Below are 143,548 nucleotides of genomic sequence, written 5' to 3' on the forward strand. Positions count from 1 at the left end.
AGGCAACAATTTTGCTTAATACACAATGCATGTAAAGATGTTTTTTGTATCTATAAATATATATATATATATATATTCATTATTTAATTGCTTATTTATTTAAATTAGTTATTTTTTATTCCCATGCATTAGATCTGAATTACAAATAAAGGTGAGAAATTCCATCTTCCCTTAATTAGTATATAAGTCAATATTCAATTGTAATTGCATTTTTTTAACCTATAATAATTATTAATATGGTAAGATCTAGATCACTTATTTAAAATAAATTATTAAAATCTTTGCAAAGTTCATATATATTTATGTAAAATTAGTTTGAAAAAGTCAAATTAATTAGTTCATACGTAGATTCCGAGGTCGATCTTCGTTTGATCAATCCCACTGTCCCATATATATATATATATATATATATATATATATATAGATCATGCGTTTATATATTGCATGAGAGTAACCACTATATATAAATGAATAATTTCCACTACGTACGTACGTTGGATTAAAATATGAGGAATTAATTATGATCACGTTTAGACAGCCATACAATTGATATGGTTGGTTTGGCCGGTTGGCCATGTGAGGCATTATTAGGTACAGATTTATTAAACATTATTATTATTATACCAACCGATCATCATGATCAAGTGAAATATTGATAATACGATAATATATATTAATTAATGTAGTACTTTAATATAACTTTTATCTGAATGAATATTAGTATACATATAGAACATGACTCCGATCGATCTGTTACATACGTATACGTGGCATTTGATCAAGGATCGATTGCTTATTATATATTTGTTGCCTCGAACACAATTTATGCACTAATAACATGTTGTCAGCACGTACGACACTTAAGGTTATGTAATATTAATATGTGTTTTGTTATACATCATCATATTATTCACTCTCACACTCAATATTTGACAGTTCTTTCTTTTCATAAAATATAAAATGTGAGATAATAACAGTAGTACTTGATGAAAGGAATTAATCTATTAATATATATGTATCTTCCTTTACCTCGTTAATTATTAATATTCTTGCTGCCGACAGTTAATTAGGAGTGGTTTGGATTAAAAAATGAGTTAAGATGAGTTGAAATGGTTTCTGAATAGTAGAATAAAAGTTGAATTATTTATTATATTTTGTGTAAAAATTTGATAAAGTTGTTTTGAAATTCAAAAAAGTTGAATTGTTTATAATATTTTATGTTAGAATTTGAAAATTTTATAATAATGAGATGAAATGAGTTTTGAATACAAACGAGACCTAAGATCATTGTAGAAATTAGCACAATGAAGCAAGCTAGTTATACATACATGGATACGTGTTTCTTTTTTTAGTACAAATTTAATGAATCTAAGTATAAATGAGTTAATATTAATTAGGATTCGAATTAAAAAATTTTTTTTAATAATATCATATTAAATTACTTTTATCTAAAATAAAATTTATATTTTAGCAATTAATTATCTTCGTAAAATAAGGTTTGTGTTTTTTAAATATCTTGTTATAAATAAATCAAGCTCTTTATGATAGCGGTCGCGTTGGAACGTATGCATGTTTATGTTAAATATGATGCATTAGTTGCTTGAATTTTCTTTATGTTATTGATCCTATATAATTTGGCATGTACTAAATTCAAATCTGAACATAAATTCGCTTCAATCTTTTTAATATCAACCATCTAAGAATATATTAAATTGGAATTTAAATTTAGAGTATATAGTTAAAAGTCCCCGTTATTTCAAAAAAAGAAAAAAAAAATCCCCGTTACCATTTTCTTTTCCGATAAAAGAGAAAAAGACATTCGTACGTATTGGTAGGGTAATATAAGTACTCCGTCCCGATACAGTAAAGTAAGGGTAGTGTCAAAAGAAAATGAACAAAACAAGTGACGGAATCTCGGAGCAGTCGTAGGCTAATACGTAACTTGGCTTGGATGGATTGGAATAAGCACGCGTTGTAGCCTAAACAAGGCACAATCCCCGACAAGAGTCAAGACCCCCCAATTCCACGTACGTACTCCTCAACACCCAGTACCACCCTTGCCTTTGTTGTTATTCTTTCTTTGTTGTTACGGAATCCATGTGAGATTAGATGTTTTTATTAAAAATCAAATAAAATATTATTATAATATAAATTTTTAATATTATTTTTATTTTAAAATTTAAAAAATTAAATTATTTATTATATTTTATGTTAAAATTTAAAAAAATTAAATTATTTATTATATTTTATGTTAAAATTTAAAAAAATTATAATGATTATATAAAATAAGATGATTTGATTTTGTGTAACCAAACTAACTTTAATTTCAAACTCCATTCATTGATTCATCCCCAATTCCAAACGCACGTTAAGCTGAATGCCCGCATGCATGCATCCATCTACCTAGGTATCATCCACCGCCAGCTCACTACTTCACTCCCCAAAACAAGCTAGCATTCTCCCGGCCACCTCAATTTGTGCCGAGTAATAATATACACATAATAAATTATATAATATATTGTACAACAATGTTATAAAATGGGATATTTTTGTAAAATTATGTTACTTTTATAAGATGTTTTATAAAAATACTTCTCATTTAACACATTGTTGTATAATGTGTTATACAAAATATTGTGTGGAGATCATTTTCCATTTGTGCCCCCTGCACTTTCGTCATTTATAATAGTTTCTCACATGCATGGCGCTTCGGCAAATTTCCCTAAAGATACCGGATGAGACAAGTTTGGAGAAGAGTGACGATTCGGCCCGGTCGGGTGTCCAACGATATTTTACACTAAAAAATAAACAATTGCCACGTTTGAATCTCAGTAATATTGAGAAAGCACTCGGATGTAGCAGATCACAATTTCCCTACTAGATCTATCCTGTGCCCCCACCCGAAACATTTCCTGTGCCCCCACCCTTATCGAAACGCTACCCTCACCTGTCGGAACACCCCTGTTGAAACGCTACCCCCACCCCCGTTGGCCTCTTCTCGTCATTCTGAAAAAAAACTTGGTTGTCGAAACAGTGTGCGCCCACCCTTTTACCTTGGCAACTTCGAAACCTCCCTGTCAAAACAGTGTCTCTCTCGCTTATGTGTGCAAAAATACCGCCTGCCACCATCCCTTTTGTGTGCAAAAATTCCATCGCTTGAAGAAATTTATATCTCTAAAGTTAGATATACAAATAATTTATGATTTGGTAATTTATGATTTGGTAATTTTTGTTTGGTGAATTTTAGAAAATGTGATAAACTAAATTTTGATAAAAAAACTTTGGCGATAAAATGATTAAAATAGCACATTTTGCTTATACGTTGATTGCCATTTGAGAGAAGCCAAACGTTTTTAAAAAAAACTAAGTCAGAATGGAAACTCTGATCGAGAGGTTTGTGTTGAAGTTTGCATTGATAGTGCTGTTGATATTGGTGGCTCTCACGAGAGAATGTCACAGTCGTGGAGTGTTCCTACTTGCTGCAAATTCGATCCCCATTGCTGCGTAGATCCTTGCATCCAAACTCAAGTGAAGAAAAAGAAGACCGGAGAATCGAGGAGAGGGAGAATCAGGGAGAGGAAAACACGAAATTAATTCAATGCATTGTAGTTTATTGTAAGACAAATACACTTCACAGATGTTGAAGTCTTATTAGCCGGTGTGAAAATGAGATACTAACTTGACCGACGTTTCTCAGCTTTTTCCTTTGGAGAAATCGTAGTGTTAGAGCAACTCTTAATGGATTCTTCATCATATCCTTTAAAATATATCATCAAAATCTATTTTTTCTATTTTACATATTGACTTTTACAATATATTATATATCAGTTTATCTATTTTTTCTCCATATCATTTAAATATTATACTTTTTAATCTTTTTTATTCATTTCAAATATTTTCTCTAACTACCAATGATATACTCATATTTTGATACTTATAATATCTCTTCATATATAATATCATATAATTATGTTTTATTTTAAAGTAATCTAAATTTATAAACTAAATCAAAATGTAAATTAGTATTATTGTTTTTACAAAATGATGATATAGATAGTATTAGAAAATCCAAAGCCATCAATGACCAAAATCATCACATGCTTGGTCTATTTGTCAGTCCGACATTTTAACAATCATCTCGTGTGCAAGGGTCTAAATGTGAATAAAGAGAGTTAAGAAATGGTAAACTCAGCAAGGAGAGAAGATAAATTAATTAAAAATATTTACAATGATAAATAGTATCCTCTGAAAATATCTTTAAAATAAAAACTCCAATAAAGAGTGTTTTAAGAGTATTTCTTTATATTTTAAAGGAAAATATATTATAAAAGATCATTGTGAGTGCTCTAAAATGGGATTGCTATTGCATACGATCTACTACTTCATCGTACGAGTGTCAGTGTATCAGACCTCTCATTGTCCTTCGTTAATGGCATTCATGGTAGACCCCACTATTTAAGATAAAAACCCATCAATAATATATAGTACTACACAACTACATAGATCGAACTTAAACCAGGCGGCCAATGGCATCGGGCGTCGAGTCCAGTCATGATCCATAGTTATCGGAAAGGATAAGCTTCCCTAGCTAGCTTTTGTATATTTTTTTGTTTTGGGTCACATCCATATATATAAACTACATGATATTTGACCTAACACTTGTGCCCAACCCCACCACTACCAAACTGGCCTGTTTTTGTTCGGTGAAGATCTAATGGTCACTTCCTAACTTGACTCCAAGGGGCCTTCCATCCATCCAATATTTAAACTTTTATCATTAACGAGTAATCTTAAATTATATTAATTTTAGTCATATTTATTTATTTCAGTTTTGTTTGTGTGTTTTTTTAGTTTAGTTGTTACTTATTAAAGTGATTTTTTTTTATTTTTTATTTTATAACATGAAAAGTAGTTTCAATTTTAAAAAAGCATTGACAATGGGTGAAAGAGTACTCTACTGAAAATTTATCCCGATTTGAAAAGTATATTTCATTTTTATTATTTTTCTTTTTTTTTCATATATTTTTTAATCATCATAAATATTTAAAAAAATAATAATAAAATTTACAATATCATTAAAAAATACTTCATTAATCATTAAATAAAAAAAAATTCGAGATACAGTATCAGTGAGTTTGGCATTTCTTATGAGTGAAAATATCTATATAACATTTAAAATATTACATCTCTTTTATCTTTTTGATCTTATGATCACGAGAACGGCATTACGTCAAATATTGACCTTTAGACATTTCTACCTAAAATATTTTTTTATTATTTTTTTAATATATTTAAAAATATTTTAATCATAGGATTGCCAAATAGTAAATAATTTTATAATAATAAAATTTATTACGTAAAACTCTATAACTAAAAATCCTAAAGTTAGTACTAATCACCGCAATCCAACTTCGAGTAAACATATATCCATAATCCATGCACCCGTATATATAATATCTATCGATCTCTTCCTTTTCTCTCTTTTATATTTTCTGCATTTTATATCTAATTTTATAGCATGGTGTCCACCGCCACCATTGCCATGCGTGGCAGCGTGGGTCTTTGCACACATGCATGCGTCACCTGATCATATATGCTTTGCCTCATTTTGACTTCAACACTCTAAATTCTTATTTTATAATTTCGATATCCGAATCTTATGACATTTTAAATTAATGGTAGCCTTTATTATCAGGGATTTCGTTAAATCTCGAATGGAAAGTTGTTCTAGTGGATCCCATTGATGAAGGAAAAGACCCCATCACCATGATTACAATGGGAAATTTACAGACAAAAACAAAGAAATTATAAAAAAAGCCACGAACATCATGGCCCAATATTGGAGGTCCACCTCCACCTCCACGGACCAAAAAAATATTTATAAATCTGTTTACTAACATATAAAATACATTATTGATACAAAAGAATCAAATAAATTATATATAATAAAAGAGTAATGCTAGTTATAATTTTAGGATATTCAAATTCTATGTATTAACTTTTTTAAAATAGAATACGTAGATTTTACATATTCAAAAACTGCAGCAATAATTCTATTTAAAAATATTTACACCACTTACTATTTACGTGATATAATTTAAATTAAAAGATAAATTTTAAAATTTAAATCTTACAAATTAAATTATGACATTTAGATAATATATGACGTAAAGATCTTTAAATAACAATAATTAAAATTATAAATATTATTTCTCTGAAGTAAAAGTATCTCACGAGCAAGAAAAGGGTAGTGTAATAAAGCATATTAATTATTATTATTTTAAAAAAAATTGAAAATCCGTAAAGGTTAAAAAGCTAGCTCGAGTTCAGTTGATCCCACATTCAGGCTTCGTTTGGTTACCAAACATCTCTCAACTCATCTCAACACATCATTACAATTTTTTCAAATCCCAACATAAAATATAATAAACAATTCAACTTTTTCAAATCTCAAAATAATAATAATATTAAAAAATAAAATTCTAACAATATTTTATCATCTCAATTCAACTCAACTCAACTCACTTCAACATCCAAACACAACCAATGTATCAGATTTGGAGTACGACTTCCCACTTCCCAACCAATAACAATAAAAAAATGAATGAACATAGAGTTTGAAATTAATTAGTAGAAGATTGGATTATGAAAGGACCAAAGGAATCTCTTTAATGTTGAGTCCGAAATTAAATTTATCTTGATCTGATCACATGTGCATCCAATACGTAGGTAGTACTTATACCTTCCTTGATTACACAATTACATGAATAAATATCCATGTATCCATAGGCCTCATCATCCCCACGTTGTTCTCTAGTGCTTCTTTTTTGTCTTCATTTTTTTCTCGTTTGTTTTCGTATTCTAATTATTGCTCGTGTCAACATTATTCATTATTAATTCTCTAAGTTCAATATTATGTCATTTTGAGACAAAGTGGATGTACATGTTTGAAAGCAAAGAGCATCATTTTAACATATATTGGCTTGACGACAGCCTTAACCCCCCAAAAAATAATCCTTCATAAAATAAAATAAAATGATAAATCTATTTTATTGAGACCTCAGATACATTGTTGATGTATAAAAGCTTTTGATATCAACCAGTTTATTTATTTATTTTTTTTTTATCATTTTGATATGGAAAATACCTTAACTATAAAGTGATTACATAAAAATAATCTTATAAACTGATATGGTTTGATATGATTCATCATATTGTAAAGTTATTTTTATTATAAAATAGATATAACGAATCCGATGAAACTACATCAATTTGTAAGATTGTTTTTATATAATTTATTTGTAAATGTAGTAATTTTCTTTTGATATATAGTCTCATATTAAGGAGAGTTACGCATACGCGCCGGCACATAATTCGATTGTGTTTTTTTTTTTTTTTTTTTTCTTTTCAATTTACGTACATGTGAATTGGTTGGTGTACCAAAATGTTGAAGAAAGGTAGGCGGCCAGTCTGTGGATCATCACATGGAGGATACTTTTAGCAAGAAATTTGAGGAAGCTAGGAACGTCAGATCACAAGAATCGGAAGCTTGATTGCACTTGTCTGAGAGAATGTGTTTGTTTCGGAGGAAAATTTGATGACCATGGACAACAAACAGGGATGTCCATGTGTTAGATAATGGGTTGTTGACAGATTTAAGAACCAATTCCAGCCATTTGGATGATGAAGCTGAACATTTTTTTAGGGTGTGAAGAAGCATTTTTATGAATTCTGATACACTTTTCTTAGAGTCAACCAGAAGATCAAACTGTCGAGGCCCAAAGACTCAAGGGTGTAAATCGGTCCGGTTCGGGGATGATTTCGGTCCATCATCATTTTTCCTGATCAGACCGGACTGATCACTCTTAGTAGACTGGATCGGACCGGACTGTTAGCTCGGCCAGTTTCAAATGGGGCCCAATCATACAAAAAAGTTCATCATTTTTGAAGTATACAAAAAAGTCTGCAATGTGTATTTTTAGCTCGTTAGTATAAAAAAAAAACCCACAATGCTTATAATTTTGAATAATACAACTATTTAACTTTATTTGCACATTTTTTACTTAAAAATAGCCTAAAAAAAGTTGTTCAAATTATCAAAATTGATAATTATATATTAATTAATTGATATTAGTTAATTAATAATTATATATTTTATATTTTATATTGTCAATAGTCATAGATTAGATAAAAATTACATAATTCACTTATATAACTAATATATAAAATTTATAAAGAAAATATTTAAAAATATATATTTGTAGTTCAGTCGGTCTGGTACGATCCAGGGTGAAAAAATGTCACCCCAAGACCAAACTAAAACTCATTCGGTCCCACAAATGGAGGATCAAAACAAACCAAATAAGTTTTCGGTTCGGTCTAGTCAATTTTTTCTATCTGGACGGAAATTTTTACACCCTTCCTAAGTTACTAGAGAGCTTCCTAAAGCTAATGTTTGTGTGTGTGCGTGTGAGAGAGAGAGAGAGAGAGGGATCTACCATATTCATTGAGTGTGTAATGCTACTTGAAAAATAGTATGGACAACAATAAATTCCATGCATCCTAATTTATGTGTATTGTTTGAGGATGTGAAATCATTACTTGTTCTAAAAGTTTGAATAGATGAAAGATGTAGATTTTATTATTTATTTTATATATTAACACTCACCCTCACGTGTTGACCATACTACCCTTCAATGGATAAAATATAAATTTTATTATTTATTTTATAGTTTAAGCAGAACTCAGATACCATGTAAAATCATCATTTATCACAAAATTTTAAACTGATGAGAAGATGTAAACTTTATTTTATGTTTTAACAGAGGACTTCAAGTTCGGCAATAACTTTGAGGGATCATTTCCTTTGTTTTCAGTGATCAGTATTGCAACTCTATCCTCAAAGTTGGGGGTTATGGGTTTGGCAGTTTTTTCCAGTTTTATTTTATCATGACATCATCAGCCAATCGCAAAAACACTTTCTATCAACACCATGGTTCCAGTTTTATTTATGAGCTTTTATAAGGCTCTCAAAAAAAAAACCTGAACTACAAACAGAAGCGATGAGTATTCCAATAATCGATATTCGTTTCCTTCATTGATTCTGGAAAGAGACCAAATTGGTTCCTTTCAGTGGGTGGGTCTTCCACTCTTTTTGCTCAATGGTGGGTGCACTCTCAACCCTAGCACAGGGTGTCAAAACAAGCAACACCACCCGCTGGCAGCTGAATGGCCCATCTGAAAGTACTTCATGAGTTGCCAACTTTCCAGGTCTTTTCAAGTTCATTCAAAACTCCCATCCATGTAAAGTTATTTCGTTATTGCTTTACCATGGAGTTCATCATGGTTCATTGACTAGCTCAGTTTTGGTACGCTCTCTCCAGAAGCCCCCCCCCCCCCCCCCCCCCCCCCCCCCCCCCCCCCCCATTTCAGATTCCAGAGGATTTTCTTCATGACATAATGCTTTCTTGGGTTCTTTTAGTAGTTACGTACAAGTAAATTAGTCGAAATAAACTGCCAAGATTGGTAGAATTTATACAAGTTTTCGTTCTGCTCTAATAAAGCTACCTTTGGTTGCTTGTAATGAAGTACATTTTGAGAGTTAGAACCATGTGGGGTTCTAATGTTTGTTTAATGGAAAATGCTGTTCTTATGGAACCCTGACGCAAATTCCTTCATAATTGATGCGGTTAGCACCCTTTAGAAATTTATAAAGAAAGATATTCAGCTCTTGTTGAAATAAACGGAAAAAGTGAGAGGCTCATTATTTCACAAAGGAAGTCAGAGCCTGAGCCTCTCTAATTTCATTAAATCTTCCTTCGTTTCTTCTTCAAACAAAGAGATTAGCTCCGTGAATACTAGTTCTAGACTTCCAGTCAGTGAAGTTGGTACCATTTTCGTGAAATTGACATTTCTGTAGACTTTTGAGGTTGAACACATGGTTATCTCTGTCCTTAATATTAGCTGCGATCTGTTAGTTAGTTGTGGGAAAACATATTGTGTTGTGTGGCATGGATCGCCAAAAGTTAATCTCCTTCAATGATGATGTCGTTGAGATTTCTCAGGGCATTACTGGACTGACTCTAATCCATTTTCCGCCACCTGAAAATAGTCGGATCTGTGCAATGACCCAAAAGTGCTAATCTCTGTTAAGACTACCATCAATCACTTATATCAGAATTTTACTTAGAACACACCTGATATTGGACTTAACACTTGCTGATGTCATGGATTCATAATCCGCACAATTAATCCATAGAATAAGATTTACAAATACACATCACAAGTGTGTTGTATTACAAGACTTTCTCTTTTCTTTGGCTGCTTGGCACAATTACATTGCAGAATGCTGATTCAAATCATAAGATGGTGGCTAGTTAGAAGTGTCCTGTAGGCTTGTACACATGTAACTGAAACATCTGCATATCACTATATTCGAACATCAAAAAACAATTTCTCTGCCCCTAGTACTAATCATCTTCATCTCTTCGTTGGGTGAATCTCCTCGCAACAGCAGTTATAGCACCAAGAAACAGTAACAGAGCAAAAAAGTCAAATCCACCTCCAACACCGACGGCGACACTCGGACCAGGTGCAAAGAAAGAAAATGGTGACCAACCCCAGCCACCGTAGAAAGGTACACCATAACCATAACCATAACCGTACCCACCAACTAAAGGTGGTGCAACTGGAGGATTGACGTAAATGTTGGTCCTGCCAAATAAACTTAATCATTTCAATAGACTGGTAGATGATATCTTGCTTAGAATTTTATGCAGTTAAATTCGTAGATGGGAAATCAAAATGGAAATGAAGTCAAGATAGAAAACCTAGAAGGAGCATTTTTTTTAGTTCTTGGCCTCCATACGTTCGTTATACAAGAGAAGCCAATACAATATCCATTGCAAGCCTAATGGACTTGGGACAAAAGTGATCCAGTATTGAATACTCAGTATCATCAAGAATGAAAGACATGGTTGGTCGACTATGAGCACATCAAATATATCTTGAATTTGGCCCAATGGCATTTTATTGGTGCTCAAAATAAGCAATCTCTTGTTGTTCTTTTACATGTGAGGCAAAATATGTGGCTGTAACTTCATTGCATGTCAACGTCCTTTTTGAATGCAGAGTATGTTTAACCACAGGTACTTATAAATAAAATAAAATAATATGCTTAATCACATTAATGTTCAAGTTGATGGGTCTACAAACATTTTTCTTTGTAGTATTCCACCTATTGATTCAGCAAAGAATCCAATCACTCGTAAAAAAGCAAGCACTTAGATACATGATTCCACTTTACTAGAGATATCAACCTTTTTGTTCGAGATAGAAGATCATGCAATTGGCTCCCTCACAATTAAGAGAATGATGGGAAGGCAAAAATAACTGCATCCGGACTAGGGGGTGGTTGATGTTAATCCGATTCTTCTAAACATGTTGAGATTTAGTTCAAATTGCTCTACACTGTCCTAGAAGACAATTGAATGTCAACTTTATCTTATATGGTGTCAAATATACCTAGGAATAGTCTTGTTGTTGTTTAATATTTATACAGGATTAGTTTATTGTGGTTCTATTTAAATTCTTCCTTTTAAGTGGGTCAAGTCACTATCAGTGTGTACAACAACAATCAATAAAATTTCAGTTTTCCACCTTCCTCTTTTGCCTCTGCCCAATGTTTCCCTATTCTTTACTGTGTTTGTCCCACTTTGTTATCTCCTTTATTATTATATTTTTTTTCCCAATATTATTGGCCACTCAATTAAATAAGTTTCACCTAAGTAAACCACAAAAAAGACAAATTTGGGAGGATGCCTTGACTACTGTGGTTTCTCTCTGGCAGCAACGAAATATTATGGTGTTGCAAAATTCTTTTCTTCCTGATGTACCTGTGCTAGCTAGCATTGTGGAGGATGTAAGAACAAAGTCTACTAATAGGAACATCTACCACAATTCATAGAATAGAGCACTGAAAATGCATATTATATAATCAAGCAAGTTCAGCTGACATCTATTGGAGTTATTTCTCATCACAGTACCTTTCCTTGCTAAGAAAAAGTCCAACACCTAGAATTGTCCTTGTTACAAATAAGTTATAAAGGTACCAAAACCAATGGCCAAATTTAAATAAAAGAAACAGTACTGTAATTTCAAAATACCTAGAATTATTGTTGATTCTGGGGGCTGACCGAGGTGCCGATGGCCGGAAAGCCTGGCCGCCAACTCTTCCGCCACTCTTGGCAGCAGATGCATCATGAACTGAGCCCAGTGTCAACACCCCAGCTGCCAGTGTTACTATGGCCAGCTTTCCCAACTGGTTCACACTCTTCCTGGGAAAACCCAATACCCAGCACACAATCTTTTCTCAGAAATGATTGCAAAAAGCTGAAACAGGGTAAAAAAGAGAAACGGAAAAAGTAGAATTTCCAATTGAAGGAACTACCGAAAAAGTATGCGATTTAGTTGGGTGACATTACCCTCGAGAGTCGTTGTGGTCATGAGGTGGGTATCTGCATGAGATTGTTTTAACTGGGTAGAGAATCTTTGTCCTTGGTTTGTGGGTCGGTGGAGAGCTGAGGGCGTTGGTGAGGAAACTTTGCTGAGATGATGCCATGGACATGTTTGCTGTTGGAAATAGGCCTGTATCTAACAGCAGAATCGCGGTACTTGTGCTCCAACTCCAATTTTCAGTAGTAGTTTTCTGATAGATTTTTATTTTCGCGGGGACGTTGGTCTATTTGTGCACGGAACAATAGCCTCATCCTTTGCATGATCCTGAGTCTGCCACTTGTAAAGATAGTAATGGCTAAAACTCATACAACCCAACCCCACATAGGTTGAGATTAAGCAAGAGTAGCATCTAATCAACCGAGTGCTTAAAGAGAGTTTTGGCTCCTAGAATATCGTTAATGATCTAATTTCTTGAACGTTTTAATAAACTATTAAATATTAGAATCATGCTACACAGAAGCTCCACACTCTGCATACTACTTAAAAAATATGTAATTTTACTTTCTTATATTCATATTTCATATTCCATAAAATATAAAATATAAGTGTAAAATAATAAAATCACATATTTTTAAGTAGTGTGTAGGAGTGTGCAGAGTGTGAGACTTATATTTAAAGTTTTTATAAATATTAATGTATATTGATCATGTACGTATTGAAAATATACACATTTGCATTATCTAATATGTGATTAGAATATTAATATGATTTAATGTAGTGGTTAGATTGTAAGATAATTATATCTCATATATCATATCAAGTTATGTCATCTTATAAATTTTTTTTTGTATAGTAGCATTTTTCTTTTCCAAAGTTGTTATCATTTTGGTGTCAATACTCGACTGGCAGCTCATTTTGCAAAAATAAGGAGGAAATATATACATTTATAAATGCATACACACATATAAAGCCTAAAGGTTAAAATCATGTTGAGAGACCATATTTCCCGAATCCCAATACGCATAATCCTCAATTACATAATTTAGTCGCCAAAAGGTAAATATAAAATAAAAATTTTTGAAAATCCCAATTTTTCCTATATATCGGATAGAAAAATATTTTAATTATAAAAAGATTACATAAAAATAAATTTACAAATGATGTAATATATTCGATTGTAAAATATTAAAGTAGGATATATTATTTCCAACCTTTACTTAATTAAGATGTGGGCACATGCATTCATCCCTTGCATGACCGTGTAGGGCTTGCGACCAAAAATACACGGTCATGCGACCAAAAATCTTAAAAGTGTTGTTTAGAAATAATTTTTATCTCATTTCATTCTATTTTATTTCCTTCTCAAATATCACCTAAATATAAATATTTTTAAATTAATCATTATGACTTTCCTAAATTTTTAAACAAAAGAGAAAAAATAATTCAACTTTTTTAAATCTCAAAATAAAAATAATATTAAAAAATAATATTTTAACAATATTTTAACATTATAATATTTTTTTTATTCAACTTTTTTTCTCTTATTTTCTAAAACACAATAAATACTTAACTCAAACTATCTCACTACTATTCACATAATTATCAACTCATCTCATTTCTCAAGCATCCTTTAGGAGACAAAATGATTTCACCGGACTCTATAAAAATATAAAAATTGAATTATATAATATTTATATAATTTATGGGACAAAAATAAATGTTGAAAAAATATTAAATTGCCATTTAAGGCGTGTGACTATGTGAGTCTTTTCAAGAAGGCCTGCGAACGTGCCGTCCGTCGTTCTTTTTAAGCACGTTGGGTAAAGTTAGTTAATAAAACAAATAAAATATATTATATTTCAGAAATAGATAACGTGATATTGAGGGCAAAACTAGTTCAAGAGAACAAATAGATAATGCGATATCGGAATGCCCATGGAGTTTCCAAGATGCATGTCACAGATCCCATAACATGACTCTCCCTAAAGATGGCATCTTGCATACATCCCATACAACTTCGAAGCCATAAAACATTTCAGCAATGAACCCCTCTTTCTTTCTCAAAAGTTTTCCAAATCCTCACCTCACAAGTGGAATGAGTAAATACTCAGCATAGAAGAGCTGCAAAAAGAAACAAGATATGCTAAGATTAAGAAGAAAATAACAAAGCGAAATTGAATCGATTCCAAGGTGCATACTCTACTAAATGATTGCTAACATATGTAACCAGGACCATGGTCTTAGGTAGAGTCGGCAACGTCAGCTCATGTTGATCTAGCAGGTTTGAGGAGGGTTCGATATGCGACCAAGTTCGCTAACAGTTCATATTTTATCACGCCACACCAGCAAAATGTCAAAAATGATTTGTATAACCCAAATGTTGAAAGCTTTTACCCTCTGCTGAGTAATCAATCAGTAAATATAGGTTGGGTAGCATCTAGTCCTTACAGATCTGAGAATCAAACTCATTCAATCAACACAAGCAGGTTTGGGTAATGTGTCAGCCTTTGCCAATCTTCTTCTTAATATTATTATTTTAAGAGGATGGTAACCAGGTTTTTATTAACATTCCCTCGCTCTTGGTGGAGAAATACCTTTCCCGGCCTTAGAAAATAGGTCTGAAAATTTAAGTGTTGATAGATAATACTAGTGTCCCAAAATTGTGTTCGAGTGACATGTCTTTGACACAGCAAATGTAAGTCATATTAGGAATATCCCAACTATGTGGTCAACCACACAAAGGACTACCTGCACAGGAACAGAATAGAAATGGCTGAATCTTTGGTATAATAAAAGGTAGTACAAGTTACCTTCCAAATAAACATATAGAAAGATATGATTGCAGCTTTGCTGCTCAGATCAATAGATTTGGCACGTCTCCAAAGGGCTGTAGCCAAAATTGCATGTCCCAAAACCTGAACCAAAGCAAAGATAAAATACCGCATCAATAAAACTTAGTATATTGTTCAGTCACTTTTGTTGCTTCATGCAATAATTATGCAGCCTGCGAGGAAAAAACTTGGATCATACTCATAAATCTTAGTATTTTCTTCTTTTTTATGAGTATAACCATCAGTCTTTCCAGTTGCAATGCAGTTCTGAGATTTAGAGTAGTTTTAGCCATGTTTTTCAATATTTCACCGCTTTCTGCATTTAAAATCAAAGAGAGGGGAGAAACCAAGCCATGCAATAAACTCAAGAGAAATAAAGATTGCATATACCCTATAGTTTACGGAACTTGCGAAAAAAAAAAAAAAACAAGAAACTGAACAGATTACCGTGATGACTCTACTCCAGAGGCAGCAAGATGCTAGTCCCACTAAAAGGGCAACGCCATAAGCCATTTCAAGAAGTGAAATGCAAATCCAAAATACCTGGCCAATGTAAATCAGGAATAGCAGATGGGAAAGATAGCACTTACAAACCCCTACAAGATTTTGCACTTAAGGAACATGTTCATACTGAAAACTAACCCGCTTTTGACCCAAATGCACTGAAAAAGAGCGGATGCCATACATCTTATCTCCATCAATATCGGGTATGTCCTACCACCAAATCCAGCAGTTTGAACGTAATACTTCAATATATATTGGATTGAAAAAATACAAACTTGAAATTTAAATTTATCTATACTTATAATACACCCTTCTTAAAACAGGATATGAGCTTTTACCTTGAATAATGCTATAACAACCGAAAAAAAGCTCATGAATGCAGTAGCAAAAATCAGTGGCCTTGACAAGACAGCAGGTCTTTTGTATACATGGGTCTGGAAATGGAACGAGAATTAGTACCCATACAATGGAAGCACATCAAAATACACAGAAAAGATGATCCAAGCTTTTCCTTTTCTTTCTAGTTATCAGGTATCAGTTGCTATTTTTTGTTTAAGGTAATCGCCTGTGTGACAGACCAGATATTGCATGAGATAGTGCAAAGATTAAAACTGGACTTGAAATAATAATAGATAAACCTGAATATGTAGAAAAAATGCAAGCTGAACAATCACCGCCCGCACAACCAGGATGCACATTGCAGCAACTACTGCAAATCTCTTCCATCGCATTAGGGGCAACTAAAATCAAAGAAGATTTTCAAATAACAGCATGTTGTAATAGTAAATACCATCAATGGAAATTTTCCCAAGATGCAACTAGTAACTAAACAAATGGAGCTGAAAAATAATCAAGGATTATCATCTCAAAAAACGAACTTCATTTAATATATCACCAGATCAAGCCATCCGATTACCTTTCCCAACTAAAACTACTAAAAGTCACTTAACCAGAACCAAACCTTTTCTCTTCTCTGTGTGGCTTTCTGATCGAAAATGGAAGCAAGTGTCATGCAGTGAGTACTCTAGTACTTTGGCATTTGCTGCAGAGGATTCTGCGGTATGATGTTTACTAGCTCCTTTTTTTTTTTTTTTTTTTTATATAAGTAATGCATGCTAGCTCTTTAGGGTCTCTTTCATACATTACCCATCTATTTGGGTCATATTCCTTCAGAAATATCTAATAAATTATCTGCTCATCGAAAATAAGAGTTTTTTTTTTTTCTAGGTGATAGGGAGGAAAATCCAGCTCAGATCTCACCCCTGTACCCCCCTGAGGTACAGGGGTCGTTGCCATTGGCCAAAGGCCACTGGAAAAATGAAGTTTTGATTACAAACACAGATGTATATACTCAACATGCCTTTTACATGTGAACGGGTTGAGAATAACATATGAGCTGGATGCTTTTGCACGTTTTCACTCTAAATTTTGGAGAAACCGTTTATTTCTGATATTTATTGCTACAAGAGAATGCATCAGTAGAAAAAATTTATTATGGCTCAGGGTATAGATACACATCATATCAGAGTAACACAACTGCACTGTGCAGCTATATGAGGAGTTCAAATCATTTATATGCGAGCAAAACCAACTCACATCAATTGAATAAGCAGTTCCAAGTAAAAAACTGATGAAGAGAGCCCAAAACAATGGCCATGAACCCACAATCCATCCAAGCCAAAAACTCTGTTAGAAAAGAAAGGAGATAATAAGCATGCATTCAGTCAAGAATCCAGATCAATGCTTGAATTTTCAAGACCATGGAAAATGTATCCTGAATAATGGAATAAAGAGAGGAATCACAAAATTTTACCTATTAAAAAAGAAAATTCAGGAGTATTCTAGTAGACTGTGAATTACATTTAAAAATATATTGGGCACCAACTTATTTACTTGACATCTTTTAAGTATTAGTTTGGTCTCTACAAGTTCTGCACTAATCTTATTCAAAATACTTTATTAAATGATGTTTACTCAAATAAAAGTTCCCTATTTATTCAACATACAACTTAAACATTCAAATTGAACATATTTCCAATACTAATGAAAAGAAAATCGTTTTATAAAAGGTTTTATAACCTGTATCAACTGAAGAGAGCTGTGAACAAAAATATAACTTTTAATACCAGAACGGAGAAAGACGTCACAATCATGACACCGGTTACAACTGAATATTCCCCTGATGCTAATGGAAGATATGGCTTGTTAACCTGCAATGAAACAACACAGTATAGAAATAGAATTTGACAGTCCCCTTATGCTCCATGTATATTTTTTCCGGATATGAAATTCCAAGTAAAGTACAAAGAGTTTGAGGGAGAGAAGGGGGTTGGGGTGGGAGAGGGGGTTATTTGAATGAACGTATAGGTAAATTAGCTAGACTATGTTATCAGCTGGATATATGGTCTACAAGGAAAATCCTCCATTTTAATCACTCCAAATGATGGACCCTGGCCAGTAGTTTCAGACAATAGTATCTTTCTCTGTCCTTAGGCCGCACAATTTTTGTTTCTTCATCACTGAAGTCACTGCAATGCTTTCAGTAGGACTCACTCATAAAACCTACCTTGTCTATATCAATGTCAGATAACTGATTCAGACCAACAATGTAAATGTTCATTAATAGGGCAGCAACCAAGGCCTGAAAAGCAATACAAAGGTTTAAGATTATTAAAGGTATACATGTAATGTTCAAGTTGATATGATATTTGAGGCATCACCTCCACTACCCCAGTGAAAAACAATGGAGATATATCTGAGAGCCTCTCGACTGCAAGGAGAGAAACTGAAATTATGCTTAATGCCTGCTGACAGAAAAACTAAGTTAAGGCCTCTCTAAAAATTGAAAAAGAAAAAATGAAGAAGAAAGATAAAAATAAAATCTTCAACCAATTAGATTCAGTATTAATTTTCACGAATGGTTCCTTGTAATACTATTGACTTTCAACTCAACTGTGCCTATGACCGTGTGTGGACGAGAAAACCGGTAAAAAGCATCCAAGGAGTTTTTTAATGAGTCCCAAATGCTTTTCGGTTTACAAGCTTCAGGCTCGGACTCCAGAGGGTATCCAGAGGCTGCATTCACCAAGCATGTTTTATCACGCCTCTTGTAAAATTTAGTTCTTTCCTCAAAGCTTCTGATACTATGCTCTAAAAGATGCTGCTGAGACCTGATGTCTGACTGTCTCTCCAGAATGTTACATGCTCCGCATCTTGAAAACTTGACTGCTAAATGAGATCCTACACTAGCAGAAATTGGAATGGTAACACATCCTGGACGGAACCGGAAAGGACAAATTACAGATTAATTCCAAAAGAAAAAAATATGAAAAACGAACACACACACACACATTCTTGAGATTTGGGGTCATACTTGGGATGAAAACCTTCTGAAATCTATCAGTCCGTTCTCTCCCACCTGCCAATTATTGCAAATTTACAATCATATAATGCATCATATACACGTTATACCAAGTAGCATCCGTACACTGATAATATCTCTAAGAATATAATTGGCAATCCATGCATATATATATATATATATATATATATATATATATATAAACGAGCGCCCGAGCACGCACAAAAACATCAACATATATATATATATATATATATATATATATATACATTCTTTATAAAAGGTAAGAAATGCCCAGATTATAAACAGCAGCTTGCTCTTTCTTTTTCTTTTTTTCCCTTTTCCTTTCCTAGAATACCGAAGTCAAAACGTGTGGCAGCGTGAGAACACAAGAAGCAAGGCCGCCAGAGAGAGCTACACGTACTGACACGGTTGAAGCAAATCCAAAGCATCTAAAACCCAGTCAGGCAGAATGCCAGAAACCCCCTCCAAAAAAAAAAAATTAAAAATTTGAAGACCCGTAAATTCAAGATTCAAAAATCAATCCATTGTTAACAAGAAGTGAACACAAATGATCGTGCACGTACCAATACCGAGTGAAGAAGGTCTTGGGAAGGACCCAATAAGCATCGAATCCATTTTTAGTTCTTGAATCAAGAAAGAGGCATGCAAAAGCTCGAAACCTATCGCTCTCAATCCCAGTCTCTCTCAAGGAACAAAAATGGGAGGTGAATCAGGTGATTTTAAGGGTCTGATTAATGAGTTGAACAAAATGGTGACATTGAAAAATACTACGGTTAAGCTTACTGATGCTATATATATATATATATATATATATATATATGAATAAATATATATAGAAACTACTATTTTGACCATTCATTTTATACACATAATGTGACATCATCTAGACCACACATCTCTCCAAATAAGTATTAGGAACAATCAACTAGAAGCAGTCATACAATGAGTGTAAAGTGTGCACTGCTACAATGACTTCTCTCTAACATTACTCTCTATATATAACAAGACGTAGCCATGTACGTTTGGGAGCACGTGGCGGCCACTTCGTTTCAGCCTAAAGAATATAACGTTAGAGAAATTATTTACATCAGCCGCTTAGCTGCAGTACACCGTGTTGAGAAAGAAAAAAAAAACATCACGTTGAGTGTGTGGAGAGTGCGGCTTATGCATATCATTACTCTTAAAGTTAGGGCCTATAAAGTTAGGGGCCGGTGAGAGTGTTTATCTCATCTAATTTTATCAATATAATTTTTTTAAATTTGTATATAAAATAAAATAAATAATTTCATTTTTTTTAAATTTTAAAATATTAATACTAAAAAAATAATATTTTAATAATATATTATTTAACTTTCAACTTTTATTTCAATCTATCTCATCGCAACTCACTACCTTATAATATGTATAGAATTTTCTATAAATTATAAACTCATAATCAAGTCTGTCTTTTTTCTCTCATTCTTTTACACGGCTGTTTTACTTTGAGAAATGCTTTGGGTCCCGAATTTGGGTCCCAGAGCTGTGTCCCGAATCGTTTTTTTTTCTTTTTTTACTTAGTGATTAAGGAAATTTTTTTAATAAGAAAAACGCTTGTTACAAGCGTCAGGTGCAAACGTGGTTGACGTGGAAACACTTGATGAGAGAGACCGAGCTGATGAGAGGGAAAGACCGAGCTTATGAGAGAGAGAGACCGAGCTTATGAGAGAGGAATAATTCATTTTAAATCTGACGTGACATAGACGACTACATGCTGGTTGTATCTACAAACTATATATAGAAGAACTGTTTTAATAATGTTATGAATTTTTTATTTTTTTAAAAAATATTTATGATGATTAAAAAAATACATGAAAATAAAAATAAAAAAATAAAATACACGTTCATGACATATTTTCGGACTACTTTTTCGATAGCCGTAGCAGTTCTATTTACTCTTTTCTTAATAATAGATTAAATCTACTCTCACAAATTGTTGGGTTCGATTAGATTTTGATAATTTCTTTATTTATTTTTATTTAATGATTAAGAAATTTTTTTCAATAATATTATAATTTTTTTAAAAAAATAAAAGTATAAAAATAATTTAAAAAAAACCTTCACTCTTATCGGGACACATCTCGGTGGGTGCAGCACTCCTCGAAATAATAAAAGCGAGTTATACAGAGATAGAGATATGGGATGCGTGATTTATGCCGAGTTCATTACTTTGTCACACTTCTTACGGAACATATAACAATTTTGTTTGAATTTATAGGCCTCAATTGAGATATGCGTTAAATATTTTAGCTATTATTAATTAAATAATAAATATTATGTGACTCATCTTATGTGTCTATTTTTTTAAAATATTAAATTTGATTAGGAACTTTAGAGTACTTCGATACTAATCTTATTATAAAAAAACATAATAATATTAATGGTATTAGATTAATAAAAGTGAGTTCTTCAATAAAAAAAAACATCCCCTCTTATCTCTTTGTAAGTTCTCAATTTGATCTAAAAGCATCACAATTATTTCACTTGACATCTAAAAATTCTTATCTGTTATTCTAAAATTATTTTGATATTTGTAATATTTCTTTATGTATAATGTAATATTTTAAATTACTTAAAAAAAAGAGTAAAACGATAAAAAAAAATGTCTTTATTGTTAACAATATCAAAAGTACTTCTGCATGCATAAAAGTCGAACAGATTATAAACAGAGTGCTAGAAAGTAGATGAGAGATAAGAGAGTGGGGCTGTACAAAAGTGATAAAAGGATTAAAATGAAAATAAGATAACAATGAAAGAGGATGAAATGAGAGATAAATAATAAAAAATTATTTAAAGGAATGAACAGTTACCTCTAAATGTAGAGGATTTACTGTAGCTGAATGTAAAATAAAAATAGAATAGATGATCTAATAGAATGAATTTTTGGCCATCTTTCTTTATATTTTTAAAAAAAAATTATTTTACAAGAACCATTGTAAGTGCTCTATGAGTTTACTGTTTTATTGTTAAAGTTTGTGTATTTCAACTAAAGAAATGTTTTAACCATAATTTATAAAATATTTTACAAAATTAAATTTATAAATTATCATGATTTGATGGAAGACATTAAATTATAAAATTATTTTTATTATAAAATAAATATAACGCATCAAATAAAACTATATCAATATGTGAATTTATTTTTATAAAATATTTTATAACTGTAGTATTTACGTTCCAACAATGCAAATGATATGACTTTCTCATTCAATTTGTAAATATGATTTTCCTTGTTTTTATAGTCTATTTGGATCTAACAAGCTTAAAATCATGCATCAAGGGATATGGAGATGCATAAGTCAGATGACTTTATTGGTTAGTATATGAAGAGAAATGCACTGCTTTGGAGAGAATTATAAAAAATAATTTTAAAGTGTTAATATACCAAAATTGACACGAAAAAGCCACTTTACGAAGATTTTATTATACCCCGTACCAACAAATAACCTGCAAAATTTAGTTTCAAGTATGAAATGTTATCTAAATTTTGTTATGGATGTGGGAGACTTGGGCACCTCCAACAATGTCGTCATATTTACACCAGTTCCTCTAAAGAACCATTATTTGGACCCTAGATGAGAGTGGAAACTCATGATTCTAGAAGACAACTTCGGCTCAAAGAAATTCAAAGAGACACGCAATATCCAAATCTTTAGGCTCTACCGTTGCTAGATCAAATGAATCGCATGCCACCATCACTCCCATCAGTTCATATCCAAGAGCCTTCTAAACCTCTTTCGCATGGAGGTCTGATTTTTACTGGACTAGGAAAAAAAAGGAACCCAGTTGAACACTTAGGGAAAGGCAAAGCCATAATCATCAACACAGAATTTGGGCAGAAAAAAGAATTTTGTATAAAGAATCTCTTCTCGGCAAAGTCAAGTTGCACTAGTGAAAACTCTAAGGGAGATACTGTTCAGATGCAAGCCATGAGCAAAGAACCAAACAGCCAGTTTCTGATTCCATGTGGCGGCAATCCAAGTATCCAGACAGATCGATTAGAACCATTTAACGTGAGCAGCAATTCCTTAAATTTCAAAAACATGCTATCTGCCCCCCCTCCCCCGGGGGACAATCTTGCCTGTTGTGATGCCCTCTCTCGACCACGTGTCCAATCTGATGCCCGAGCAATCAATCATTGAGTTAGAAAATCTTTCCCAATTTCCCACGGGCCTCATTTCAAAGCCTACAAAATATACACTCCCGAGCCCCTTCAATGAGCCCATTGAACCCATTAAGTCCCTGATTACTGAACCCAATGCCAAAACATCCTTCATTAAACAACTCATATCCCATCTCAAAGATCTCAAAAGCCCATCAGAATTTCAAAACCAAGCCATAATGTCTCGCTCCTTGTTAGCCCCTCGGGTAAGGCATGCTTTGCCTTCAATACAATACAGTTGAGTCCAACCCATATCTTCTCCCCAAACCACCAGATACATCCTTCCCATTCAGATCCCCAATCTGACTTTCCTCCATCCTCAATCCAAGCCTTCCCTGAAGCACAAATGGCTCCCTCTGAGTTCACCGACAAAAACCCTTCCCAATTAGAGTCGATATGCCTACCCATCCCCAACATGAGACTATGAAGAAGAGAAAGAGCCCATCAACAGAGAAGAGCTCCCCCCCCCCCCCCCCCCCCCAAAAAAAAAAAAACAATGCTTGCTGAGTTCCAACATAGGAGATCCATCGATCCCAGTTCTCGCCCCAAAATATAAATAGTTTGGAAACAAGATGCGGATCCAACAAACATGGGAGATCCATCTGTCCCAAAGAACATACATCGAAATTCAAAGAAAGGAATGAACCAAGGAAAGAACAAGAAGAGAAACCCAACAATTGTCCGTTACGCGCCTTATCAAATCCAGAATCTGAAAGCTATGGGTAACAAAGTCCAATCTCAAACTATGAATCTTTTCCCTTTGAATCCATTGACTGATGTGGCAGGGTCCTCACTGCCACCTGAAGATCCATGAGAATTTTGGCTTGGAATTGCCGAGGAATAACCCGACCTCGTGCAATCAGATCACTTAGGGCTAATATTAGAACTCTTAATCCGTATATTATTTTCTTTTCAGAATGTTTGTTAGTTTCTAATGACTGTGATAATATTGTGAATAGGTTAGGTTATGTTTCCTATGTATTTTCCCCCTTACGGTAATTGGGGGGGTCTTTTGCTTTTGTATCGACCTGGTGTCGATATAGAAATTGTTCATATTTCTAGTAATATTATCTTTGTTTTGGTGTACTCTGATCCTAGTCATTTCCCTTGGCTGTTAAATTTGGTCTACTGCCCTGCTTCTTACAGAAAGAAGAAACCATTCTGGGAACTCCTATATGGTATTTCCTCCTTTTTTTCGGGCTCCAACCTGCAATAGGTGACTTTAATTCCATCATTTTTCAATCTGAAAAGTTAGAGGGCAAACCTCTCGGAAATTCTTCAAAATCAAAAGTTCTAAATGTTTTCATGGAAAAACTAGGCTTTGTGGATCTAGGATCCTCTGGACCAAAATTCACTTGGTCAAATAATAGATCTGGCCACCATTAGATCCGAGAGCATCTTGATAGAGGCATTGCTAACATCTCTTGGTTAGATCTATTCCCTCAAGCTACACTCACCACCTTTCCGAGAATTACTTTTGACTATGCTCCAATCCTCCTTGACACTACAAATAAGAAGAGCTTCCCAAAATCTTTCAAGTTTGAAGAATTTTGGATTCATGATCCATCTGTTTTTGTCATCATCAAGGAAACTTGGAACTCTCCCTTTAACGATACCCCATCTTTCATCCTTTCAAAAAAACTCAAAGTCATCAAAAAAGCTCTCAAGGAGTGGAACCATAACAACTTTGGCCACATTCAATCTAAAATAAAAGCCTTGATGTATGAACTTCAATCCTTACAGGGACACGAAGCTCAACCTTCTTCCTATAATTTGGAAGTTAATTTGAAAGAAAACATTAATGAGCTGCTCTTAAGGGAGGAATCTCTTTGGAGGCAAAAATCGAGATTAACTTGGCTCGTCACAACTGATCTCAACACAAAATTCTTTCAAGCCACCACTTCCATTAGACGCAGAAGGAATACCATTGATTGCCTTAAGCTAGGTAAGAACCATTGGACAATGGACCCCTCTATGTTCTTCAGAAAAATTCAGGAGCATTACCAAAAAAAGAATTTCTACTTCACATCCCATCCAATCGGATGAGCTTGAAAATCTTTTCCCTAGTAAAATCTCGGCTTCTGAAAATGACTTTCTTTGCAAAATTCTTGATGAGGAGGAAATTTCCACCATTGTAAAAAATCTTCATTCCACCAAAGCTCCTAGCCCTGATGGTTTTACGGGCCTGTTTTATAAAACTTTATGGGAGGTCATCAAAGTTGATTTCATAGCGACTGTTAAAAGTTTTTTCACTCAAGGAAAATTGCTAAAAGAATTCAATCACACAAATCTGGTCTTGATTCCTAAACTTGACTATCCCAATGAGATTAACCAGTTCAGGCCAATTAGTTTGTCCAATGTTTGCTATAAAATAATAGCAAAACTCCTAGCCAACAGGCTCAAATCTGTTCTCCCCAACATTATCTCCCCTTGTCAAGCTGCCTTCATTCCCAGTCACCTAATTCATGACAATACCATCTTGACCCAGAAGATTTTCTATAAAATGAAAAAAAGAATAGGCAGACTTGGACAAATAGCCATCAAATTGATATGGCAAAAGCCTTTAATTCAATGGAATGGTCATTCCTCCTTGATATTTTCAAACATGCAAGTTTTTGCCACCGATGGATCTCTTGGATCCAGGAATGCATTTCAATCGTCTCTTATTCAATCCTCATCAATGGCTCTCCTCAAGACCACTTCTTCCCTACAAGGGGCTTTCGTCAAGGAGACCCTCTTTCCCCCTTCCTTTTTATCTTAGGAACGGAGGTCTTGTCTAGACTCCTGGCTAAAAAGGAACAGTTTAACTGCATCAAAGGAATCAAACTTTCTAGAGGTGGGCCTCCTATCTATCATCTCCTTTTTGCAGATGATCTATTCCTTTTTGGATCAGCCACTGCTTCTAATGCTCATCATCTCGCTGATTGTCTTGAGAATTACAATAGCCGGTCTGGTCAATGTATCAATGAGAGTAAATCCTCTCTCCACTTCAGTAAAAACACCACTAGCGTCTTCATTCAAGAAATTCAAAACATTTTCAAATTCAGAATCTCACCTCCAAATTCCAAATACTTGGGTTTACCCTTCTCGAATGGTCCTGACAGGAAGAATTTCCCGAAGGTTTTAATGGAGAGAATCCATTCCAAGCTCCAAGGTTGAAAATCAAAAATCATTTCTCAAGCTGCAAAAATTGTCCCCATTAGAGCAGTGGCTAGTTCTATCCCTTCATATGTCATGTTCTCATCCCTTCTTCCAAAAGATACAACCAAAAAAATGGACACTCTTTTTTAAAGATTCTAGTGGGAATATGAGGACAATGAGAAAAAGAAATTTACACCCAAATCCTGAAAATCCATTTGTCTTCCCAAGTTCATGGGAGGCATTGGATTAAAAAATATGTCTCTTTTTAATGTTGCTCATGTTACCAAGCATGCCTGGTCCCTCATCAATGGGTCATTTAGTCTATGGCAAGAGACTATTTCAAAAAATATTTAGGTTCTAAGTCTCTTCTGAAAATATCTCCCAAACAGACTGACTCTTGGTTTTGGAAAAGTTTGATGAAGCAAAGAGATTTTATGAAGTCTGGAATCTGTTTCAAATCAGCAATGGCTCTTCCACCAAAGTTTGGTTAGACCCTTGGGTTCCTTCCATATCTGGCCATATTCCCTATCAGAATCCAAACATTCCCTTTGTTCATGATCACAGTATGATTGTCTCTAGACTCATTTTAGAAGAACTAAGATGTTGGAATACCCTCTTTCTGAACATTCTTTTTTTCGAAACACTCCTCAAGAGAAATCCAAAAAATCCCATTGGCAAATTACAATTTCCATCATGTTCAGGACAAAGTCAAATGGCTTCATCACTCTTCAGGAAAATTTTCAGTTAAATCTGCATATGCTGCTCTTGTTAAAGATGATAATCATTCCTCTCCAATCAATCATTCTTTGAACTGGAAAAGTCTTTGGAAATTAAAATTCCAAGACATGCTGAAATTATTTTTTTGGAAAGTTAGCCATAATATCCTGCCCACCAAAGCCAAAATTAATAATGTAATTCCTTTTGATGAAGAGCAAATTGGATGTCCCCTTTGTGGCACTGAAGTTAAAGATATTTCGCATCTATTCCTCAATTGTATCTATTAAATGGCCGATTGACATATCCTCGTTTGCAAGGCAACCCTTTAGTATCTAGATAAAAACTATACTCAATCCATCAGAGTTCCTAAAATTCCCAGAGGTAGACACTCATTCTTTTCAAATCTTTGCTACAATTGCAATGGATCACCTTTGGTTTCAAAGAAACAAAAAGGTTCACAATCTTGGTCTTCATTCCCCATTCCCCTGTTGAGTTTGTTGACTCTGTTAAAGACTCACTTCATCAACATTTAGCAGCTCGGACAGATGTCGATAACCAAAAGTCAATGAAGGCTGAAAATCATCCATCTGGTTTTTTTCTCATTAAATTTGATGTGTCAGTTAGAGATCAGGGCAACAGTATTGCAGCTTTGTGTTGGAATGATTCTGATGAAGCCATATTTGCACTCATAGACCACATTCCCAATGTGTATCCAAATCTCGGTGAAGCAATGACAGCCTTGATGGCAATATCAAAAGCAAAGAGGTTGGGGATGAAAAACATTATTCTGGAAGGCGACTCAAACACCACAATAGCAGCAATTACTCATACCGTAGATGAAGATGACCGGATCACAAACCCCCATCATTAAGGATATAAAGCACCATCTCCTTTCTTTCGAAGCTTGGAAAGTTAGGAAAATTCATCGGTCAAGAAATCGATGCGCGCATGATTTGGCGCAATGGGCAGCGACAACACAAGCCTACGAAAATATTCCACTAATCCAAATTTCCCCCCTCCCTATTGTCTTTTCATAGTAGGAAAAATCCTCCACTTTTATCTGTATAGTTATAATACTGAGCTCTAAACTCTTGCTTAAAAAAAAAAAAAAAAATTCTGAAATGACTTGTCAAATTTAATATTATCATTATAATTTATTGTACTCTAATATGAATTACCACGTCATGTCAAATAATTTTTATAATTACTTTACATATCTATTCTTTTCCATTCCAATACGACATTGGGATGATGATTAGATTTTTGTTTTTCTCATGATCATCTTTTGAGTGTATTATAATGCTAACCCGATAAGATCGTGAGTTTTCCTCATGATTTTTATTTTTCATTCCAATACGAAATAAGTGAGTTTTTATTTAGTACAAATGAATTTTAATCAATATAAGTCAACCCGATAAGATACGATTAATAAACATGATCAATTATGAGTCAATTCATAAAATTTGCAATCAATCCGTATAATATGAATAAATTTAATTTTTTAATTTTATAAATATTTAGTTTTATATGTTTTTTTTTTTTTTATTGTTGAGAACATGTGATATTAATAGTAGTATTTAATTGTGTTATATCTTAAACTATTGATTTTTTTTTAAAATTTAGTTTTCTTATATATTATTGGTCTGGATATTGATAATAAAATGTTTTATTATTAATCCAGTCATAATTATGAATTATTTATATAGTCGTCCTTGTATTATATATGAAGTTATATTATTTGGATAAGAAATAAAGGTCAGCTCAATCCATTTATAAAAAACAAGTTGAAGTGAGTTAGATGAATTGAAACGGGTTAAATGGATTGTATCTAGATTAACCCAATAAAAATTAATTATTAAATGGATAAGGTAGGTCCTGTTGTGTCACCTGTTAATTAAATGAGTTAGACTTGAGTTTTCGATTTTGACCGCTTAATTAAACGAGTTGGATTTAGGTTGACTCATATAGTTTAATATTTATGACTTGACACACAATCACAAATTGTCATATTTCTAAAATACAGTTACTTGCAACTCTTTTAAAATGGGTGATATTTTTATAAAACTGAAAATATTTTTAATAAAATAGATAATTGTATTAGTTGATTGCAAAATAAATTATAAAGTAATTATCAAAGAGTCACCAAGTGTAGTTAAAAAATAATGGTAGTTAAAAAATTTCATTAAAGATGAATGGTTGAAAACACAAGGAAACAAATAATGAGTAGTTAAAAAATGCTAAAAGAAATTAGTTAAAAAAAATAAAGAAATATTAGTCTAATATGGTACAAAAATAAACAATAAAATGTAAGAGATTTTGATAAGGTGAGTAGTTAAAGCAGAGTAAGATGATTTTTGAATAAAATTTGATAAAAATTTTGCAGTGATCTTAGAAAAAGAAAAAGTGATCGAGATATTGTTTTTTTTTTTTTTTTTTTAATGCATACAAGTTTAGCTCATTTTTCATTTAAAAAAAAAAGAAATTTATTATTAAATAAATCTCAAATTTATTAATTTAAAAAAAAAAGAATATGCAAAATTTACGAAACCTGCCACTACAAATATCCTCTCTCTCTTTTCTTTTACGAAGAAAGGGTGAGAGAGCAGCCTATGAAAACTGGAAGATGTCGAGGCGAGCGTGAGTACCTCTGTTTCGGAAAACCGATCTGCTACCCTCATCTTCAATAAAGACCAATCATACCATATCCTACCTTCCCTCCCTCATCTCTCCCTCACCAATCTCATCCTCAGAGAGATGCCCTCATTTCCATCCTCTGCCATCCAAACTGTCCGACTCTCCGTCCTACGCTCCGAACTTCACCAGCTGTAAACTCCCACAATCCAGAATCCCGAACCCACCTCTCACTCTAATGGAAGGTGCTCTCTTTCATAACCGGCCGGTGTATCCCATCCCGACCAACAGACCCGCCCAACCTAACCCGCCTCTGAAATTCACTTCAACAACACTGCCGCCCCCTCCTCAATCCCCGTCTCCTGCCTCGTTCCCCTTAGACACTCTCCTTCAGCACCTTCTTCACCTCTCTTCGCCTCCCAACACCATCCACAGGCTTAAACCCATACAACCAACTCAGCGCAGCAATACCCGATTCCCCGCCCTTCACATTTCGGTTGATTCGGCCGAGGCAGGGCACGAACTATCCCATCCCAAAATATTAACTTCAGTTTCAGCCCCACAGTACGAGAACAACAAAGAAGAGGCTCGACTAGAAAATGGCACTCTTGAATTCTTGTCAATAAAGTGTAAGTTCATGTTCAATTCAATTTTACAACAGCCTTTGACTAGTTTGAATGCATTCTTTGATTCTGTCAAGTTTGAGTTGCGTGAAGTTGATTTGATCAGTCTCTTGAAAGCATTAGACCTTTCGGACAATCGGGAGAGAGCCTTTTTGTTGATTGAGTGGGTTTCCATGAACTTAAGCTCTGAAAATGTGAAACTGGATAATCAGGTTATTGAATTAATGGTTAGGATTCTTGGGAAAGAGTCGCGGCATTTGAACGCGTTGAAGTTGTTTGATGTTATTCCTGTTGAGGAATACTCGCTTGATATCCGAGCCTATACCACTATTCTTCATGCATATTCTCGCACTGGCAAGTACAGAAAAGCAATCGCTATGTTTGAGAAGATAAAGGAAAGTGGTCTCTCCCCTACTTTGGTAACTTACAACGTGATGCTTGATGTTTATGGGAAGATGGGTCGTTCTTGGAATAAGATTTTAGTCCTCTTGGATGAGATGAGAAGCAAAGGGCTTGAGTTTGATGAGTTTACTTGCAGTACTGTGATATCTGCGTGTGGGAGAGAGGGCCTTTTGAAAGAAGCGAGAGAGTTCTTTGCTGGATTGAAGTCTCAGGGGTATGCACCTGGAACTGTTACTTATAATTCTCTGCTACAAGTGTTTGGGAAGGCAGGGATATTCTCAGAGGCCTTGAGCATCTTGAAGGAAATGGAGGACAATAACTGCCCACCTGACTCTGTTACTTACAACGAGCTTGTAGCAGCTTATGTCAGAGCGGGATTCTATGAAGAAGGAGCGGCTGTCATTGACACAATGACGCACAAAGGAGTATTTCCCAATGCTGTTACATATACCACTGTGATAAACGCTTATGGCAGGGCAGGAAAGGAGGACAAGGCCTTAACGCTGTTCAACCAGATGAAGGTGTTGGGCTGTGTTCCTAATGTATGCACATACAATGCTGTTCTCTCAATGCTAGGGAAAAGATCGCGACCAGAAGAGATGATAAAGATACTCTGTGATATGAAGTTAAATGGATGTGCTCCAAACCGTATTACATGGAACACAATGCTTGCCATGTGTGGTGACAAGGGTAAACACAAGTATCTCACTCGCATCTTACGGGAAATGAAGCATTGTGGTTTTGAGCCAGATAGAGACACCTTTAACACTTTGATCAGTGCATATGGCCGGTGTGGCTCTCAAGTTGATGCTACTAAAATGTCTGAGGACATGATTGAAGCAGGTTTTACTCCGTGTGTTACCACTTATAATGCTTTTCTAAATGCTCTGGCTCGTCGAGGTGATTATAGAGCTGCAGAATCTGTCATTCTAGACATGAGAAATAAGGGTTTCAAGCCAAACGAAACTTCATACTCACTGATGCTTCATTGTTATGCAAAGGGAGGAAATATCAGAGGCATAGAGAAGATTGAGAACGAAATTTATGATGGTCCTATTTATCCTAGTTGGATGCTTTTGAGAACTCTCATTCTTGCAAACTTCAAGTGTAGAGCACTAATGGGAATGGAGAGGGCATTTCTGGAATTGCAGAAGAATGGATATAAGCCTGATTTGGTTTTGTTTAATTGCATGCTCTCCATTTTTGCCAAAAAAAACATGTATGACAGGGCCCATGAGATGCTGCACTTGATTCACGAGAATGGGCTGCAGCCAGATCTCGTGACCTACAATAGCTTGATGGACATGTACGCTAGAGGGGGAGAGTGCTGGAAGGCAGAAGAAGTCCTTAAGGGACTACAAGAATCTGGTGGGAAACCAGACCTCGTGTCTTACAACACTGTCATCAAAGGATTTTGCAGACAAGGGCTCATGCAGGAGGCTATAAGAACTCTCTCAGAGATGACGGCCAGTGGGATTCGGCCCTGTATCTTTACATACAATACTTTTGTGGCAGGCTATGTTGGGCAGGGAATGTTTACAGAAGCGGATGAAGTATTAGGCTATATGATTCAGAACAATTGCAGACCGAATGAGCTAACTTACAAGATTGTAGTGGATGGTTATTGTAAGGCGAGAAAATACAAAGAGGCCATGGATTTTGTGTCAAAGATAAAGGAGATGGATAATTCTTTTGACGATCAGTTTGAACAGAGACTTGCTTCCCGCATCAGGGAGTTTTTGGAGTCATGATTTCGTCCCAGATATCCACTGGCATCTTTTTGTTAATAACTTGGGGGAATACAGATGCAGAAATAAGGGCCGTGAATTGTGATTTTCAATCACTCTGTTTGTCCTTAAAACAGTTCGATGGATTGAGAATTTCAGGGGTCACGTCAGAGTCAAGTTCTTCTTGCCCTGAATAATGGTATTTTTATAGTAGTAGTATACAATAAAAGATGTTGGGAGGCATTAACCGTGGAGGCGCTTTTATGGCTAAACGCAATTGTAAGCCTGTTGGGCTACGTGCCGGGGATGATCATCCTAGTGTGCTGAACGGTAGAGGGCTGAAGAGGCATTAATCAGAAAGAGTTTAATTTCTTTATTTTTTCGAGTTTGTAAATTGTAGCTTGTTCCAAAGCTTCTTTTCTGAGTCTAATATGAGAAATGATTCTGAATCAGAACGAGGTTAAAATAATTCAGTACCCCGAGTCGATCTGCATCACGCGGAAAGCTAGTTGGAACTTGGATGGACATAGCTTTGTAACCACGCTGTTTTGTCTATGTCTATGCCTATTTAGCCTACCGACCCGAAATTGCTTTGCTTCTAATATTTTCGAGGTCATGCTATTCTTCATCCAAAATCACACATCATATATATTTTAAATTTTTATTTTATTTTATTTCTACTAAATTAATTGAATTATTTTACTTATCATATTATACACTATATATTTGTTATGAGAAAAATTAAGAAAAATTTGATACATGAGAGATATTAAGTAGAATTATTATTTTTTCGATATCTTTTTTTCTTTTTATAATAAAAAAATTTAGTCATCTTCCCTATTAACCAGCCCGGCCCATATTCCGACTTTTATTTATAATTTTGTAAATTTATTTATATTTCCCAACGTAATAATGAATCAAGGCGGTGCGCAAAAATAAAAGACACTGGCAAACCATAACAACCCGTACTTCACTTTGTGCCTCATGAAAAACACGATACACAGAGAGACCTTCTTTAGCTAAATCGCCAAACGCTGCCCACCATTCATTTCCTGTCTGCTGAACGGAGACGTGGATAGATAGATCGAGAAAGAGAGAGAGAAAGAGTCTTCCTCCTTTTGGGTAATCCGAATATTTATAAGGGAGGATATTTCTTTTTGGGACTCGGCTTTGTGTGTGTTGGGTATCTCATTTATGGTTGAAGCGATGGAGTGGGATAGTAGCAATTCGGATCTGAGCGATGACGAGGACGAGGGTTTCGTCCTCAACGATGGCGGTCCACTGCCCTTCCCCGTTGGAGACCTCTGCCAAACCGCGCCTCGTGGCTTCGTCGTCACTGACGCCCTCGAGCCCGACCACCCCATAATCTACGTCAACACCGTCTTTGAGATGCTTACTGGCTACCGCGCTGAGGAGGTCCTCGGTCGCAATTGGTTTGTTCTCCTCCACCTCCCTTTTCTCTTCCTTTTATATTACCATCATATATTGTATTAAGGCTTGGAATGTTAAGTTTTCCCCTTAAAACTTAAATTCTCGTTATTTCGTTTGGATGGGAGTACAATTCGATAGAAATTGGGGTGTTCTTTGCATATTGTTGGCGTTTAACCCTAACCCGTTTGTTTTGTTCTTTGAAAGACCTAGAGATTTCACTTCTTTTCCTTTTTTGTTTTGAGAGCAAAATGGAAACCAAGTTTTAATTAGACCTTTGAAATGTCATTTTAGAGGTGCGTTCGAGGAAGTGGTTTTCTTCTGGATTGAAAGGTAGTAATCTGCAAATGGAGCCCCATTATTTGTAGGTTAGAAGATTCAGAGCTTTGTAAAGTTATTGATGGCTATGGCCCACGTTAGTTGGCTTATAGCCACGTTAGTTTGAGTTGCTTAGTTGTTAAGTTCAGTGGGTTGTTAATAAAGTGCACACGCCATGGTCTCTAACCTCGTCAAAGTGAAGAGTCTGTAGTTTTGCTTGATTTTAGAGGTTGTTTTGGGTTGTTTTGATTCCTGGTAATTAGGCAATATATTTGCCATTTTGTTGGTCTTGTTCACTTTTACATATTCGTTCAGTAAATGAAAATGGTAGAGAAATTTGCTACAAGTATTTGCTAGTAGACTGATCATCTCAAACAGATCATTATCATTCTTTGTTCCTTTCTACATTGTTCTTAATAGTGGTATACAGAGCAGGTCAATCCATGGCTGAGGGTAACACTGGCACTCGCTATTCGCAGCTGGCCTAGTCTTTAGCAGCTGTCCGGCAGGTTCAAGAAGTGCAACAGAAAACTCATGATTCCCTGCAACAGGTCGTAGCAAGCAATTTGGAGACTTTGATAAAGCAAGTGGGCAAACGGGTAGAGGAACCTCTGGGTGGTCATGTTCTACTCAATAGCAACCCTCTTTTTGAAGATTCTGGTGGCATTCAAACCAAGACTGACATTTGGAGTTTCCCAAAGGCCCAAATGGATGGCTCTATAGAGCTAACCAATTCTTTAGTTATCACCAATCTCAACCCGAGCACCGTGTTTTATTAACTTCCTTCCATATGGAAGGGAAGAAGACTCTTACATGGTTTCAAGAATTGGAATCCTCAGGTGGATTCTCTAACTGGGACAGCTTTGTTTGTGCATTGCTCGCCCATTTTGGACCTTCAGCTTATGAAGATCCAATGGAGGCTCTAACTAAGTCGCGGCAAACCACTATAGTGGAGGCATATAAATGTGAGTTTGAGTATCTCTCCAACTAGTTCCGTGGGTTAGCAGAGCCTTACAAGCTCAACTGTTTTTTGGGAGGATTAAGGGAGGATATTCGTTACACAGTTCGAATGATGCAGCCCCAATCATTATTAAGTGCATTTGGCATTGCAAAAATGCAAGAGGAAAATGTGGCAGCATTAAGGAGGGTAGTTAAAATGGATCCAGGACCTCCAAAGACCTCTTTGGCTCTTCCATCTCCTACTACCAAGACTACTGTACCAGTGCAAAGGTTGTCTCCTACCCAGATGAAGGAAATAAGGAATAAAGGGTTGTGCTATAATTGTGATGATAAGTGGGAACCAGGACATAAATGTCGTGTAGCTAAGTTGTTCATCGTGGAATGTGAAGACTCAGGGGGATGAGGAAGATACCAGATCTATGCCTCCGCTTATTGAAGAAGGTGGGTCCAGCTCTAAGCATTATGGTGAAGAGGCCAAAGTCCACGCGAAGGTTAGCCCTAGAAATTTCAATCCATGCGATCTCAAGATCACCAAACCCATGCACTATGAGAATTATCGGACAAATCAATGGAGTAAGGATTGTTATTTTAATTGATACTGGAAGCACCCACAATTTTGTGGATTCCTTTGTGATAGCCAAGGCCCAAATTCCAGTCTACCACACTCCAGGATTATTGGTCAAGGTGGCTAATGGGGAGGCATTGTGAGTGAAGGAATCACCAAGACAGTTGAATTTCAAATGCTAGGTATCACATTTTCCACGGAATTTTATGTACTAAGGTTGGGTGGTTGTGATGTGGTTTTTAGGAGTCCAATGGTTGAAGACTCTTGGGGTTATTCTATGGGATATTATCTATGGCTTTTAAGCTCCTTGGCAGAAATATTACTATTCAAGGTCTCAACCCTACTGCATTATCACTAATGGAAGGTGAAGAATTTGGGAAGGCTACTAAGATTAATAAGAGAGGTATTGTGTTACAACTTATTGAAGGTCCTGAATCCAAAGTTTTAAATTTCGTACCGTACCGGCCGGTACGGCCGAAATTTTTCGTTTCGGCCGTCCGGCCGGTACAGGTACTATACCTGTTCCGTACCGGCCAAAATACCGGCCGTACCGGCCGGTACCGGTCATACCGGCCTCAATTTCGGCCTGTACCGGCCTATATTTCGGCCGGTACCGGCCGATATTTCGGCCTGTGTTTTTTTTTTTTTTTTTTTTTTCGTTTTTTCATTTTTTCAAATTACAAACTTATTTTTTAACCCTCAATTCAGACTAGACTATTTATAATTTATATATATATGTATTTGTATATAATTTATTTATATATAGACTATTATTTTAGAATATAATTTTTATATATATTTATATATATAATTTATTTATAGATCGACTATCCCGAAACGTTATCCCGAAACGCTATCCCGAAACGGTACCGGTACCGAAATATTTCGTTCCAGTGCCTTGACCGGTACGCTATCCGGTACGGTATTCAAAACATTGCCTGAATCTCATATTCATTCTATAGATCTTCAACCCCAAATACAAGTCCTTCTGGATCAATTCAAATCTGTTTTTGAAACTCCCATAAGGTTACCACTAGGACACAAGACCACCATATTGAACTTTATGAAGGATCCAAACCAGTGTGTGTTAGACCTTATAGGTACCCTTATTTCCAAGAGACCGAAATTGAGAAATTGATTAAGGAAATGCTCATTTTGGGAATTATCTGACCTAGCCAAAGTCTCTTTTCCTCTCCCGTTTGCTTAGTTCGTAAACAAGATGGAAGTTGGCGTTTATGTGTCGATTATAAAGCTATTAACAAAGAGACTATTATGGCCAAATTTCCTATCCCTATTGTTGAAGAATTATTAGATGAACTTCATGGTGCTTCAATCTTTTCTAAGCTAGACCTTAGGTCTGGATACCATCAAATACGAATCTTCCCTAGTGACATTCCTAAAATTTCCTTTCGTATGCATGACATTCATTATGAATTTTTGGTCATGCCATTTGGTCGCACAAATGCACCAGCCACATTTCAAAGCTTAATCATATCTTTCGTCCTTTCCTAAGAAAATTCTTGCTGGTTTTCTTTGATGACATATTAATCTATAGTAAATCCATGGAGGACCATGTTCATCATCTTAAACTAGTGCTAGAAACTCTACACAATCATCAATTATATGCAAGACAATTTAAATACAGTTTTGCTTGTTCAAAAATTAGTTATCTTGGTCACTTAGGGCTAGTTTGGTTACACAAAATCAAACTATCTCATTCATCTCATCTCATATAATCATTATAATTTTCTCAAACTCCTACAAAAAATATAATAAACAATTTAACTTTTTCAAATCCCAAAACCAAAATAATATTAAAAAATAATATTATAATAATATTTTATTTAACTTTCAACAAAATATCTCATCTCATCTGAATTGTGTAACCAAACAAGACCTTAATCTCCCAAAAAGGGGTTAGGGCAGATCCTTCCAAAATAGAGTCCATGCTTAATTGGCCAATCCCAACTACTCTCAAGTCTCTTCATGGGTTCTTAGGACTCACTGGATACTATAGAAAGTTCATAAAAAATTATGGTTTAATTGCTCCTCCTCTCACAGCATTACTCAGAAAAGACTTGTTCCATTGGTCCGAGGAATCTAAGCTGGCTTTTTAGGCCCTAAAACAAGCTGTAACATCTCCTTCTATAGGGGTGTCAAATTGTGTTAACGGGTCGTGTTCTTGTCGTGTCAAGGCATGTATATTATACTATATGGGTCAACTCGAACACAATCCGTTAAGCTTATTGTGTCAAAATCTTAAACACTAACACGACCCATTAACATAATGGGTTGACACGACATGACCCGTTTTGACCTGTTAGTGAATACTATGAAATAGGTTAACACGACTCGATCCATTTCAACCCATTTATGTAAATGGGTTGAATAAATCCAAAATTAACCCGTTTGACCTGATTAAGTTTAGCATAATTTTATATATATGTTAAAATCACAATATCTATAAAAAATATAAAACTAGCTACAAGTCCAAAATTATAATCCAAACAATAAAAATATCAAAATTAAAATAACAACAATTTTACTTTTAGATATAAGGCTATAATTGTAACTTTAACTTTCTAAATGGGTCATAACGTGTTATAACGGGTTGACCATAACACGTTATGACCCGTTAAGCAATTGTGTCTTAATGAGTCAACCTGTTTTGATCCGAACTCATTAAGACTAAACCCAAACCTGTTATTATCGTGTCGTGTTCGTGTTGGGTTAACGGGTCGTGTCACATATTGCCACCATTATCTTTCTGTTTTAGCACTTCCTGGTTTTACTAAAACCTTTACCATTCAGTGTGATGCATTAGGTTGTGTCATCTGGGCTGTTTTATTGCAGCTAAGAAGGCCTATTGCATTTATGAGTCAAGCTTTAAGGGGAAGGGCTCTTAGGATAGATTTGGATATTGAGATGAGAATTTTTGGTTTTAGATGAAAGTTTAAAATATTATTTTTTAATATTATTATTGTTTTGAGATTTGAAAAAGTTGAATTGTTTATTATATTTTGTGTGGAAATTTGAAAAAGTTGTAATGATGAGATGAGATGAGAATTTTGTGTCTCATTCCACTTGCCAAACCTATCCTAATCTTTCCACCTATGAAAAGGAACTATTAGCATTGGTGTTAGCTGTGAGGAAGTGGCGGGCTTATGCCCTTGGACAGAAATTTGTGGTGCAAACTGACCAACAAAGCCTCAAACATCTATTGGATTAGCGTGTGGGTACTGTTGCCCAGCAAAAGTGGCTTACAAACTTATTGGGATATGATTTTGAAGTTCAGTACAAAAGAAGAAGGGAGAATTGTGAAGGGGAATTTTCAAGGAAATGTGAAGGAGAATTTTCAACTCCAAATGTACCAGTGGCAACTTGGCTGAATCAGTTGAGGACTGATTATGTCACATCACTAGAACTGATTTCCTTGCAGGAACAGTTCAAAGCAGGCCAACTAGATCAGTCTAAATACAGTGAGAAGGATGGAATTATTTTCTACAAGGGTCGGATTTATGTTGGGGCCACTACACCTCTTAAGGAGCAGCTTATTCAGCTATTTCATTGCAATCCTCAAGGAGGTCATTCTGGGTTTCACAAAACATTACATAGGGCTAGATCTGAATTTTTTCGGAAGGGTATGCGCAGAGACATTAGATCATTCATTAAAGAATGTGATAATTTTTAAAGGAATAAAAGTGAGAATATACATCCTCCTGGACTTCTTCAACCTCTTTCAATTCCCACAAAGGTATGGAGTGACATTTCTATGGACTTTATTGAAGGGCTTCCAGTCTCTCAGGGGCTTAGTGTCATTGTGGTGGTGGTTGATTGACTTACAAAATATGCCCACTTCATTCCCCTCTCCCATCCTTATATAGCCTCCAAAATTGCTCATGTTTTTATGGATAATATTTTCAAACTCCATGGAATGTCCACTTCTATTGTCACTGACCGTGACCCAAAATTCACACGTAGTTTTTGGAAAGAATTATTTAGATTACTAGGAACCTCCTTGCAGCTCAGTTCAGTCTATCATCCTCAGTCTGATGGCCAAACTGAAATAGTCAACAAATGTGTTGAGCAGTATTTGAGAAGTTTTACTGGGGACAAACTGCGTCATTGGGCTAAATGGATATCTTTGGCTAAGTGGTGGTACAACACCAACTTACACTCTTCCACCAAACTTACACCATTTGAATCAGTCTACGGTTATCCACCCCCTAAATTATTGCCCTTTTCCTCGGCACTACACAAGTTCAGGCAGTTGATAATGAGTTACGTACAATGAATGAACTCTCTAAGCTACTTCAACACAACCTATAGCTAGCTCAAGAACGTATGAAAAATTTCCTGATTTGAAGATAACTGAACGTAGTTTTGAAATTGAGGATTTCGTGTACCTTTGGTTGCAGCCCTATCTTCAGCACTTAGTGGTATCTTGGAGTAAATTGAAGCTTTCCCCAAGGTTTTATGGGCCTTACAAAATTTTGGAACATGTGGGTTCGGTGGCTTACTGATTGGAGCTTCCGTTGGATTCTAGGGTTCACCCAACATTCCATGTCTTGTGTTTGAAGAGGAAACTGGGTAAGCACAACATACACTCATCTTCCTTACCCCCACTTGCAGAATGTGTAAACCGGAGCCTGATAAGATTCTGCAATGTCGCATGGTGCAACGGCGAAATCGTGCGGGTGCTAAGATTTTGGTAAAGTGGAGAGGACTTCCAGATGATGAAGCCTCGTGGGTTGACTATAACAAATTAGCCCTTGATTCCTCGACCTTGTGGGCAAGGTCCTATAGGGGAAGAGATTGTTATGGGCCACAACCCATGGCCCACGTTAGTTGGCTTATAGCCATGTTAGTTTTGAGTTGCTAAGTTGTTAAGTTCAGTGGGTTGTTAATAAAGTGCACACACCATGGTCTCTAACCTCGTCAAGTGAAGAGTCTGTAGTTTTGCTTGATTTTAGAGGTTGTTTTGGGTTGTTTTGATTCCTGGTAATTAGGCAATATATTTGCCAGTTTGTTGGTCTTGTTCACTTTTAAATATTCGTTCAGTTAATGAAGATTGTAGAGAAATTTGCTACAAGTATTTGCTAGGAGATTGATCATCTTGAACAGATGATTATCACTCTTTGTTCCTTTCTACTTTGTTCTTAACAATGGCTACTTATAAAAAAAATATCGATAGCTGTAGCATATACAAACGTTGGATCAAATGGTATCAGTATAAGAGCACTAGTTTTGGTTTCTCTATATGCATATGCAAAATCACATCTTTTGGAGATTGATTTTGCATATCAAGAAAAACTCCCACATTGGATTATACATCTTTGAGCCAAATAATAAAATATTATTATTTATTTTTTCCCTAAAATTATTTCATTCTTTCGGATATTTTTCCGTTGGTGGAGAGAGAGAGAGAGAGAAATGTTTTGAGATAAGGTTTGTTTCCGTTGGTGTCGAGAGGGAGATGAGAGAGAAAAAGTTGTAAAATAAGATTTGGGGAGTGAACAGTGCATTTTCATATTTGTAGAAACACTGTTTATAGCTATGCAAATTTTTATATATGCATAATCCAATGCAATCCAAATTAAGGTCATATTATGCAAATATGTAGATGCATATACAGATGCATAATCCAATGCTAGTGCTCTAAGCTAATTTTAGTTGTGGACCTTGTGGTTGATGTAATTTTAGTTGTGGACCTTGTGGTTGATGTATGGAACATCTAGGAATGACATGCGATACAGGTATAGAGATTCATGGATAGCTTGGGATTGCAATATTTGCACTGAACCCTTTGGTGTCAAGCCTGTGGCCCAAATGCGGTGCAGCCTTGTCATTTGGTCCAAATTGTTGGACATAATGCTTCTACGTCCTTTTCCCCCTCTTGAAAGGAAAAAAATTAAACTGATACACAAATGCACGCACTCTCTCTCTCCCCTACTCCATAAGTTCTCATCTTACTGTGTGTGAGATTTACTATATTTCAACACCTGAATTTTTTCTTGATAAATATATTTAAACTCCATAAATTGAGACACCATTAATAGATTAGAGGACAGAAAATGACCAGGATCTACTTAATATGATAACAAACATCTACCAAGATCTTATCTTGCAGTGCAATAGACCTATAAGGTATCTTTCAATTCCAATATTAAATGAGAGATTTTGTTGACATGTTTTGCCATTTGGAGATCCCTAGGTAGTTTATAGTGTTTAAGTATCATCACACTTTGGTTATAGGATACCATTGAGAGTTTGGGGTATTATTATATATTGCATAAATAATTACTTGGAGCTTTGGATGTGTTGCTGTTATGGGGTCAGCCTACAAAGCTAACCATCTTATTCTTGATTATTTCCTGAAGTTAAATTCTCATTTTTTTGGGATCATTACATTCTCAAATAATTTTATTCTTACTGGTTATAATTGGATGACATACAGATATTTCACTATGATCTTTGTATACTTTTTCCTGTTTCTATTCTGCTCCATTCTTGCGTGTTATACTTGTCTCGTCTCTGTCTCTGTCTCCGTTTCTTTCTCTCTCCCTTTTTGGGCTTGTTAGCTAATGTCCCGATCTTTATAATTCTTTATTCATCAATTGATTGGATACTATGTTGAGATTTTTTTCTTTGTTCTGATATCGTGGGACTTTGTTACAGCCGTTTCCTGCAATGTAGAGGTCCATTTGCAAAAAGAAGACATCCATTAGTGGACTCCACGGTAGTTTCAGAAATTAGGAGATGTCTTGACGAGGGTATTGAATTCCAAGGCGAGTTGTTGAACTTTAAGAAAGATGGATCTCCACTGAGGAACAGATTACGATTGACACCTATATATGGAGATGATGAAATGATAACTCATGTTATTGGAATCCAGTTCTTCACTGAATCAAATATTGATCTGGGTCCGTTGCCTGGCTCTTGGACGAAGGAATCCATAAAATCTTCTGATCGGTTTTGTTCTGTTCTTTCAGCTATCCACCCCGACACCTTGGGGGACCGAAATGTTTGTCGCGGGATTTGCGGGATATTCCAATTGAGTGATGAGGTGCTGTCTCTCAAGATTCTTTCACGTTTGACGCCTAGAGACATTGCATCAGTTGGGTCTGTATGTAGACGATTGTATGAGCAAACAAAGAATGAGGACCTTTGGAGAATGGTCTGCCAAAATGCATGGGGTAGTGAAACAACTCATCTTCTAGAGACTGTACCAGGTGCAAAGAGACTTGGGTGGGGTCGGCTGGCAAGGGAATTGACTACTCTTGAAGCAGCTGCATGGAGGAAACTGACTGTTGCGGGTGCCGTTGAACCTTCACGCTGCAACTTTAGTGCTTGTGCGGTCGGGAATCGAGTTGTTCTTTTTGGTGGGGAAGGGGTCAACATGCAACCTATGAATGACACCTTCGTATTGGATCTAAATTCCAGCAACCCGGCATGGCAACATGTCCAAGTGAGCTCACCTCCTCCTGGTCGTTGGGGCCATACACTTTCTTGCGTGAATGGGTCTCATTTGGTGGTATTTGGAGGCTGTGGAAGGCAGGGCTTGCTCAATGATGTGTTTGTGTTGGGTTTGGATGCCAAGCCTCCAACTTGGCGTGAAATATCTGGATTGGCCCCTCCACTTCCAAGATCATGGCACAGCTCTTGCACCCTAGATGGCACCAAGTTAATTGTTTCTGGTGGTTGTGCTGATTCTGGAGTACTCCTCAGCGACACATTTCTGCTTGATCTTTCAATGGAGAAACCTGTCTGGAGGGAGATACCAATGGCATGGACCCCACCTTCTCGGTTAGGCCATACACTATCTGTGTATGGTGGTCAGAAAATATTGATGTTTGGGGGTCTGGCCAAGAGTGGGCCCCTTCGATTTCGTTCCAGCGATGTCTTCACAATGGATTTAGGCGAGGAAGAACCATGTTGGAGATGTGTAACTGGGAGTGGAATGCCTGGTGCTGGAAATCCAGGGGGCATAGCTCCTCCACCTAGACTTGATCATGTGGCTGTGAGCCTCCCAGGTGAGAGAATCCTGATCTTTGGTGGGTCGGTGGCTGGTCTCCACTCTGCGTCGCAGCTCTATATCCTGGACCCAACAGATGAGAAACCTACGTGGAGGATATTAAATGTGCCTGGGCGACCCCCAAGATTTGCTTGGGGTCATAGTACTTGTGTTGTTGGGGGCACAAGGGCCATTGTTCTTGGTGGTCAAACTGGAGAGGAGTGGATGCTAAGTGAGCTCCATGAGCTATCGCTGGCAAGTTCTATTATCTGATTCAGAGGATAGAGAATAGAAAGCAGTCGCAAAGGTGTCAGTAGGAGCCTTCAACTGCCAAATGCGAGATCATTCCCTGGAATCATTTTGTGGAGAATGTTGTTTCTGTCACTAATAGCTCTTTAAAAATGTTACCTTAGTCAGGATGTGTATTAGGTGGTTGCTCATAATGCATTATATTGTATGGGGTTGTTCTGGCTTGGGATAAAATTCTAATTGGCTTTTGATGAGTGACTTGAGACATGTCTGTTCTGTGAGGTTTGCATGAGACTTGCCCTCCAATACGTGCTGACGGATTGTTCTTCACGCCTAGTTTAGTAGTATCTGAATGTACAGGTAGGTTTATGTATGTAGGTTTAGTTTCTACTTGTTCTGCTCATGGGGCTGCTTAAGGCTATGTAAATTGAACCAAAAAACTGAAAGAGGTGCATGTTAATAATATGGCTACTGCTGGAGCCCTTAAATCTTTATATGTAATGGAATCTGCATTCAGCTTTACTCACTTATGGAACATGTCATCCTGCTCAATATTGAAGCAGAGGTAATATCCACAGCTCTGACACGCATGGTGATGCACGGACAGTCTGATCTGATCCAGATCAAAATTTTCTGACGGTGTACTGCTCGCAGGGTTAATACTTTTCTCGCCTGAGAAGCAAATTTTATTTTTTCGATTCTCTTATCCGGAAATGATGATAACCAAATAATCCTACTTCATTTCACATCAAAAATAGAGAGAGCTATTTTTTGTCGAGTAAAGCGGAGAGCATAATTTACACATATATAAAATGTTAGTTTTTATATTATCATTTACGTTGGAATGGCTACTGTTCCTAACGGGAAACGATTATGAGGTTGAAGTTGTGTTATTGTTCAATGATACAACACGCATGCATGTGATGTGGATTACCTTAAAAGCTACTCAAACGTAACTTATCCAACAAAACAACTCAAAAATAATCCCTTATAATTTGTTTTATATTTTTTGTTTTTGTTTTTGTTTTTGTTTTTGTTATCATGGTTGGCCTTCGAAGTTCAAACTCACGAAGTACGCAAGTTACCCAGATGACAGACGGTAGGACGGAGTCAAAAACCCAAGTCACGGAACAGAACAGAACAATGTTTAGCCCTTCACATAAGCCTGACTTCTTGTCTGTCCTATCCTCCCCGTCCCATGTGCAGCACCCTTCAGATTCCTATCGATGATAAATAAAAATATTCCCTAAAAACCACAGACACAGGTCTTTAACTTGAACCCACTTGAGTTGCCTGCTTTCTCTCCCTCAGAATCTTTACTCTCTCTCTCTCCCCAAATTCACTTTCCCCTCACGCTTCCCACACTTTCACTCTCTCACTTTCTCTCTCTGCTTTCCACAATTCCCTCAATGGCTATCAACCGAGACTCCACCATTCCGCCTCCTATGATCGGCAAAATCGGACCCTACACTGTGTTCATGACCCCACCTTCGACCCCGAAGCCTTCTCAGCCACCGGTCTTGGATTCGCCCAAGAAGATCTTCACTCCGCCACCGGTCTTGGATTCGCCCAAGAAGATCTTCACTCCGCCACTGGTCTTGGATTCTCCCAAGAAGATCATCACTCCGCCACCGGTGCAGCCTCCTCCTCACCAGTTCCACAAGTCCACTGAGTCCGTTGCGTCCAATGGGTCTGTCTTGGGGTTCTTCAAGAATGCCGCTACCAAGGTGCAGAATGGTATGTGGGTCTTGTCCGTTTGAGAGTTTATTTGGTTTCTGGAGGATAGGAAAAGAAAATGAGGTTTGGGTTTGAGAGAAATGAAAAGCAAACATATAAAAAAAGGAAAAGGAAAACCCCGCTACTATGGCTGCGGATTCTCATGTATCAACGAGAATTCTAATTTTCCAAATTATGAGTGGCCGTTTGGGTTTGGTTTCTTATTTTTCCCATATTATTGGTATACAAACACAGGACTTAAGTGATTATTTGTAAATTACCTCTCTGGTTGCTGAGGAAATGGAGGAGATATAAGGAAAATAAGTTATTCGTTGTTGGTTATCCGCTTTTTCTATTTGCAATTGTTGAAAATGAATATATATATTTTTTTAAAAAGTGTTACAGACAAATTTTAAGGGACTCTTTTTCGGAACTATACAGCGCATTCGAGTTTGGATGGCCATTTGGCGCGCTGGTTTGGGTTGAATCAGTCAAAGTATCAATGGGCGCTAGACGACTATTACGAGAGCAAGGGCTCGGTAAGCGTTTGAACTGGATGTTAGTTCTTATGAAAGAAAGGACTAGTGAGCATTTTATAGTGAAGGATCAGTAAGTCTTTATTTGAATGTTTTTCTAAAACATTATTATTGTCTGATTCTTTGTTATGTGGCTTTTGAGTTTTTATTACCATTCTCTGTCGATGTTCCTTCCATCTGTTTTTCTGGGTTTTGGTGGATTCGGCGTTATTACTCAAGTAAAGTCCACTAAACAAATGAGTTTATATTCCAAAAGGAGAACTAATTTAGGTTTCGATTGCTCCTTTGATTTTTCTACGTTTTCAGCATCCTGTGTGGATAACAATGAATGGCTCCCTATTGGTGTAAATTTTGGGGAAATTAGGCCGACTTATGTATTAAAAGGCACCATGTGGTATATTACTATATTAGTATCAGAGATCTTGTCTTCCTGTTTGTCATTTTATACTGCAGCATTCTGCATATATGATTCATTGAATGTGACTCCCATCAATTTAATGAGATTTTGACAAATCCTGGACTAGTGGCAGCATGTGTGGGTTGACATTGTACAGTTTACTGGAACAATAGTTATCCGACTTCATGATGGATTAAAAGATCTATGTGGTCTATTACAAAGAGGTCTTCAGCTCATTTTACTTTTCTACCAATTTGTTGGGAGGTGGAGAGCTTTGTAGCATACTGGGATTGGATTTGTAGGTCATACACCTAATTAGTTTTGACTCTGATATTTATATTATAATAGTCAATGCATATATCTGGTTTTGTAAAAGACCGTAATATTTAGTGCATATATAGTTTCTGGCTTAGAATAAAGTGAACTAAAGGCCAATGCCAGACATGGTCGCAACAATACATCATGTTTTGCCCTGGTAGGGCATGGCTTGGACCTTCTTTGCCTGTCTGTACGAGTTATGTCATGCAAATGGAGTGAAAATGCTATCCCAAGCTGGAGTGTGTGAAGTTTCTTTCTGAAGTTGCTTCCCAGTGGTACAGGAGTCACCTTGGTTTTTCCATTGAGCTTTAGCTCAAACAGCAGCTCCACCTTTGTAAGGATCGGGAAGAGAGTGAGGTCATTGATTCAAAACCCACTAGGTACAAGTGTAACATACTGATTGAAAGAAATAAAAAATTCCCTGAGCTAATATTTTCTGCAAGAACAATTCATCCATATTTCTAAAATGGTTTCTGGCCCCCTTTCATGCGGCGAGATGATCAAGCCAAGAACCACACTAAGGGGTCTCGGCTGACACTGATCCTGCCTCCTGAAATGGTACTCTAATGTTGAAATGTTCTGTTTCAGTGCTTAAACAAAATGTTTAGCGGAAAAGGAATTCTAAACTTTTCCTTTTGCTGTTTTTTCTTTCTATAATTATGGGGGCCGGGCCTAGCATATGGGTTGGGTCTTTAAACATTTTTGTTTTATTGGATATGGGGCTGGTATGGTCTGGTTTCAGTGAATGAGGACCTTAAACTGCAGGTTGGTTTGAGCAATCGGTTCTTGGATAAATTCAACCTGAATGCCCTGATAGTACTTCACTTGTATAAGCTTTATTGCAATTACTGTTGCTCAGGTCTATGATTTCGTTTCCATGTAAGATGTTTTGAAATTCAATGGCTGCAGGAAAAGGGGGAAGCAAATGCCAAAGATATACCAAGCAAAGCACAGAGTGTGTAAAATGCCTGTTGGATTGTAAGTTTTGTTGTTTCATTTTAATTTTTACTTAGTCAGAAATGTTTATTGGAGGTACTTGAACTTGAAAAGGTTGTTCGTATGCAGAATTTATTGGAAGTGGAACTACTGTGGAAGTGTCTGCAGACTCTCCTTTTGAGTATACTATATTTATGTACTTACGTATGAATAGCATGGATGCATCACAAAAGGATCCTTTGACCAAGATCTGGGATTTGGGTAATGAAATTCTCTCCTAGTGAAGCAGCTAACTGAACTGGATCGTGTGACAGTCTACGAGCCTTGTAATCGCATTTCAAGTTGATTATTTAGTTGAATGGACAAACTTTTTATTCATGTACCCCACTGAGCTGCTACTTAATTTGATTTGGTTCAAGTTTCTGGGTTCTTCTGTACCTCAGGAACGGTTAACATGTTTGTATTGGAATTAATATTTACGTTTTATTAAAAGCAATCGTTTGTAACTTCAAATTGTGGGAGAGCCTTTTTAGCGTGTATCCATGTTGTTGCTGAGCTGGTCTGGCGAGTTGCTAGTATATTTTGGAGGTAAAAAAAAGGTACAGAAATGGCAGAGAGAGCATACCAATAACACAAGGTGAGGAGGCCTTAGGCGAACGATGTGGTGAAGGTGTTGGGGCCAAGTGTTGAGATTCTGACAGCAGGGCGCCAGCTTGAGGCTATGCATGGATGCCCCCTGCCCACGCATGGCAATTATCGGCATAAGTCTCCCAGGATAGACCCAAGGGTTTTGTTGGATGCTAGCGGGAAGAGTCCAGTCTTCATGCTGAGAAATTGTGTTCAAGATGGAAGCCTTTCCGTTAAATTATCATTTAAAAAAAATTAAATCGATAAAAATTGCTATATTAATTATTTAAACATTCTTCTCGCATGCAGTATCTTGCGGTTGGCGAGGATTTCTTGGCCATATCTCTGCATCTCTGCAGTGGCTCTTATTTTTAGTTTTTTCCTTTTTAAACCACGCGTTTGGCATATTTTTACGACCTTTTTAGGATGAGATCCTATATATTGATTTGAGTAGATGGTATGCTATATGCTCATTCATCAATATTCATTTTCGTTCTAAATTTTATAGGACTTACCGCTTGCTGTTGTCTGACAGAATGCAGAGTGTCTGTTTCTTCATGTCGTTGCAGTCTGGAAGTTATTATAGAAATCACGATGTGATGTTGTCTTCTGTCCCAAACTGCATGTAGCACCTATCAGCTGCTCACCAATTTTCTTTCACCACAACTCTTTTGCGTGCCATAGAGTTTTTACGGGGGTGCTTGAAGCTCTGCGTTTCATTTCCTTACCAATGACCGGTGCAGGGGACCAAGGGATACCAGGTGCCCAAATAGCTGTGGTTGTTGTGAGCTTGGGTAAGATCTTAAATCCTTATTATTATTATTTTTTGGTTCTTTTTCCAGTGACTCATTCAATGTTACAAGGAATAGTTTTAGACAGTTGAGAGGTTCTTATTGAGTTATGACACTTTGCAGTTGTTCTTGTGAAGATTGTTTTTTTCGTTGTGGTACGCAATAGAAGACCTCAAGGAAGTAGCAGCACTGTTAGTTTGGACTCAACATTTCTGACTTTCACCGTGGATAAATTTCTTAATGATATGGAAAGAGAGAAGCCTGTCCAATTTACCTCTCAGCAGCTAAGGATTGCAACAGAAAACTTCACTACTTTTCTGGGTTCAGGGGGATTTGGATCGGTTTATAAGGGGATCTTTAGTGATGGAACAATGGTAGCCGTGAAGGTTCTACATGGGAATTCTGATAAGAGAACTGCTGAACAATTCATGGCAGAAGTGAGTACAGTTGGAATAGTTCATCACTCGAATCTGGTTCGTTTTCATGGTTTCTGTTTCTAGAAGCACTTGAGATCACTTGTTTATGAGTACATGGGGAATGTTCCCTTGACAAGTACTTGTTCCGTGGAAACAAGATCCTAGGATTTGAAAAGCTTCATGAGATTGCAGTTGGGACAGTCAGAGGGATTGCTTACTTGCATGAAGAATGTCAACAGCGAATAATCCATTACGATATAAAACCAGGAAATATTCTCTTGGATGCAAATTTCTTACCCAAAATAGCTGATTTTGGATTGGCCAGGCTGTGTCACAGGGAAACTCCTCACGTCACTATGACAGGAGGAAGGGAGACTCCTGATTATGCTGCACCAGAAATGTGCATGCCATATCCCATAACTCACAAGTATGACATATACAGCTATTGTTCGAAATAACAGGTAGGAGAAGGAACCTCAAAATCTGTCTTCCAGAGAGCCAAGAGTGGTTCCCAGAGTGGGTTTGGAAAAAGTTTGAACATGGAGAACTGGAAGAGTTGACCATAGTTTGTGGAATAGAGGAGAAATACAGAGAGAATGGTTAAGGTAGCTCTCTGGTGTGTGCAGTATAGGCCAAATTCAAGGCCTCTGATGAGTGTTGTGGTAAAGATGTTGGAAGTAGCCATAGAAATCCCACCACTTATAAACCCATTCCAGCACATGTTTCCTTGCCATCCATTATATAGACTAGTAGCTCTTTTGATTCAGAATTCTCATATCAAATGGTTACAATATCTAGCATGGCATGTACTACTCCTGTGATGAGAAAATATGATATTGAAATTGCCTTTATGTAGGTGGGATTAAGAACATCTCTCTCTGTTGTTAAGCTTTCGGGATAATGATGATTTAACAGTGACTAGTATTCTATTGTTCACTTATGAGCCTGACTCAAGATACCTTGTTAATCATACAAAAGTGTGTAACGTGCCATTTTATTAGTTTTTCCCTGTAATATCTACTGGACCAAAAGGACAAAAAAAAAAAAAAAGGGGATCTCTGATGAAAGTTAAGAAGGAGAGGAAAACATATACGGTTCTCATTGATGAATGTTTCTGTGTATAGTAATGAATATATATATACAGAGGTTCAACAAAATTTTCTTCTAGGAATATTCCCGAGCACCTGTTGTGCATTACAGAAAACAACCATATGGCAGTGTTTGTTACAAGAGTGTCGACCACTTGACAAAACATTTTTTTTTTATAAGTACTTTACAAAACAATTCACAAGCCATACCCAAACGGTGGCACCATCCTAGTCTAGGTGATTTCAGAAGGATCTTCTTGAGAGGCATCTGAAGTGGTGGATTTACTTGAGGAAGCTGAGGTGGTGGAGCTTTTTGCAGCAGCAGTAGCAGCTCAATACGCCCTCGCAAGCCTAACAGTGTATCAACAACCGTGAGACTTGTTCGCAGCAAGTGAAACCGAGATGAAACAATTGGTTTTGTTAAAACATCAGCTAATTGATCTTTGGAAGGAAGAAAGGCCACTTGAAGTGTTTTGGTCGCGACTCTATCACGCACAAAATGGAAATCTATTTCCATGTGTTTAGTTCTTGAATAGAGGACGGGATTAACAGAAAGATAAGTAGCACCAAGGTTGTCACATCAAATAATTGGTGGTTTTGGAAGGAAATTACAAAGTTCTTTGAGGATGGATTGAACCCAGAGTAATTCTGCTGTGGCATTTGCAAGGCCTTGTATTCAGCCTCAGTGCTTGATCGAGCAATAATTCGTTGCTTTTGGGAACTCCAGGATACTAAATTGGGACCAAGAAAAATATAAAAGCCACCGGTAGAATGACGGTCATCCGGGCAACCAGCCCAATCAACGTCATAAAATGTTTGCAGCTGAAGGGAGGGAGGTAGATTTTTTGAAAAGAAGTCCAAAATTTAATGTATGCTTGAGATACCGAAATAATCTCTTGACATCTTGCCAATGGGATGCTGTCGGGTCATGCATGAACTGAGAAATTTTATTTACAGAAAAACAAGGTCTGGGCAAGTTAATGATAAATATTGTAGGTTGCCCACAATGTTTCTGTAAAGGGTGGGGTTAGAGAAAGAGGGAGAATCATAGAGGGATAGACGAGAGGAGGCAGACATGGGAGATGTAACACCATTTGCAGACAACATGTTTGTGAGAGATAGAAGATCACATATATATTTCCGTTGTGAGAGTGAATGCCATCAGATAAGTAGGAAATTTCTAGGTCAAGAAAGTATGATAATTTTCCCAGGTTTTTTATTGGAAAAACAGAAGCAATAAAATTAATGAGATGTTCAATTTGGGATGTGTGAGAGCTGGTGACAATAATGTCATATACATACACTAAAACATGAACAAGCACCAATTTATAAGAGTAGAAAAATAAGGAAGGATCGGACTTGGTTGGAAGAAAACCATATTCACAAGCTTAGAACTAAGTTGTGCAAACCATGCACGGGGTGCTTGCTTGAGGCCATAAATGGCCATTTGCAAGCGACACACATAGTGGGGATGCTCAAGGTGAACAAAACCAACGGGTTGGGACATAAACACAGTTTCGGTTAAGTCACCATGGAGAAAAGCATTTTGGATGTTTAGTTGTCTAAGAGACCAACCAAAGGAGACAGTAAGAGAGATGACTAACTGAATGGTAGTGGGTTTAACAATGAGACTAAAATTCTCTGAGTAGTCGACGCCCTCCTGTTGATGGAAACCCTTAGCAACTAGTCGCGCCTTTTAGCATTCAATGGTGCCATCGGCACGATGCTTTGTGCGAAAGACCTACCTACAACCAACAATGTTAAATAAAGGGAGAGGGGGAACAAGGGTCCAGGTGTGGTTTGGGATGAGTGCTTGAGACTCAGTGGTCATTGCATTTCGCCATTCAGAGAAGCGGGAAGCCATAGTGAAACAACTTGGTTCTTCGGGTATTTCAAGAGATGAGGTTAAGGCATGGCGTGGTAGAGGATATGGGATGTGACCATCGAGAGATTTTTTGGGACAAGAGGAATTTGTTTTAGATCAGGTAACGATGGATGATTGAGGGAGAGGAGGTTGAGTGTTGGTTGAAGCAGGGGGTTAGGGTTAGGGGCTGTCTATGTGGGGAAGTAGGGGCTAGTCAAAGGGATTGAGGTTGAAGAAGGTTGAAAAGTCAAAGAAGATGGGTTTTGTGTTAAGAGTGGGCCAACTATTGTATGAGGGGAAGATGGGCTTGGTGATGAGGATGGACTGGTTATTGTGTGGGTAGGAGATGAATCGAGGGAAGTAGAAGATAAAATGGGTAAAAGAGCATGTGAGGACTGGGAATTTGTGGAGGTCGATGTTAATTGTGATTTTGTATACGGAAATGAATTTTCATTAAACAACACATCACATGAAATGTATATTCGGTTAGAGTGTAAATGAAGGCACTTGTATCCTTTATATATGGGGCTGTAACCAAGAAAGAGGCAGGGTAAATAACATAAATGAATTTTATGGTTATTATAAGGCTGAAAATTGGGCCAACACTCGAATCCAAAAACTTTGAGAAATGAGTAATCGAGCTCCTTGTTGTAAAGAAGGAGATGAGGAGATTTATTTTTGAGAGATGGAGAGGGGAGAAAATTTATAAGGAAAACCGTGGTTTGGAAAGCATCGGCCCAAAACTTATAAGGAAGAGAGGCCGTTGCAAGAAAGGGCAAGGCCTGTCTCAACTATATGACGACACTTATATTCAACCACACCACTTTGTTGGTGTGTGTGAGGACAAGAGAGGCGATGAGAGATTCCTTGAGAATTAAGGACACGGGTGAGGGGCCTAAATTCCCCATCCCAATCACTTTGAGCATTTTTTATTTTTGTGTTAAAAGGATGTTCAACATATTGTTGAAAGATGAGAAAAATGGAAGTAGCATCACCTTTTGAGGCTAAAGGATAGAACCAAGTATAACGGCTAAAATCATTAACAAAGGAGATACAATAATGAAAGCCATCTCTTGATATATAAGGGGATAGACCCCATACATCCACAAAAATTAAATGCAAAGGTCTTAAGGACCGAGTACTGGAAGATTTAAAAGATAATTGCCTACATTTGGCAAGAGGACAAGTAGAACAATAAAAATCATGTTGAGACGGAATAAAAGGTAAATATTTGGTATGTAAAATGCAAGAAACAAGTTTAAGGTTGGGATGACCAAGCTGATTGTGTCATTGTTCAAAAGTAGTTCGTTCACCAATGAAAGCAACTGGGGCAGATTTTGAGGAAGCTGGAGGAGGAAATAAGTAGAGGCCATCATGTGTCCATGGAGAAGTAATTTTTCTGTCCATTTGTCCTTCACAATAAAATAAGATTCATGAAACTCAAAGAAAACAGAGTTGTCATGATAGAAATTTTGAACTAAAACTAAGTTTTTGGTTATTTGGAGAACACAAAATAATTTATGAAGAGAAAGTAGAGTTTAAGGAAGAAAACTGAGAGTTACCGATGTGAGTGAGAGGGAGGGCAGTGCCATTGCCAACATGAATCTGCTCATGTCCAAGGTAAGGTTCACTGGATAGATTGAGATTGTGGAGGTTCGAAGTTATGTGATTTGAAGCAGCAGAGTCCGGGTACCACTGTCTATTGGAAAGGGGCTGTGAACTTGTGTAATGAGCAGACAGAGAATGGGGTGGTTCAAATTGATAAGCCTGGTCGAAACAGTGATAGCACTGAAGTGCGACATGACCAACTTTGTTGCAAACCTAACATGCGGGCTTATTTGTTTGTTGGGGTGAAAATGAATGAGATGGAGAGAAACGACCTCCTCGAGAGCGGCCGCCCCGAGTGTCGTGATAAGTGTTGTGACCACGGGCTGAGTTTTGGTTGGGAAGATGGGTAGGTATATTAGCATATGGTGTAGGTAGAAGGTCATGTTGAATGGTTGTTGTGAGAGAGACATGACTTTCAAAGGTAAGTAGAAGGTTGAAAAGTTCAGCTGAGCTAATAGGGGTGGCTCTTTTTGTCACCGAAATGACAAATGATTCATATTCTGAGTTTAGGCCATTGAGAAGGTAAGAAACAACTTCAGAGTCACAGAGGGGCTCACCATCAGCGGTCATTGTGTCTAAGAGGAGGCAGACTTTGCGATAATAGTCAATCATCGAGAGAGAACCTTTTTTTAAGTTTGTGAGTTGATGACGAATTTGGAAGATTTTGGCCTGAGATTGTGAGGTGAACATAATGTCTAGAGTAACCCATAGTTCATGGGAGGTCCGGGAAGCTATGGCCTGAGCAAGGATTGGCTCGATGAGGGAGGAAAGGAGAGCACTAATGAGCATTTGGTCAGTATGGCGCCACTGTAAATAAGCAGGATTGGTTTGAGGAGGAGAGGATCCATATATAGAAAGAGATGTGACTGGAAGGATAGGAGGAGGGGGAGGAGTGGAGCCATCGATGAAGTGGAAAAACTCTTGACCATGGAGGTAGGGAATGATTTGTGCACACCAAAGTAAAAAATTATCGGAACTGAGCTTAACGAAAACAATGGGAGAGAAATTGCTAGGGAGGTGAAGGTAGAGGTATTGGAAGGTTCTTTAGCAGAATAGGAAGTATCGGCAACCATTGAAGGGGAGTAAGCAAGAACAGAGTAAAGAAAAGGAAAATGAGAAGAAGGACGTTAGTCGAATTTTAGCTTTGGTACCACGATGAAAGTCAAGAAGGAGAGGAAAACATATACAATTCTATTGATGAATGTTTCTATGTACAGTAATGTATATATATACAGAGGTTCAACAAAATCTTCTCCTAGGAATATTCCTAAGCACTTGCGGTGCATCACAAAAAACAACCATATGACAGAGTTTGTTACAAGAGTGTCGTCCACTTTACAAAACAATTCACAAGCCATAACCAGAGGGTAGGCACCATCCTTGTCTAGGTGATTCCAGAAGGATCTTCTTGAGAGGCATCTGACGTGGTGGATTTGCTTGAGGAAGCTGAGGTGGTGGAGCTTTTTGCTGCAGTAGTAGACAACTCAATAATCTCTATGGTGGAAGGAAATAGAAAATATAAAACATTTTCTTTTGGCACTCCGGATCCAATTTGATGGATTCTGTTTGGTTGAGGTGAAAAAAGTATCTTTTATTCTCGATTTTTCTTTATCTTTTTTTTTTTTGGTTGATGTTGTGGAACTAGTGTCTGAATTAGATCCGCATGTGATGCCACATTCGTTCATAAAAAAAAGAAAAAAAAAAATCAATACCGAGAAAGGGAGAGAACCTATGGGCCTAATGTAGCTGTACAAACTGACCAAAACATGGGCCGGAATATATAAACTTACCTGAATGGGCCGTGACCGATATTAAACTCTTTGTTAAATATTTTGCGCGTTAATTGGACTGGAAAACATTATTAACTTCAAATAAAAAAACTTTTAAGTCAGACAGGAATATATTCCAGGGTTTTAGCAGAAATTGTTTTAGGGCTTTTGCGGAACCACCATCCAAGCAGCGGTAGCGAGACGCCGAGAAGCACCCCACCCCCTGGCTCTCTCCCTCTCCCCGTAACTCTGCAACATGAAAACTGGGGGGAAGAGCTATGTGTCTTCGCCCCCTGCCTTTTCGAACGACGGGAAGCGTCTTCTCGTTTGCACAGGCAACACCGTCTCCATCTTCAGCACCTCCACTGGCTTACAGGTTCGCTTACTGTCACCCTTTAATTTCCTGTGGAATTACAGTGTTTGCTCCCCATGAACCGAATTTCTTCTTTTGTAGATTGCATCATTGGAAGGTCATACGGCATCGGTGACGTCGGTGATTGTGGTGCCGGCATCGAGCCCCGCTTCTAAGATTTTGTGCTACTGCTGGACCGCCTCACTCGATGGGTCGATTCGGCATTGGGATTTTTCGGTGCCGGACTTAATGAAGAAGGTCGATATTAAGATGCCCATTTTCTCCATGGTAAGTTTGATCCCTTGCTACCCTATGCTTTCGCTGCTAAATTCTGTTCTGTTCTTTCCTTTTTTTTTTTTTTTTTTTTTTTTTTTGTGTTTGTTTGTCTTTTTAGCTGTTGTGTGGTTTATGTCGCTAGGTTTATAAGCCAATGAGCGCTAGCTTGAATGGCGCTTCCTTCTCCTATGTGACACTCTCGATGCGTGTAACTCACCAATCGACAAGGTTATATTGGTTTGTAGACCCAAGAGAAGCAACTGCTAGAAAAGGGAAATGAATGACTCTTAAGGAAAATTTTTGAGGGGATTTCAAGAGAGAGTGGAGAAAAGTCACGTGTAGAAAATAAACGTATAAGAAAATAAGGAAAACTTTAAACCGGATTCAAGAGAGTAGAAAAATGACATGCGTTATGAGTTATTTTTTTTTTTAAGAAAAGTACATTTTTGGCTTTTAGGGCCAAAATTTTAATATCTTGAGTAAAATTTTGTTTTAAGATTTTGGGGCAGGGGTCAAAGGAGGGAGGTTTCCTGTATTATTGGGGTGTAATGGCCCCTCACCCTCTTTGGATCTGCCACTATCAACTATAATTATAAAACTTGAGCTGTGCCATAACCAAATGGCCTGGTGAGGGTTTCAGAGGTTTGAGTGAGGGAGATTGTAACACCTAACATCTATGGGAGGATGGTGAATGAGGTCCTGTGCTGCATCGTAGGATTAAGTTCTTGGCCTTGATAATAATTCTAAGTGCCTCCAATCGTAATTTTGATTGGTCCTTTGGAATATAAGCTTAAATGTAGCTTAGGCTTTTCCTTGGGCTTATTGCAAGCAATATCATTTGATGTGGTTATGTATGCATGTATATATGCTAATGTCTCTGCGGTTGGTATGTGGATATAATTTTGGAGAAGTTGGCTGGTTTAATTATGTTGATTTGTTTGAATTTTGGCTGATAATTTGTAAATTTGTTTGTGCTTTGTCTGAGTAGTCAAAATATATGGAAATATTTATAGGTTGCAATTCTGGGTGGTATAGATGAGAATTAAGAGCTTTCAAAGGCTTGCTTGTCCAAAATTGCTATAAATTTTGCTTTTGTTTTAACTCTATTATTTATGCTAAAAGTGAGTACTGACTTTAACTTTTTCATGTTTTTTGTTTAGGTGATTCCATCTTTATTAGACCAACCAGTTGAGAACGATGAGAAACCAAGTGATCTTTTTGCTTATCTGTCTGTTGAAGATACCATAGAACAAGAAAACAGGCCCAAAGCTAGGCGCGGACAGATTCGGAAGTGTAACTTGACAGCATCTCGTTTGATTGGTGGATTAATATTGAAAGAGGTGCCACTTGGTGGAAGTGTAGCTACTTCTATTTGTCTGTGAATTTGGCTTTAGTAGTTCCAAATATCAAATATCTAGATATAAGGATTTGATTCAATGCAGTGGATTGAAGTTTGATAGAAATTATAAAAACAATAGTTACGTAAACATCAAGTTTAGTGGAATGATTATATTTTTTAACGCATTGATAATAACACAGTTTTCTTTAGGAAGGAGTTAGGATAATTCACTTATCCAAAAAAAAAAAAAAAGGATTTAGGACAAACCAAGTTTCTATGAACAAAACAAAACTCTGAAACAAGATATTCTTTTTGTTGGCAGTGGTGATTTGCTGATTCATTTAAAAATAAGCCTAAGAAAGTTAGCAAACTCATGATTCAATTAGCAAGAGTCAGATCATGGTTAAGAGTTTATTGAGTTCAGTGCTGCTGCATCGGTTTCTTATGTACTGTAGTTGTTGAGTGTGGTTCAAACTGTAAGTCCTACTTGTTTCTAGTTGCTGTATTTTCAACTGTTCTGTAATTTATGGGAATGATAATTTTTGTATCTTTTTTACAGACTCCAAAACCAGAATTTGTAGCTGTTAGTTCAGTGGGAAAATTCATCGGCATCAGAAATAAGCGCAAGCTTCATATATGGATGGTCCCTGAAAAAGATTCTGGGCGTTCAGTGTCAAAGAAAATAACCCTGCATCATACAAAGAATTTGACTGTTCTTGCATTTCATCCATCTAAGAGGATTGTAGCTGCAGGTGATGTAACTGGGAGAATTTTAGTCTGGCGGGGATTTGGTTATCGAACATTTTCTGTCTGTGATGAACTAGTGAGTGGAAGATTGGTGGATAAAGAGGAGGAAAGACCTGGGGTGAGGGGAAATGACGATGCTGATTCTTGCTCCACATGGCATTGGCACTCTGCTGAAGTGAATGTCCTCTTTTTCTCTTCTGATGGAGCCTATTTATATTCAGGTAAAAAGGCTTTTCCATAATTGGATAAAGTGTAGTTCTTTCAGATACATTGCTTTATGCCTTGATATAAGACAAAAATGCAGTGAAGCTAACATTGGGCAAGGGGAGAACTGCTTTGACGGTTTTGTATACTTAACATGAAAAACGGTTTTGTATGCTTTACATGAAAACATTGGATATGTAGTACATCATATTTCTAATTATAATCATGCTTATTGCTACCTATAAAAAAATTATATTCTTGCTTGTTGCTGAGTGTAGTTGATGATTGGTCTGTATATGAAGGGTATTGCAGTGATCAACCAACTGGAATGCCCTTATATAGTCCCTGGGTTATGGAGGGACATCTCCTAGGTTGTTGAATGAGTGGTGCATGACAAAACCTGTTTCCTTTATTCTATTCTGTGGGATCTACCTTTATGCATTGATTTAAGATCTATTCCAACCCCTACACCAATCTTTAAGTACCATGATATTTTATTGGCTGTCCAGCAGTTTCAGATGAAAAAGGACTTGGATGCTTATCGTAACCATTTTCTGTTGTTGTTTATTCATTCAAAGCGCAAAGTATTTCTTGAGAGTTTTAATATCTTCGGCGACGATGACTAAAATGGTAAGCTCTTGGGAGCTTGTCATTGAATCAAAGATTTTCTCCGTCGTGAGAGAAGGATGTCTGGTACGTATCACTGAGAGAGGTAGGAGGTTTAAGCAGGAGTTACTGATGGGTTTGAGCACTGTGCAGTGGCTTGAGAGAGCTTTGGAGGAGAGTGAGATTGGTGTAAGAAAGGATTATTACTCGTCAAGAAGGGAGGGTTATCGGAGTTTCATTGCGCAGAGATGTTCCAATAATCGTGGCAGATTTATGGAAGTAGCGGTGTATGCTGAAGGGGGCCGCCGTAGCGTCATTTTTATTCCTGAAGAAGAAGGGGGAAGGGGATGGAGAAGAATGAGGGAGGTTCAGGTGGGGTAGAAAGAGAGCTGGGTTTGGTGGCGATGTCTCGAGGAGGAAGTGGGGGAGGTAGCACAATTGAAATCCTATAAAGAAGCGGTGACCTTCGTTGCGTCAAGAAATGGGGCCGGCGGGGGAGGTCAAGATGGTGAAGAGTCTCGAGTGCCTCTGGGCTCCTTTCGGGAAAGAAAGTGTGAAAGAGACGTGCGGGAGGTACACTGCATGTTGAGGGATGTGCAGTGGCAGTTGGGGAATTTGCAGAGGGAAGTGGCCAAGTTGTTGAGAATTGTCGGGGATGGCTTGGTATTAGACGAAACGAGGCGTTTAAGGGCTGGAAAGGTGGTGGGGTAGACAAGGGGAGCGTTTTATCGAGTGAGCCAGTATGGGCCGAGTCTAAGTCAAGCCCGTGACACCCATGGACAAGAATGGAGGCCCAAGCCCAGGGCCCAAAACGAGTGGAGGCCTAGGGCAGCTACTGCGGGGGGAGGAAGGAAGCCTTCACTAAGGGAGCTGTCACTGCGCCTTCATCAGAGGGTGGTGGACTTGCCAGAATCCTCGTCGCGACAACCTCAGAAGCCGCCGACGAAGGTGGTGGAGCATCAAGAGAGCGGCATGCTCACGCAGGCGATGAAGGAGAACGCGACAGTTCTAGAAGTGGTCCTTCCACCACCACCGAGTGCACTTCCTCCTCCGGGGAATGCACAGAAACTGCCGACGGAGTGTGGGGAGGCAGCGAGGGTCAAGTGAGTGCCTATGTGCAGTTCAACGATGACGTTTTTATGGGGGAGAGTGAAACAGGGGACTCGGCCAGTGAAGACTTATTCCTTTCTGATGAGGAGAATTCCCAGAGACTTATTCAGGTGTCAAACAACTTTGCTGGGGAAGTGGGAGTTTAGGAGAAGAGCATATGGAGGAACAACCGGAATTTCGAATGCAAAATCCTATCCCGTTGAAGTGTTTATTTCCAGATCCATCGAGTGCATCAGATTGGATCTTTAACACAGTAAAAGATATTCAAGAAACGGTGGGTTTGAAGTGTGAAGGTTATGAGGAGCAGTTCATGGCATTACTCACGGCTATCGAAGCGGGTCATCAACAACGAAAGAAAGTGGGATCCAAAAAACAGCGTGAACTCAGGAGGTTGACTTGGTCAATGAACTCTGAAGGTAGCTCTAGCAGGGAGAGGACTAAAGGAAAGGGGCTGGCCTTTCCCAAATGAAACCAAAAATTGTTTCATGGAATGTCCGCGGTCTAAATGTACCGAGTAAGCGTCTTCAAGTAAGAAACTTGTTGAGAGGGTGGAAGGCGGACATTGTTTGCTTACAGGAGACGAAGTTGAAAGTTATCACCACAAGAATTGTAAGAAGTTTATGGAGTTGTGCACACGTGAAGTGGGTACATTTGGCAGCTAATGGGGCCTTAGGAGGTATTTTGGTGATGTGGGATCAAAGGGTGGTGGAGAAAAATGAGGAGTTTATAGGGTTGTTTTCGGTAGCATGCTCGTTTAAGAGCGTATCAGATGGCTTCTTGTGGGCATTGGCAGGGGTTTATGGGCCAAATTCAGACAATGACCGTAGACTATTGTGGGATGAATTAGCCGGTGTATATTAGTTGGTGGGATCTTCCATGGTGTATTGGTGGAGATTTCAATGTTATAAGATTTCCTAGTGAGAGTTTCGGTAATAGAAGAATGCGCCCAGCTATGTCTGATTTTTTAGAATGTATCTTTGAGTTGAATTTAGTGGATCTACCAATGGCTGGGGGTTTAAGTACGTGGGCCAATAATCAGACATGGTCTCGACTAGATAGATTCTTAATTTCCCCTGAGTGGGAAAGTCACTTCCCGGAGGTTTGGCAAAAGAGATTGCCTCGGTTATGCTCGGATCATTGGCCCATAATGTTAGATTCTGGTGGGATTCAAAGAAGACGTCGATATTTTAAGTTCGAAAACATGTGGTTGGAAGCAGAACGTTTTGTTGATAGGGTCAAACAGTGGTGGTCATCTTATCATTTTCAGGGCACACTAAGTTTTTCTTTTGCTGGTAAATTGAAAGCTTTAAAACAAGATTTAAAATTGTGGAATAGTCAGTCTTTTGGGAACATTGGGGATAAAAAGAAAACCAAGACAGGGGAGATAGCTGAAATGGAAAGGTTACAAGAGTCCAGGGTCTTAACTCAGGAAGAATTAACTAAAAAACTAGTGCTGGCTGCAGATCTCGAGAGGATCATTCTTTTAGAAGAGATATCGTGGCGACAAAAGTCGAGAGCGTTATGGTTGAAGGAAGGTGATAGATGCACTAAGTTTTTTCACAGGGTAGCCAATTCTCATAGAAGAGCTAATAATATTGAGATGTTGAAGATAGATGAGGCTGATTGTAAGGATGAACAAAGAATTAATGATCATGTAGTTGAGTTCTTTGAACAACTTCTTACTGAGCAGGAGGGTTGGCGTCCGAAGCCTGATGGGTTAGCTTTCGACTCCATTGGGCCTATGGATGGCATTCGTTTGGAGAGGCCGTTTGAGGAGGCTGAGGTTTTCAAAGTGGTGAGGAAGATGACCAAAGATAAGGCTTCGGGTCCTGACGGTTTTTCCATGGGTTTTTTTCAAACATGCTGGGAGGTATTAAAGGATGATCTCATGAAGGTGTTCCAGGAGTTCCATTCGGCTGGACAATTCGAGAAAAGCCTAAATGCCACCTTTCTAGTGTTGATTCCGAAGAGGGTTGGGGCTGAAGAGATCAGGGAGTTCTGACCCATTAGCCTAATAAATGGGGTTTATAAGATCATCTCTAAGGTACTTGCGAACCGCCTTAGTGAGGTAGTGGGAAAGATTATCTCAAAACCTCAAAATGCTTTTGTAAAGGATAGACAGATCTTAGATGTGGTCCTTATCGCAAATGAATGTCTGGACAGCAGACTGAAAGCTGGTAGTGTTGGGGTTATTTGCAAACTAGACATGGAGAAAGCATATGACCATGTTAATTGGGATTTTTTGCTTGATCTCCTAAGGAGGTGTGGTTTTTGGGAAAGATGGAGATCGTGGATCCGTTGGTGTATATCTACAGCAAAATTTTCAGTTTTGATAAATGGAAGTCCAACGGGTTTTTTTAACAGTACACGAGGCCTTAGACAAGGAGATCCGCTGTCACTACTTCTGTTTGTTATTGTAATGGAGGCTTTGAGCAGAATGACCTCAGCCCTGGTTGCAAATGGGTGTGTGAGTGGTTATTCGATAGGATCCCCGGGAGGGGGACTTATTAATATTTCGCATTTATTGTTTGCAGATGATACACTTATCTTCTGTGAGGCAGATGTCAATCAGATTCGTGTTTTAAAGGCCTTCCTTCTTTGTTTTGAAGCAATTTCAGGGTTGAAAGTGAATTTGGATAAATTAGAGATGGTACCTATCGGAGGTGTACAGCGAGTAAGACAATTGGCTAATACTTTGGGGTGTAAGATTGCTTCACTCCCTATGACATACCTTGGGCTTCCATTGGGGGCCGCCTCGCGAGCGGCTTCTATATGGGATACAGTGATTGAGAAAGTAGAGCGTCGATTAGCAGGATGGAAGAAATTGTACTTGTCTAAAGGTGGTACGATTACCTTGATAAAGAGTACGTTATCTAACTTAACGACCTATTTTTTGTCCTTATTCCCTATCCCAGCAAGTGTGGCAGTTCGCATTGAGAAACTTCAACGAGATTTCCTGTGGGGAGGATTGGGTGAAGAGTTTAAATTCCACCTAGTTAGATGGGAAAAAGTATGCAGACCTATCTCTTCTGGTGGTTTGGGCATTAGAAATTTGAGAATCTTTAGTCGGGCGCTACTTGGGAAATGGTTGTGGAGATATCATAAAGAACCTGAGGCTTTATGGAAACTGGTGATTGAGAGTAAATATGGAGAATTATGGGGGGGATGGTGTACCAATGAACTGAGTGGGGCTTATGGTGTGGGTTTGTGGAAACATATAAGAAAAGGATGGGGGGTCTTTGTCAGGCACACAAGATTTTGTCTTGGAGATGGGACTAGGATCAAATTTTGGTATGATATATGGAGTGGTAATGGTGCTTTAAAGGATCTATTTCTTGTTCTTTTTAGGGTGGCAAGTGACAATGACATCTCTGTGGCGGAAGTTATGGTGTTAGTGGGGGAACAAATACAATGGAACATTAATTTTAGCCGGGTGGCACATGATTGGGAAGTGGACAGTTTTGCAGCTCTTTTCAGCCACTTGTATTCACTCAAATGCAGTAATCATCAAGCTGATAGGTTGTGGTGGAAACATACGGGAAAAGGCTTATTCTCGGTTCGCTCGTATTATAAATCGCTGTCTCAAGAACCTCCAACTCAGTGAAAAGGATTTGGAGACACAAGGCGCCTCTCAAAGCAGCATTTTTTGTGTGGACAGCTTCTTTGGGTACGATCCTCACAATGGATAATTTGAGAAGACGAGGGGTGATCATCGCAGATTGGTGCTGCATGTGTAGGAACGAGGGTGAATCTGTCGATCACCTTCTAGTACATTGTGATATAGCTCGAGAGATTTGGAATGAAGTATTCAGAAGACTAGGATTGGGGTGGGTTATGCCCGAGTCTGTAGTGGAGATGTTGGCTAGTTGGACAGATCTAAGAGGTAACCAACAGATCAAGGCTGTATGGAAGATGTTGCCTATTTGCGTTATGTGGTGTTTATGGCAGGAACGCAATGAACGAACGTATGAGGACAAAGAAAGATCAATGGAGGAACTTAAAGCTTTCTTTTTTAGAACTCTTTGTCCTTGGGCCAGTGCTGTTAACTATAATGGCCAAGATTTCCATGCTTTCCTTGTTTCTAATGCTCCTACTTAATTAGGACATTCTTTGTACTGAACATGGCTTTTGCCTATTCTTTTATTTGTAATATACTTATAAAAAAAAAAAAAGTATATCTTGATTCTGATGCTTCTGTTGGGGTCTAGGTGGAAAGGAGGGAGTTCTTGTGGTCTGGCAGCTAGATACAGGGAAGAAGAAATTTTTACCACGAATTGGATCTCCACTTCTATATTATACAGATTCTCCGGATCCTACACTTTCCTCTGTAAGGAGAATATTTATGCAGATCACTGTCTCTGCTGAAACAGATCTAGTTAATTTCACTGTTTTTACTGAAATGAGGGCCTTCTTCAGATATCTTGTGCAGATAATCAAATTCATATACTGAAAATGCCTTCAATGGAGATCTTGAAATCCATCTCAGGGATCAAGGTTTGTTGCAAAGAGCTCACATACTGTCTTGAAGCCTTAATTATGTAAATAAAAAATGAGCATCCTATATCTAACTATATTTTCTGAAGTTTTATGTGATAATAATTTAAGTTTCAAAATCTTTTTACCCAGTTTCTTTTCTTCCCAGCTTCCTCATTCACTCCCAGGGATATACGAAGGTCTATGTAGTGGGTTTGCATTTGATTACTCATCTGGATTGGTTGCCCAATGTACAGAGAACTATGGGATCCAATTCTATAGCTTGTTTGATGACCGTGGAATATATGAGGTGAGGTGTTTTAGCTTGATGGTTTGGTTAATTTATGTGGAATCTCCTACTTATGGTCAATTAGTTTTCTCTCTCCACAGTTTTGCCTGTTGAGCTGTGTTTACTTTTAAAAAGCTTTTTTGTTGCTTGAGTTTCAGCTTTAAGTTCTGTGTAGTTGATACATGACATTTTCTCCTTGATATTATTTTTTTGCATTGGGTATTTGGAGGGAAAAAGGTTGGAGCCCAGTGGAAAAGAAAATCGAGACATCTTTTCTTTTTCTTTTAATTTTTGATCGAGCCATCTGTTTTCCCACTTTGTTAAAAAAAATATCTGTATTTATTTTGTTTTATAGTTGAACCCAATTGATATACCTGGTGGGGCCCTGCTATGTTCACTGCTGCACTTCTGATTTGCATGGATGCACTCCATTTATTGGGCCTTGATAGAATCACATTGGTCCTATGTGGGGCCCATGTCGATGCACAAACACATTCAATTTATTCCATAAATTTCAGTGGATCCTTCCCTACTAGGTGGGGTGCATCATATACCGGTCCAACCCCACTTTCTATTTTTCCGAAATCACAATCATTTGTGTAAGAATGCTCCTGTCCATTTCAAGCGATACATTGGGAGTTGATCTGTTCTAAAACTGACGCTTTGCAGGTTCAAGTCTGTGAAAGAAATCATCAACCAGCTGATGAAATCACGGTATGGAGTTCCTTATTTGTAATTTTTTTTATCATGAAATGTTATATATTCTAGGTCATACATACTTGTGGTTGATACGATCACTGTTTTTTAACAATTTCATTCTAAATCATGGATTATTATTGTTACAGGTTGTAGTGACTTTTGTGGCTGTCTCCCTAGATGGATCTATGATGAGTACTGTTGAAGCTAAGCTTCCTGAAGAGGGAATAGGAAGTCTTGTTTGCCTTAAGTTTTGGGCATTGAGTTCAGAAAACAAAAAGTTCAGCTTGTCAACTGTTATTTATGAACCTCATAGGTTTGGCCTTGACCTATTTATCTAGAAAATTTTGAAATTTTTTACCAGCTAATTATGCTTATCAAAAGCCTCTGGTGCTGTTTTCAAAATTGTTAGCTCCAAAGGTGAAATCACACCATTTATCTTATGTGCTTCTTTTGTATGAAGCTGAATGTGTTCATTAAAATGTATCCCCTTTGTGTATATATTGCATGGTAGAGATGAACATTGTGCCATTTTTATATAGGGATGCTGGTATTTCTGCTGTTGCTTTTCATCCTACCCGTAATGTGGCAGTTAGCTCATCATATGGTGGGGACTTCAAGGTAATCTTGGTTGAGTGGCAATATAAAAGTTGAAAATCCTCCTTCCTGTAACTTACAATTTCAATTTGATATTTCAGTTATGGGTTTGCAATGACGAGATTCAGGAGAAAGGTCTGATGCTTCAGAATTCTGGCTGGAAATGCTTGGCTGTTGGGGCATACAAGTATGATCATGCACTTTATTTTGTAGTACAATACTTTTTTTTGTAGAGGCTAGTACTTTTATTTTCCTTTTTCCACAATAACATATTTGACATTTAATTATTAGATGTAAGTCTGCTTGTAGAAGAGAGGGCTTGATCACAAACATCCAAAGATTGTTCATAACGATTTTAAGATCCCCACCTCAATATGACAATATCCCTCACCATCACCATCAACGCCATAACCTATAACCTACATGACTTTCTCAGTGATCGATCATTGCTAATGTCCAACCTAAATTCACCAGAAAACATTTACCATCTTGTTGTAATTCCCATTGATAAGCCCATTATCAAACCCATAGCTACCAAAAATCCACATGAATCAGATCAAATTCCTACCAATGAGATTGGCCACTAGCACCCGTCACAACCTTTCTACTTATGGAACCAGTTCCTATTGCCCACCCAAGCCCACATCTGTGTCTTTATTCATGTCCATTTAGCTTTCCTGATAGATTGGTAATGAAACCTAGATTAGTCCGTACCCCTCATAAGGTTCTGGCCATTGTTCAGATCTAAGGGTTTTTTTTTCTCTGAACAGGGTGTAAGGCTGCTAATTGCCTCTTCTTTTCTGCTTTTTAAATAGTTGATACTGTGAGATTGATATTCTTGATTGTGTTAAATGGCAGAACAAAATGACCTATAATTGGCTAATGCAGTATAATCTGATGATAGAAACTATTTATTCCTGTCTGTGTGATAGATTTTTGTTCCTAATGCAGAAAAAAGCCAATGACAGCTGCTGCATTTTCTTGTGATGGTTCTGTCCTGGCTGTTGCAGCAGAAACTGTCATCACCTTGTGGGATCCTAACAAGAATGTTCTTGTCGCTGTGATTGGAGAGACTCTCACGGTGATTTGTTAAAATCCTTCTATCTTTGCTATGCTTCTTGGATTTTTGAAGAAGCCAGAGCCCTCACAAAACTGACCTTAAATGCGTTTTTTCAACCTGATTTCTGTCTATCATCCATGGAAAATCCTGCACCTCCTTGTAGCTCATAGTTTATCATGATGATTGTCATAAGACCTAAAAAAGTGGAGCATATCTCAATTTTGGTTCATAGTTTGAGTTCCCTTCAATAATTTGATTATTGTTCAGAGTTGGTAGCATCAATTTTTTGTTGCCAATCCAAAATAGATTTTATAAAAGATCAATCCCAGGAACAGGTTGATCCGTTTGAGGCATCTCTGGCTGATTCTGTATCTATCATTAAACTTTTTTTCAATATTATTGATTACAGCCAATCATTACACTGTCCTTTGCTGGAAATTCAGAGTATCTTGTTTCCGTGTCCCGAGGTTCAAAGCCACAGCTCTCTATATGGAGCATGTCAAAGTTGTCGCTATCTTGGTCATACAAGCTTCACATTGAAGGTTTGGAGATCCTCATTTCTTTCATGCCGAGAGCAGTTTCTTAGTATGCTTTTCCATTTGATTCAAAAATATTTGTAGTAACATTATCATCCAACACCTCATGTATTAAATTTAGATACTTAAAAGTCATCTCAGAATAAACAGTTGAGATGCAGTTTGTGTAGTCATGCCTCTTTCTGATGCAGAACATAGAAAAAGGAGAGGAAAGATTTGGTTATTTTCTATTCATGATATTTTTGGTGCTGAAACTGTTCTTATTGGTGAATTGGGTAATTGTATAGTTTAAGATGGTATCTTTATCAGGTTAATTTACCGATAAAAAAAATCTTTATCAGGTTAATGGTGCCATGTATGTTTTATGCAGCTGTAGCATGTGCAGTAAACCTATCATCTTTTGCCGTTCTTGCTCTTCTTCCTGAATCATCTATATGTATGGAGTCTGAACCATCGTTTCAAGGAAGAGATGGGATAATCTTACTGTTCAATGCAATGGATCCTGTTCCTGTTGCTACCTGGTCTGTAAAGAAGGTATGATTTGTTTCCAACTCTTTCCATTTTTTTTTTTTTTGTAAGTTCAAGTCTCATTGGCTATTCTCAATCTGCTAATATCTAGCTGCAAACGAGCATAATAAGTTAAAAGAAAATTACATTTTACCCCCTCAAACTGCCATTCATTTTGCAATATGACCACAAAACTTCCAACATGACAACTTTGGTAGTTAATGGTAGTCATGTTACAAAAGAACTGGTGGTCTGAAGGGCTAAAAAGTAACTTTTCTTAAAAAATTAGTATTATTTGGTTATACGTAGGCTTCCTTAAACTTCCTTAAAGTTATTTTAACCCAGTTATATCAGCCAAGAATAAGTCATGTTACAAGTGACATTTTTTTGAAATACAATTGGAACGAGCTTTGGTTGCAGCAAAGAGGATGCTAGAGATCTTAAAGAATTAAAAGAACATTATGAGACAAAGTAATTGAAGACTAACACAAGAATGAAATAAGGAAAGGCTAATTCTTTAATAATATTTTGAAATGTATTATATTCAAAAAATACATAAAGATTGTTATTTTTATTGATACTTTTACATTTTTATAAACAGTAAGGTAATTCGCATCCTCCTTAATACTCTGTTACATCATAATTTACCTCATTCCTAATCCACTGGAGCAGGATGACAATTTATTCTGGCACCATATTCTTCTTTTTTGCAGGCCAAGGGAGGTGGGGTTGCATTTCTTCAAGGGTATACTTCTTCCTTGAAACAGAATAATTCAGATGGGAATGCACAGCAAGAATTGCTTGTGTATATAAACGGTGATCATGAGTACATCCTCTTTGACCCATATGGCAATGAAGCAAATGAACTTGGCATGTCCCAGCAGGACGGTCTAGTTGAGTTTGAAGAGACAGGTCGGGCTTCCTTTACTAAAACCTTACTATTTTAATTCAGACTATGTGATATCTAGTTTCTATAGATGCAAACGACTAGTGCTCCCTGTGTGCTTGACTGAATCACTTTGAAATGCCCCATTTTACCAAATTGTATTTTAAGTTCACGACACAGTCTGTTGTTTTTCTCGGCATACATGTGGACTGGATGTTTTACTTCTATGATGATGTGTCAATGTTCTGTAAACCGTTATTGCATTATCGTGAAATTGTTGGATACTAGATTTGACACCGTATGCGCCCAGGTATGCTGGTGGCATGTCCCAGTTCCCACATGATCAAACAACATTGAGAAATTCATTTCGAAACATATGCGCGTCTATTAAAAATATAGTTGCTGCAATACTCACAATTATGTCTTTATTTTAAGCAAAACCTGAGTTTGGAACTCTACTTTTGAGTTTATACTGTCAGAAAATAGTAGTGTTATTTTTGTTTTTGTAGCAACGGAAAAATAGTTGGGCTTTTTTAACTCAATTCTTTGTTAAATTCCTATAGGGATGTAATATATAGCTAGCTTTTATTTTTGTATATATTTATAACTTTGCTCATCTATTTTCATAACAGAGAAATTTGGATACGCATCAATTTATGGGGAGTTACCAAAGTTAAACTTAACAAGAAACCAGACTTCGTTGGTGCCATCTGTTCCATCGGAGAGGCCTTGGGAGAGCATATTCAGTGGTTCATCACATAATCTTCCACCCCTCACCAAATTGTGTTCAGCATTTTTGGAATCATTAATGGAAAAGCGGACTGCGGTTGTTGAGTGACTTCCTCCGGTTCAGCTCTTCTGAGGATAAGATATGGTGGAAATGGTACTTAATTGATTTGATCATTCTCCCTTTACCTTCACCACAAATAGAATATGATTGCAGTCCGGGGAGAATACTTAAATATAATGAAGCGGTTTAGTTGATACAGTGACATGGCATTGGCAATGCTATTTGGTCAACGGTGCGGTTCAACAGCTTTATGCATTAAGGTAAATGGACCTGAGAAGAATGTCAAATTAATGAATGCCAAAGGTTTTTGGCATTCAAAAACTGTAACCTTCTATGTGACGTCGATCCCAAATTTAAGATTCTCAGTGTTTGTTCCATAATTTAGGAGGGTGAAAGGGAGAGACGACATTTTCTGTCATACTGAAGACGGCTGAGTTTTATTGGCTCAGAAAATTTTGTGATTGTGGGAGAGTGAATCTGTGAAAATATTGCCATTTTTTTTTTTTTTTTTTGTTAAAAGGTAAATTTTCATTGTGATTTACTTATAAAAAAACGTTGAATTGTAAATGAGCTTGGAGTCAGACTGACTCAAAACTAGGAAATTGTAAGGGTATGCGACGGTGAAGGAAAGAAAGATCATTTCATATACTGTCATCTCAAAAATTACGTTTGCAAGAAAATAATAATTGAAGGAAATAATGAACTCTTTTGGTACGTACACAGGGTGCTGGTCATGTTACTCCGGAATACACGGCAAAGGAGTGTTATGCCAAGCAGCTAGATAGTTGGCTCGCCCATTTCCCTCTATAATCAACACTAATTCCCACTTGAAACAGTGTTCAAAATAGATGGTATTATGTTGTACGCATGTCACTCGGCATCGAGGAAGAAATGACAAATAATATATAGCATAAAACTCGAGATCTCAAGAACATGTACTGTTTAGATATTTGGTGTAGGAAAATGATAGGTACATCGAAAGTGTACTTATTATTTGTACTGATAGAATTTTTTATTTTTTTTAGCATTTGTATTTATTTATTTTTTAGTATTGTGTTTTTTATTTTTTGTATTTTCTTTTTAAAAAAATACACAAAAAATGCATTAAAAAAAAACAAAAGAAGAAAAAAATAGAATACACCGAATGTGGGAGTAGCACTCCCCTTTGGTGAATTGGCCGCACTAGCACTAGTAGACATGCACTATCCAACCCGTGGGTAGGATATTTTTTTTTTTTTTTTTTTTTTTTTAGGGAAAAGGGCAACGATATCAGAGACCAAAGGTTCAAGATAGAGAAACCTATATAGGTCGGTGTAAAAAATAGTAGCATAGGAAAGTGAGAATGATTTTGTGTCATATTATATAGGCTAGCTAGCTGTTAACCAATGCGCAGTAAATCAAGCAAATGCATGGCTTCATGTTCAAATATTTCAACAAAAAACAAAATTCTGCACCCTTGTGATTCACAGGAAAACTAGTTTTAATTCTTTCTATATGACACACGTGATTGTACATGAGTTTTCTTTAACCGTATCTTTAACCGTAATAGATAGATAGTATATGTAATGTAATTATGGAAGATGGTGAATTGTTAGCATCTGTAGTATTGCTTGGTTCACGTTGTTATTTCTCTGTCAAAATGGTATATACATGAATGTGTATATATATATATATATAGTATTTGATGCTTTGATCAGATCAGATGGATGGTATAGGCGGTACATTCTTTACGTCCTTATATTCACGCATGCACACTCGTTAGAGACGTGGTTTAGATAATGAGTTGAGATGAGATAATAGTTGAAAGTAGAATAAAATATTATTTTTGTTTCGAGATTTGAAAAAGTTGAGTTATTTATTTATTTTGTTTGGAAATTTAAAAAAATTATAATAATTAGATGAGTTAATATGGTTTCACTATCACCTAGGTTAGCTTGCCATTGCATATATACGAAGTTGGTACCAAGACGAGACTACCTAATTGGCCCTTTAATTTTTAGTACTACTCCATCTTATTATAATTAATTGAAACCCCTTAAACATCTTTAAATTAATTAAGCTTTTAATTAGCTATATGTTAAGGAATTATTAAGTACACTAATTGATCACAAAAATGAATTATATAGGGGAAAAAAAAAAAAAAAAACGCATGCTTTATGATCAGCTCACCAAAACACTCATATCTAATCCTATAAAAGATAAACTTGTCCAAGTAGTGGGATTAAGCTAATTATTTTATGCCTACTTATTTGTATCGTTTATTGTTGTATCCGCAATGTCTTTTAAGTTAAAACGATCTTCAATTGGTATACCCAAAAACAAAAACTTAAAGTGACATCTGATTAATTAGAAAAAAAAATGGTTAGATTCTCCTATATATATTATAATATATATATATATATATATATATGTATTATATATTCCTTCAGCCTCAGGATAGTAATATAAATTCGAGGCATACACATTAGCCGTCCAAAAGAAAAGTCTTACCTGTTCATCACCTGCCACTTCTTAATTATTTTCTCAATTAAGGCATCATTAAATATATATAAATATATATATAATTGTATATGTGGCAGGAAATCTTTGTCTGTAATGGCTGTGAACGTGCATTAATTTCAGTATGTGTTAGAGGCTTAGAGCCACATGTTTATTAATTGAGGCAAGTACTCAATTATCTTGTTGGTTGAGAAAGCCTTGTCAGCAATCAGCATCCATCCCGGTCACCTAACAGCTGCTGCTTTGCGGACTTCCCCCATCTCCCATAACAATAATGAATTAAAATAATAGAATAAGTTTTATAAAATTTATTTAAAATAAATTTAAATGTGTTTAGATATATTTATGTAAAGTTAAAAAAAATTATAGATCCTACGTGTAAAAAGATGTTGAGTTGAAAAATATTGTAGATTTCATGTGTAAAGAAGTTTTAAGTTTAGATGAGTTTAGTAATTTAAAAATTTGATGTTTAGATATTAAACTCAATTTAAAATTACACTCAATTTCAATTCAGTCTAAGTTCTAAACGGGACCTTAAATGACATGCTCGTTACATACAATATTTCCTCAGTGAAATTCACCTCCTCTAACTCAAGGAAATTAGCCTAGTTTTGTACTTAAAAATGTAAATTTTTCCCCCCTCCCCCTCCCCCATAAATTTGACTTCTCTAATTGTTTGATTTTTCAGTTGGAAATTCTTACTCGATTACTCACAAAAGCAATTTGTCATATAGATAATTGATTGGGTGGGACTGGAGGATACTACAAACCCTACATTTCCACATGCATTTTAATTATGAAAAATATTATTGGTCATTTTTTAAACTATCATTCATTTGTCATTTTTTGATGTGTCATCAAATGATCAATAAATAGGTGAAAAATAATAAATGATTTTCTAATCATTTGACGATACATCAAAAGATTATAAAATGATGATAGTTGAAAAGTTGACGAATATCATTACCCTTTAATTACAAAGTACATAAACTGTATGATTACATGTCAACAAAAGTGACAAATAGATTTTCATCAAGTTCCAGATCTCCAAGTGATCTAATAACTTTCTGTTCACGCGAGTCATGTGGAGAAGAGAAGGAACTGTCACATTCAGATTCTAGATCCTCAAATCCCCAGAACTCCTCCGGTTCTTCTTCCTCCTGCATCTTCCACTTCTCTTTGTCCACCTCTCCATCCTCCATTACCTCCATTACCTACCCATTTGGATAAAGATCACAAACATGGAATTTGATAAATATATAACAATTATTAATAATAATTATTCCACCCTAAGGATAATATGCGGATACAAAATGTTGGAGCTGCACATATTCAGTACTTATTGCATGTAAAACCATTACAAGAAATATGTGGCCCACAAGCTCAACACTTTTTTATGTTTCTTTCAGCACTTTGTTGGGGAATGGACGTCCCGCATTTATTCTAGTACCTTGGCCTGTTTTATTGGATTTGACACGATGCTCACAACACGTTAATATGAAAGTATTTTGGGTTGTAGCTGTAAAGATCTAGAAATGGTCGTGACTTCCACAGCAGTTGCTATGATTAATCAGAAATTGCATTCTTTCAAACATATAATGGCAACAACATTTAGGGAAATGACCATTTAAGTTGACATAATTTATATCAAAACCATCTGTTTCAATAATGAGCCAAAACAAGACCCACCTTCACAATCATATGTACATTAATTTATCCTAGTCCTCACATGGGTGTGCCATGTATTGTCTGTGACTCTGTTTTAGGTCTTAGCATACAGATTTAGGTTAGGTAGGATGGAACATCTAATAAAACCATCTAGATTGGAAAAAAACTATAATATTAAAAAAAAGGGAAGAGAGGTAAATACCCTAATCTAAGTTCCACATTTGTCCTCGCTAGTGAAAAGGATGTGCGTAGTCATCACAGGAAAACCACCACAATTTGATAGGTGAAAGCTGAATATAATATTATCTTGAGTCATTTTATGATATTAATATGTAATCACTTGGCTAGTCAACTAAAAGGTCATTATTTGATCCATGAACACGATACAAAGTATGACATAAGGATCCTCTATTAAGAAATAACTTCAGTGAGAATTTTGGGGCATTGTTGATGTAAACGACCCAATGAAAAGGAATATATCACACATCTAAGACTATCTGTCAGAAGACTCAATCTCACAAGCTTATACTAATATCTGAGAAAGCAAAAAATAAATTAAGTCCATTTGGTCTTTTTCAAAGGTTATTATCATCGTTGCAGTGGTACTGCAATTTTATTTGAAAAAAAAAACGACTGTCTTATTTATCTGAGAGTGAAACCAATTCTCTGAGCACCCAAATACCTTAATAGTATGTGGTATTCAATCAAGGAGGAGCATAGTTAGTTACCTCACTCATAGTTGGGCGCCACATTGAAGATGAGCGGATGCAAAGTGAGGCTGCAAAGGCTAGCCTTTTCAGCTGCGTTACATCATAGGCCCCTCCAAGCCTTGAATCTATTAACTTTTCAGTCTCTCCTTGGTTCAGTATTGGTTTGGCCTATTGAAATTCCAAACAACAATAAAAAAGTGAAGAAAAATTAACATTAACTCAATATTAGATCTCTCTACTTAGTCTTGAGTCAGTGACAAATTTTAAAAAGGTTTGCTGGCTGTTATTACCCAGCCGTGCAAGCTTTGGTGAGAGCCATCCACCGGTTTTCTGCCTGAGATTATCTCCAAAAGAAGAACTCCAAAAGCAAACACATCCGTTTTCTCATCCACAATCCCATGCAAATAGTACTCAGGAGCTAAGTGCCTGCACGGAAAACATAACATTATGCATGTAAAATCATATACTCCAAGTGCTGACTCAAAGATCAGTTTGCCAAAGTTTTGTCTGGTTTACCCAAATGTCCCTTCTATTGGACCAATTGAATGGTGAGACCATTGAGATGGAAGCCATTTTGCTAGTCCAAAATCAGATATCTGCAACAAAGAAGAAAGCACTATTCACTAACATCGAAAACAAAAGGATGGAAGGCAAAAGCAGAGTATAGTACTAAATGCATATATACCTGTGGTTCAAAATCTGCAGTTAATAAAACGTTGGAGGCTTTGATGTCCCGGTGAATTATTCTTCTTTGGCAGCCCTTGTGCAAGTAATGGAGCCCCCTAGCCGTCCCAATGGCTATCTTATGCCTTGTTTTCCAATCTAACGGCTGCAAATTCGTGTCTACAACAAGGATTTCGAAAGCAACCATCAAAAAGAAGAAAAAAATCAAAGAAAATTTTTTCTTGAGGTAATCATACCATGTAGAAGAGCAGCAACTGAGCCGTTTGAGGAGAAGTGGAAAATGAGGTAAAGCCCATTGTCGATACAACAGCCTAAGAGAGAGAGTACATTTGGGTGGCGCGCATGACCAATGGTTCCAATCTCTGTCAAGAACTCCTTCTCTTTTCTCTCATCAGAAGAAGCATTTGTAAGCCTCTTCACTGCAATTTCTTCACCGTCTCCCAGAGTTCCTCTGTATACCTCTGCATAGCCTCCTCGGCCAACTAGATTCTCTGACGCGGGCATGAGAAAACACGAATTTCAAGTAAAAAAAACCAAACAAATAAAATGGTATAGATTAATACGAGCTATGACGTTGCTTTTCCAAAAGACTATGTAGCAAAAACCTGGGCTAAAACCATTGGTGGCGTCGAAGATTTCTCCATAGGAGAAGCATTTCCAAGTGGGTCTCTGATGAGGTTCTGGTACTGCAACATTCCTGAAGATATCTTTGGTGTGTTCTAGGATAGAGCCATCTGGGTTTGGAATTTCACCCTCAAAACTGCGTCGTTTCAAAGAGAAGAGCCGCTTCAAGCTGTTGGTCCGAATATATTTCATCGCGCTAAAACTCTCGAGTCCGAACTATATTTCATGCGGAGCACAGAAAAAAAAAGACAGGGAAAGACAACGATATCTCCAGCTGAAACAGGATAGAAACTAGGAACAAAATCCTCTGAGACAAACAGACATAAACTCGAGAGGAAGAGTCAGGTAGCAGAGTCAAAAGGATTTTCGTGATGTTATTGGTACAAGGTGTTTTTTTGGTGTTGGAGTTGGAGAGGAGCGAAAGCTGCGTTTGTGTATAGGATGGGGAATTGAATAGAAGCACTTAAAATGCTTTTTTCCTCCAAGCAAATGACATATATTTAAGGATTTTTTGGTTGGTTGGTGAAATGATCAGATGCTTAATTAAGGTGTGGTTTCGACAATAAGTTAAAGATGAGATGAATTAATCGTATCAAAATTAAAAATTAAATAAAATATTATTTTTTAATATTATTATTATTTCAAAAATTAAAAAAATTAAATTTTTTTATTATATTCTATATGAAAATTTAAGAAAATTATAATAATAACATAATACGAGATAAAACATTTTTTCCATCCAAACGAAACCTAATACAATACGTACTTATTCTCAAATATTCTTTAGTTAGTTCGTTTCATTTTATGAGAGTTAAGGATCGAATTGTTCCTCGAAAAATAAAAGAGATCATTATTATTATTTAGTAGTAAACTCTTATAATATTTATTATTTATTTTTTTCAAAAATATTTATTTAAAAAGCAAACTGAAATGCCTTGGCATGGGTGGTCTACCACCAAAAGACATTTAAAAAAACACTCCAACCATCCCAACTGCCACAGGCGGTCGCTCCACCTAGGCCACCCTCGTAATGGCCATGTACGTGGACAACCCTCATGGTCATTATAATGATTTGTTTTATTTTTAAAACTTTTAAATTTAAAAAATAATTATAATTAGGGCTTTTTAAGAAGAAGAAAAAAAAAATGTAGAATTTGATCATGTGAAAGATAAAAAAAAGATTGGCTAGCTCCGGCCGGCAGTGGGTTGCAGTACTCATGATCTGGTGCATGCATGGGGGGTGAAAAGGTAGTTGAATAAACCATTTCAATCCAGCTCCTCCCCTCTTATCCATGCAGGTCCAATACATGATCCCGATCGATCATAAAAACTAATTCAAAAGGCTGTGCTTTGGCTGTCAAACGAGAAATTCAATTTTGTAATATTGCTACAATTACATAAAGCATGTATGGATCTTAGAGATTAATTTACACCAAATACGTTGCAATTACATGTCCCCACTACTTGTTACGATCGAGTTAATATTTAACCCTACCGATCATTAAATTCACCTTTTTTTTTTTTTTTTTTCAAACTTAATTGTTCTAACCCCGGCCTACTCATGAAGAGGAGTATCAGATTCAGCTAGCTAGCTAGCTATGGTACGGATTTTACCAACATTATGAGCAAAGCCTATTAAAAATATCAATGTACGTGATACGGTTACATGTAAGTTGTCACTTCGGCCAGAGTCAAAGCTAACCAAGTCTAAAACTGAGGTACAAACCTAGGCGATCGATTAATCGAAGAAAAACCCAAATTGATACGAGGTATTTAGGTATAGATTTTACGTTAATTACATTGGAAGTATTGTTTTAAGAAGATAAATCTGTATAAATATAAAAGGAAAGCTTAATATCTTCCTTAGATTAAAGATAATATTAGTTATTTTCCTTCAAATTATATATTTCTGATCATTATTACTTTGTTAGTAAATATTTAGTTTCAAGTTTTGAAATGATTTTGATTCTAATTTTGACCAAATTTTTTTTATAAGATTCTTGCTTATTTATGTATTAATTTCTCATACAATAATTTAGATTTTTTTATTTTTAAAAAAATCTTCATAATTTCGAATTTTGTAAGTATTTAAGCCAGATTTATGGGTTTCATAAAATAAATCGAATTTTACTATTAATCAATATTATTCAAAGTTTTCTATGTGCTTTGAGAAAATCTCTTATCTTTTTTATATTGATCATTTGTTAAAACTAACTTACAGAATAAATCATTATTATGTCCGGCATCAAAAAGTCTCTATGCCAACTTAATTATTGCCAAGTATATATGTTGTGCATTCATCTTGCGCCATTAGATCTTCATTTTTTATTTATTTTTGCTGGGCAAATGAAGAGATTATATTCAGCCATCTACTCCATAAGCGCCACGTTATCATGTAGATGATAATTGACAACTTTTGATGGTTCTGGCACGTAATCATGATTGACCTTCCATTCCAAACATTTTGTCACGACATTGTAGGTTAACGCTCCCGCGGCCACCAGCCTCTAATTAAAAACACTACTACTGTTATTTGTTCACGTTTCATTAACCCTTATGTCTTTTGGAATACTCATGCTGTTTAGACGACCTTGATCACATTTCCTAATTTATTCCTGTTTTTGATCATGAATATTGCCCCCTGGTAGCAGGTATGGGGCCTGCATCGATCCTTCAACAGTTGAAAGACATGTGGCTACCTTGGCATTGGCTGAGTCAATTTTAAATAATAAATTTTATTTATTTATATTAATTTGAATTTTTAGAATAAGTGGTATTTTATAAGTAAGATATTATTAAAGCAGAGTGTTAGATTATTTAACGCTAGCTAGTAGCCATTTGTTGGGGGAAGCTGCCTCGATCCAATTACGATTTGGAGTAGTTCTATGTATGTTTAATCAAAGATTTCAAAGCATAAAAGGCAGGACTAAAGCCGGTACCGCGTGCTCTCATCACCTTAGATAATTAGAAACTATTTTTCATTCAGCCATATATCTGAGAGCCACATGACGATTGGATTCTCATTGAATAATGATATATACGATACATTTTACAATATACGTTGTAAAATAAGAATATTTTTAAAAAATGATATTATTTTTATAATAATATTTTTTATTTAAAATTATTATTATATAAAATATTGTGAAAAATGACGTGCTCATGTTTATCATTTTTCATTCTCATCCGTCCCTAATCAGTATTCTCTTGGATAGCGTACGGCAGAGTGTTTGAAGCCAACAGGCAACAACATTTGAAGTTTACAAGGTTTGCACAGCTGAATTAACCTCGGAAAGGGATGTTTTCCAGCCTACCAAGAACCATTAAACGAGCATGTGATTATGTCACCTTTTTCCATTAAAAATACTGTTCAGTACTGTTCACAGTAAAGCCAGAAAGTGATGTTTCTCCGTCTTCACGAGCGATCGGCAAGTTTATTTTTCTACTCTCTTATTTTATATCTCTACTCGATTTTAAAGAGAGATATGGGAGGAAAAATAATTAATACTATTCATAAATTATTTATTATTATTTCTAAATTATTCACTATTTTTTTTTTTATTATATAATACTATTTTTCACTATCATTTATAAATTATTTGAGATCACATCTGCCTTAAAAGTACACCGAAAAAAGGTTCTGTTGGGGGTGGAATGGAATCTTTAGAGGGACTGATAAATTAACAACACGTTACTTTAACTTACATTGAGAGAAGGCACTGGTCATGTTTTTTATTTTGTTTTTTTTTTCCTGAGCAAGCTAGCGGGCACTGATCATGCGTACTTTTGGAGTTTTGCCACAGCAGAAAGTCATGGGCTGTGCCTGTCTAGCGATTCATGGTCATAATTTTAAGTCGCAAGCGTTATTTTTTTCTACATGTTTTGGACACACACGAGATGATGGACAATTACGTACACTCTAGATTCGAACTATATATAGTTTTAGAAGGTCATGCACAAAGAACATTGATGTCGAATCTTCGTCGATGTTTCTGGGTCGAACCGAATGCATGCATCATGGTAGTTTTTGGATTGATCAAAGATCAGGATATTGGTCAAAGTTACATATATATATATATATATATTGGTCAAACCAGAACCAGACATGCATCAGCAATTTTAGGATTATTTTTTAGTCGTCACGCATTTCTAGCATATTTTTGTTTTATTTAATGTCATTTTGGTATCATTATATCGTTCGGCTTAGAGTTAGATTTTATGATCTAGCCTTTATAAAGTCATGATATTTTCGATATTTTGCCATCAATAAACATAGCGTTATTAAAAGAAAATTCTATATTTTCAGGTGATCAATTCAATTTTTCTTAAATTTTCATATTAATGGTTGATCCCTTATCCTTGATCACACACCTTAATTACACTGAATCGCTACATATCATATAGGCCAAGAAATTTGCATGCATGCATGTCATAAAAGCCACGTATATATATATATATGGATGAATCAAAACTTCAATATATTAAAATGACTATGATCTATCATATATCCCTATCCGGTTTATTTGTGATCCGTACGTAGAACACTTTAATCGACGTGTGCGGACCATAGTAATTAATAATCACTGAGCTTGAACTTGCGAAAAAGTAGAGATCTGATCACATGACGGGATTAAAAAGACAGACACAGAGAGCTAGCTAGCCGCGATCACATGCATGATGCGTTAAAAATGTAGCGCTAGCTTTAAGAAATGAAGGGGCTTGCATGCATGTATTCCAACATTTTAGCTAGGCAGGCATCCTTATACGACAAAAACACTCAAGTACTGCATGGCCAGGTGGGAGTAAATTACTTGGGGGGTACTGTTGAGCAAATGGTCCCAAAAGTTGCCAGCATTTCCTGTTACCGATCATGTACAAGTGCAGGAAATTTAATCTCTTTAAGGACCGCGAAGTGGTTGGGAAGTTAAATGAGATATATATATAAAGATGGATGACTTTTAAACAGGCCAGACTAGTACTACTGCTACTACTGCATGAATCGTACGTGATTATATATCATTAGCTAGGCAGTACTAGAAGTTGGAGTTAATTTCCCGACAACCCACCGGCCTCCCTCCCACAATAATCCACGTACAACATGAATGAGCACTCTCGATCGAGTCTCTTATACCCCATGCACTATAATAACTGGGAGTTTCCGCAATCGATGTTATCAAATACATCATTTGCCCATTTAAAACAAAAAAATATGTTTGTCATTGTCCACGCACGCGTTGAATTAACAGTTAAGTAATTGCTTAATTAGCAACTTATGATTGTTAATCAACAATCGAATAATCTTGACCACTTGGTCGTATTTATTAGTAACGGTAATTATAATATAATATTATGACCTTTAGATTATCCCCTTGATTAACTGATCTTTCAATTTAGATTAATTCCTTGGATTGGATTATTATGTATATATGCAATTGATGAGTGATAAATTAATTCATGAGCTTTTTTTGCTTTTCATCTCATTGATTATAAGTAATTGGCACCCCATATATATATATATATATATATATATATATATAAGAGCTGCATGTCTGTCTCCCAAACATGAATGAGGCCTTGAGATCAACAGCATGGAGCATTGGAATGAAGTTTCCATGGCGAAACATCATGAGTTGCGTCTATCAATTAGAACGAGGGCGTATAAGTTTAGACATGCAAATATAATATATACGTAATTGAATTCGAGAACAAAAAAGAATTTCTGGGAGAAGAAAATTAATACCATATTGTAACTGCTACTGCTATAATATCTTAGGTTTGGAGGAATCGAAGATCGTTCATGTTCCCCACTTTTCGCCAACCCAATGATCTATTATTGTTGTCAAGTCGTTCAACCAAATTGTACAAATACCTCCACATTCATAAGCAGTTGAAGCAAATCAAATGACATAAATGGAATAATATCATTAATGTTGTGATAGAGGGTGTATTATAAAATGGATCGAGCACTAAGCTCCTTACATCATCATAAGAATGGCATAATGGTGATCATGATGTCAAGTATAAATGATGAATGATACGGGGTATAAAGAATTATAGATACAGTACGAACCCTGATGGGGCCTGCATTCAAAAGTAGATTCATCTAATAGCAGATCACTCATTACATGATGGTCAATGCCAAAGCTTCATGCAAAATCCTGCTGGCACCACAGATGATCTCTTATTTGAAACACTTTCTGAAAAGGTGTCCACCAGCTGCTCTGCAAGACAAGCTGGATCTTCATGAAAAGTATCAACAAAAATCTTCACAATCCTTACCTCTTGTGAGTTTGCCCTCAAGCTATACCAAGTCAGGAATTTCTGCCTGAAATTCTTCTCGATGTGACCCTTACACTCTAACCATCTGATTACTTTCACACAATACTCAAAATCCCTGTCTGAAGTACCATTTGCGGCACATTCCTCAGCCTGCATTTCCATACTTTTCTTTTTCGATGTGCTACCATCTTGGGGTTCCTCTCCTTTCCCAATCCCATTTTCCAGATCCTTACAGCAGGATTTGGATCTCCCATTCCTTCCTAACCCATCCTTAAGCACTTCCAACTTGCATGGAGTAATGGGCAAGCCAGCTTCTGAATTACTAACAAACACCACACATTCCATTCCTTTTCGAACTGGAGAATTTGACCCATCATCAGTGCTCATGTCCTCAATAATTTGGCTTTGCGAGTTCTTGTTCTCAATCCTTGTGACATCAGAATTGGGCGCAGAGTCAACTGTCAGCATAGCACGCTCTTCATCCAAAACTGAAACCAAATCCCTTGGAGTTCCTTCACCCATATCACTGCAGTTCAGAGCATCATCACATCCTTTTGCCAAAATAAATTTATCTTTATCCTTGCTATAAGTAAGATAATTGTCTGCTTTATCAGCCAGGTCACTGTAAGGAGTAATGTTATTAGTTTCATCTTCCACCGAGGAAGGATTTGAAAGGCTACTACAGTTGGTAGCTGGGCTTTGACTTCTTTCTGTTACAAAGCTGTTTAGGACTTCATCATCAGCACTGCCGGTTGACAGACAAACTTCACACATACCCAAATTTCTCGCACCATTTACTGAAACAACTTTGAAACAATACTCTGTAGCTGGAGTTAGTCCTGTGATGGCAAACCTTGTATTGGGAGCAACAAGTTTACGAGTAGGTTCTGAAGGATAATCCATATCATGAGCCTTTCGATGCCATAAGTTATACCCAACAAGATCTTCTGGCAAAGAATCTTCTGAACCCAAAATCACAGTGAGGCATGTTGCATGGACATCTAGAAATCTGACAATATTGGGAGCAATCATATTTGAATCTGTAGACGACGAAGGGCATAAAACAGAAGTATTGTCACTACTTTCCTCAGTCCTCAATAATCCAAAACACATCATAAAGCTAATACTTCCTGCAGAAGTTAAGTACAATGTTTGCAACAAGCAAACCAAACAACCCAAACTCAAATTTTAAAAATGCAAAAAATAAAACAAGAAAAAAATCCGACGATTACTGGGAATATGTAACTGTGTGCATGATCATCATGTTTCCGGATAAAAAAAAAAAAAAAACCAATTTGTGGTGGTTTTGCTGAGACAGCACATAAAAAAAGATTACCTTGAATCACAGGATCAGACAATGGATGCAAAAATGTATTGGATTGCAAGGAATCCAGTGACTCCACAGCCAAGGCACACAGTTTCTGGACCTCTGGTCCTGAAGAAAGTCTGTTGACAATACCCCTACCCATCTTTACAGGTAATCCAGTTAAAGGGCCCACGTCAGCCTCAAGCTTCTTAACAGCTTCATCCACGATTTCATAAAGCTTACGATACTTTTCAGTCCCCTTTAAAAGCTTTTTGCTTAAGGACACACGATAACACAGTATGTCAACACGTCTCGTATCCCTTGCTGTCATCAGTTGTTTTCTCCAGCATCTACACACATGCATTACGAAATCAATCCCAATCAAACCTGACTTTAAGTATGTTATATTTATGAATAGAAGCCTCATGAAGGGAACAATACTGCACATTTCATATAATGTGCTTGCTTTTAGAAGTTCAATCCAGACACATGGTTAGCATTCCATATGAAATTTTTACATGAAAGGATTCAATGTGCTAATTTTATTCGTACTTGTAAAAAATAATTCAATTTGCTAATATTACATTAGAAAGTTACTTCCGATAGACCCAGTTCACAAAACATTCAATGGCACAATTGGATTAAGAACAAACTGAAATATAGATAATAAGATTAGCATAATTTAGTTAAGGGTGCAAAAGTATGTTACTACTCTAAAATCACATTTATACTTCTTAAGAGAGGGTGAGAAATTGTTTTCTTAAAAGAATATCATCAGATCTTGAATATCACAAGTGAAGGTTTGTAACTCAACAAAGGTGGTAATAAAGTATGTAGAGGAACATAGGATCACAGTTCACAAAAGTCCAAAATGAGGGCGCTGACACATTCCAAAAGACGACAGTTGAAAATCTAACAAAGGCTACAAAACCTATCATTTTGATAGGTAACAACCTAACAAAGGCTATATCACTCTACTTCCAAAATCCTCCCAAACCTTCTGTTTCACGCTTTCCAAATGGATCATAAAATGCAAAGAGAGAGCCTGAACAATGTAGGTTCTCATTAGTCTGACCTATCTAATTCTAAAACTTCAGGAGTAAGAACAAAACTCGGAAAAGATAAGAAAATAGATAAAAACAGGCTTAGCTTGAGTAGGAATGTACATCAAAGATAACTCAGCATTGGTGATCATCCACTTCCTCGAGAAGAGAATAATAAACCTACTTGAATCAAAATCTGAGACATGTGGATAACTACTCAACAGGAAGAAAATTACAGCATCACTTTCACCTAACCATTCTCATTCTAGTCGTCAGAAAAACCCAATGACCTATACCAAGCACAAAGGAATTGAACTCCTGGACGATTAACAATCAACATTTTGACATGAAACAATCAATTTCAACTCTATATCCAATCCTAGAATGGCTTGAAAACTCTCACTGTTGTTTGTTCATAATTATTTCTATACATGTGTCACTAATGCATGTTGAATTGCATTCTTAAAATAACATTATATTATCCAGATGTGTAAGACTTGTTAAAGAGACGCCTAAAAGAAAGGGGTGTCACCCCAGACCACAGGAGGACAACAAAAACAATGAAAAAAAATCATTCATAAACACATAAAATCAGTCGATGAATACACAAAGGAGATGAAATTCAAAAACTAAAGAGTTGTGAGATCCAAGTTCTCCACCCCTGCGCTAACACCAGGTTCTTCCTCTATGTAGATAGATATTCATATTAGACACTTTGTGCTACTTCTATTGCCACCCAATTCCCCCTTGATCAGACCTCCCATACCAGATAAAATCAACTAAAGTATTAAGTTATATCCAAAAATGGTTATTGAAAGATCATTCTGATGATAGAGAGTACAAAGAGCAGAGAATAACCAATCCACAAGGTTACAAAATTAATGCCAAGAGTAAATTGCTGAGAGAGAGAGAGAGAGAGAGAAATGTTTATACCCCCACTAGAGAAAGATCATAACACATGAACTGGCACCAACAAAACGTACTAAAACATTTCAACCACCTGATGATGATAAGGCAATGACAGCAACATACAGAATGCATAAACCATGTTTTTCTTCTGTATAAGTAATAACTCATGAACCAAGTTACTCAGTAAATCTTTAACTTTGAATGTATCGCTTGCAAATAAAAAATGCTAAAGAACATATACTTACGTTCATTGTCAATATTCTTAAAGATGGACTTATGCTGGGTAAGATAACTTCAATAAACGTAAAATAAAAAATCTTAAACAGAAGCACAACTCAGCAAAGAGGAATATATATATATATATATATATATATATATATATATATATAATGATCCAGTGGAAATATTTACCCAAGCAAATTATTCATTTTCCCACAAGATACACAGTAAAAGCTCCCATCAAGTCCAGCACACTGTCCTTTAGAAATGCCAGATCTTTCAAGTTTTAGAGCACACTCCAGATGGCAGGACATGCCACATGAATTACGTTGAAATGGAGGGTCTGAGCTGCAAATCAACCACAGGCTTGGATCCTTGTTGTCATCGTACTGATAGCAGATGCAACATGAACATCTTTTGCAAAAGTCATCTACTCGATCTAAGGTAGCTCTGCAAGCTGAGTTTTTGCAATATATAGTATTACCTAGATCGGTGCCCCCATTATTGTGAGAAAGATTATGTGCTGGAGCAGCTAGTCGAGAAGGGTGCTCAGTTTTCCTCTGCCTTTTGATAGTTCTTTGGCCAAGTGCAGGGGAAGACGGTTGTTCAAGATCAATTACAGCTGTGTGCCCCCCTAATTTCTTTTCAGATACAATTTTCAAAAGGTTCTCTATGATTTTCAACTTCGTCAAGCCAGTATATTTCCTTTCTTTTCCCATCTCTGCACACAGGATTTGTAAAATCTCCTGTCGGCTCCATGACTGCAGTATTTCAGGGGCACCATGTGACCACTTCGATATTTCATATACTAGTTCCCTCTTTTCCTCGATACTCAACTTACTGCATTTTGATGGATCAAGGATGGCTCCTAACATCGAGGAAAAGGAAAACAAATATTAGTGTATAGAAACTAGGAACAGGAGGGAAAGAAATCAAGAAAGTTAAGTACTTGAACAGGTTAATAAAATCAAGCTTAAACAAATAAAACACAAAGAACGGAAGGAAAAATTAAAAGAGAGTTCCTTGCATCAGAACCTTAAAATTATCGATATTCCCACAGCCTTATTTTAGGAAGGATGATGTTATTCATGGATCTAGAACGCGTCAACAACATCATCAAAAGAACAATGAGATCTTGCGGAAGAATACGTAATCAACCATCTCATAATGCACCCAAATTGCAGTCAACTAATATCTATTACCAGACGATTACGAAGAGTGATTAGAGAATCTCAGTGTCAATTATCTTTTTATCCTCTTGGACCATTAAGAAATCTTAAAAAGAAAATAGAATGTCTAAGGGATGTATCAAAATAAATTATCAAAGGGTTGACTTGACTCTCATTAAGAAAGACCGCCTAACTACATCAAATATACATTTGAGTTTTTATATTTCATTTGCATGTAACTTGGTAAGAGCCCATCAAACCGGGACTAGTTATGAGATTGAGGGAGGGAGAGGGGGGGATTCATTTGACTTTGAAATTAATCTGGCTCTATACATGACTACGGGGTGGCAAATGGATTTCTCAATGTGGTAGCGTGCCACACATACAAAGTACACAAGCATAATATATATAAGCTTTTCTTATTTGGTAATAAGAGGTGCCCCCGCATAATGCAACGATAAATAACATACAGAGAAAAGAAACCACTGGCATTATGTATGATCAGGTAAGATGCAGCTACACAAATTATTCTTTCACCACAAAACAGTTTCCAAACAAAATTCCTAACCATCATGTAGAATGCCATCTATATACACCAAAATCATCCAAGAATAGAGCCGAACAAAATTTATTGATAAACATGGAAATTCAGAAACTTTAAAAAATCACAAACGGCACAATATTTCTGAAATCTGAGACGATTCACGCAGGTTGCGAAGGAAAAAAAAAATCGAAAAAAGGACAATCACAAATCCTCCCAAAGATTTGACCTTCAGCACCTCGATAAAAAAAAAAAAAAAAAAAAAAAAATGGAAACCAGACGTTCAATGACCAAGACGTTACAGCTTACAAAAAAAAACAATCCCGAAGAATCATAGCTCAGAAATAATTTAATTAAAAAAAAAAAAAAAAACTTCTTCCATAAAACCAAAAACAATATTCTTCTTTTTCCTATCAAAAAAATATTGATTACATGACAGAGAAATAAAAGAGAATAGGGGGTTACCCTCGAAAGAAGAATCCATGGCCATAGTCTTTAAAAACGAGGAAACCAATCAGCCCAGAACATTACCACAAAAAACCCAACTTATCTGAACCTGAAAAAGAGAGATGGAAATCCTCTTCAAACACCACCTTATAGTAACAAAAATGGTAAATATATAAACATACACAATTTCTTTTTCAAAACCAAAAGGAAGAAAAGAAAGGAGAGGAAATTTGACCCATAAAAAGAAGAAAGAGATTGAAAGGGAATGGAATAACAAAACCAGAACAGGACACACTCAAAATTCCGCCACAACAAACGAATCCATGAATTCGGACAACAGCCTTGTCTCTCTATCTCTGTCTTCGGCCCTCTCTCTCCTCTAGGTGGGCTTCTCTTTAGTTTCAGAACCCGAAGCAGCAGTAGTGGAAGGAAGAGATTCGAAGAGGACTAGTTCTCCTGTGATAAATGGCAATAGAAGTTTTTATTATACACTACTTTTCAGAGAGTTGAAGAAAAAAAAAAAAACAAAAAACCAAAATAAATGCCACCCAGTCTACCCCTACAAACTTTTACCGCCCTAACCTAATGAATAACGCTACGCACGGGGCCGAGTTCACTGAAATAACCCTCCTTCGTTCACGTTATCTTTCTTGTCGGAGTGGCCCCTCGCATCACCGGCATGGGTCCCAATTACATCGGTTGCCCGAGAAACACAAATGTTGTAACATAACATAAATGATATATATCTGTTGAAAATATTTATACATCATTTTTTTTTTCATCATTTTATAATATAATATTAAATAATAGATTCATAATTAAAATATAATAAATAATTTTTAATTATCTAATATTATATTATAAGAAAATAATAAAAATTAAAATGATGAGTAGTACTTATATTAATATTATTTTGTTTAATGAATTCATTTTACTTTCAATCATTTAAAAAATAAAGTAAAATTAATAATTATTAAAAAATAAATTTTTTAATATAAATCTTAGATTCATTCACTTTTTAAAAAGAAAAATGTTCAAAACTTATACATTTTAAATTTTAAAATTGTATAAATCAACTCCTCCGTTCTAATTGATCCAAAATCGCATCTCTTCGTTGAGATGTATTAGAAAGTTATATAACTTGAAATTTAAAAATAAGCGAGATTTATTTATCGATATATCAAATATCTTATTAATATAAAATTTTATCAAATCAGTTGGTATAAAAACCTGTATATTTAAATATTTCTCATAACTAGATAACACTAATTTAGAAAAAAAAAATTATAAAAAAACAAGTGGCAGTCCGCGGTCGCAACCTCAGTCAGGAGCCGGAGTGATTCTTTGTTGTTGCAACGTGCATGAACCGGGGGGGGGGGGAGGGTAAATATGTCAATGCACAGGTTGCACGGAAAATAACTGTATAGATAACATTCATAAAGGCAAAAAGGTGTCGTTTATGCATGATTTTGTAAAAAATAATAAATAAATATGGATGGTGCTACACATTCCCATGCATGCCCCATCCATTGCCTTTTTTTTGTATCATATGATGTTTGTTACCTTCTTCTACCTTTGATAATTACTTTCTGCCGTTTCTTTCCCTTTGTTAGTTCTACGTCACTTGTTCTATCTTACCTCTTTGGAGCATCTATGTTGGTTTAGTCAAATAGAAAAGTTACTTATAATTTATATCAAAAATACTTCTATATTAGTTTGATCAAATCTAAAATAAAAAAAACTTCTGCTATAGGTTGATCAAAAATAGAGAATCACAATTAATTTATTAAATATTAAAATATTAATTTCTCACTTCAAGCAAAAATATTATTTGGTTTGTAATTAAAAAATTTAGATAGAAATTTAGATGGGTTTAATCAAATATTTTTTGTTTTTAGCATTAAATGACTTTAGAAAATATGATTTGAATGTAATTATTATTAATATTAAATTGGAAGAATTATAAAATGTGATACAAATAAATTAAATAAAAAATTATTAATTAAATAAAATTTTATTATTATATAAAATGAATGACTAATCTAATGTAGGGATTGAATTTAAATAAAATAGGCAAATGTAAAAAAGTGTGATATTGGTTAAATTTTGAAGATGCATTTAGCCAGGCCAATGAAGATGCTCTTAGTATTGTATTATGCAAATATAAAATTTACATAATATGACATGATTTTGTATTTAACTATTCCACTCAAAACTAACTCCCACATTAGATTATTCATCTATTATCCAAAATAATCAAAATATATATTATTAATTTAATATTTTTATTATTTTTTTACCTAATTTATTTTTATCATAATTTGCAATTCTATAGCTCATATCTTAATTAATAATCAAATTATAATTAAATTATTTCATCTAATTACACCAATTCAAGCAAAACATACGAGCTTCAGAATTTAAGCATCAATTCAAGCAAAACATACTAGCTTCATTTAATTTCAGACCACTGACATATATCAACCCCACACTAGAAATAATTACATAATCCAACAACAACTCAAATTTCAAAACAACAACTCAGAAATGATTAATAAACAAACTATTGATAGCCTTTATAGATTTGGCTTCAAATAAACAACTTAAGCTAGGAAAAAGGCCACAATATTCACCAAAATCAGAGCTTAATGTTCACCAGGCATGCTCTTGATGATTTCAAAATCACCTGAAAACAATCAAATATTGCAACAATCAGAACAAATAAAATTGTTAGTTTAGAACTTTCAAAAAGTTTAATGGCTCTGCTTTTGCTACATATCAGGATCAATAATGCTAAGACAACATACTCTGAAATATTTTCTACAAGCAGTCCCAAATTAGCATTGTCTGAAAAAATAAAAAGCAACCCAAGAGCCAAAGAAGTATTGCAACAATTTTTTCAAAACATTTTTAAGGCAATAATGCACATAACAGAACCTCATTCCATCTTTCCTCAATCAACCTTTCTTAATCATCCCATACTTAGTTTGGGAATTGCACAAAAAACTAAGGCATGAAACAATCACTAAGGAGAAACAATGATCATGGTCTAATTAAGATAATCTTTTTAATGAAGAACCTTTAGTGGTCATGATTCCAAAGACATTTGATTGTGGTTTTCCTATATTGGCCCAAACATAACATTGAGTCATGGTTTCAAACAATATCAATGATTTGGCAATTAAAGTCTCACTTAATTGTGTCTAAAATAAGAATGCTAAATCAGGATGTTTCTAAAAAAGTCACTCTAATTTCTTTCAAATGTGTTATTTTGGATACAATTTTCTTCAATAATTAAAAAGAAGCAAATATCTAGCAAAACTTATGAAATTTCAGGAGTAATATAAAGTAATAGATGAGATCCAATATTTTCTACACATATTTACTTCCTCAACATACAATTGGTTACTTTCTAATTCTATATCAGGCAAAACTAAGGAAATTATTCACTCCGAACCTAACAACTTTAAGTTGATTTTAACCAATATATATAGACATAAAAGTTGGAGCTCCAAAAGCGAATCCTCAAACTCAAGAAATTCACTAGCTCAAACAAAAAAAAAAAAAAAAAAAAAAGAAGAACTTTAATGATAAACAAAAAAAAAAAACCATAAAGAAATGAGATAAGAAAAATCAAGAACGAGACTATAAATTTCATATGAGTTCTCCTTATCTTCTCTCATCTAGACGCATAAAATGAGAGCGAATGATCAACGAGCTTCAGAGCGAGTCAATGATTCACTCCAGATGGGAAACCAAAACACAAATGCCGTACTGACTCACAATAGAAACAAAATAGTGAAGTAGGTAATTAACTTAAACATCATAGAAACAAGTAGGATTGCAAGCTTGGAATGACGATGGCTACTAACGTAAGCCCTTTGGCCTCCAATTTTGTGTACTGACCCAGCTTCATAGCTGGAGTTAACTACTAGAGGGTTCTCCAAGCAATGACGGCTTAAGGTGTTGTCCTTAGAATAGAAACTGAGAGGAAGAGAAAGAAGGATGGATGTGTGTCGATTTCTTCTTTGAGAGATGGATGTGTAGAAATTAGAGAGAAGTGAGAGAGAAATGAGGGACTATGTGCAGAAATTGGAGAGAAACGAAGAGAAGAGGGAGAGGGAGAAAGGCTTTGGAATACGAGGGAAAGAGGAGAGAGGAGAGTTAATTTGGACAATATTTTTTTTTAATAAAATACTTATTTGGTCTGTCTATAATGCTAATTCAAATATGACCGGAGGGAGGAGATCACTGTAGCTCAAAGTCAAAATATTATGCATTTGGCTAATCTAATGTAGACATTTTAAAGATAAATTATGCAAATATTTGCAAACACTGGCATTTGGATAATCTAATGCTAGTACTCTTACACTACGCAAGTTTAGCATATCTTAGTTATATAAAATAATTTAAATTTATTATTAAAAAAATAATTTCTTTAGGTAGATTTTATATTATTTTTTTAAAATACATAAAATTTATATACTTTATGACTGTATCATATCTCTTCTATCGATCTTTCTTGATTTTTATTTTAATTTTGTTGTCACTTCCAATTACGCAAAAATAAGTAATTTTTGTTACAGTCTTGGGCAACCATAATATTCCTTGCGTGATTCTCTCGTTTTTTTCTTTTGTTGGATTTTCCCCCACTTCCAAATATATACTTAATAAGTAAAATGGTTTATGTTGCATTTAAATACTAAGATGATCTTATATGATTTGAGTTGATATGTAATATTAATTTTTTGTGAGCCTCATTAATATTCATATGTATTTGAATGTAAATAAATTGAGATATATGTGTAAATATATAAATTAAGTTGATATGAGTTTAAATTTTTTATGAGAAGTTAAAAAAAATAGTGAGTTACGTCATAATTGGTTTAAGATAGGTTGAGATCACCCAACCAAACAAATATTACCTTAATCTTTGTCACAATTTGTTTGGAGTAAATTAATTAGCATGTTTCGTTACATTAAGTAAATGAAATCTAAAGTGTCAATGGATCATATCTAAATTTTCTGGCCTCCTTAGAGTATTAGTAGTGGACTCAACAAAGTCTGACCAAAATTAGACTTAGCTTAAAATTAGACTGAACTGAGTTGATCTTAGCTAAATCTTGCAACCAAACGGAGCTTAATCTTTGTAATTTGTTGCTCTCCCATATCCATGCATAAAATGCAGATGTGGGAATGCATACCTTCTTTATCCTAAGGAATTCATGTTCCCTCATACTTGACGTGAAAACAAAATGATATTTTTGGGAGCATAAATGTAGTATTACAAGAAATTTGAATTTTTGCGTCACCTGAAATAGAGCCAAAAAGACCAAAATCAGCCCATGGGTTTGATCATATTCATGGCAATTCAAACCCGATCTCATATATTAGATGATGAGAAAACCTTAGCACCAGTCCATCCAATATTACCCAATTAATAGCTTACCAATAATTAAGTGACACGTAGACATCTCACCACAACTATCATGGAGATGTTGTGCATTTCAGTCCCCACTCATTTCTCCCTTCGCACTCGTTCTCCCTTTATAGAAAAAAGCTCGTCTCCCACCTCGTCCCAGAAGACATCTCCATCGGTCTCATCTCCCACCTCTCGGCAGTGACTCCTTCAGTTTCTGCTCTTTTTCCTCAGGCGGCTGCTCCATCTTCGACTGCAGTTAAATCTCCTATGTCGCTGTCTCCAGGGTGCTCGACGCTACACATGAGATGAAATCTCAAGATCAATGAGTCAAATACAAGAATATGGAGAACAGAGTGTGTTTTTCCCAAAAGGTTCAAGGTGTCGACGCTGCACGAGAGCAAAATCCAGAAAATTCGCGCCTGAAAATGGGAGACCTGGACAATTTCTCTGTTTTCACTATTTTGATGGATTAGAAAAAATTTTCCAAAAGGTTGGTTATTTGTATCGTGGAAAAGAATGATGGAAACACAGAAGAGTTGCTACAATGGAGAACACAGTGTGCATTCAAGGTGTTTGCTAAAATGTAGACGAGAAAATCAAAAGTGTATTGTGTAAATATCAGGTTTTTCATATGCTATTTATGGTTGTGTAAATATCAGGTTTTTCTCAATTGGGGTGTTTTCATCTTAAACAAATTCTAGAAGCAAATAACATTCTTATTCCTCTTGATTTTTTGGTCTCAGATTTTAGGAGTATGGGGATGGTAATACCTCGCGTGGTAGAATTTTTTTTCCCCTTTCCTTTTCCTTTTAGTTGATCTTCATAATAATTTGGGTTGTTTTCATGTTAAACAAATTCGAGAAGCAGATTTCAAGCTAATTATTGTTGACTTTTGATTATTAGGAGGATTTATTTCATTCCGATTCGTTGAAATTTGGTAACTGGGTTTGTGTAATTATTTGGGGACTTTGAGGTCTGTCAATGGGAGTTTTGGAAGAGGGACACTTCAATGTGGAGCTTGAGAATGAAGTCAAACTAGGTTGCATTGAGCTGGGATTTGAAGCAAAATCAGATACTATAGACATTGAGGATGAGAGAGAGGTGAGTGGGTTAAGGGTCACATAATCTGGGATAGAGGAGAGGGGTTTGTGTGTGGTTGAGGCTATTGATGTTTTTGTGTGATTCCTGACATGACAGCAGTGCAAAAGAAGGTTGTTTTACTTCAAAAAAAGCCCGACTGCTTAGAAGAGGGACCGTCAGATGATCATGTTAGCTAGGGTAATATTAATATATATATATATATATATATATATATATCCTTGTATTAAATGTCACATCAATTCTTTTTAATGGGGAGAAACCAAGTTTTAACCATTAAACACCTTTTATTCCCTAGAGAAAGAAAAATCTTTTATTTATTTTTGGTAACGAGGGGAATATTTTCACAGCTTTAAACCTTTTGCAGATGGTACCAACGCATGATTGACTTACATTGGGGGTCGGCACCTATAGAGAGGAATATGGTCCATCGTGTTCAGCGGAAGGGAAGGTGATGAGGACGAAGCAGCCATGGAAAGGATCGAAGAATAAAAGTCTGATACCATATAGAGGTTCAAAGACCTGTGTATAATGTGACTGTAATCCTCAACAGAATATTGAGGCTATCGATTTCATTATATAGAACGTATTTACAAATAAAAAGTCCTATATTTTAAATATTTTAAAAAAAAAAAAAAATTATCAATATATTAATACTCATTTCCTTAATCAATAAATAAATAAAAAATTATACTCAAAAAAATAAATATATGAACAATTAAAATAAAAATAAAAAATAAAATGAGAGGGGTACTATATATACTAGAGAGAGAGAGAGAGTCCTCTTCACTTGACAAATGGATGCTTACCTGACTGAATATATACCAAATCACCTCGTTTACCTTTTTTATTTTCTAATTTTAACTTTTGGGAGTAATCGATCGATCGATCGACCCGGCCGGCATGAGTAGTGTAGTGCATGGGTTTTCCTTCCCTAAAAGTCCGTGAAAGTTGCCCACAGGATTAACAATATCATTCCTGTTAACTCTGTACGTGCTGTCCAATTATTTTTCAGGTTGAACTGTTGTACCTACGCAGAAAAAACCATTCCCAACTTTATTAATTACTTTTTATATTCTAAGTTTTTTTTTTATGACTAATCGACTTAAAAGTAGCATAATTTTGAATATTCGGTAAGCATTACAGTAATTTTGAATGGCATGATCAATTAGGAGTACTGAAAGTCATTATGATCTGTTATGCAATTTTCTTAATAGTTAATTCCTAAAGGGTCGTGGAATAGATTAGGAGGACTACGTGAGCGATCAGGCCAAAAAGGTTTTAATGGTAAATTCCCGGCTTAAAATAGATTAGGTCACGTTTGAATTTACAGATAAGTTAAAATGAGATGATTTTTAAATAATAATAAAATTTATAAGTTAAAATTTATGAATAATAGTGAATTGTAATAAAATGAGATGAATTGACATCATTTTCCACAAAACTTGCTAAAAAAACTGATAAATTTTTCTAATTCAAGTTATAAATTTGCATGCATGCCAACATTCATTTCATCAATGCACGTATGTAATTATGCATGAGCTACCACACGTGACTTATTAAAAAAATTAGAAACATAAATATAAAAAGATAGAAAAAATTTTAAATTTTAATCTTTATTTTTTGTTTTCAAGTGCATAGGAAGAAAAGTGAGTAATGTAAGTGAGAGACACAAAACCATATATTACTCATTCATTAAATTAGGTAAAAGCAACGTGGAGAAACGTAATTGGGGGTGTTAGGTTAAAAAAGTAATGGAAATTTGAAATATGCTTTATCGACAATATTATCAAAGACTAGACTAGAAAATGATGCATGCCTAACAGGCCAAAAGTGATTAGCTATATAGCCTATAGATATGGAAGTCATCTGATTGGGGCGCCGACTACCTAAAAATGTGTGAGAAAGGTTGGACATGAGTACTGAATAAACAGGAGATCAGTTGAGAAGCATCTCGTTTTCTGGTACGACACGGCCTGTCCGGTTTTTCTTTTTTTTTTTTGTCACTTACCTAACTTTCTCATGAAATGTATATTTGAGTTCAGATTTTAAATAATAATAATTCCAAATTATAAAACAAAAAAAATATATATTTCATGATATTTAATATTATTTATAAATTTATATTAGATTAGTCAGATAATTAATTGAAATTAAGTAGAAAGATAATTATTTTTCAATTCAAAATGGATTTGGAAGGAGCTCCCATGCATGCAAACAGATCATAAAGCGATAAAGTTAAGGCACAGTAGGACTTTGCCAAGATTTTCAATGGATGGATGGATCGTGGACAGATATGCTAAAAAACAACTGATCAATTATAAATAGTTTCTTATGATCAATGTGCATGGGCGGCATATACTTCCAAACGTACGTCGACCTCCACTCAACCGTTGCTGTAATGAAAACAAAACGTACTACAATTTTAAAGAACTTCTTTCTAATTTCAAAATCAGGGAAACAAATCAAATAAGAACACATGCAGTATCCCAAAGTAGTACTTCTTTATATGAGCTTTTGGGCTTTATCATCAATACTGTAAAAAACAATATTACTATGTAAATTAAAAGCGAAGATCGATCTATGAATTATTATAAAGTTTGGAGGCTCATCTTCTGAAAACAAAAAACAGTACGTACGTGTGCAAAATAGGTCAACTGAGTCACTTACATGATTACAAGAAAAATAATTATTTAGAATAAAAATAACAGTTTGTATGCGATGGAAATATATATACTCATTTTTATAAGAAAAAGTCATTTTATCTTAAATGAATAATTGCATAAAAACATTTTTCTTGTAACGTGATTATCATAGATACTGTTGGGGTTCAATTGCATGCCATTTTACTTCGAAATTGTATGTGAAAGCAACTGAACATCACGATACCTTTATTTTAACGATATGGGGTTTTATTGGATTCAATGCTAGCTTGGGTTTGGGAGCCCCAGCCAACATCTGCAAAGCTGGATTCAACATGCTAAAAAACAAAGTACAGCTGGCTAGGGGTGAAAACTAACTCTATTGGTGGTTTTTTACCAAAATCGATTCCAACCGATAGGGAAAATTTACATGAAATAAACGACCGTATTGGCCGATGGAGAAGGGAAATACCGACCGTATCTATTCCGGCAGTTCTCGATCCTTCTAGTAGCGAGGTTCATCTGAGAGAGTAGAGAGAGAGAAATTGAAAAATTAAATAAGAAGAGAGGAAATAAAAAGACGAGCTCAAATCAAAACGACGCCGTTTGATTTAAAAACAAATGGCATCGTTTCACTTATATTATTTTTTAATATATTATGTATAAAACGATGCCGTTTGATTTAACTTATATTTTTTTTGTATACTTTAGGCCTAAAACTACGTCGTTTGACTCGTAAATACGGGGCTGGTGATTCATTAATTTTATTTAATTGGTAATCTCGTATGATCGATCATTTTTTATCATGCGGCCGTGTTCGAGTTCAGAAGGTTTGAATCATTTGGTAATTGTAGTTGGCCTTGGCAATGTGCAAGCTGGGCAAGCATAAAAAAATGGAAGAATGATATAATACATATGAGATGTATTGGAATTACTTAGGGTATATATATCCTTTATCCTTGATATATAATGTGTGTATATATAATGCAAAACAAACTTAACCTGCTTTCAGCACTTTCATTTGATCAGATACTACGTACGTTAAAAAAAAAATGGAATTAGGTACGTAGGAGCTGGATTAGGTAGCTGAGGGTTAGAACATGAGTACGTACTCTTTCTCAAACACGAGCTGAGCGCAACTACCCTTCAAAAGTACCACTTGATCATGGCTTACGTACGTTTCGCTGGGACCTCCACTTATACAAATCAATGCTCCAGTACTCTCCAGATCAGAACAACTGCAAGTGCGAAATTCATTCTAGCACCACATTACTTTGTTATAATATATATATTTTTAGGTCCAGGCTGGTCAGGTGCATTAAAAACAGGCCACCAGGTAAATTAAAAGCTAATCAATTGCCCACCTCAGAGGTAGTTCTAGATCATGAACACACTATATATATATATACACTTTATAAGTGGCTTGAACATGTGCATGCATTGAGGGATAGGATATATATATATATATATATATGTAGTGCGTAGTAATATTTATATTATGAATAATGAAATCTTTTATATAACCATGTGTATAATTAAATTGTGTAAATAATTATTGGCAGCATTTTCCTTAATTATTATACATAGATAGATAGATATACAGATAGATGTGCGTGAGATAAATAGTAGTAGTGAATTAAACAAGTAGTATTATATATTGAGAAAGCCTACTCTGTTGTCTCCATGTTACCGCTCAAATGTACCGTTTGGAAATTTTTTATTTTTTACTTAATGATTAAGGAAGTAATTTTGAATGTATTAGTATATTTTTTTATTTTTAAAAATATTTTAAAATATGAAAGAAAAATTGAAGAAAAACTCAAAATTCAAAAATTAGTATACGATCATACCGAGCAAATTATTTTAGACGGCAGAATAGCCGGACTCTTTTATATATTTTTGTATTAGTGGTAATTGGCATCCATGCAGAACATAAAAATATGATCAACTTGGTGGTCCTAGCTAGCCTAGGCTCCAGCTGCTTAATTGTACCCAAATCACGATGTTAAAAATTGCTTCTTTTGGAGTCCGGGCCCGAATAGAACAAGACTTTCATCTCGTGGGAGCAATGGATCATTAATCACGATGTTAATTCTCATTATGTAGTGATAGAGTCTTCACGACTTTGTCAAAAAACAAGCCGACTAGTACTCAAACCCAAAAATATTAGTCCAGCTAGTTAGCTAGCTAGCTAGCCAAGTTAGATATATCGGCACATCATGTGATTCAACTACTTGCAACTTCCTAATCCCCTCTTCTAATTTATAAACTTGCTAAAGTAGTACTCTCTTTCGATTCTCTCGATCACGCCCTGCACGTTCTCTCATGTTATATTAATGCGATCGATAAAGCCCATTCATAGTACTCATCTTCTGATAAAGGACGACACCAATTAACACTGGGCATCAACCCAATAGCTAGCCAGCCCATTAACCCATTTTCTCTTTTTTCAACCATATAATATTGTTGGCCCTAAATCCTGCATACATATATATAGAGAAATTTTATTTACAGTTCTTAAATAGAGATTACATGTGCAAGTTCTTCATTAAATAAAAAAAAGTACCATTTGATAAAGATATTATTGTAATTTTAAAAAAATTTAAAGACAAAATTAATTAGGCTTGCAATGCAGTCCCCATTTGGGGACTGTATGTAGCATTGCTTATATATATATACACTTGGGTCTATACACTAATATTTAACTATCTAGCTAGCTACATCAGAACAGGTTGGATTTTTTTTTTTTGGAATATCAGAACTCAGAATTCAGAAATACACTTTAATTGGTTCTACTAATCTAATTAAACAGATATAGCTTCGGTTGTTCATCTGTTCTTGTCAAGAGTTGGTTCTACTATTTCTGTATACTGAATCATTTTTCATGAAACTCCAACTATCTCATTTATTAGTCTTTCTAAAATAAATATAAAAACATATTTATCCTTAAAAAATAATAATAATTTCATTAATTTTTATTATTTGCTGTCACATATGATAACAAATAGCATTTAGCACTCTTTGAAATATAAGTTAAGATATAATATTTAAAGCGCGCACAGAGATATATCATGATCATCACGATATTATCTCTACTAGTAATATAATTAACACCCGTCTTATCAAAGGAAGCTCCAAAGCTGGGATTCCAAGTCCAGCAGCATTAATCAACTGCATGCTTGGCAAGAGTGCTCCAGTCAGCCAGCACGTGCGGCCTGATTACTACGTGATTATTATAATCGCAAGTACTCTCTGTGCACCCATGTTTTTAATAATTACAACAAGGCATAACAAGAAATTAAGAGGCAAGATCAAAAGGAGTACATGAAGAACTGACGTGTCCGGATCCATGATTTCTCTTAATTTGTTTGCATTCAACAAGACAAAGTTCCTAATCCTTCATTATTAAATAACAAAAACAGAAAATGTACATGGTTTTGTTGCTGCTAAAGATACTGATTATTGGGGCTTAATTCGGTCAAAGGGAACACAGGAAAGATAAAAAAAGCTAAAGGGTGATCAGTGTGGCCGACATTACCTGTTTGTAGGCAAAACAAAAAGGGCGCAACACGGATTGATCAGGAATAAACTCGATCGATAGAAATAAAAAAGGGGTCCAGCTGCATGCAAGCTAGCTAGACGTTTAAAGTTGGATGGATAAAATAAAATAAAAAGCGAAAGATCTCTTTTCTTTTCCAGTATGACATTTGACTATTCCTTCATGCATTTTATATAAAACGTTAGCCTTTTCCCGGAAATGCCATGTGCTCGATCCATGCATGGGTGGCAGCTAGCTACGCCTTGATCATGTTTTGAAGATCAAAGATTTTTATTAAGTACAGTACATCATGAAAGTGCTTAATTAATTGGCACGTACTTCTTCCAGCACTAAAGCATATATGCAGCATGAATATTGCTTAGTAGTTAATTTTGGGAAGAATATATCGTCTATTTCACGTATTGATTCCTCGTATTGTCACTGCACTTAATTTACATATGATTGGATGAAATCATTAATTTAGAAAAAAGAATTATTAACATCTACGTACACACATATATATATATATATATACATACACACGTAACTAGGCAACACCAATTAAGTAATTATGCAATACATATAGTAAGAAAACTGTTTAATTCTGGCAAGTTATTTTTTTATAAAAATAAATCTTATTTTATTATAAATAATCATTCCCATAAAAAATAATTGATTAGAAATAAGCGTTTATGTTAATTTGTAATGACATGACCTGGATTTTACTACTACTCACGTTCACAGAGTTCAAAGTCCATTTACAATGCAATATATTTAAGGCATTTTTTACTTTTTACTGCACAATATGCTTACTTTTGGTCAAACTATACTTATGCCGGCGCGCCACAGCTTTCTTAGAGCACTAGCGCCATTGGATTATGCACTAATATATTTATAAAATATGGTCTTAAATTAGACTGTATTAAATTATATATATTTAAAAATTTACATAATTATAAATAATACTTTTATAAATTTAAAAATATATTGTTTACTTTCTAAATCTTAATTTACTTTCTTTTTTTTATCTTTCCTCCCCTCTCTCTCTCCACCAACGGAAATAAACCCTCTCTCAATACATTTTTTTTTTCTTGCTCTCTCCCAACACCAACAAAAAAAAATTCGAAAGAAAAAAAAAATTTAAGAAAAAAATAAATAATAATAAAATAATTATAAAAAAAATAATTTTATTATTATTATTTGACTCAAAGATGAATAATTCAATATAAAAATTTTTTCTTCGTATGCTATTTTACATATGTATATACAGAAACTAATATTAGTACTCTAAGAATAGGAAAATATTGATCTCATGTGCTGCCAGGGAAATTAATATATAAATAATGAAGCATTATGTTCCAGTACACAATATGCAGGAAGTTTTGTGACCATATGATAGTGACTTTATCGATCAGCTGGATACATGTTTTTCTTTTTTCCTATTTTTTGTCAGCACTTGGAGAGGAAAAAATAATATATAGATAATTAATATATATATATATATATATATACATACAATTGAAACGTGAGCAATAATCTCACTCGTTTAAATAATAAATGTCCACTCTATCGCTTGATCGACAATTAGAGTCAAAGAAGACGGTCACGATCTCAGTTAGCTGATAACATTAAAATAACTCAAAATCTTCGGGCGAGTAACGAAGAATGGTTTGTAATGAAAATTAATAAGAGACTCGTAGAGCTAATAGCCCTAGAAATTAATAGTTACAAACATAATTTAGATAAAAAGGTCAAAACAGTGGTCAAAGATGTGGGCACGTCGGTGGGGGTGAAGATCTTGCATAAGCGCCGAAAGGTGCAAAAGACAGTCATAAGCTAATAGAGTTTTGAGAGACAAGAAAGGACAGGTTTTTTGAATTGAACCTCTTTCAATTCTGAAAGGAAAAAATCCCGAAAAGCTCAGGTCACAATAGACAGCAATGTGGGTTTTGTTTCTGTCCCATCGAATATTATTTCTCTCATTAAAGCCTGTTCGATCTCTCACTTTTGGTCAAGAGGTTCTGGCATGGCCCCCCTTAATTAGGAAGAGCCTAATAAAATGCCTTTTCCGTTGTTGTGCATAGAGAATTTTATGCATATCTATGTATTATAGTTGTATCTCAAAACTGAATACTGCAAAATCAGTAAAAAAAACAAAAACAAAAATCCTATAACTATGAGCAATTATATATATATATATATATTACATGCATATATACATGTAAATAGAATATTCCCAATCTTAATGATTTAAAATATCTACTTTTTTATCTTTAAGAGCATTCTTAGGATAAACATGACTACTTTGAAACCTTATAGCTCATTTGGATAGGAAAAATATTTCATTATATCTCATTTCATCATTACAATTTTCTCAAAAGAAACACTTAGAGCTGGTCGGGTGTCAAGTGGTTTTTTACACCAACAAATAACAACATGCCACACATGAATTTCAGTAATATTGTGAATAGAGTCACATGTAGCAGATCACTACTTTTCAAGATTGCGCCCGAGACCACAACTCCTCTCTTCTCTTGTTTTATATTCTCTCTCCTCCTCCCCCCATCCCTGTCGGCCTCTTCCCCTGCCTCTCTCTGAAAAAATTTGTCTCGTCGGCCTCCTCCCTTGTAGCTTCCGAAGAATCTAAGGTTAGATAAACATTTTTCAAGCAAAGGAAACAATCGAAGAATCAATTTTTGCCTTCATGTCTAATCTATTTTTTGAACCACCAAGTCTACCCCAAAGCGAACCAGTACCCTGTAAGCCAACAACAGTTCCGGTGCTTCTAACAAGGCACTCATTATCATCAGCACTATCACAATCTGCCATTGTGCCTATTAGAGAGATCATCATCCAACATGGTTTCAGTTTCATCATTCTTCGGTGATTATAGAGTGAGCAAGCCATTTGATGTTTTAGAGCAGTTGTTATTTCATAGGAGTTGATCAGGATCATACAAATCAACTCGTTTGAGCATTTTATCAAACATCTTGCATCCATTCCCATTTCTGAATACAGCAAACCAACCCAACAATCTAACATTTCCTCATTACATCACAACAAGCATTCACTATTATATCACAGAAATCATTTATCAAGTTCATAACAAATTACCATGGAATACACGATAAGAATCGGTATAAACAAAATAGAAGAAAATTTTGAAAATTCTTCCAAGCATTTACGCAGCCTAATGTTCAAAAATATTACTCAATTATCTAATTAAAGAAAATGACAATTATAAGACATTTTGACAATTATAAGACTTTTGAACAAATTATGCATAGTACGTTTTCAATGGAGGAGTGCCTTGGAAGAGTCTAAAAAATGGATAAGATGGACAAGATTTTGATGGTCTAGAAAATAGATAAGATTTTAAAACATGTGGAATTGGAAGAACCGACTATAGAAGAATCAAAGAAAAACCGATTGTAGAAAATGGAACACAACAGTAAAGAAGAAATGGAAGAGCAGAACGAGTAAAAAAAGAGATAGAATTGGGAGAAAAGAGGGAAAGTGCCAATGTTTTGTACAATAAGTAGTGATTTATTGTATGATAAATACACTTGCCACATGTTGTGTTCCTATTAGCCGGTGTAAATATAAATTAGACACTGACAATTTTTTAATTTTTCTCGTTTATCAAATTTTTATAAAAAATATAATAAATAATTTAATTTTTTTAAAATTTAAAAATAATATTAATATTAAAAAATAATATTTTAATAATATTTTATTCATCTTTTAATTTCTATGTTTATGCCTATGTGCCTGCTTCGTGCTGCTGAAAAGAAAACATCGATCAAATATCCGATCTTTTTCACTGACGGAACACCACCGAAGGATAGATGGTTCTACTATGTGATCACAGATCAACACCGTGGAATCATGTACGTTTAGTGGAAATAATTATATGCTGCATCAGGGTACCATTGGGCATGATGATCTCCGGGTGAGGAATAATTTTTTAAGTGGCCTGCCTGCAGTAAACAATATTATCCAATTCTTGAAGGTGGAAGAACGTCGCTGTCAAACATATGCTTGCAAGATGACCGTAAATCCCAGAAAATCTGAATGTACAGTACGATGTTGTCACAAATTAGGAGAGAGTATGGAAAATTTTTGCGTTGATAATTTAAACCCTAATTAAGAAGTTGGAAGGATTACAAAAGTGTTTCTTTCCCGTTATACCCATGTAAATCGTGTCAGTAAAAGCAAAAAGAGAAAGGGAAAAGATGAATGAAAAAGCCAGAAAAGAACCGCCATGACCTTGACAAAGAACTTCAGTCAGTACACCGTGAACTCTGCTCCCGTGAATCGTGATTGTCAATTTATCAGTCCCCCTCCCCCTTTTCAACAAAAGTTGACCCTCTCATTCGGCTTTCTTTAACACCAACATCATTCAATTCCATAATTTTGCACGGATTCCCATCTATCCTCTCTAGTGTGAGAGCTCATTCTATGCCAAAAATCGGTGTCTGAAAGAGATTGGGCTTAGCATGAGTTTGGAATGTGTGCAGAGCGGGGCCAATCCAGCTGCTTCCAAAACCGGAGGAACTCTCATAACTATTGTTACTACTTACGGCAGCTGTTGTGGGATAAGGGATTGACGTTCCATTATTCTGTTCCTGAACATAACCTTCATTGAAAAACCCATTGCAGCTTTCGTTGGCAGAGCTGGAAGTTGTAGAGAAGTCCACGTTGAAGGGTGAGGTGGTGTTCTGAAAGGCAGAGCCATTGATGGAAGCTGATTGAACTAAATGCGGTGCAACACTAGGGTTCTTAGTATAGTTAAAAGAACCGTTCTGGTAACCAAGAATAGACGGCCAGTATTCTGATGGGTCTTGTTTGATGGGTATTGCGAAACTTAAGGAAGACGCTGAGGGCTGTGAAGCAAAGGATATGGAGGAAGCTGAGGAAAGATCTCGGTCATCAGAACGGCTTCCATCGATACTCTTGGTATCGGAAGCAGACTCAGAAGAAGTCTTCGATTTACCAGCGCCGAGGGGAAGGTTGCTGTTGGCAATGCTCTTTACGTCGTAGCGGCTCATGTCAAAATTGGTCACGGCGTTTAGCCCTCTGAATTTTATAGCAGCAATGTCATAGGCCTCAGCAGCTTCTTCTTGGGTGCCTGTTTTATTACCCCAAACAAAAAGCAAAAACAAAACCAGTCTTATATAAATAAACTTTAAACAGGCTAATATTATAAAATACGGAACTGCATTTTCATGCATCCAAATAATGTCCTTAGAATGAATAAACCGTGGCAAGATAACGAGAGTAAAGAATCTCACTGAAGGTGCCAAGGTAAAGATCTTTGTTGCCAGCAACTCTCCCGATTCTTGCCTGCCATCTGCCGTGTTGATGGTGCCTGATATATATATATATATATATATAAAGATTAATAAATAACGAGACCACATTTTTTTTTTTGATATTATCAATGGTTTTATTATAAGATCAGTTACTATTCATCCCTCACTCTACACCGGATAACTATTTTTTTTTTTTATAGGATGTGACGTAATGAATAGTGTGGATGAGAAGAATTATTTATTATCAAAACAGCAAAATATTAAACAAAGAATGGGGGAATAATTTAGCAAACCTTGTGACGCCTCTGTAGATGGAGGCTCCTCTAGAAAACCCACTACTTTTCCTAAAATAACGGTAGGAAAGATGTTTCAGCAACAACTTTACATGCCGCTACATAATCTACGTACATTATTCATACAAGACCAGTAGCCGAAAGGATTCTCCAAAAAAACGAAGAGATAATTAAGGAAAACAGTCATGACCAAAAGCAAATTTACCTTCGAAGAGAAGCAATAAACTCCAACCTAGTCATGTTCTTCATCTCCTCAAGTTCTTTCTCATAGTTAGAAACCTTTAGAAAGCCAAAAATAAAACATTGAAAAGGCGGATCCAAACTGCGACGCAGAATAATAACACAAGGAAACTAAAAATTCAATATATTTGATTAGCCACTCACCGGAAAGTTTGTGGTTGTGTTCGGACCCCAGTATTTGAGAGCTGCCAGATCATAAGCTCTTGCAGCTTTCTCTTCTTTATCATAGCCACCTTAAGAAAGTAAATGGCAAAATCAGATCAACCATGAATCTAAAGTACTATAGATTACATGTTCATGCAAAAAAGAATCTATTACACAGTAAACAAAATCTAAAGGTCACCTCGTACGTACCAGCATTCACGAAAGAGCATAATATCAATATAGTAAAACAACATGATGACCATAGTTACGAGCCAGGACTACTACTACTACTGTTTACTTGTGGAAGAGACAAGCTAAGAGAGAGAACTCACCCAAATAAACTGAGATAATGATGATGTTATGAGCATCCATGGCGGCGACAATTCATCGTGTACATGCCACGCAAAGAAACAACAGAAGCCACATCAGAGTCGGATCTTCACACCCGTAATAAATGCGTATAGTACTATAGCAAATTCAGCTAAACGAAATCTAAAGCACGCCTACGGCGTACAGAAAAGCAGCCCGGAGATCGTCCAAATCTGAGACGCCCTTAGATATTGCTATTGGGAAGTGCACCGCTCATTACGGTATGGTCAAAGAGATTGATTGCCACCTCGTTCGCGCAGGACTATTCTCGGCATCTCCTCTCAGACCCAGATCTCGTGTACCCGGATTAAACTGTACGCTCCCTAGGCGCACGTTAGAAACCATCCTAATTGAATAAATGGAAAGAAAAAAAAATCACCTTGTCTTCCTTTCCTACTCTGCCCTTCTCTTCTGCAACTGTTGTCCCAAAGGTGAGCTTCATATCTCCCTGTCCACCTATGTCTAGGATTTTTAAAGCAATGAAAAAATATTTAGTAATTATATGTTCTATTGTAAGAATCTCTCATCCAAGTAAAGGGTTCTATAAGAACTTCGAATTGATCAAGTTCTTTTATTTTTTGTTGTCATGGTCTCACAAATTCGAGTATGAATTTACCGGGTGACGCCACGGTAGATGGAGGTGCGTTGACCGAAGGTGTCTGCGTTTTTCTTTGGCGACGGTTCCGCTGGAGCCACTGGCAGCTTTTCCGCTTGGGTTTTTTGTTCGGTTGAGAACCCTCGGAGGAAGCCAGCGGCTATGGTCTTGAGCTCAGAGTCGTACATCTCAGGCTCGGCCGACACATGCATAGCCATGGGACTCTGGGTAGAAAACTGAGCCAGCGGTGCAGCTCCGGATGTGGCGGTGGAACCGCCAAGGAAGTCCTCAAGCTTCGGCCCGGTGGTAAACATAGACAGGTCGTTTGCACCACCAGTCGCATCATGATCTTGATCTTGCGTTACGTCGGTCACAGAACCTGCGTCAAAAAATATAATATAACAATAATCAGAGATGATATTCTTGAACAAGAATACGTATCCGTCCGTGGTTTCGGGTTAGTACTGTGCCTGCTAGCGTATGAGAGAGAGAGAGAGAGAGAGAGAGAGAGAGAGAGAACCTGAGGCTGGGGAGGTAAAGGCATGGAAGAGGGAGAGAGGGGAGGAGTCGGAGCGCAAGTGGGGGTTAGTGTGGTTGGAAAGAGAGAAGCCGAGCCAGTTCTGGGGAGAAGAATCCATGTCGTCGATCGATGAGCGTGAAAGAGATGTGTGGAAGCTGGGTGAGTGGGTTGTTTTGGGGTTGCTGTCTTTGGAAATAGCAAAAAAAGAAAAAATAGAGTTTTTTCTTTCTTAAACTTCGAGGAAACCAGAGGGTTAGGGAAGGTAAAATGGGTAATGAAGGGGACTGAGGATTGACACAGATATAGAGGAAGAGGAAAGAGATGAATACTGAGAGAGAGAGAGAGAGAGAGAGAGAGAGAGGCTGCAGCGTGCACGAGTCGCGAAGTTATTTAACTTTATAATACAGAACGAGAGGGAGAAAATAATACATAATAACGTGACAAAATAACATAAAAAATAAATAATTTTTATTTGCATTTACACATTAATTGATCAGAGGATGGGAGAGAGAGTGAGCAAACTGCACGGCAAGTGGAAGCTTTTCATGGGACGACTAGGCGGTGTGCCCCTCGGTCTCTGATCTCTCTCTCTCTCTCTCTCTCTCTCTCTGATTCTCTATCTTCTTGACCTAATAAATTAAGCATTTTGTGCTCTTTCTTTTTTCTTTTCTTTTTTTTTTGATAAAAGCATTTTGTACTCATAAAATAAAAAGAATTAATCATTTTTTCAAGCAGATCTTCTTTGACATCAGTCCGTTATAACAGGATCCTCGTCTCAAATTCTCAATAACCATATGACAAAACTTTAAACATTTGATCCTGCTTGAGCAAACAGTCGACGATGGCTACGTACGAGATTATAAGGGATTACAGCATGTCTTCTATGTTAAAGACATCATGATATGCATTTTTAATAACATCTTTTAATGATTTATTAAAAAAATTAACAGGAATATCAGTATTAACATCATTCTCACAATATCATAAACTATCATGTAAGAGAAATGATATTTACAGTCATTAAATACGCACTAGCCGTACAATTTTTTTGAAAAAAATGAGTAAATAGGGACCCATATTGCATGTACAATTCTTTTTTAAAATAATTGTATAGCGTTTACACTTTACGATTATATGTAGTATTACTCATTATATAATACACACTCATATCGCCTGGATCTGATAATCCTCTTACGTACGTTCCGTGTCACAATTTTTTTTAATTTAAACTCCTTTTAGATGTTAAGAGTATTATAATAATTTGTGAATAAAAATAAAATATTTATAAATAATAATAAATTAGCCCGTTCTGTCCCAAACATATCCATATATATATATATATATATATTTTTTTTTAAAAAAAAAAACAACATTATGTGAAGAGAGAAAAGGAAGGGGGAGAGGGTTTGTTTTGTCATTTGTATGTCGTAATGTGAGACACGCTGACGCCCAGGAGAAGGAGCTAGGTTGGCATAAGGAAAACACTATAGACATAAAGAGATTCTACACACCAGTATGCCACGTCTTCCCTGATTTTTTTTTCCTTTATTCCCCCCTCCCCCCGTTCTTGCCCCCGCTATCTCTCCATGCCCACTCCCCACGTTGGCCATGGTGGTTAGGGACCAGCTCATGATGGACAAAAGACGCCGGTGGTACAAGCCGTGGAGCGCCGATAAGGAGGTTACCGAGAGAGGGAGATGCTGCTCGAGGAGAAGGGAGAGAGAGAAGGGCTCTTGTGGCTGGAAGAGAAGCTTACATCGACGAGGGGTTGGGTGCGGTGGCGCAGTTAGGCTACGACGGCAGCGTTGGCAGCGGCGAAAGGGAGAAGTCGTGTGAGAGATGTTCAATTTTGGGAGGAGGAGAGGGAGATGGGCTGCACTGTGGGGGGCTAAGTCTGGTCGGGAGGTTACCGGTGAGGGGGAAAGGTTGCTGGTGGTGGCCGGCGATGAGCTGTTGGGCCCTGCTGTGGCTGGGAGACCGAGTCGTGTGAGGCACACAGCTGAAGGGGGAAAGAGGAGAGAGAGAGAGTGGGGAATGAGGGACTAGGAAAAATGGACACGTGATACACTGATAGTGTACCACATCAGTGTATGTGATCTCTTTGTGTCCCTAGCAATCCTTGCAAAAGATTTATAGTTGGTCCCTGCGAGTACCATGCATCTTTTTCGGCCTTTTGTCTCCTATAATGTGCTAGCTCCTCAATCTTGGACTCCATAAGACGACAACCTTCACCTCTTCCCCCTTGTTTGTTTTGATCTTAATCGTGGGCACTGAAATATTTTTTCTTGTGGAAAAATTTTTTTTATAAACGATTTCGCGTTCCAAACCACACACTAATATTAAATATTAGACATTTATTTAATGAAACAATACGAATTAAAGACGAAAATAATTTCATGAGACAGGAGACTTTATTATTCTCTCAAAAAAAATTCTTTTATTTTTTTATAATAAAAAAAGTTATGTAAGTGTTGGTACACAGTTTAGCACACCAAACCGTCTGTACCTAGAAAAAATAAGTATTCATGTCTAGTTATATGCGATGATAAGAATAGATTCATTTTAACTAATTACAAAAATCATTTTAACAACAAATAATTAACCATAAATAGTGTTTTTTTATCGTTAGCGAAAAATTATGTTATTAGAACTTGTTTGTCATACAGTAGAGTGCTCATACATTGTCCATAAAATATAGGATCCAAAGCATATGTTATAGAAGATATCATATTTATAGTAATTGAGTGTATAAGTATCGTATAATTTTTTTAAAAAAATAAATAAATATGATATTCATATAAAAAAATAAATTTTTAATAATTATTTTTTTTTTCATAATAATTATACAATATTTATACATTTACATAGCATTATTCGTATGAGAGAGAGGGGGGGGGGGGGGGGGGGATAGGCAGGCAGGTGTAAGAAGGAGGAGGCATGGAAGGAGGGCCCTGCCATCTGCCAGAGGATAGATCTGCTAGTGGCATATCCACATAGTTGCATGTCACCCGCTTGACACGTTTGCATTATAATAACATTTTCTTCAAAGATCTAAGCACACGTGTCAGCTGGATCCTGAAGATGCCATGCATGCATAATGATATTATATGTTGGCATGCAATCGGATTCGAATAATCGTAGGAAGTGTGCATGCATGTTAAATGTTTCTAATTAATTAAAAAAGATAAGTATAATATATGGTTTAACAATTAATAGTTCATTCGTGCAAATCGGAGTCAAAAGACGGTAGCATTAGCATATATGGATGGAGGGTGGTTTCTCTTAAATTTTAAGGATGATTGCAGATTCGTGCATATATAGTACGAGCTAGAGGGATTATCTCCAATAATTGTCTTTTGTCATCATGTGGTGTTTGTTTAGTTTAAGATTCGGAATTTTTGTCTAATAATTATACTTAGGATTTGGGTAATTTGATGAGTAGAATGAACTGATTTTTGTTAATCCATATATATAATTCATTGTCCAAAAACATTAAAATCCATATATATAATTCATTCTCTCTCTCTCTCTCTCTCTCTCTCTATTTAATTTATTATATTCGCATAAGATCCAACAGCCAATATATCATTTGCATATATTTGAAACGCCATTACGTTTCTTTGTTAGTATTATTATCATTAAAATAAAAAATAAAATAAAAGAAGAAGAACCTTTTATATTAGAGCTCATGTATGTCTTGATCAATATCATGTATTACCTGGATAAAAAAAATACTCAATTTATGATAAAGTTTGTCATGTACATGTTTTTTTTTTTAAGCTAGTGTCGTGTTCAATAGAATAGGACTTTTAAGCAAAGTCGTGAAAATATATTAATTTATTAATATGAAGATTTTGAGGGGAGCAGTTCCTAGTGATGGACCCGACCAAGCGAGCCCAACCCACATAGTATGGGTAGGCCTAAGGATGGCTTGATGAGATGAAATTTGTATGAGAAAATAGGATGGCCCTGACTGCATGGGCCATGAAGGGCAAGGTTGGCCCGTGAAGCCCACAAGGAAGTAGTAAGGTAGTAGGTGCTAGGCATAGGACTAAGTCAGGAGACCTGACACATCTACTAGCCGACAAGTCACATGCACAGGATCAGGAACAACCTAGGTCCCTGAGCGCCAACGGCTAGACAATACCTGAAAGGTGGGGGCGCCTGACCGAGGCCACGCCACATTTAATGAAGGACGAAGGCAAGTATGCCATGAAAATGACCCAGGGTTATCAACAGTTGCCACGATCAGGCATAGATGGCCTGTCACATGGCAAGGAGTTGACAGAAGACATGACTTGGATATGAGCGGCATCGCCACGATCAGCCTAACAAGGAATCACCCTTACTAGGTATAAATATTTTCCCCTTGGGGGCAAAAAGCTCCATATACACACACACATACATTGATTAGAAGCACATGCAGCTCATGAACTCAGAATCCAAACTAACTCGGCATCAGAAGTACCCCCCACCACCCTGAGCCTTCATTCCTTCATTACGCTAGAACAAATCAACCCAGTGCACGCAGTTGCTCAGACTGTGAAACATGACATCAATAAAAATAATACCAGACACTAGAAGTGTAACTTTGACCAATGCATAAACTAGAGTTAAAAGCTTAACTCTTACACAAAACTTATATGTAACCATTTTAATAGTCTTGCAAAATTAAATAAATTACATACATATATATATATATATATATATATATATTGTAGTGGGTTTGGGTTGCCGAAAGCCAAGATCCAATGAACGACCTCCGGAATGGCCATGCATGGCCACTTATCCTCCGGGTCCTACGGCCACATGTCCCAAGTCTTAAGAGCTGGGTGTCTGTTGTTGGTGATTCAGAGACAACAGCTAGCAGCAATCACCCAGCAAAGAGGTCCCAACCCCAAGCATGAATGATGAATAAATTAGGTATCAAATACCAATCACGTTAATGTGGAGCAGGCCAGCATGACCTCAAAACCCGGAAGAGCCTACCTTCAAACTGCTTTCGCACTAAGCAACTCAACAAAAAACAAACAAGCCAGGAGGACAAAAGTTGCAACTGAAGATTGAAAAAAAAAAAAGAAGGAGAAACTAAGCAGATTGGCAGAGAGTTCGGCGGAGATTGTTTGCATGCTGACCAGTTTGATTCTTTCTGCAGTAAAGGATTATAATAAATTAAGCTTTTAAAAATGCAAATACCATAAGTGGGATGGACAAATCCTGCCCTCAGTCAAAGTCAAACTATGTATAAAAAATAATTAAAAGGAGATCGAGTGGGTCTTGTGGGCACTGAAATGAATCATAACTCACGTTCGCTTGCTGCCTAATATACATATTTTCCTTCATTTATTATTACTGCATGATCTCCTCTCACATGACCCCCTCTTATAGTATTTTGTCTGATACGTACGTGTCTTTTTTGTGTGGACATGTGGGCCTAGCAATGCCGATATGATTCTCGTTCGTGCAACCATTGATTGAGTTTGCTTAAGCTGATGAGTCGATTATATATATCCCAAGGCTGTTTGCTCCCTGTTTGAGTGTTCTTAGAATAATTAATGAGACGATAGAGCTTCTGCATTAGCTGTTCATTACAATAAATATAATTGGAGATGATAATATTTAAGATAAAAAAAAATGATATTAATATTGTAAATTAACTCAGTTCCAAAGGCGGAAGCCAAGCTCCTGATTTTTCTACTGAGCTTAAAAGATTGACAAGTGTTTATATATCTGAGAATCAGTTTTCCAAGTCCTGATCAGTACCTTCAATGAAGTGATGAACAAGGGGCTACCTAAAAGGCCTACCAACCATTTTTTGCACAAAGTGCCACTAGCAAGGAAATATCAAGTCAAATTTTAATGAAGAACGGTGACATGATTCATAAAAACTTTGAATTGCTAAAACAAATGTCACTTGTCTATTAAATCCTCTACCGAATGCCTCCCATTTGCAGGCCAGGCAGGGCTTTCACACTATGGGAACCAAAACTAAAAGTGGAGAGAGGCTGTGAGATTACAACAAGACCTAACTGAAGTAATGGTTGACTTAAGAGCAGAAGTCATCTGTTGTGGAGTTAATCAAGCCTATAGAGACACATTTCTCCCCATAAAAGGTCTAATAGGAGGAGTGTGATAACTTCTTATAAAGACCAAGATGAGTTTTTTCCTAAGCCGTGTGAGACTTCTTAACATCACCCCTCACGTGTGGGCCGGTATTTCCGGTACCATCATTGTGGGTAGGTCGCAGGAGCCCATCATCGGTCATAGGTTAACCTGGCTCTGATACCATATAAAGACACATTTCTCTCCATAGGAGTGTGATAATTCCTTATAAAGATCAGGATGAGTTTATTCGTAAACCGTGTGAGACTTCTCAACAAAGCCTTCCTCTACAAGATTTTGAATCCCCCATCTGTCAACAACCTGGAAATTGTTAATGATCCTACTCAAACAGAAGCAGCAGTTGCAGACACAGTTCCAACTCTTATCAACTCAGCAATCAACTCTGTTCCTTTACTAATCAACTCGATCTGCGGAAGGATCAGCAGGATAAGATTATAAAGATAGAAGGTCATGTCTGTAAATATCTCTACTTGTAAACTTATCATGTAAAGTTCTTTATATACAAAGTCAATACAACAGAATCACCCTTTATTGCTATTTTAGACTAATTGAGACATTCTGTTAGAAGGCATGTGCGTAAGAGAGAGAGAGAGAGAGAGAGAGAAAGACGGAAAGGGAGGGAGGGGGGAAGAGATGAGCTTAGCCGCTGAAATTCTTAGTGGATGAGCAATAGCGTCAGAGCGTACCCCCTTTTCATCTGGCTCTGAACATGGGAAGATTAAAAGATGTCAGTTACGCAGCCAGAGGAACCAACCTGACCTGAATGGTATCATGCACACATCGTTTAGAAAATGTTGGCTTACATGTATATCCGAGCATATACATACAGAAAAAAGGATAAAATATGTATGCAGATTTGTACGCACAACAACGCAAACAGCAGAAACGCAGAAATGGCGTTACTATAGTAGGAAGGATCAAGTTTATATACATGCAGATATATGGGGAATGGTGTTATCGCTAGAGGGAGGATCACCCAATCATTATCAAAAAGGAAAAACGTACCAGATTGAAGTGTTTAATTGAAGTATTTACTTTGGATGAAGGCAGCTGCAACAAATCTAATACGATTGGTTCAATGTTCTTCTGTCCATCAACATTATAGTGACCAAAGAAAATAAAATGGAAAAATATAGGGGCCAATAAGCATATCTACCTTGGTCTTTGAATTGTAAGTTTCAGTCTCTTCCGCGCTTGCCTTACTCTCAGGTTGGCCCTTCCATTTGACTAAGTGGTCTATGGGCTAGCACATGCATGGTGCGGTCAGCCCTGATCTACTCAACTTCTCTCTTAGATCTCAAACTCGGTTTAGCGGGGCAGCTTGGTACCCCTTTCATAGGTGCACTACTGCTTAAATTTGCCATCTGTGGCTGGTTTCTACGAGCAGGAATACGCATAACACCAGAAAGCCAGAGAATATATGATATACATGTAATCCATGTCATGTAAAGCATAGATGAAATCCAGTATCATAGAGATGGACATCATGTCCAATCAATGAAATGGCTAGCCAATCTCATTAGAATAACTGACGGGCCTGAAAACAACCAGGTTCAATCTTAGAAAAGTAATAAAGGAAAATACGTCAAGAAGACAGCAAAAGTAGGGATTTCACTTCTCAAAACTCTATATGCTATTTCCTTTTGCACACCACCATGTTGTTCAAATGTCTACAAGGCAAGATAGGCTTCATCCACTAAAGCTTTTATTACGCCTTCCACCCCAAATTTTGGCCCCTTATGAGGATTAGAACTTTTGTGCTCTCTATAACTCATGACTTTGCAAAGTTGTCCTGCAAGCTCATGCCATTCTCAAACATTTTGGAGACTCATTTAGAAAACGATCATTCTTTAAACATGAAATGCCAACAAAATAGCACGGAGAGTTAAGAGAAATACAATGCAATCGCTGGTGACATCACTGCAAGTTCCAAAAGAGGAAATCTCCACAAAAATTTCCAGTGAGCAAGATTCTTAGGCACCTCCCATAGACCAACCAAGATCCTAAATCGCACAAAAGCCAACCCCATAGGGGGACATTCGTCTTTATTCTAAAACATTCCACAAGAAACCTATGTTGAACTCCTAATTGTCCAGGTAAAAAAACTACTGAAAGCAACAAGTAGTACTAGACTAGAAAGTTCACAATAACTGACTGAAAAATTTTCTTATAATCCACAATCATGTGAAAAAGTCCTATATACGGTGCAGGTTTGTTAACCCAATTACTTGTTTTACTGACAATATGGCGCAGGGTAAGGGGTCATGGATTACCTACAATAGATTATAGAACACCACATCAATTTGCCACTAGTCTTGTCATGGTAAAATTGAAACCCCACCTTCTAGAGAAAATATTTAAGGTTGTGTTTAGATGTTGAACCGAGTTAAGTTGAATTGAGTTGAGATGATAAAATATTGTTAGAATATTATTTTTTAATATTATTATTATTTTGAGATTTGAAAAAATTGAATTGTTTATTATATTTTGTATTGATATTTGAAAAAATTGTAATGATGAGTTGAGATAGATTTAGTAACCAAACGAAGCCGGTCCGCTTTCCCATTCAAGTGTCGAGAAGGTCAAGCGAACATGAAAGGAGAACTAAACAAGCAGAATGATGCAACCATAATTCAAACTCAAAAGGCTTGAACATGAAAGGAAAATTAAACAGACTGATGTTAATTCAAATTGCCAAAAACCCATATTGCTTGCATAAACACCGTCCGTCAATGGTAGAGTTAGATTTATCTTGGCAGGACAGAAACGGTTCGTTTACTGCTTCACAGTCCGCTGAAGCAACGACCGGATATCGCGACCATGCGAAAGGAGAGAAACTCAAAATCCTTAAACCATGTTTGGTTGATCAGAAATAGCAGGAATAAAAAAGATCCCAACTTTATTCTATAAAAAAAAAATCCCAATTTTTTACCATAGTACATTGAGACTAATCAAAAGTAAAGCGCGGATATCAAATTGACAAGGTCCGCCTTGACTGCCAAGACAAATTGAAGAAAACCACAATAATCACAAAAACTGAGCCAAAATAGAATCCTCTGGTAATGCTAGAATTGCAATGCGCAACGGACAAATGACTACTTCTCCCTGCTTTTACACCGTACTGTAAACCAATATTTCCTTCCTTTTCATTAGTCCCAAACGGACATTTTTAATTGACACAAGCGAAAAGACAAGGACGCCACAGAGAGAGAGAGAGAGAGAGAGAGACCTTGAAGGGGTGAAGGAGGAATCGATTGCCCGGGTGGCAAGAGAAGGTACCTTCGAATTGGCTCCCAAAAATATAATCCGACTGTATTTATACTAGCGAGAAACGATCCATGTGCATGATGAAGAGATTTTTATTAAGGCAGACATGGGCATTTTCTTCCTGTGCGCATCCGCTGACACACACGTGAACTTACAAAAATTTGTGAGAGAGACAACATAAAAAAGATGAAATATTTGTAAATTAACCGAATATTTCATCGTACTAATATATAAAGTCCCAACCTCAACGCTCTCGCCATTGGAATGCCCATCTAACAAAACCCTTGCCAAGTTTTTGTAGTTTTGAACGCTGGTACAAAGCAAGAACACTATTAGAAGAGGAGGAGGAGCACGACGACGACCCATTGGATGAAGAAGATGATGGCGAGCTGCTCGAGCCACCAAAGTCATCCTCCGAGTTAGTAAGCTCAAACTTGTCAAATTTATCGCCGCCATATTCAGAACGAACAAAAATATTCTCGCGCTTCAGCCGAGACATAGCTTTGAACTTCTTGGCCTCAATTAGGTTTGTCATGAACTTCTTCCATAAGAATATTCTTGACCTTGGCGAGCTTTCGACAGATGGCCGTGACATGCCTTGGCTGTGCACCGCCGGAGGAGGCCCCGGGGGACCTAGGGAAGGCGGGAAAATATAATCATCGTCGTGATCATGGGGCGGATGATCTTCTTTGGGCTTGCCAGGCTTCACTTCCCAGTTGAAGGGAACGTCTCCAGGGTTCCGGTAATAGAAATGCGAAGAACGGCCAACGGAAGAGTTTCTTGTAAGAATTTTGTTCACAAAGCATTGATTTTCTTGGAGTATAGAATGCGTTTGCGCGGCAGCAGAAGTTTCGACGCGCTCGCGTACCAAGTCCATCGTCTTTAATTTGGTGCAGGGTGGGGAATTAATCAGTGTGTCAGCTATATTACTATGTACTCGGAAAGGAAATAAATCCATAGAAACCTTATCAAGTACTGGAATTTAGGAAGGTAATCTTCCCAAATCCCACCATTATCTCTAATTGACACTCCTTACCTATCTTGAAAACCGCCATGATACATTGATACGTCCGTTTCGAATTTTTAGCTTTTTGATAGAATATTATTATTATTATTATTTTGTAATTTAAAAATTTTAAATTATTTATTATATTTTATATAAAAATTTAAAAAATTTATAATAATGAGATTATATCTATTGAGATCCAAACGGCACCTTATTCTTCCGTATTTGTATTGCTATTGTTATTAATGATAGGGTTACAACCCTACTACTATCCATTTACTATTCTTTTTGTATTTGATTTTTTTAATTTTTTATTTTACTTAATAATTAAGAAAGTGAGTATTAATAAAGTTATATATTTTTTTAATTTTTTTTTAGGGATTAAGGATGTTAAAAAAATATTTCAAAAAAAATGATAAAAAAAAATTTGAAATACATTTAGGTAGTAAATGAGTAATAATTCTATCACTACTCTCGTTAATATATTGTTATGCGTACATACATACGAGATATGAGATTTAAAAAAAAAAACAAAAAGAAGAGGATTGCACTGTGTGGAACGCCCAGTGAGAGCTGAACGGTGCAGGATCCATGAGAAAAGTAGGTGTGTTGGCAAACCGTATATGATTCGTGATTGTATTCCATATTTTAATAGGCTTGACGTGAAATAGAATAAAGAAAATTAATGGGCATATTATACAATTTTGCACTTCAATATTTTCCCGAGATTTCTTATATAAACAATTTCCAAAATTAAGAGGAAATTCCTCTAGGGCCGAGGACAATTCTTCATCACCAGACACATTAGTTCCCATTTGAATTTTGGATACGCAGCTAAGAAGAAATGTTTTGAATAGTATTAAGATATTTGAGGGATGGGTCCTATTAATAATTTAATATAATTTAATATAAATATATTAAAAAAAGTAATATTTATTATTAATTAAAAATATTAATAAACATATTTAAATCTTATAAAATATATATTTATTGTAGGTCCCACCAATTTTTGTTGTTGGCCGAAAAATTCAAAATGGCATCCGAAAGTAGAGGACAATTTAGTGTTTACTATTTACTGTCAGACTTTTTATTGTTTATTATCATTTTTTTTTTTAAAATATTTGGAGAGCATCCAAAACTTTTTTTTTTTTTTTTAAGTCGGGAGTTTTTGCCAATCAAACCAAAGTCTTTGGTCATTGTCGGTGTTTTTTAACTGTTCACTCGATTGTTGAAAAACTTTTAACATGAGATACAAACTTGAAGATGGCCGTTTGAATACCCAGACGAAATGAGTAGTACAACTCAGATGAGATAATTTGTATCCCATCTTGGCATCCAAACCGGACCTAAAAGCAATGCTATTCTTCAGGGTAATTAGTTCTAGATTTTAATTTGTCACGTCTCAATATATTATTATATAGCACAACACAAATGAACAAAAAATACATGTTTTACGAATAGTGGCTTGCCTTCTAAATATCTATAAATATATATAACAAGAAGAATCTACATAATATCAAACTCGCCTTGCAATTGACACCAGAAGCGCGCTTATATTCCAAGGACTGCAACTGAGATGCCCACAATTTGAATCTCTGCCCGGACTCTGTAATCTTGATGACTTCAATGAAGAACCGTAGGACAAAGACGAGGATGATGATGATGAAGAGCTTGAAATTTGCGGTGATGCCAAAAACTCAGAGTCGGAGGAGCTACTACATAACTCAAACCTATCGAATTTGTCCGCGTCAGTCGTGTAACAGTGAATTCCCCGAGGACCTGCCTTATCATTGTTCTTACTTTCTTTGTGATTCTTGTTTTTGTTCCAAAACCCAAGCTTTGGCCGGGTTTGAGCCTTAGGCTGTTGAATGCATGGTTTAGGGAGACCTAAGCTCAGGACAGCCGGTGGAGGGCTGAGTGGGGGAATCACTTCATCCTTTGGTAGGACTTTGGGCGTCCCTGGCTGCATTTCCCACTCGAAGGGAACTCCTTCAGTACTCCGGTGATAATAGATACTAGAAGAGTAGCCCGTGGAAGAGTTCCTCGAGAGAATTTTCTGAAAGAACTCGTCTCCTTGAAGAAAAGATCGTTTCTGCTCTGGCCCCCTGCAACGCTCTTGATGATCCATTTTCATTGCGATCAACGGTTTTGGTTGTTACCTTTCTGGGAACTTGATGCGATGGTTTTGAATCTCTCTCCACGCCCGCTACTTTATGGCATCTATGTGTGTATATATATATATATATATATATATATATATATATATACATACATGAGAGAGTTTGGTACACCGATTTCTAAGGTGAATGATGGGGTCGTAGGGTGCAGGATACTCCGAATTTCTTTTTCTTTTTCTTTTTGAAGTATTCCCGTTATTTCTTTTGTGTGTGTGTGTGTGTGTGTGTGTGTGTGTGACTGTGCTGCTTTATTCTGAGTGACTACAGAATTATTTTAGCAACTAACGAGCTAAAAAAGGGGTAAAAGAAAAGGGAAGAGCCATATACCTTTGTTCCTAAGGTCACGTTAAACATTTTGGTTGGATTGCGCGTCTTCTACTGCATACGTGCAATTCCCAAATCCTCAAGACAAGTCTAATTATCTTTGCGTCCTATTTACCTCTCCAATACTATTTATCAATTTATGTGCCCTGAGGGATAGCTTGGAATGGATCGATGAAGTAGGCACTTGTCACAGTGAGAAAGTGGCATGGCACTTACAAGCATTGGAACGTTTGGGAAAGCTACATACTTTTCCATTAACATAACAGCTAAAAACTACGGCTTCTAGGCTTTACAAACAACAGGACAAGAATAATGTGTATTCTCTGGTAGGCAATAAATATACTAAATTACACGGTAGCTAGCTAGCTCCAATCCAACTCTGCATACAGCAACTTAAATTCTTGATATAGACCAAAACTTTGCTGGGCTTGTTAATTTCTTACCCCCTGAACATCAAGCAAGCAAGCAAGTCAGACCAATACCACTACATATGTAGATGAACTTGAGTTGAATTTTTCCCACTACATATGTTAATTTCTTTTTATTTTATATTGTATGAACACATACTGAATATCATTAAATTTGGGCATTGCTTTCATATATCTAAGTCAAATTGCTAGAAGATAACAATGAAAATGGTATTAAAGATTTTAGAAAACAATTTGTTTTAACTAGCAATTTCAAATCCAGACATGACGAAACGGTCAACATACATCAAGCACTGGACTTTGGATTTCCACAATATCATTGATTCACAAATAAGACTATCCTGGCATCACATTATTTTTTTGATAAATAGCATCATGTTATTTTAAAGAGAAGTGCTACAGACAAAGAGATCTCACAAAAGTAAACCTACAAACTGACATGGCTTTATATGATATTAAATCTACTTTATAATAAAAGTAACTTTACAATTTTTTTTTATAAGTAAAAGTAATTTTACAATCTGATGTACTACATCAAATCATGTCAATTTGCGGGCTTACTTTTGTAGGATCTCTTTGTGGCTAAAGCATTTCTCTATTTTAAATATGTTACTTCTTTTATTTCATTTAAGCCCAATCTCATAAGCTCCAAACAGAACCAACAACTAATTACAACACGAAAAATTCAATAACATTAATTTTACAGACTCATTGCTGCAGTCCAACTGAAACAAATACGAATGAACTAAACCTCAACTGGTGATGAATTAATAGAATCCCGGTCAAATTAGGTATGGCCACTTAGTCTCCGTTATGCATAAAATAAGGGAATGAAGGGACATGGGAATACCTTGGCCTCTCAGACTTAGAAAGATGCTTAGACATTTCGGATGCCTGCAATGAACCAATCATTGTATTTTCATTCATCTTCAACTAAGAAAAAAAATTAAGTGTAAAAGAGAAAAAAAAATGCCAAATCCCTCCTATTGCATTAAGTATTCGGAATATCAGATATAATTAAAAACTTAAATGTAAAGCATGAATTATAAGGTAATCCAAATAGAATAGTGGATGCAGAATGATAAAATAAGGAAAGCAATCTACGGTTAAATTGGAGGATTAACATAAAACAAGTTATTCAACATTCAACTTAATAACATATAGTTTTGCTTGGAAGGTAAACCATATCATAAAAAAAAAATGCACCATCATATTATGGAGCATATAATTAAAATTCATCTAATCTAGAAACCAAAAGAAAAATGCATAGCATTCAATCTCCAATTCACATTAGAAGAGTATAGTACCTGCTCTTGGATTATGCTCCTGGCCTCAACAAGTTGAGCTTCAAGTTCAAGCTCCCTCTCAGTTGATTCAGAAGTAACTTCAGCACCTTTCTGTGCATCTTGCAATTGAACCATACGCTCCTTCAAAAGTCAAAGCATGAACAAGAAAATAAATTAACATCTTACTGTCCATAGGAATCATGAGATGAACTGGTAGAAAAGCCAAAAAAAAATACCTTTATGGAAGTCATCTTATTTCGGAGACTTTCCTCTATTTGACCTCTAGCCATGTGAAAGGGCAGGTCAAAGACATCCTGCATGTATTGAACTCTTAACATATAGCGCCATAACTAATGCAAAAGAACACACTTTAATCCTATGGGAAGTTGTCAGTACCGTTCTCCCTCCCAATGGGGACTTTGAAGGGTCAGTTTCAACTCCTTCGTTGACAGCCACAGATTGCTTGGACAACCCATTAGGAGCATTTAAAAAGTCACGCATGTCCATCTGCAAGCCCATAATGCCTGCAGGAGTTAGAACCCATTGCTCCGACCAATAGAAATGAAAGCTTCATAGATGGGGGGATTGGGTCAGGAAGGGGCAAGGGAGAGGAGCTAGGGGCATTTGAAGTGAAATCCAAATGTGCTAACTGATTTTAAATATGACAACTCTTGTAGGCACATGTGCAACTGCACGACTTCTAGGAAACATAACAAAGCTTTTCTTTGTATCTTTTTTTCTTGGGCAAATAAAAAAAGGTAGAAACATTTGAATCCATTTCTTAATAAAACGCATTCGAACAATCCCATCATACTCAAGTGAAATCTGGAGTATGGAACCACAAAAGCAAAAGTTTAAGCGAAAACATATACCTGCATTGACCGTAATAATGCCCTTAAATCAGCATTCTCCACCATCAACTCTTGATTTTTTGCCTCATAAGCATCTACCTGCAAAGTTTATGTGAACTGCAAGTTACTAGTTACCGTAAGAGTATAAATAAGTTAATCAGGTGACATACAATCTTTTTGTAGAAATCATTATCGGCCTTTTTCACATTCCATGTTCCGCGCTGACGCCCTTCTTTCTGGTTTACACATTTAGAGAAGTCATTAGGTGGATAAAATTGGTCTCAACCAGTCATTACAAATATAGGCCAGTAAATACCTGAAGCAAATTCATTATCTCCATGCCCGATCTAGATTCCTTCTTTTTTTCCATCGAGACATGGTTTAGCCTTTCCTGGAAGTTAAACAAAAAAACATTCCCACATTCCAGTATCTGTAATCTTGATAAACCTTCCTTGATTAAAATCCTCTCTATCACATAGCCCACTCCCAGAAGTAAAAATTTAGAAAATATTCTACCTGCAATTTGACGTACTCTTTTTCTTTTTTCTTCATCTCATGTATTTGTTGAGTTTTTGCTTGCTTTTGGAACATCAGAATATGGCATTGATAGTTGTCAGTATCTGTTTGATTTCATATAGTATCTAGCAAAAGAACTCCAATAAATTTCAAAATACTAACCTGATTACCAAGGACCATTCTTTGAAACTCATCTCGCTCCTGCCGAAGCTTTTCGATTTGAGCCTTAAAGGCTCCCGTAGCTTTAGCTTCCTAGTCACACAAAACAAACAAGGGACATTAACAAAAGGATTGAACTGATAAAGGAATATTACTTCGATAAAACTATAATTTTCTAACCGTTCGCGTAATGGTTGCTATCTCCCTATCCTTGGCTTGTAATTGTGCCTCAAGCCTCTCAACTTTTGCTTCTAATCTCGATATGTCCGATAGTAGGCTACAACATGAAATGAAGAAAATATAAGCATTCTTTCAAATACTGTAATTCAAAGTTCATAATTCTACACGGTCAAATTTGAATGTAAGACCTACACCAACCACATCATTCCAAAATAAATTAGGTCGGATATGCCAGTACAAAATGAAAAAATACACGAATGATGAGCACACACGGTAAGTTACATTTATGTGAATGACATAAACTTAGACACATCAACTCCATAGAAATAAAATTCCAGGGTAGATAATCTTGCATCAATGCACCATATAAACGATATTGATAAACTGAATTGGACATGTCAACAATGCAACATTGAACAAAAAGTGATAAACGGAACTAGAGGTAATCAGACACGTTAACACAATCAAATGGGACAGAGATTGAGGCCAAAGCACTTGCCGCTGTCTCTGCTCACTAGCAGAGTCTCTAAATTCAACATCCCGCTGCCTCTGTTGAAGCAACGAGTATAGACAATTGCAAGTTCTCGCAACAGAAACCTGCGAAGCACGGAAAACATGGGTTAAAGTAAATAAATGATATCGTATACAAATCCGAGCGAAGCAAAAACAACGATCAACATCAAAACGGACCGGATCATTGGCGAAAAGATCGAGAGAAGCCGGGAATCCGTACGTAACAAGCGTCCGGTTCAAGTACTTAGCGCAGTGTTCCAAATTTCCCACATCGGCAAATGCGTACTCTCTGGAGCACAAATCAAAACCATAAACATCAACCCTCAATAAGGTACATGCCTATACATATAATGTGGATATGTAGCATGGTAAATGTATGCTGAGCAAAAAGAAACCCTAAACTGTTGAGAAGCTCACCCGATTGTGAAGGCGGACTGAGGGGATGGCTGCGAGAGAGAGAGAGAGTTAGAGAGAGGAACTGAGAGAGAATTCGAAGCGCAGTTTTGGGTTCAGAGGGATCGTACTCTGAGATCGAAGTCCGCGTCGGTCTCTGGCATTGTCGAGAGCTGAGTAGAGAGACTGTGTTTTGGAAGTTGGAACTTCTAGCCGGCTCATCTGGAGTCTCCCTCGGATTGGTCTGAGCGGTGGCGAAATTTAAAACATTGAGAATATTTTTGTTAAAAACAAAAAACAAAAAAAAAAAAAACATCTAAAAACGAAGTCGTTTGGATTTGGAAGGGCAGGTGGTGGTTAAATTTGGAGTTTTGGATCTAGGTAATATGTTCTACTATGTGCGATATTAAATTATAATATTAAATTAGTTGACAGAATGTTAAATTAAAAAATAACTAAATAACTGAAATAACTGTTTTTTTAAAACTATAATTTAAAAGTGACACTGGGATAAAATGAGAATTTTATATTTTGTTTGAAAGATTAAAATATTATATTTTAATATTATTATTACGTTGGGACTTAAAAAATTAAATTGAGATTTGAAAATTTTGAATTGTTTATTATATTTTATATGGAAAATTGAAAAATGTGTAATGATGATATGAAATTATATTAGAATTTTGTGTCTCATCCCACCTCCAAACTTGCCCGACTTTTAGATTGAGAAGTGATCTCAATTTATCTCATTATTAAATTTTTTTAAAATTTTCACACAAAATATAATAAACAATTTAATTTTTTTAAATCTCAAATAATAATAATTTTAACAAATTATATTCTAATAATATTTTATTCAATTTATCTAAAATTATCTCATCTCATATTATTCTAATTCACTGTCTAAACGACATCTAACTAATATTAAAAAATAAAATTGAGGAAGATTACTTTACAGAAGTAAGAGAAGCGGTACCATGGACACATCTTGTCATCGCGTAGAGAGGTAGTCCTCACTGTCCAGTGTGATGAGAATACATATATATGGTACCCTCGTACTATCACATTATTATGTGTTGTTAAAATTAAAAAAAACCTTGTTGCAAATGTTTGGTGCAAGGCGTGTAAATATAGTTGATATGAAGACATTTGATAAAAGAGAGACCAAGCTGATGAGCGAGCTGAGGAGAGGGAGAGACCGAGCTACTTGAGCTAATGAGAGAGAAAGATCAAGCTAATGAGAGAGAGAGTTGATGAGAGAGACCAAGCTGATGAGAGAGAGAAAGCTGATGAGGGAAGAATAATTCATTTTAAATATGACGTGGCATGGACGACTGCACGCCAGTTGTATTTACCAACTGTATATAGAAGAACTATTAAAATTATGATACGTTTAGATTAAATCCATCTCAACTTATCTCAATTCATTTTATCTAATTATTATAAGTTTTTAAATTTCAACACAAAATATAATAAACAATTTAATTTTTTTCAAATCTCAAAATAATAATAACATTAAAAAATAATATTCTAATAATATTTTATTTAATTTTTAACTTTCATCTCAACTCAGTTCAATATCCAAATATAATATTTTTTACATTTTTTATTGTGTATAGAAAGTATATGAAATCTTACGTTACTCGAAAGAGAAGTTATTGTTCGTTATAGTGACTTTAATGAAACTTTAATTATATTATTAATTAATCTTTTTAGAGCATAATCAGGCATGTCTTAGGCACTCTCTAATTACGCCGTCAAAGACAAGAAAGTAGACCTTCCTTTCTAGTAATGTACTGCCTTTCGAGAGTATATATGTATATGTTTGTGTGTCTAATTCACAATTAAACATTAAAAGAAAAGAAATGTAGACGAGAAGAAATAAGGTATAGTTTATCGCATCCTGTGGTCACGAGTATATTAACCCACGAAAGGGGGGCTTCTACTTGTTCATAACCGATCAACACATGATCCGTTTATGCAAATATCGATCAACCAATTCATATATATATATATATATAGAAAAATACTTTAACTGTAAAATGATTACACAAAAATAAACTCACAAATTGATATAATTTGATATGATATGTCAGATTATAAAATTATTTTTATTATAAAATAGATATAATAGATTCTATGAAAGTATATCAGTTTATGAATATATTTTATGTAATCTCTTTATACTTGTAACAATTTATACATATATATATATTTACATATGTACGACAATGTGTGTGAGACTTGAAATAAAAACGAAGACAGAGAGGAAGAAACCAATCTAATGTTAGAAAGATGATTTAGTCGTAAAAGAATGTTATAAAAATAAACTCACAAATTAACATAAGTTAACATGTATATAAAATTATAAAATTATTTTTACTATAAAATAAATCAAACGTAAAATTAAAATAACATCAGTGTTGGTGAAATGTACAATAATATAATAAAAATTACAATGAAATTAAAAATCAAACGAAGCCAGTTTTGACTGAGGCATAGAAATATCGTTCTTTTTAAGGAGATTCAAGTCTTTTGCGGTGTACAAAGTCTCAAAATTAATCGGTGCAGCAGAACTCCTCTTGACTTGACTCCTCCGGGATACAATAGCCCAACTGATCGTCGTATAACCCGAACTAACTCTGCACAAGTGGTTGAGCTCAAAACTTTACAAAAAGAACACCTTTCTTTTATCTAGAAATACTCTCAAAAAATATATACTCACTAAACTTATTTCTCTTTATCACACTTTTTCTCAAGTATATTCCACTCTTGTACTCACTGCAAGTGTAACACCCTATTCCCAAAGGCTAGGAGTGTCACGTACTTTTCATAATAATAAATCCGGCAAGAGATCTTAAATTTCATAAATGAAATTATAAATTTATTTTATAGAAAATGTCTAATAAAAAGTCTTCCAAAAATATTAAATAAATAAACTGATAAAATCCATGTCATAAAAACATGTTTTGATTTTATTAAATCTGAACTAAACATTATATGCTCATTCTATTCCTGGTTTGCCTATTCGTATTCATCATCCTCACCTGGGTGGTTAAAAACATGAAAACAAACAAAAATAAGTCGAAGACTCAGCAAGAAATCCATCACAACGTAAACATACTAAACATAAGGTTTTCATAAAGACTTTCATGCTGAGAGTTTAAATTCATGACTATTCATACTGATGTTTGTGCTATGCATGACTGTTTTAACTGAATTAACTGACTGATCTGACTAATCAGATTTAACTGACTGATCTGATTGGCCAACACATTTAACCCTGTGTGCGAGGTTGTGCACCGGCCCCATGTCCTGCTGCAGCAAGAGAAGCCGCTGATAGTATTCTGACATACTATGGTGGACCACGACTGAGTTCGTGACTTGCACATCCACTTTGAAACTGAACTGCATTGGTACCATGCATCTGAATGGTCATCTGATTATTAACTGATCTGATCTTATCTTGCACTTTAAACTTAAGATAGCTTACTTGTCTTATATACATGAGATGCATGACATAATACATACATAATTATAATTTTTGAATTTGAACATGATGTGGAATGACATGATCGTATGCTATGCTGGATGACATGCTTACATATGACATGAGCGGTTTATAAATAATGGTTGTCAATGAACTGGCTTGAATAATACTTATATATAAGCTGAACTGTGATAATCCTAATTTATGATCAAATTACTTACCTCGCTGCTTTTTTTCTTGAATAACACTTCGTAACTTGAGACCTATATGAAATAATAGCTATCACTAAATTTATTTGGAAACATATAAGTACTAATATATTACTTAATTTAATCCAAAATCTAAAAGATAGTGTTAAACAATTCAATAAATCCTAGTATCTAGATTACTTAAAATACTTATTCATAATTTAGTAAAATACTTGAGCTATTTAAAAAAAATTACATAAAACTTATATTATGGCCTAAACTTAAGATCGGGTTGTTACACCAAGACTACACAAATATATATAAATGTGTATTAGACAAAAGTGACCCAGAACTTAAAGGACGTAAATGGAAAAAAACATTAACTAAATAAGCCAATATTAACAACAAGAAGCCCGTAAAAAAAAAGGTTAAAGCAATAAAACTACTTGAAATCCAAAACGGTATGATCGCTTGAAGACAGACTCTCTCCAACGGAAATGCTAACAAAATATGAGAGCAATAAATCTCACAACGTCTAAAAATTATTAAAAAAATACCAACATTCTCTCACTATTTTTAATAAAAATAAAATAATAATATAAGAGATATACTTTCAGACAAAGAAGGATTATTATACATCATGAAGGTGTACTCTGCATTGAACCCTCACTTAGTGAAATAATAACCTTTACTCCAGAGTCAGTAGTGGTCTCAGACTTTAACTATGACTGTTCAGGAGAAATAAAAAATTATTACTCACACATAGTAATCCAGGTGTTGACATGAGCTTTATTAGCCAGTACATTACGGCCTTGTGCTCATCCCAGTTTCATGAGTACTTTTACAAATAAATCCAAATCTCATAGAGAGCGGCATCACTCTCACACTCACATAGGTAAAATCTGTCAAGGGTGTTCCTGTAATTCTTACACCCTACTCATAAGAGCTACAGAATTTCATTAAGAGTTTCTTCAAAAACTCATCATCCACAACATTACAAGATAAATGCACTCAGATCATAGGAATGAGAAATAAAATAAATAGTGCATTTATTATGACCATCATATGATTCGTTTTTTCCATTGAACCCAGTTCTCAGGATCTCTGGTCTCTAGATTAGGTATCCTCATACATGGCTCATAAATTTATGGGCTTTAATCACATTCTGCTCGATGTATTCCAGATCATTTCTCTTGTCAAAATCTTGTTTAGTGGATCCACATTAATAACACTATCAATAAAAAAAATCTCACAGTAATGTGTTTTTTCTTCTAAAAGATTTGGATTACAGTTATAATAATGGTTTTGTACTCTACCAATTATAGTATCACTACATAATAAATTAATTGATTTTTTCCACAAAGGAATAAATCTCTCAACAAATTTGCCCATTTTTGAAGCCAAAGCAATTCAACTCGATTTAGCAATAATACGGCAGCCGAGTATGCAGTAAAGCACTAAAAATCATAAAACGGCTTGAAGGCCTTAACATACATCCAAATTCAACTCAGAATAGCTTACGTTATTCAAAACTGATCTAAAACGCTTTCAGTTACGTCACTGAGTCCACAAAATAATACCCAATACGTTTTATAAAACCAAATGGCAATAAAGACAATAGAGGCAGCCGACGTAAATAACATTTGCGTACATTTAATACCCAAAAAGTTAATAACTTCCAGCTTTACTCCCAAAAGCTCAAAGAATTGAAAACTGAAGAGAAACTAAAGACGTTGGAGGCAAAATCTTTTGAAAAAATATTATTTTCTAAAAACTTGACCCCATTAATTTTTAGATTTAAAAAGAAATTTTCTTTTCATAAAAAAAATACACCTTACTCAAAAATTACTTTATTCCAAAATGAAGAAAAATGAACTGTTATTCTTTATTCCATATTTCAGAAAGACATAAACATGTGTGCCAGAATATTTAAAAAATAATGCACATAAAAAGAAACATACTATGTTTTATTCTCAATATTCAATTTAAACATTCCATCACAAACATAGTCATTTCCCACAAAAACTCTATTTTTTGTAATTACATATTGATCAAATTCCATAGTTTGTTTGAAGCCCGTTTTGTTGAGTAAAAAACTCGACATCAAATTTTTCCTCATAGACGATTTATAGAGAACATCTTTGAGTATCAATATACGTCTAGAGGTGAATTTCAACTCAACCTCATCACTCCCAAGAATCTCGATTTTACTTGAATCACTAAGCATAATAGTCTTCTCTTCTTCAAAATGAGTAAATTTTTTGAACCAATCTTTATCATAGCAGACATGCCTATTAGTACCAGAATCTGCCCATCACCTTTCAACAAATTGAACCATGTTAATGTCTGTGACCATTGCTACAAACGGCTCCTCAGTTATCTTAACTTGAGGATTATTATTTTCTCGCTTTCAGAACTTACAAATTTTAGCAAAGTGCCCAATTTTACGACAGACAAAACACGCTTGATTTTGTGAAGAGGATCCTTGGTTCTTATCATTTTAGTTTTGAAAACACTTTTTGTGAGGCATACTAAATTTTTTGAAATCTTTTCTTTGTGGCTTCAAAAAATTATTTCTTGTATTTTGATTTTTGGACATACTACAATTTTTAGAAATTAAGTTTACCTTTGTCATGAAATCCTCATTACCATTTTGAAATATCAAATCATCTTGGCTTCTAGCTTTCTCCTCTACACGAATACTTGTGATTAAGGTCTCCAAAGAGGTGTCATTTTATTTATGGCACATCGACTTTTGAAACTCTCTCCATGAAGGTGGTAGCTTGTCGATGATGCGACAAATAATTAGATTGTCTCCAATCTTGATGCCTTCGGATCTAACTTCAACTACAATCATTTAAAAATCTTGCGCTTGCTCTGCAACATATTTTTCATCTACTATTTGATATTGAAAGAAGCGACTTGCTGTATATTTCTTTACTCCGGCTTATTCCATATCGTATTTACTCTGTAAAATTTTCTAAATTTTCTTTATAGAGGTATAAGTAGTATTGTAATAATCATAAAATTGATCAACAAGATAATTTAAAAGATAACATCGAGAATTTGCTTCCGACTATATGTATAGCACTCTACCAGTGTTAACCTCAAATCAAGAAGACTTCCTTTTCCCTTTCTTTTTTTTTTTTTTTTTTTTTTTTACCAAATGACTTCCTTTACCTGCTCAGTGATTCTAAGGTCAAAACTCAAGGCAAAATGACTGGGCTACGGGAGGAGACATGGATTCACACGGGGTAAGCCTGATACATTTTAGTTTATACTGTTCACAAACAGTTTTAAGTAATCTCTTCCCCGTCTCTGTATCAAAACCCAAACCCAAAATCCTGGATGCATGCATCACGTGAGTTACAAATAGCGTAGTCGTATCGATGCGGTCAATTTCAAGCACAAGCAGATGGTCGACACCGAAATTGACTTCCTCCCTGGCCGGCTGGCTGGCCCTGGGTTCCCAAAAGCATCTGCTGCCCAGCCGTTGACCGCACCAAATTTCAAACATGATCGACTGCTCCAATATTCAATCCAGCATGCTCATAATCCTGATGAAAAAAAATTTGATAAACATGCATTGTGCCTCGACTTAGTAAAACCCCCCCTAAAATTTGGCGGCTCGGATTTTACGTATGATATCGAATGAAGAAAGGCCCGAGTAAGGGTACGTTTGAAATTTAAAATCACTTCAACTCATCAATATAATTTTTTTAAATTTTAATATAAAATATAATAAATAATTTAATTTTTTTAAATTTTAAAATAATAATAATATTAAAAAATAATATTTTAATAATATTTTATCATTTCAACTCAATTTAGTTCAACATCTAAACAAGCTTAAGATGCGCTTTATAAGTCGTTTGTATTACGACTCATTCTCTGATATACTGTTGTACCGTGTTTGGACTTTACGTATAAATTATTAAAATATAAATTGAATAATCAAAATGTATTTTAAAATAACCGATTATTTGACATGATATCGTATTAAAAAACTCGTGTTTGACATTTGATTCCATACTACACCCACACGAAGGTAAACATCATAAAAATTAAATATATTGTTTCTATCCATTTAAATATTGGAATAGCTTTATTTTTTCCTCTATTAATCTCTACATGAACTATAGAAAATGCCCACGGAAAGAAACCCTCACTCTCACTCCAAAAAAAATAGTCTCATTTATTTATTTTTATTTTTTTCATCTTCTCCCCTTATTTCTTAGTTTATTTTTTTTTCATTCAAGGTCGAAAAAGTCAGATCTACAATTTTTCTACAACTCTCGAGAGACATGCGCAGCACAAGAAGACTCTTAGGCGACAAATCGTTCGGAGGATAGTGGTGGTTTTGTAGCAATCACCGCGTGTGGTTCTCACGCGCTATCCCTTTCGACAGCTCTTCTCGTTACATGCGCCGGATTACCAGAATCATCACACCAGATTTTTCAAATATGATTTTTATGGCTAAAAAGCGACAAGCTTATTTGCCTTCATGCGTCGTCAAAGGCTACTAGAATTGGTCCAAATTGTAGTCCATCATTTTTCGTTATTATTTTCCTTATTGTATAGTAAAAATAAATAAATAAAGGCGTTTGTCCATAAAGGCTAAGGTCTCGTTTGTTTTCGCATATGAGATGAGATAAGTTAAAATTAAAGTTAAAAGTTGAATAAAATATTATTATAATATATTTTTAAATATTATTTTTGTTTTAGGATTTAAAAAAATTGAATTATTTATCTTATTTTCTATGAGAATTTAAAAAATTTGTAATGATTTGATGAGATGAGTTGAGAGGAGTTGTGAAAACAAATGTGGCCTGAGTTTTTCCTTTCTATGAAGGGTGAGGTTGAGTTTTTGTTTAGGTAGAGTGTTGTCTTTTATACGTTTGTCTACAGAGAATATCAACAGCAGTAAAGTATAGACCAATCCAGTAGTGTATTGATTGAGTTCCTAATGGTTGATATGGAGATATCCTTACATATATCTGATCATGAATATAAGTTTTTATTAATAAATAAATTAATAAATGATGATATATCTCTTAAAAAAATTTGGAATAGCTAATGATTTGGTTGAGATATTTGCAATAAATATACATAAAAGAAAACAGAAGATTCGACGTCTCATCTCAACTAGAATTAACAGCTTTGTAGTTTGCTGATAAATTCAAGCGTGGAACTCCGGTGATCACTTATATTGGAGAAGAGTTTACGTTATTAGGAGGATAGTTATATCTGGATTTTATAAAAATAAATTTATAAATTGATATAATGTTACATGATATATTATATTTATTTTATAATTAAATAATTTTACAATATAACTTATCACATTAAATTACAACAGTTCGTAAATTTATTTTTGTAACAAAACATAATAGAGAATAGTTTCGATAATTTTGCTACAAACACACAAATAACAAAATAATTATTGTTTTTGTTACAAAAAATATCTTAAATGTTAAAAACACTTTATTATGTGTTGTCAAATAGATTTATAAATATAATTTTTCTTTTTTAAAATAAACGTGCGTAACCATCTTTGTATATTCATGGAAGTCATTAAATATTATCTTGTGCAATAAGCAATCGAATAAATAAATGGAGGATAAAATTGAAATGGCATAAAAATAACAGCTCTGAGTTGTTCTCTTACCATTTATATATATTATGGTAGGCGGAATTTATTCGTGTTTGGAAGTGGGCACGTTATCATCCACAGGGACTCTAAAATAAATTAGAGTGCAGTTACTATACTGTCCCACTCTTACCGTCAGCGGTATTTACAATATTTATTTATTTTTTATATTTTTTTAATATATTTAAATACTTTTAAAAAATAAAAAATTATATCAATACATTTAAAATTACTTTCTTAATCATTAAATAAAAAAAATACAAACGGTCAACTAGAGCAGTAAGAGTGGGGGCAACATGCTATCATTTCCTAATAAATTATGATGTGAATTTTAAGGAAGCATATACGGTTGGGCATGCATTTTTATTTATTTTAATTTTTTTTAGATATATTTAAACATTTTGAAAAAAATACATATTTATTAGTAATTACTTTCTGAATTATTAAAAAAATTAAAATTAAAACATGCCACCAAATTGATTGAACTGAGATCAACTTAGTTCAATTTAATTTTAAGTTGAGTCTAACATATAAACACTCAACTCTCAAATCACTAAACTCATCTTAACTTAAAACTTCATTACACATTGGACCTACAACCTTTTCAACTCAGATGCATAATCTTTTTTAATTTTTTATAAATATATATAAATTTGTTTTAATATTTAAATACATCTAAATTTATCTTAAATTGACTTTATAAAATTTATTTTATTATTTTAATTTACAATTATTTATAAAAAATTTAACTTATTTTAACTTAATTAAATATCCAAACGGAACATAAAGGGACAAAATGGGAGGCTAGTTGGCATTTTCTCATTTTTAATGCTTAAAAGGACGCACATGCCATTGTGTTGCGAGTCTTATCGCCCATCAATTTTGACAGCGTGTCGTCACCTTGGATGCAAGTTGGTCGATTGTGGAATACCGCTGTTCATTTTTTATAAATTCAATTTTTAGAAAGATAAATACAATTTTATCTCTATTCAATACAAAACAGATTCTCACTATAAACATCCCATATCATGACATTTTTAAGTTTTATAAATAAACAAATATACAAATATTTGTTAATTTCAGTCACAATTATTGATGCATAACTTATTAGTTTATAAGTAGGTGGAAAATAACATTTTTTTTAATTATACATATAATTATCTAAATATAGAGGACTAATGGTGTATAAGTACACATCAGTCACAAGACAATATCCATACGAAAAATCAAATCCACCGCTCTTCGTCAAATATAAGGAAATTATATTATATATATATATATATATATATACACACACACACATCAATATTACTACTTAGCTATTTGAAAAATAATCTTCTTGACATAACACCACTGTATAATTTATTTAAAAAAAAACACAAACACAAAATAGTTGAGGGAACCTAATATTTCAATCTTATTACTTTGTTTTCGGACGCCTTTTTGTTTTTGAATATATATTTTTTTTATTATTTTATAATAAACTACGTGGTACCATGCGTCAAGAGGACCATCTGACCAGTGAGTCTTAAATGGCCCAATAATAAAATATATAGAATTTTTCTTCTTCCCTAATAGCCCAATTACCGCTGCATAATTTACTTGCTACATCAATTGTCACTAACATTCTATTTGCAAGTTCCACTCAGCTACAACTTGGTATAAAACATACACTTTTTAATGTTCTTTATTATTCAAAGCATTATGCTTCTCACCGTGCTTTCAGCTTAGCCATATCTTCCCAAACAAGACTAGGATTTTATCATCAAACAATCAAATATTCTCATTGAAAATATGCTATGAGTGCTGAATTATTTGCCTCAGAAGAAAACCATACTTGGTCTCTTACCACTCTTCTACCAAACAAAATTCATATAGGTTGCCAGTAGGTTTACAAGATAAAATATAAAGCTAATGGTTCCATAGAAAGGTATAAGGTTAGATTCGTTGCTAAGGGTTATACTCAGCAAGAGGATTTAGATTACTTTGAAATATTTTCTCCTGTAGCCAAGATGGTTACTATTAGATGTGTTATTTCTTTGGCTATTATGCATGGTTGGTCATTGTCACAACTAGATGTCAATAATTTTTTTTTTTTAAATGAGGATCTAGAAGAAGATGTTTATATGTTAGCACCTCTTGGTTATCTTGCTGGTTATCTTCTAAAGGGAGACAACAATGTTTGTAAGTTGTAAAAGCCATTATATGGTTTGAAGTAAGTTTTACGCCAATGGAATTTTAAATTCACTGCTACACTTCTTGCTCACGGATTCATGCAGTCAAAATCTGATTATTTCTTGTTCATGAGAAAGCAAGGTTCTATTTCATAACATTACTTGTATATGTTGGTAATATTTTAATTGCAAAGTAATGATGAATCATCCGTTGTTGCTCTTAAAGAATTTCAGCATAGTCAATTTAAGTTGAAGGATTTGGGTACTATCAAATTTTTCTGGGGTTGGAAATAGCTAGACGTAAGAAAGACATTTGTTTATGTAAGAGAAAATATGCATTGGAATTGCTTTTAGATGTCGGATTATTGGCTGCCAAACTAGTAAATGTTTCCATAGATTATCATTCCAAACTTTCTAGAAATGACGGAAAGTTATTATCAGACCCTACTCCATATAGAATGCTGATAGGTCGTTTGTTGTATTTAACCCATAACAGGCATGGCATTGCTTTTTCAGTTCATTATCTTAGTTAGTTTTTGGCATCTCCTCGAGCTCCTCGTATGTAAGCAGCACATTGAATTTTGAAGTATATAAAAAAAGCTCCTGGTCAAGGCATTTTTTTTTAGTTGATTCTTCGTTACATATTAAAGCCTTTGTTGATTCTGATTAGACAAGCTGTCTAGATTCTAGAAGATCACTTTTTAGGTATTGTGTGTTCATCGCTGATTCTTTAATTTCATGGAAGTCCAAAAATTAATAAACAATTTATCGATCTTTAGCAGAGGCAAAGTATAGGTCAATGGATGTTGTTGTATGTGAAATTACTTGGGTTTTGTCTTTGCTTAAATAGTTACATCAGGATTATTCTCATGCTGCCCTATTATTTTATTATAACCAAGTTGCTTTATACATTGCAGCTAATCCAGTGTTTCATGAGCGTACTAAACTTATTGAATTTGATTGTCATTTGATTCGGAAAAATATTCAATCTAGTTTATTGTGCACTTTACATGTATCTTCACAAAATTAGATTGCAGACATTCTCACAATGCATTTAGGCTCATCCTTATTTACTTCTTTGCTTTTCAAGATGGGGTATATATGATCTATGACAAATTTTATCCATAAGCCTCGCACACCACCCTTTTTGTTATTTTTTAATTTTTTTTCTCTTATCAAATATATGGTATATGAATGATGAGTATAATAATTCAATTGTTTTAAGAAGAATAAAACCAACAAAAATTAAAAAAAAAAAAAGTTATGATGTATAGTGTACGAGGCTTATGAATAGCAAAGCTCTATAATCTATATACTTCATCTAAGAAGGGGATAATTAGAAATAAACACATGTCAACACACACGTTTTAATACATGATAGGTTAGCAACATTAGTTGTTAGTTTTCTTTGTAAAGTCTAGAACCTATAAATAGCAGAGCTCATTTATTCTCTGTAATAAGTTGAACAAATTTACCAGAAAATACAAAGTTTTTCTTCTTCTCTAATTGTAACAAAAACTCATGTCTGTACTCGAACATTTATAAGCCACCTTAACTAGGCAACCAAAATCATGTAGTTTGAGGCACGTAACAAGATTTGAATAGTGTAGCAGATATGAGCATTTATGCGCTACCTTAAGGTGGTATATTCAATACCCACAGGATTTCCTTTTTCTTTCAAAGTTTGATACGACAGTGGAGGACTCACCGAAAGTGTCTCGTTTGTTTTCATAATTGAGATAAGATAAAAATTAAAAATTAAATAAAATATTATAAGAATATATTTTTTAATATTATTTTTATTTTAAAATTTAAAAAAATTGAATTATTTATTTTATTTTGTATTAAAATTTTAAAAAAATTATTATAATTAGATGAGATGAAAATGATTGTAAAAACAAATTAGGCATAAGCTTTTTTTAATACATATCCTAACGTCAACTCTACAAACACACCCCGTTTTCAGCTTTTGCATCCCAGAATTAAATCTTATCAGTTCTTAATACTATTTATTATGTATAATTCTATATATCGATAAAAAAAAATTATTTATCTTGTTTTAAAACTATATGTAGTTAATAATAATAAAGAGAATTATTAATTTTTGAATTTTAATTCACAATTATATAATATCTTATAATAATAATAATAATAATAATAATAATAAAAGAATATTTAATTCGCAAAATTTAATGATCATTGATACCATATTAAAGAATGAATTAGGTGCTCCAATATTCCCTCCTAGATGCTCTTTTCTAATTTCTTAGATCATGACCACTAAAAAAAATAAAATAAAGATACTGAAGCTTGTCTTGAGCCACAAGTCACCTATTTGAAACGCCGGATTTGTAGGTAGATTACTGTGATTGGACTTCCTCCACGTCTCCAATAATTTCATCAAACATTTGTCTCAATTTTGACATTTTCTCGCGTTGGAATTTAAATGCAGAAATAATGTTATTCTTGGTCACATTTTTTTAATCAATTACACTGACTGATATGTTGTTTAAATGAACAAAAATTTATTTAAAAAAAGATGACATAATATGAACGGTCTAAGAGTTTCATGAATGTTTGTTTCTTATTGGTTTCGAATTTTAACTCTCATTATCATAATATTTCATTACGCTTTTAAATTTAACATTTATGACAGCTTATTATACACTGTCTCGATGGTAACTTTTTCTTTTAATCTATCAATTTTTGCGATAATTTAAACTCCCACTATAGTGCCTGTTCTTATTTTAATTGTTAAACATCCCACTATTGATTCAAAAATTTTAAGATTATAATGTCCACGACGGCACACTTTCAATATTGACTCAAGGCTAGCCATTTCCTTTTTCTATTTAATTTTAACGGCGATTTTAACTCGTGATATGGTGCTTATTTTTATACTAATTATTAAAAATCTAATCATTAATTCAAAAAATCATAAAATTATCAAATACTAATTTGATTAACGTAAGAATTATAATATTGATTTAGACCTGGTTTAGATAATGAAACTATTTTAACTTATCTAATCATTACAAGTTTTACAAATTTACAAATAAAATACAATTCAAATTTTTTAAATTTTACAATAAAAATAATATTAAAAATAATATTTTAATAAAATTTTTGATTTTTGGGCAAGGTACAACTACAAAAGTTTAAACATGGGGAATGTATAAGAAGCGATATCACAAGGAGAGGGCATTCTGTTCTTCTGGTTAAAAAGAAAAAGGCAAAAAAAAAAAAAAAAAAAGTAGAAAATGGCATTTCCAGAATTTCAATATTCTTTTTCTATTTATTTGTTGATATATATATATATATATATATATATATATCTTTTATTAAGGAAATTAAGCTTTCAACCGTTGCCTGAATTAGTAAACAGGCTAGTGAAAGGGTTATTATTCATTTACTATTTCAGTGTATTTTAAACTTTTTTATTTTTTTATTTTAAGTATTTATTTAAGATCCTTAATTATTAAGAAAAAATTAAAAAATATATAATTTTATTAATATTTATTTTCTTAATCATTAAGTAAAATAAAAATTAAAAAAAATAAATATAAAAAGAATAGTAAGATGAATAGCAGTAGAATAATATCCCTAAAATTATTCTTAGTAAACCATGGTTAAATCTAGTGTTAGGTGGGTTTGACTTTGGCTGCTCCACCCCGCGGCAATTTAACTCCGCCCTCCCCTCCTACTTCTCCAATCTCTCTGTCAGAGTCTCTCTCTCCCTCCTATCTCCTCAACTACTCCGCACCCACCAACCACCATTTGTGAGAGACTCTCTCCATTTCCCCCCTACAGAAACTTCCACTCGTTGCACATTTCCTCGCCTGCATCCGGTTCCACCGCTGGTTCCTGTGACACTATCCCCTCCGTCTTCCGAGGTATGCAATCTTCGTCCACTTCCATGAAGATTTCTCCGTTGGATCTAATGTCGGCCATCATCAAGGGCAAAGTAGACCCCTCCAGCGTCTCTTCCGACTCCTTAAACGAGGTCGCTTCCCTTATTCTCGACAACCGCGAGATTTTTATGATTTTGACCACTTCTATCGCGGTCCTGATTGGATGCGTTGTCGTTTTGATTTGGCGGAGATCCAACGGTTCGAAACCCAAAACCGTCGAGCCGCCCAGGCCGTTGATCGTGAAGGAGCCGGAGGTGGAAGTCGACGATGGCAAAAAGAAGGTCACTATCTTCTTCGGCACACAGACCGGAACCGCCGAAGGATTCGCAAAGGTGTGTCCATGCATACTTGTATTCGCATGTAGATATCTGTGTATGTATGCATGAAGTTTTCAGCTCATGATTTCTACTTTTTGACTGGGAAAAATTTAGGCGTTAGCTGACGAGGCCAAAGCGCGATACGAAAAGGCCACGTTTAAAGTAGTTGATATGGTATGTATGTATGGTTGACTTTTTGTGATTGAGCTTTTTGCACTTGAATTTTTCTCCTGTGGCATCGAAAATTCGATTTTGAAGTCGGAAGGGGCTTTGTAGGACGATTATGCGGCCGATGACGAAGAGTACGAGGAAAAGCTGAAAAAAGAGACTTTGGCTTTCTTCTTCTTGGCCACGTGAGTTTCTACGCTATCTAAGGTTCTTTTTCTTTGGTTTAATTTCAACTTTTTTGATGTGGTTATACACTATGTTTGATTGGGATGGGTAGATATGGAGATGGTGAGCCGACGGACAATGCGGCGAGATTCTATAAATGGTTTACGGAGGTAAACTGTTTTTTCTTTTAATCTTTTGTTGGTAATTTGATTGGATTTGGTATTTGGGTTATTAAAAGCAAAAATTTGATTAATATTTCTCATTGCATTATTGTGGTTTTAGGGGAAAGAGAGAGGGGAGTGGCTTCAGAAGCTTCAGTACGGAGTGTTTGGCCTTGGCAATCGGCAGTACGAGCATTTCAATAAGGTATTCATTCGGATTCGTATTTAATGTTCAATCCAGATACGTGCAGTTTATAGCTGCTGACTTTGGAATTATAAGTTTTCCTGGTTGCTTCTGTTGGTTAACATTTGATTCATGTTTACTTTTACTGGGAAATAGGTTGCAAAGGAGGTGGATGAGATCCTCGCTGAGCAGGGTATACTTTTATATTTCCTTTATTCGTTGATGATGAAAAATTTTCAGAATGTCTGGAGTATGACATGGTTTACTCTGATATAATCAGGATTTTTAATGGATTAAGTTAGGTTATTTCTTAAAATATATTGTTTAAACGGATTAATTCAGGTTTTTTCTTAAAATCTATTGTTTCCAACTCACATGCTATTTTGACTTTTTAGATAATATCCTTTACCAGCACCTGCCCCTGCCTTTGAAATTACCACTAACAGTTGATATCCAGTGCTATTTTGGTTTCATTCTCTCTATAATGTATTGCTAGTCTGTGAAGCATGTACTGCTTATCTAAATTGAAACCCTTATCCGATCCTTCTTGGCTTCTGATTGCATTGTACACCTACCTTCTCTGTGGTCTGCAGTAGACAAATGCAGCAGATGTACATTGTACACTCATATGCTTTTCTGTGGATTAACAGCTAGCAAAATAGTGTATGCCCCTTCTTTGTTCATATAGCAAGTAGTTCTGGGTATAAAATATTGGAGGAGACAGACTTTATAGAAGTGGAATGATATGATAACCTAGCACTACTTAGTAAATCTTGTATCTGCCAAAGGGTAGAAAGATAACCCAGATACTTGGGGATGGATGCTATTCCTCTAGGCAATGGGTCCTTGCATTTGAAAGGTGAACTGACATTGTGTATTGTATATCTATTTGATATGTTTTCTTATTGGTTTTCCATTCAGCTAACTTGTGTATTTATATTTCATTAGATGAGATTCTTA

At 35.5% G+C, this 143,548-nt stretch overlaps 12 protein-coding genes, 1 long non-coding RNA gene and 1 pseudogene across 19 annotated transcripts in view; 7 read left to right on the top strand and 7 right to left on the bottom strand.

The window, feature by feature from the left end:
• Positions 1-10,202: 10,202 nt before the first annotated feature.
• Positions 10,203-12,719, bottom strand: LOC121263144. The gene is made up of 3 exons (XM_041165952.1): positions 12,483-12,719; positions 12,165-12,335; positions 10,203-10,713 (listed from the first exon to the last, which is right to left on the bottom strand). The coding sequence occupies exons 1-3, from the start codon at positions 12,623-12,625 to the stop codon at positions 10,470-10,472; spliced, it is 558 nt and encodes a 185-aa protein (XP_041021886.1). The 5' UTR covers positions 12,626-12,719; the 3' UTR covers positions 10,203-10,469.
• A 1,588-nt stretch (positions 12,720-14,307) lies between these two features.
• LOC121262965 (homogentisate phytyltransferase 1, chloroplastic-like) lies at positions 14,308-19,942 on the bottom strand. 2 transcript variants are annotated; one of them, XR_005940184.1, is made up of 14 exons: positions 19,740-19,942; positions 19,165-19,209; positions 18,745-19,064; positions 18,512-18,595; positions 18,358-18,432; positions 17,918-18,001; positions 17,388-17,477; positions 16,430-16,531; positions 16,130-16,225; positions 15,930-16,001; positions 15,735-15,830; positions 15,267-15,371; positions 14,440-14,577; positions 14,308-14,391 (listed from the first exon to the last, which is right to left on the bottom strand). XR_005940184.1 is itself a non-coding variant. In XM_041165687.1 (13 exons), the coding sequence occupies exons 1-13, from the start codon at positions 19,789-19,791 to the stop codon at positions 14,536-14,538; spliced, it is 1,263 nt and encodes a 420-aa protein (XP_041021621.1). In that variant the 5' UTR covers positions 19,792-19,942; the 3' UTR covers positions 14,437-14,535. The 2 variants fall into 2 exon arrangements, 1 of the variants encoding a protein (XP_041021621.1); XM_041165687.1 differs by lacking the exon at positions 14,308-14,391 and having other exon boundaries at positions 14,437-14,577.
• Positions 19,943-29,836: 9,894 nt separating this feature from the next.
• Positions 29,837-33,067, top strand: LOC121262834 (pentatricopeptide repeat-containing protein At2g18940, chloroplastic). The gene has a single exon (XM_041165469.1). It carries the CDS (start codon positions 30,102-30,104, stop codon positions 32,637-32,639), a length of 2,538 nt encoding a protein of 845 aa, XP_041021403.1. The 5' UTR covers positions 29,837-30,101; the 3' UTR covers positions 32,640-33,067.
• Positions 33,068-33,544: 477 nt separating this feature from the next.
• Positions 33,545-44,643, top strand: LOC121262883 (adagio protein 1-like). Its single transcript, XM_041165556.1, has 2 exons — positions 33,545-34,048; positions 42,565-44,643. The coding sequence occupies exons 1-2, from the start codon at positions 33,810-33,812 to the stop codon at positions 44,171-44,173; spliced, it is 1,848 nt and encodes a 615-aa protein (XP_041021490.1). The 5' UTR covers positions 33,545-33,809; the 3' UTR covers positions 44,174-44,643.
• LOC121263248 lies at positions 36,171-40,975 on the top strand. Its single transcript, XR_005940222.1, has 2 exons — positions 36,171-36,289; positions 39,008-40,975. It is a non-coding gene; the product is annotated as an uncharacterized LOC121263248 (long non-coding RNA).
• A 701-nt stretch (positions 44,644-45,344) lies between the features above and the next one.
• LOC121263163 (extensin-1-like) lies at positions 45,345-48,565 on the top strand. Of its 2 annotated transcripts, XM_041165987.1 has the most exons (5): positions 45,345-45,705; positions 45,745-45,886; positions 46,307-46,404; positions 48,026-48,094; positions 48,182-48,565. In XM_041165987.1, the coding sequence occupies exons 1-4, from the start codon at positions 45,559-45,561 to the stop codon at positions 48,077-48,079; spliced, it is 441 nt and encodes a 146-aa protein (XP_041021921.1). In that variant the 5' UTR covers positions 45,345-45,558; the 3' UTR covers positions 48,080-48,094; positions 48,182-48,565. The 2 variants fall into 2 exon arrangements, with proteins under 2 accessions (XP_041021921.1, XP_041021920.1); XM_041165986.1 differs by having other exon boundaries at positions 45,346-45,886.
• An 844-nt stretch (positions 48,566-49,409) lies between these two features.
• LOC121262718 lies at positions 49,410-50,820 on the top strand (annotated as a pseudogene).
• A 5,592-nt stretch (positions 50,821-56,412) lies between these two features.
• Positions 56,413-71,185, top strand: LOC121262840 (WD repeat-containing protein 75). The gene is made up of 16 exons (XM_041165476.1): positions 56,413-56,591; positions 56,670-56,855; positions 58,004-58,183; positions 58,742-59,150; positions 65,058-65,176; positions 65,266-65,343; positions 65,492-65,632; positions 66,281-66,325; positions 66,457-66,623; positions 66,850-66,928; positions 67,006-67,091; positions 67,856-67,985; positions 68,374-68,506; positions 68,871-69,034; positions 69,721-69,919; positions 70,526-71,185. Exons 1-16 carry the CDS (start codon positions 56,472-56,474, stop codon positions 70,729-70,731), a joined length of 2,442 nt encoding a protein of 813 aa, XP_041021410.1. The 5' UTR covers positions 56,413-56,471; the 3' UTR covers positions 70,732-71,185.
• Positions 71,186-74,121: 2,936 nt separating this feature from the next.
• On the bottom strand, positions 74,122-77,385 carry LOC121262978 (probable receptor-like serine/threonine-protein kinase At5g57670). The gene is made up of 7 exons (XM_041165712.1): positions 76,850-77,385; positions 76,481-76,735; positions 76,246-76,403; positions 76,077-76,156; positions 75,851-75,986; positions 75,579-75,728; positions 74,122-74,396 (listed from the first exon to the last, which is right to left on the bottom strand). Exons 1-7 carry the CDS (start codon positions 77,058-77,060, stop codon positions 74,181-74,183), a joined length of 1,206 nt encoding a protein of 401 aa, XP_041021646.1. The 5' UTR covers positions 77,061-77,385; the 3' UTR covers positions 74,122-74,180.
• Positions 77,386-82,755: 5,370 nt separating this feature from the next.
• Positions 82,756-89,300, bottom strand: LOC121262848 (VIN3-like protein 2). Of its 5 annotated transcripts, none has more exons than XM_041165501.1 (5): positions 89,077-89,300; positions 88,800-88,890; positions 86,817-87,492; positions 84,484-84,803; positions 82,756-84,277 (listed from the first exon to the last, which is right to left on the bottom strand). In XM_041165501.1, exons 2-5 carry the CDS (start codon positions 88,822-88,824, stop codon positions 83,001-83,003), a joined length of 2,298 nt encoding a protein of 765 aa, XP_041021435.1. In that variant the 5' UTR covers positions 88,825-88,890; positions 89,077-89,300; the 3' UTR covers positions 82,756-83,000. The 5 variants fall into 5 exon arrangements, with proteins under 5 accessions (XP_041021435.1, XP_041021438.1, XP_041021436.1 ...); XM_041165504.1 differs by having other exon boundaries at positions 82,756-84,187; positions 89,077-89,296; XM_041165502.1 differs by having other exon boundaries at positions 89,062-89,284.
• A 16,295-nt stretch (positions 89,301-105,595) lies between these two features.
• LOC121262918 (AP2-like ethylene-responsive transcription factor AIL5) lies at positions 105,596-109,241 on the bottom strand. The gene is made up of 9 exons (XM_041165613.1): positions 108,958-109,241; positions 108,459-108,816; positions 108,222-108,304; positions 107,806-107,814; positions 107,474-107,562; positions 107,295-107,368; positions 107,090-107,140; positions 106,776-106,852; positions 105,596-106,612 (listed from the first exon to the last, which is right to left on the bottom strand). The coding sequence occupies exons 1-9, from the start codon at positions 109,073-109,075 to the stop codon at positions 105,936-105,938; spliced, it is 1,536 nt and encodes a 511-aa protein (XP_041021547.1). The 5' UTR covers positions 109,076-109,241; the 3' UTR covers positions 105,596-105,935.
• Positions 109,242-120,820: 11,579 nt separating this feature from the next.
• On the bottom strand, positions 120,821-121,934 carry LOC121263137. Its single transcript, XM_041165941.1, has one exon. The coding sequence runs from the start codon at positions 121,485-121,487 to the stop codon at positions 120,870-120,872; it is 618 nt and encodes a 205-aa protein (XP_041021875.1). The 5' UTR covers positions 121,488-121,934; the 3' UTR covers positions 120,821-120,869.
• A 149-nt stretch (positions 121,935-122,083) lies between these two features.
• Positions 122,084-126,540, bottom strand: LOC121263000 (afadin- and alpha-actinin-binding protein-like). Its single transcript, XM_041165756.1, has 15 exons — positions 126,312-126,540; positions 126,205-126,233; positions 125,965-126,076; positions 125,774-125,871; positions 125,275-125,371; positions 125,098-125,187; positions 124,936-124,998; positions 124,736-124,810; positions 124,590-124,655; positions 124,441-124,518; positions 123,965-124,075; positions 123,805-123,882; positions 123,590-123,709; positions 123,133-123,176; positions 122,084-122,300 (listed from the first exon to the last, which is right to left on the bottom strand). Exons 1-15 carry the CDS (start codon positions 126,342-126,344, stop codon positions 122,294-122,296), a joined length of 1,101 nt encoding a protein of 366 aa, XP_041021690.1. The 5' UTR covers positions 126,345-126,540; the 3' UTR covers positions 122,084-122,293.
• A 14,835-nt stretch (positions 126,541-141,375) lies between these two features.
• LOC121262862 (NADPH--cytochrome P450 reductase 1-like) overlaps positions 141,376-143,548 on the top strand; it is a 6,341-nt gene continuing 4,168 nt past the window's right edge. Inside the window, exons 1-6 of the mRNA XM_041165523.1 lie at positions 141,376-141,925; positions 142,025-142,084; positions 142,187-142,263; positions 142,356-142,413; positions 142,526-142,609; positions 142,745-142,781. Of these exons, the coding sequence (XP_041021457.1) occupies positions 141,578-141,925; positions 142,025-142,084; positions 142,187-142,263; positions 142,356-142,413; positions 142,526-142,609; positions 142,745-142,781 (664 nt within the window). The 5' untranslated portion in view covers positions 141,376-141,577. The remainder of the gene's footprint in view (positions 141,926-142,024; positions 142,085-142,186; positions 142,264-142,355; positions 142,414-142,525; positions 142,610-142,744; positions 142,782-143,548) is intronic.

The sequence above is a fragment of the Juglans microcarpa x Juglans regia genome, chromosome 4S (genome assembly GCF_004785595.1).
Source record: "Juglans microcarpa x Juglans regia isolate MS1-56 chromosome 4S, Jm3101_v1.0, whole genome shotgun sequence".
NCBI lineage: Eukaryota > Viridiplantae > Streptophyta > Magnoliopsida > Fagales > Juglandaceae > Juglans > Juglans microcarpa x Juglans regia.

Bases quoted from the DNA above. Each gene is read 5' to 3' on its own strand.
- LOC121263144 (XM_041165952.1), bottom strand. From the start codon at position 12,625: ATGTCCATGGCATCATCTCAGCAAAGTTTCCTCACCAACGCCCTCAGC. The intron at 12,336-12,482 runs GTAATGTCACCC...GGGTTTTCCCAG, and splicing joins GACCACAACGACTCTCGAGG to GAAGAGTGTGAACCAGTTGG. The intron at 10,714-12,164 runs GTATTTTGAAAT...TTTATTTGGCAG, and splicing joins AGAATCAACAATAATTCTAG to GACCAACATTTACGTCAATC.
- LOC121262965 (XM_041165687.1), bottom strand. From the start codon at position 19,791: ATGGATTCGATGCTTATTGGGTCCTTCCCAAGACCTTCTTCACTCGGT. The intron at 19,065-19,164 runs GTATGACCCCAA...GGTTCCGTCCAG, and splicing joins TCAGAAGGTTTTCATCCCAA to GATGTGTTACCATTCCAATT. The intron at 16,002-16,129 runs GTAAAAGCTCAT...ATTTGGTGGTAG, and splicing joins TTGTTATAGCATTATTCAAG to GACATACCCGATATTGATGG.
- LOC121262834 (XM_041165469.1), top strand. From the start codon at position 30,102: ATGGAAGGTGCTCTCTTTCATAACCGGCCGGTGTATCCCATCCCGACC.
- LOC121262883 (XM_041165556.1), top strand. From the start codon at position 33,810: ATGGTTGAAGCGATGGAGTGGGATAGTAGCAATTCGGATCTGAGCGAT. The intron at 34,049-42,564 runs GTTTGTTCTCCT...ACTTTGTTACAG, and splicing joins GAGGTCCTCGGTCGCAATTG to CCGTTTCCTGCAATGTAGAG.
- LOC121263163 (XM_041165986.1), top strand. From the start codon at position 45,559: ATGGCTATCAACCGAGACTCCACCATTCCGCCTCCTATGATCGGCAAA. The intron at 45,887-46,306 runs GTATGTGGGTCT...GGAACTATACAG, and splicing joins CGCTACCAAGGTGCAGAATG to CGCATTCGAGTTTGGATGGC. The intron at 46,405-48,025 runs GTAAGCGTTTGA...CAATGGCTGCAG, and splicing joins ATTACGAGAGCAAGGGCTCG to GAAAAGGGGGAAGCAAATGC.
- LOC121262840 (XM_041165476.1), top strand. From the start codon at position 56,472: ATGAAAACTGGGGGGAAGAGCTATGTGTCTTCGCCCCCTGCCTTTTCG. The intron at 65,344-65,491 runs GTTTGTTGCAAA...TTTTCTTCCCAG, and splicing joins AATCCATCTCAGGGATCAAG to CTTCCTCATTCACTCCCAGG. The intron at 69,035-69,720 runs GTATGATTTGTT...TCTTTTTTGCAG, and splicing joins CTACCTGGTCTGTAAAGAAG to GCCAAGGGAGGTGGGGTTGC.
- LOC121262978 (XM_041165712.1), bottom strand. From the start codon at position 77,060: ATGAAATATATTCGGACCAACAGCTTGAAGCGGCTCTTCTCTTTGAAA. The intron at 76,157-76,245 runs GTATATATGCAT...TCTTTGTTGCAG, and splicing joins CTGCAGATTTTGAACCACAG to ATATCTGATTTTGGACTAGC. The intron at 75,729-75,850 runs GTAATAACAGCC...GAATTTCAATAG, and splicing joins ACCAAAGCTTGCACGGCTGG to GCCAAACCAATACTGAACCA.
- LOC121262848 (XM_041165501.1), bottom strand. From the start codon at position 88,824: ATGGCCATGGATTCTTCTTTCGAGG. The intron at 84,804-86,816 runs GTAAATATTTCC...GCATGTGTGTAG, and splicing joins AAAATGAATAATTTGCTTGG to ATGCTGGAGAAAACAACTGA. The intron at 84,278-84,483 runs GTAATCTTTTTT...TAACTTCTGCAG, and splicing joins GTCTGATCCTGTGATTCAAG to GAAGTATTAGCTTTATGATG.
- LOC121262918 (XM_041165613.1), bottom strand. From the start codon at position 109,075: ATGGATTCTTCTCCCCAGAACTGGCTCGGCTTCTCTCTTTCCAACCAC. The intron at 106,853-107,089 runs GTTTGCTAAATT...TATATATATCAG, and splicing joins ATCTACAGAGGCGTCACAAG to GCACCATCAACACGGCAGAT. The intron at 106,613-106,775 runs GTGAGATTCTTT...GTAATAAAACAG, and splicing joins TCTTTACCTTGGCACCTTCA to GCACCCAAGAAGAAGCTGCT.
- LOC121263137 (XM_041165941.1), bottom strand. From the start codon at position 121,487: ATGAAAATGGATCATCAAGAGCGTTGCAGGGGGCCAGAGCAGAAACGA.
- LOC121263000 (XM_041165756.1), bottom strand. From the start codon at position 126,344: ATGCCAGAGACCGACGCGGACTTCGATCTCAGA. The intron at 124,519-124,589 runs GTATGTCACCTG...TAAACTTTGCAG, and splicing joins ATGATTTCTACAAAAAGATT to GTAGATGCTTATGAGGCAAA. The intron at 124,076-124,440 runs GTATATGTTTTC...ATGGGCTTGCAG, and splicing joins CATTATTACGGTCAATGCAG to ATGGACATGCGTGACTTTTT.